Source organism: Anomaloglossus baeobatrachus, chromosome 3 (genome assembly GCF_048569485.1).
Source record: "Anomaloglossus baeobatrachus isolate aAnoBae1 chromosome 3, aAnoBae1.hap1, whole genome shotgun sequence".
NCBI classification, from domain to species: Eukaryota; Metazoa; Chordata; class Amphibia; order Anura; family Aromobatidae; genus Anomaloglossus; species Anomaloglossus baeobatrachus.
Window position 1 is genome coordinate 252,581,569 of NC_134355.1, and position 144,179 is coordinate 252,725,747.

The following is a 144,179-nucleotide window of genomic DNA, read 5'->3' on the forward strand; positions in this document are numbered from 1 at the left end:
ATGGAATAACAGCAAAAATACGCTGCGCCCAGAATCCTGATCACAGGCACAGATGCTGCGTTCTTCCTTGAAGAACACTAGCGTCTCCGCAAGAGGAATGACATTGCGACTAGAACGCAGTTTCTCCTGATTGTGTGCACATACTCTTATAGGAACATGTGACTTTTTCTCCACCTCCAGGGATGTAGAGCTGCATTTACAATGTATCTTTATGGAGCTGAATAATTTGCTTTTGAGTACCCTGCCTGCAATACAGGTCAAGATTACCAAATCTGAAAGCAGCAAAGCAGCTCTGAAAATCCAAAAATCCATGGAAACATATTCCTTGGCATCATTAATAACCTGATCATGCAACAAGGTGGCTCAGTGGGGAATATTGCTGCCTTGGGGTACTGGGGATGTGGATCCAAACCTGGTTGGGCCAACATCTATGTATACATTTACACTTCCCACACTATAAGCTCCTGCTGCAGTTTGTATGCACATAAGGAAAAGTATAGCACAGCGTGATTCTGCACGTATACAATGTGCAGAATATGTTAGCTCTGGTAGCATGCCTGTTTTACAAAACGTACGTTCCATATCAAAGATTGGAGCATTTTCTGTTAGAAATGTGTGCGGTGTCAATGCTCTTTAATTCCTCCTAGAAATATACAAAGTAATTGACAACTGGGTTTTACCATTCCCCCTGTCAATAGGGCATGAACCTCAAATCACGACACTGCATAGCACATTGATTGTAAATGCATTCATACATCTTCAGAAGGAATAAAAGTGAAATTGCACAAAAAAGAATTAAAAAAATGCTCAAGGAATAGCAATGTCAGGGAAAATAGACTTAAATAGAGCTAACAGGTCTTCTTAAATAATGGATTTGGCCAGTGGCGTAATAAGTCAGACAGGCCCCAGTGCAAATTTTGAAATCCCCCCTCAATATTGGTCAGATGTATAGGCCCTTATAGCATTCTAAATCATGTAAAGACATGAATATTGCCCCCCATGCCCCTTCATTATGTAATATTGTCCCTCATCCTGAAAAATATGTCCCCCTTTCTGGTATATATGTCCCCCTCATTGTTAAATATGTCTCCCATCTATAAATATATGTCCCTTATCGTGCGTCCCTTCCTGTCCCCCATCCTGGGTATATAAGTCTCCCATCCTGGGGCCCTTCCTGGTAAATATGTTGTCCATCCTGGTATATATGTCCCCATCCTAGGCCCTTTTCTGATAAATATGTCCCCTATCCAAGTATATATGTCCCCATTCTGAGCCCATTCATGGTAAATATATCCTCCATCATGGTATATATGCCTTTCACGCAGGGCCCCTTCCTGGTAAATATGTCCCCCATCCTGGTATATATGTCCCTCATTCTTGGCCCTTTCCTGGCAGACATGTACCCTATTATGTAATATATGTCATCCATCCTGGGCCCCTTCCTGGTATATATGCCCCCCATCCTGGTATATATGTCTCCCATCCAGAGTCCCTTCTTGATAAGCATGCCCCCATTTTGGTGTATATGTCTCTCATCCTAGGCCCCTTCCTGGTAAATGTCTCCTTCATCCTATAGATTGTAAGCTTGCAAGCAGGGCCCTCCTTTCTACTGTAGCTGCTGAACTATGTGCTACTTTGTTTTGTTTTTGTTTGTACAAGCCCATGGTTAATAGTAAAGTGCTGCGAAATATGTTGGTGCCATATAAATAAACTTTATTATTATTATATATGTGTCCTATACTGGGATCCTTCCTAATAAATATTACTACTGTCAAATATGTCCCCATCCTTGGACCCTTACTGGTAAATATGTCCCCCTCCCGATATATATGTCCCCATCCTGGGCACCTTTTTTTGGTAAATATGTCTCACATTCTAGTATATGTGTCCCCGATCCTGGTAAATAAGTCTCCCATCCTGGACCTCTTCCTGCTAAATATGTCCCTCGTCCTGGGATATATATGTCTCATCCTTCGCCCCTTCCTAGTAAATATGTCCTCCAGCCTAGGAAATATGTCTCCATCCTGGGCCCTTTGCTGATAGATATGTCCCTCATCATGGTATATTTGTTTCCCATCCTGGGCCCCTTCCTGGCAAATATGTCCACCCACTATGGTAAATATGTCTCCATCCTGGGACACTTCCTGGTAAATATGTGCCCCATCCTGAGCCTCTTCCTGTTAAAAATGTCCCCCTTCCTGGTATATACAATCATGGCATAAAGTGTTGGCACCCTTGAAACTGTTCGAGAAAATGAAGTATTTCTCCTAGAAAAATTGCAATGACACTTTTTGTTATACACATTTATTTCCTTTGTGTGTATTGGAACAACGCAAAATAAACTGATGAAAAAGACAACTTGGACATCATTTCACACAAAACTCCAAAATTCTTGGCACTCCCAATGTAATATTTGTTTGCACACACTTTGCAATGAATAAGTGTAGTCAATTGCTTCCTATAAGCATCAAAAAGCTTCTTACACTTCTCAACTGGAAACTTTTGTAAACTGCTCCAGGTCTCTCAAACTTGAAGCGTGTCTTCTCTCACCAGCAATGACCTAGGAAGCAGGCCCGGCTTTTTGACAGTGAGCACTACTGGACAGTATGTTCTTTTCTGTGTAGACCTCATACTATTTTCAGTAAACAGTAAAATGATAATTATATAATTATAATAAGTATAATTAATATCAGAGGGAACAAATTATATCCATACACAACACAATCCAATAAACCAAGACCAATAATACCACATAAAAGGGATAACTAGCGCCACATCATGACCAGACCACATATTACTACTACATAGTGACCAAATAGTACCACACACAAGGGATAAATAGCGCCACACCATGACCAGACCACATATTACTACTACATAGTGACCAAATAGTACCACACACAAGGGATAAATAGCGCCACACCATAACCAGACCATTTCATATCACTACATAGTGCCTGAATAACAATATACTGATCATGAATTAACACCACAATACTAATAGCACTAATATTACCACCATTATAGACAGGAGCTGTGTATATAGTGTATATTATACAGGTAATACAAAGCTCACCAGTGACATTACACAGAGGAGCTCTGTAAACAGTATATAGCAGGGGTGGACATTTAATTTTCCCCAGGGGCCACACGAGAGACCGTAAATGTTGTGAGGGCCAAACCAATAAGCTTAAAGTAATTTTGCGCAATATTAACATAGTATATTAATTATATAATTATTTTATGTTAATATTAATTGTATCACTTAAAATTCAGCAGAATTAAGTACGCTGACACCCCTCCTTATAATGTATGAGCCCACACATACCCCCTATGTTATTATTATAATTATTTATTATTATAGCGCCATTTATTCCATGGCGCTTTACAAGTGAAAGAGGGTATACGTACAACAATCATTAACAGTACAAAACAGACTGGTATAGGAGGAGAGAGGACCCTGCCCGCGAGGGCTCACAGTCTACAGGGAATGGGTGATGGTACAATAGGTGAGGACAGAGCTGGTTGCGCTGTGGTCTACTGGACTGAGTGCTATTGTAGGTTGTAGGCTTGTTGGAAAAGGTGGGTCTTGAGGTTCCTCTTGAAGCTTTCCACGGTAGGTGAGAGTCTGATGTGCTGAGGTAGAGCATTCCAGAGTATGGGGGATGCACGGGAGAAATATTGTACACGATTGTGGGAAGAGGAGATAAGAGAGGAGCAGAGAAGGAGATCTTGTGCAGTATGATCCACACATAGCCCCCTATATACAGCATAAGCCCACACACAGCTACACTTTATACAGCATAATCCTACACACACAGTTTCCTATATACAGCGTGAGACCACATGTAGAATCACTATATACAGCATGAGCCCACACACAGCCCCCTATATACAGTATGAGCCCACACATAGTCCAACTCTATTCAGCATGAGCCTACCCATAGCTCTACTTTATACAGCATGAGCCCACACATAATCCCACTATTATACAGCATGAGTGCACACATAGTCCAGCTATATACAACATGAGTCCACACACAGTTCCCTAATGTACATTATAACTCCCTGAAACAGTATGAGCCCACATACAGCCAACTATATACAGTATGAGACCACACATAGCCCCCTATATAGAGTATGACACCACACATAGCCCTCAGATAGCTTTCCATATATTACCACATGTAGAAAAGAAAACAAATCATAGAAATAAAAAATAACACTCTCTCCTTGCTCCTGTTCTTGAGTGCCATCCTCTTGCTGGTTCACTGTCATTAAAAAGGCCACCGGCCTATCAGAGGCTGGCTGCTAAAGTGAGCGTGCAGCACATGGCAATAGCGTCACTGCCATGTGCCACCAATTGAGATCTGCTGCTGGACTGTAGGCCAGCTGCCTTTTTTCTTATTGTTGAGGATGAGTTATCAGTGTGCCCCTTTTTGCGTTGCTTGGGGGCCCACTGAGGGTCTGGAGCCCATCTAAGAATCATCCGGTGCCTAGCCAGGATAGTCCGTTGCTGAGTATGGATGGTTTGTCATGGTAGCTAATGACCTGTTGAAGGACTTCATAAATGCCTTGTTAGTCCCCCTCCAGGTGGGCTTAAAGGGAACCTGTCAGGTCAAAAAAGCGTTATAACCTACAAGTAGGAGCATGTGTGAGGTAGTAACCCCTTCCTACCCATCCCTTTCTTGTAATATTGTGTAATTTGAAAGTAATAAAATATGTTTTATTACTTACATACTCCCTATGTAAATAGCATAGGTCTCTAGCCCCATGGGCGTCACATCACCCCGTGGGTGTTTGCATATTTTCCATGGTATGACACCACTGTGGGCGTGATACCATGGATTTACATAAGCGACCTCACGTCAGCTCATTCAGAATCTCATGTGGGTGCGCTTACCAATTCTCGCAGCCTCATCCTGGTGCTTGCTGGTCGGCTTCTGATGCGCACTGCGCATGCTCAGAAGACTCCTGCGGTTCCTGTCATGCGCAGTGCGTGTCAGTAGTCTACCAGCAAAAACCAGGATGAGGCGGCAGAGAGAATGGTAAGCGCACGAACGCGAGATTCTGAAAGATCTGACGTGAGGTCGCTTATGTAAATCCATGGTATCAGGCCCATAGGGGCGTGATACCATGGAAAGCATGCAAACGCCCACAGGGTGATGCGACACCCATGGGGCTAGAGATCTATGCTATTTACATAGGGAGTATGTAAGTAATAAAACGTATTTTATTACTTTCATATTACAAAATATTACAAGAAAGTGATGGGTAGAAAGGGGTTAATAGCTCACACATGCTCCTGCTTGTAGGTAATACGTTTTTTGACCTCACAGGTTCCCTTTAAGAGAAGAATGTCATTTTGACTATAATAAACAAGTATACTTAAGTATACTTGGTATTGTTGCATTCATAAAAGTCCAATCTATAAAAATATAACATTATTTAACCCATATGGTAAATTGAGTAAATAGAAAAAAATTGAAATTACAAGAATTGTAGTTTTTAACTTAAGACCGCATTACACGCTGCGATCTCGCTAGCGAGATCGCTAGCGTGCGTACCCACCCTTATTGTTTGTGCGTCATGGGCAAATCGCTGCCCGTGGTGCACAAAATCGCGCGGACCCGTCACACTACTTACCTGCCTAGCGAGGTCGCTGTGACCGGCGAACCGCCTCCTTCCTAAGGGTTAGGGACACGTCACTTATCGGCCGCCCAATAAAAGCGGAGGGGCGGAGATGAGCGGGACGTAACATCCCGCCCACATCCTTCCTTCCGCATTGTCGGCGACTGCAGGTAAGGTGAGGTTCCTCGTTCCTGCGGTGTCACACATAGCGATGTGTGCTGCCGCATGAACGACGAACAACATCGTACCTGCAGCAGCAACGATAATCGAGAACAGGGGGGCATGTCACCGATTAGCGATTTTGAACGTGTTTGTGACGATTCAAAATCGCTCATAGGTGTTACACGCAACGACATCGCTAACGCGGCCGGATGTGCGTCACAAATTCCGTGACCCCAACGACATCACTTTAGCGATGTCGTTGGGGTCACGGAATTTGTGATGCACATCCGGCCGCGTTAGCGATGTCGTTGCGTGTAAAGTGGCCTTTAATCAAATTCCCTAAAAATGTAATAAAAAGAAATCAAATCATTTGTACATCAAAATGGTATTAATAAACATTTCAGCTCCAGCATATACAGAGCTCCATCAACAGAAAATAGCGACACAAGCAAAAGTTTTTTTTACACATTTTCTTCACTGTCACCATTGGAAAAAACGTCACGTTTGGGATCGCCATATTGTCACGCTCCCCGGGTCCTTGGCTTCCCTCCCCGGGTCCTCTGCTCCGCTCCCTGGGTCCTCAGCCCCGCTCCCCGGCTCACCTGCCACGCTCCCCGCTCTCCAGCCTCCGGTCCCCGTCCTTCCCAGGCCCCCTGGTCCCCGATCGCGGCGCCCGACGGCTTCCCAGGCCCTGGCCGGCTCCCCTGCGTCCTCTTCTCAGCCTCCTTCCCTGGCTTCTGGCACCCGGGCTGCGTGCATGCGCATTAGGGCGCGCGCGCGGTCACTGACCCTTTCTTAAAGGGCCAGCGTCCATTAACAGGTAATGAGGCTAATCAGGTACAGGGTATAAAGGGGTGTATTGTCCAAGGGGGCGGGGCCTGATCTTCGTGTTCCCTAAGCTAGGAGTCAGGTCTCCTGGTGTTTCAGTGCATGTACTCACCTATCTCTCTTTGTAGAGCCGTGCTTGCCTCGCCATCCAGTCTGCCGTATCCTGAACCCCGAACGCTGTCCTTCTGCCATCCTGACAGTCCGCACCATCTCGGATCCCTGCGGTGACCCGTCATCTTGCTCCCAAGGTTCCGGACCCCGCCTGACATCATCTCGGCTTCCGAACCTGAGCTGCGTCACCCGGACTACCACCCATAACTCCGTGGTCCCAGGGACTTCTCCGCTATTCCCGTGTGCAAGGACTGTTCTGCTGTTTCTAGTGTTCCAGCTGCCGGACTCTTTCCTACCATCTAGGAGTTCGGTCCAGTGGATCCACCTCCTGGGCCTGCCCGTACACCTGGCCGTGACAGTAAGATCAGGCCATGGATCCCGCTGCAGCACTAGCGGCCTTGCAAGAGGAACTCCAACGCCAGCGTGAAGTCCAGACCCACATGCTGAACTTCATGACTTCCGTGGACACCCGCCTGACCATGCTACAAGCGGCAGTCACGTCTACAACATCCCAAGCCGCCACTAGTCAAGCCACGTCCCCCGCTCCCGTGGCCGCTTCTTCGGATGCTTCCAGACTGCGTTTGGCCTCACCACCCCGGTACGCCGGAGATCCCAAGACTTGCAGGGGGTTTATAAACCAATGCTCCCTCCACTTCACGCAGCTGCCACATCTGTTTGCCTCCGACCAAGCCAAGGTCGCCTTCATCATGTCTCACCTGGAGGGCGAGGCACTGGCGTGGATGAACCCGTTGTGGGAGAAGGAGGACCCTATGACCAAGGATCTTCAAGAGTTCCTGCAGGCCTTCCGCAGCACCTTTGACGAGCCGGGACGCGCCTCTGCGTCTGCTTCATCCCTCCTCCGCTTACGTCAAGGAACACTGACGGTGGGCCAATACGCCATCCGTTTCCGCACGTTGGCTTCTGAACTCGGGTGGAATAATGAGGCCCTAACAGCCGCCTTCTGGGAAGGACTCTCGAGTCGCATCAAAGATGAGTTGGCGGGTCGTGACGTGCCCTCCACCCTAGATGCCCTGATTGCCCTAGCAACTCGAGTGGACATTCGTTTTCAGGAGCGCTCCAAAGAGCTGTCTCGGGAGAGACGTCCGGTACGACATTCCCCTCCTCCACAGAAGCCCTCCGTATCGCAGTCATCAACAGCTGGGATTCCCGTCCACGAGCCCATGCAGATCGACCGAGTACGGCAATCTGAACAACGTCGAGCAGAGCGGCTCGCCAAAGGTCTCTGCTTTTACTGCGGAGAGGACACTCACCTCCTACGCTCCTGTCCGGAAAGGCCGGGAAACTCCAAAGGCTAGGGTTGGTAGGAGAGGCCACCCTAGGTGCTGGGACTCTCTCAGACCCGGTTATGTGGACTGTGCAAGTGTCAACGGGAGAGACGCGCTTCACGGCTGAGGCATACCTCGACTCTGGAGCAGCAGGCAATTTCATCCAGCAGGCCACGGTGGACAAGTACCAGCTGCCTGTTACTCTACTCGAGAAGCCCCTAGTGATTGCCTCTGTGGATGGGAGACCTCTCTCTGATACCATCTCCTGGGTCACCAGACCGGTCGAACTGCGTATCGGTGCCCTGCACACCGAGAACATCACTCTCTACGTCCTTCCACACATGTCCCACCAGATCCTGCTGGGACTTCCCTGGTTGCGGACACACGAACCATCAGTCAGCTGGGGTACTGGCGAAATCACCCGATGGGGTTCTGCTTGTCATGAGAAGTGTCTGAAGTCCATACAACCTATCCGATGACCTCCGGTTCCAGAGAACCTACCGGAACTGCCCTCGGCCTATTGGTCCTTCGCAGACGTTTTTGACAAGAAGGAGTCTGAGGTACTTCCGCCACACCGTCCCTACGATTGTGCCATCGACCTGCTCCCAGGGACAACACCACCTCGAGGACGGATATATCCGTTGTCTCCGGCCGAAACCAGGGCCATGTCTACCTACATCACAGAGAGCCTGGCAAAAGGATTCATCCGGAGATCCTCCTCTCCTGCGGGAGCAGGCTTCTTCTTCGTGAAGAAGAAAGAGGGTGACCTACGCCCATGCATCGACTACCGGGGTCTAAATCAGATCACCGTCAAAAACAAGTACCCTCTGCCGCTCATCCCCGAATTGTTCGACCGGCTCAGAGGAGCCCGTGTGTTCACCAAGCTGGATCTTCGGGGTGCCTACAACCTAGTTCGTATCCGCTCTGGGGACGAATGGAAGACCGCGTTTAATACTCGCGATGGGCACTATGAATACTGCGTGATGCCCTTCGGCCTGTGTAACGCACCAGCAGTCTTCCAAGAATTGGTGAACGACATATTCCGGGACCTCCTCTACGTCTGTGTCGTAGTTTATCTGGATGACATCCTTATCTTCTCTCCGGACCTCCAGACCCATAGAGAGAACGTACAGCTGGTTCTGCAAAGACTGAGGGAGAATCGTCTTTACGCCAAATATGAGAAGTGCGTCTTTGAGCAGTCTTCTCTCCCTTTCCTGGGATACATCATCTCGGGCACTGGACTGCAGATGGATCCAAAGAAGGTCTCCTCCATACTCAACTGGCCTCCTCCTTCTGGACTGAAGGCAATCCAACGGTTCCTGGGATTCGCCAACTACTACCGCCAGTTTATCCCTCACTTCTCTGCCCTGACTGCTCCTCTCTCCGCTTTGACCAAAAAGGAGGCTAATCCAAAGGACTGGTCACCTGCGGCCGACGCCGCGTTTTGCTCCCTGAAGCGAGCATTTGCCTCCGCTCCTGTACTCCACCGTCCGGAGTTTAACCGCCAGTTCACCTTGGAAGTGGATGCCTCCTCCTCGGGGGCTGGAGCAGTGCTCATGCAGAAATCCTCCTCCGGCAAGATGGTGACTTGCGGTTTCTTCTCCAAGAGCTTCTCAGCGCCGGAACGTAATTACACCATCGGTGACCGAGAACTATTGGCGGTCAAACTGGCTCTGGAGGAGTGGCGCTACCTCCTGGAAGGAGCAGTGTACCCCGTGATTATCTACACGGACCACAAAAACCTGGAATACCTGCGGTCCGCTCAGCGACTGAACCCACGGCAAGCCAGGTGGTCCTTATTCTTTGCCAGGTTTGACTTCCAGCTCCATTTCAGACCCGCGGACAAGAATGTACGCGCTGATGCCTTGTCTAGGTCTTTCGTGCCCATGGAGCAGGAGGAAGAGACTACCCAACCTATCATCCCTCCTAGCAAGATTATTCCGGTGGCTCCTGTCACTCTGGCCCAGATACCGCCCGGGAAGACCTATGTCTCTGAGACTGACAGGCAAAAAGTGTTACACTGGGGTCATGCCTCCAAAACAGCCGGTCATGCAGGCCAGAAGAGAACATGGGGTGCGATTGTACGCCATTACTGGTGGCCATCCCTTCGCACGGACGTCGCTGCTTATGTCTCTGCCTGCTCCTCTTGTGCCAGGAACAAGACGCCCAAACACCTGCCCTATGGCCGTCTTCTGCCTCTGCCTATACCCTCAGTTCCGTGGCAACACATAGCGATGGATTTTATTACGGACTTGCCATTATCCTCCGGACACACAGTCATATGGGTCGTGGTGGACCGGTTCTCCAAAATGGCTCACTTCGTCCCTATGGCCGGACTGCCCTCTGCTCAGGAACTAGCGGAAGCCTATATACATCACATCTTCCGCTTGCATGGCTTTCCATCCCACATCGTGTCCGACAGAGGAACTCAGTTCACCTCCCGCTTCTGGAGGGCGCTCTGCAAGCATCTGGGAGTGACTCTGGACTTTTCTTCTGCTTACCATCCTCAGTCTAATGGCCAAGTGGAGAGGGTCAATCAAATCTTGACATCCTTCTTACGTCACTATGTCAACGCCCATCACGACGACTGGTCCACGCTTCTGCCTTGGGCTGAATTCTCACATAACCACCATATCAGTGAGTCGTCCTCCAAATCTCCCTTCCATGTCGTTTACGGACTTCAGCCCTCCGTTCCATTGCCTATATCCCCTTCTTCGGATGTCCCTGTGGCTGATACTGTAGCCCGTGACTTCGCTACCATTTGGGACTCTGTCAAGGCGTCCCTTGGACGCGCTTCCCAGCGGATGAAGAAACACGCTGACAAGAGGCGTCTGGACCCTCCGTGTTTCTCTCCTGGTGACCTGGTCTGGCTTGCTTCCCAGTACATCCGATTGAAGATACCTTCCTACAAGCTGGGTCCTCGCTACATCGGGCCGTTTAAGGTCCTCAGCAAGATCAATGAGGTCTCCTACAAGCTACAGCTCCCGGCCACGATGAGGATTCCCAACTCTTTCCACGTCTCCCTGCTCAAGCCGGTCGTCCTTGGTCCCTTCTCCGCTGCTGCCTGTCCGGCTCCTCCACCTATTGCCGATGACGACATCTATGCGGTAAGGGATATCGTGGCCATGACGACCGTTCGAGGTCGTCAGTTCTTCCTGGTGGACTGGGAGGGGTATGGTCCTGAGGATAGGTCCTGGGAGCCCAGGGAGAACGTGGGCACTCCTCTGATCCGTGCCTTCATGTCCCGGTTACGGGGAGGGGGGCGTGGGGGGGGGGGTACTGTCACGCTCCCCGGGTCCTTGGCTTCCCTCCCCGGGTCCTCTGCTCCGCTCCCCGGGTCCTCAGCCCCGCTCCCCGGCTCACCTGCCACGCTCCCCGCTCTCCAGCCTCCGGTCCCCGTCCTTCCCAGGCCCCCTGGTCCCCGATCGCGGCGCCCGACGGCTTCCCAGGCCCTGGCCGGCTCCCCTGCGTCCTCTTCTCAGCCTCCTTCCCTGGCTTCTGGCACCCGGGCTGCGCGCATGCGCATTAGGGCGCGCGCGCGGTCACTGACCCTTTCTTAAAGGGCCAGCGTCCATTAACAGGTAATGAGGCTAATCAGGTACAGGGTATAAAGGGGTGTATTGTCCAAGGGGGCGGGGCCTGATCTTCATGTTCCCTAAGCTAGGAGTCAGGTCTCCTGGTGTTTCAGTGCATGTACTCACCTATCTCTCTTTGTAGAGCCGTGCTTGCCTCGCCATCCAGTCTGCCGTATCCTGAACCCCGAACGCTGTCCTTCTGCCATCCTGACAGTCCGCACCATCTCGGATCCCTGCGGTGACCCGTCATCTTGCTCCCAAGGTTCCGGACCCCGCCTGACATCATCTCGGCTTCCGAACCTGAGCTGCGTCACCCGGACTACCACCCATAACTCCGTGGTCCCAGGGACTTCTCCGCTATTCCCGTGTGCAAGGACTGTTCTGCTGTTTCTAGTGTTCCAGCTGCCGGACTCTTTCCTACCATCTAGGAGTTCGGTCCAGTGGATCCACCTCCTGGGCCTGCCCGTACACCTGGCCGTGACACATATCACATTGACCTTCAAAATCATGTTGACAGGTCATTATTAGTACACAATGAGCAATGTAAAAACAATACTATTAAAAAACGCAGAAATGTGGAAGTTTTTTAACCATTTCACTGCATTTCAATTTTTTTCTCTGTTTTCCAGTACACTGTATGCTGCCACTCAAAATGACCAAATCATTCCACCAAACAACAAGTCCTCATTTGATGAGGTTGAGGGGAAAATTAAAAAATTCTATGGTTCTTGGAAGAAGGGAGAAGGAAACAAAAGTTTAAAAACAAAAATTGGCTGCAGCAGAAAGGGGTTAATAAAAAGTAAAAAACTTATAACAGCTTTGCCCCCTCTTTACGTGTTTATACATTCACAAAAAAATCCATATAATTCTTCTAGTACAACATTTTCTGATATTTTAGATGCCTGCAGTCATGAGTTCATAATATGCAATATACTCCATGCTATCACTTACTTTATATGTGAAAACATAAGAAAAAGTATATATAACAAATAATAAAAAGCAAGCAGAGCAGTGCACGGCTAATGGAAAACAAATGTTAACTGGTGAAAAAAACAAATGAGCTCCTGCCGAGGACAATTATAACCTTCTGCATACGTAAGCTCTTACACAGTGCAATAAATAACAATTTCTGTCATTCTAAAATATATTAATGGACAAAGCTTCCATGGCCTAAAAGCAATTGCATTACAAAAGATACATTTTAGGAAAACCGACAAAGAGCCATTTGAGAATCATTGCAGAAAATATTTATTTTTTACTTGGGGAAACACAAAACCTGTAAAAATGCCCAAGACGGTTATTGTGAATTATACTGGTATGTTGCTCATTAGTCTCTGAAGGAAGCAGATATAAAACACCATAAGAAATTGCTAAGGGAATGTTTTGCTGCGTACATAAGAACATACAGTATATGCATTCTTATAACTAATGTAACTCCATGAAAAACAGATTTGAAGCTTTTGTATCCTGCTGTAAATTAAAGCGATCACATTTAAGAATACCTTATAAATAAATAAATCTTTATTTTTATATAGCGCTAACATATTCTGCAGCGCTTTACATACATCAGGAACACTGTCCCCATTGGGGCTCACAATCTAAATTCCCTGTCTGTATGTTTTTGGAGTGTGGGAGGAAACCGGAGTACCCGGAGGAAACCCACGCAAACACAGGGAGAACATACAAACTCCTTGCAGATGGTGTCCTTGGTGGGATTTGAACCCAGGACCTCAGAGCTGCAAGACTGCAGTGCTAACCACGGGGCCACCGTGCCACCCAATAAGGGTTGGTCTGAAGTCAAATGAAATTGCTATCTGAATCCTTATCTATTTAGGGCTAAAGTCCAACCTATTTTCTAATATACTTGTATTAAAAATGTCCTACTATCCTGACTACAGTATCTAAATGGTATTCTATTTTTTTCCTATTTCTTGCCTGATGACTCATTGTTTGAGAATCCCAGTGCATGAAGTGATATTGAAAAACAGCATCATCAGGGTACAGAGGCTGCGGTTACTGTCACAGACACTTCCGCCTCTCTGAAATGAAGCATCATCAGGAGTAGAGACTGTGGTCACTGTCACAACTTCTGCCTGAAAATGAAGCGAAATTTGGGGGCAGAGACTATAGTCACCATCACCACATCTGCCTCCTCCCTGAAATGAAGGGTCATCAGGGGGCAGAGGCTATGGTCACTGTCCAGCCTTTGCCTCCTCACTGAAGTGAAGTGTCATCAGAGGCACAGGCTGCGGTCATTAACCAGCATCTGCCTCCTCCCTGCAACAAAACAGTATCAGGGAATAGAGAATGCGCTCACTGTCACAGCCTCTGCTCCTTTCCTGAAACAAAGCTTCATCAGGTGCAGAGACTGCGGTCACTGTCCAGACTTTGCAGTCTCCCTAATACAAAGTGTCAACAGGGGGCAGAAGCAGCATTAGCTGTCACCACCTCTGCTTCCTCTCTGAAACGAAGCGTCATCAGGGAGAAGAGGCTAACGTTACTGTTCAGCCTTTGCATCCTTCCTGAAACAAAACAGCATTAGGGGGTAGATTCTGCGGTCACTGTCATGGTCTCTGCTCCCTCCCTGAACAAGGCACTATTAGTGATGTTCGGGGGCTGCTCTGTCATTGCTATGTCTCTCTACTCTGTATCTCCCTGAGCACTGTACACTGTGTGATCTGCACAGTGACAGCGTCCACTCGGCAAGTCAATGGGAAACTCAAATAATTTTCTGGAGAACCTTGGAAGTAAGTCTGGCAGGGCTGCAAAAATGCTGCAATGGATGAAAAAGTGATGAAGCTGAATGGATACAGCATGAGTAAGATACCGGGATCGTTTTGGATCGTTTTTTGACTTACATTTGGTTTCTGGGAATAATGTTGTCAGAGTATTCCGAGGGTTAAAGCAGGGGAATAATACTTACAGTTCCTTGTGGCTGTCACACTGCTTTCTGGTCCAATCATTAAAGTTCATGAATTTGTACTGCTTTGCCCACCCACTCTCTGTAACAGTGTCTGTGACTGATTGCAGTCCTGCTTCCCCATCCCCATCCACTATCTGTGCCGGCATCTATACTACTCAGCCAAAATAAAGCGGACAGCTGGGGGATGGTAATCTCAGGCTGGGGAGGCCCATGGTTATTGAGCCCTCTACACCCTAAAAATAGCAGCCTGCAGCTGCCCCAGAATTGTCGCACCACCTCTGCTAATCTTGGCGAAACTGCTTCAAATTGGTGTAACACATCCTGGGGATACACAAGGTCAGCTTGGCGCAGTTTTCCACAGACACATCCTGTCCGCACAGGCACAGGAAAGCACGGGGAGGGAGAGAGGGTGATCCACGCAACCTCTGGCATGGCAGCACACTCGCTCACAACTCTGACAGGCTGAGAAAACCTTTTCACTAGCCTCAGTGAAACATAGCCCTGCTAGCATGGTTGTACTGCCACCAGTTTCTTGTTAGATATAAAACTGGTCAATTAACAGGATTATATAGCGCCAGAAACTAGCCCCGGTAACATGTAGTATTAAACCGAGAACACGCACATGGGAATTCATGGATCAAGATAAAAAAAGCAACCCGGGATTAAATTATGTATTTAATTGCCTTAAAGGCACACTAGATGAAAAACACTATTTACACAATGGATCTAGAGATAGGACAGTTAGAATTGCAAATATAGGAAAGGGTAGAAGAACAAGCAGACATACATAAGTTAGTTTACAGTTTCCTTAGATGCTAGGCGTCGGTTGCTGGCAGTCACATGGGAGGTGACCTTCCCCAAGAGATATGATGGTTACCTTTTTTACCCTTGGTCAGTCATTTCCTTTCTCTTACCTGGATGCTATTACTCCCTCTCCTTGGTCTGATGGCTGCAAACTCCAAAAACCTATGATGATCAGAGCTTCTAACCGGAAGGTCACAGAGGTGTAGTTCTGGTGCCATTGGATCTGGCCAGGCCCCCTGTTACACTTGGAGACCAAACACAGCATCCCTAACTGGCTTCTGCTAGCCATTCTACATATCTCCACAGCCTAGGGTGCTAGGAAAAATTGGGACCCAGGTACATGTATGGCCTGTCTACGCTGTCTAGGAAATATAGTCGGTGTAAGGCTAGGCTATACGGTAATTCCATAGCTCCTTATGGAATTATGTCTTCTGACTGTCTGAAGAATGCCTGTGATGCTTGGCCTCCCAGCAGGGTTTCTCTTACTAGAAAACTTTTATTCAATCTAACAAGAAAAAAATAAAACTCAATAATTGTAGTTTTTAGGCCATCATCTCAACAGAATAAAATATATTGACAAGTAATCAAAACATTGTATATACCTCAAAATAATGTCAATAAAAACATCAGGTTGGGGCACAAAAACAATTCTTCACACAGCCCCAGAAGCCAAAAATTGAAAACATTATTGTTCTGTAAAATTAGCAAGATTTTTTTTTCAAAATTTCAGAATTTTTTTTCACCACTTAAATGAGACAAAAACTATAAATGTTTGCAATCCATGTAATCCTACTGACCTGGAGAACAATACTGTTCGGTCAGTTTTATGGGAAACTGAACTCTGGAAATTAAAAACCCAAAAACCATTTGCAGAGTTTCACTTTTTTTTTTGCTATTTGTCTACACTTGGAATTTTTTCCTACTTACCATTACACAATATGATAAAATGGAAGGTGTCATTCAAAAGTACAACTCATCCTGCAAAAACTAAGCCCTAACATTGCTATGTTGCCAGAAAAATAAAAAAAGGTATGGCTCTTGGAATAAGGAGAGGAAAAAACTAAGGGCAAAATTGCCCACTCCTTGGGGGGTGGTTAAAGTAGATATTAGAATTAGGGATGATCGAATAACTATTATTCGCTTCGACGGATATCCGACGAATACATTGCCACTATTCGAATATTCGCGAATATTCGAGCCCCAATGTAAGTCTATGGGAAACCAGAATAATTTTATGTCGGACCTGTCGGTGACCTGTGGTGACTGAGGAAAAGGCTGAAATGGATGTGAAAAGGCTGAAACAGTATGGGCACAGCCTGTAGAAGGTGCCTCACTGCATTTCTGGTGTCTTTGAATTACGTGCTCAGCGCAGCACGCGGCGTTTATGTAGTCGCCAGAACAGCTCTCAAACCAAAGTAAGGCTGTGTGCGCACGTTGCTTTTTTCATGTGTTTCCGCAGCGTTTTCAACTGCAGCGTTTTAATGCAAAAATGCATGCATTTTGATTTCCAAGCAAAGTCTATGGAAAATATGGCTTTCTTGTGCGCACAATGCTTTTAAAAACGCAGCGTTTTAGTTGCAGAAAATTTGTCAAAATCTCTGCGTTTGAAGAAGCAACATGTTTTTGCCATTTTGGCAGCGTTTTGCTAACATGAAAGTCAATGAGAACTTTCAAAACGCATACTAAATCAAAATCCTAGCATTTTACATGCTTTTTTGACAAAATAAACGCATGCGTTTTTGACAATATATTGAGGTCATGATGTGTCTCTTTTCACACACATATAGTACGACTAAAAAATAATAGAAAAACAATAATTTAACGTTATTTTAAACATAAATATTAGATCACAATCTTTTTATTAAAATTAGCTATTTTGTTTATGATTTAAAACATATTTATTATCATTTTTTTCCATTTTTTCATAGTGTTTGAATGTTTAAAGTTTATTTAGTAGTGTATTTGTATTGAAAACGCATCTGACTTTAAGCAATGAAAAAGCATGTGAGACGCGGTAAAAACGCAAGAAAAACGCATGCGTATTTTTAGCGTTTTTGTGGTCAAAACCATATTTGACAATGACAAATTCTGCCAGAGGATGCGTTAATTTCTGCAAGGTACTGGACGCAACGTGCGCACACAGCCTAAAAGAGGGGAAATTGCTAAAAAAACAGTTCCTAGTGCCTAATAACTGTAATAAAACGTCAAATCAAGGCCTGATCTCCCAAAAAAAACACTTTAGCATATGTTCACACATTTCGTTTTTTACATTTTTCCTTCCTTTTCGATTAGAAAGGGCTGTAACTTATACATTATATTGGTGTGTGTCTCACACCTCCTTTTTTGGGACAAATTTAATAGCACTTTAAAAGGTAAGCTACAATGTGCCCGTTGGGATGTTGACCTTGCCCTCCTCCTACTCCTACTCCTCCACCAGCACCACCTGCTCCAGTGGCCCTCTAAAGGCCACTGGCTGTCCTCAAATCTCAGACTTCTTAGGGCTCTCAGGTGGGCCCTGTAACATACATTGGGGAGGGATGGCAGTCCTTTGTAGTTTTCTGCGTCCCCTATATCATTAGTGTGAAAGTTGGAATACGTACTCCATAACACTTTACAGTGCTATTGCCAATGTGGCCATTTGGGTGTTGGCCTTGCCCTCCTCCTCCTCCACCAACAGCTCTCGCTCCAGTGGCTCTCTATTCAAATTCTATTGAAATTTTCAGTAATGTACGTTTTGTGGACATCGAAGCTGAGGTCGTTGATGATGATTGCATCTGACCAAAAGCAGGTTGGGAGCAGGAGGCATCATCGCATGTTTCCTATACCGCAGTTTGTGAAGCATGCAGCACTGTGGAAGTGGCAGTTGTTTCACTCTGGAACTCAGGCTTTAATCCAATAGCTAACACTGAGGATTTAAAAAAATTACATTTCCCGAGGGGGGAATGGTTCAAAGACCATATAGCACAAAATCAGAAGTTACTCCCAACAGCTCTCAACAGCTTATTTTAAAAAAATTGGTAGGATAAGTAACAGGGCATAACATGCCAAGGAGATTAATACATTCATTTTCTCACACCGCCAAAAGGTAGCAGAAAGCCTCTGTTCCCACAAGCCGATACGGCAAAATCTCAAGTGCTGTCAATAGTGCAATGTATTCAGTTATGGTTTCTACCCTTGGGTGCGTAACAGGGTATTTTCACTTCTTTTTGAAGGTTTGTGGTATGGACAACTGAACGGAATGCTGGGACACCAAAGTGGATGTGGTCATTGATGATAGAGTTTGGCCAACATCAGGTTGGGAGAAGAAGGCATCAGAGCCACCTTCTTGCACACCAGTTTGGGAAGCAGGCAGCCCAGGGGAAGTGGCAGAGTTTTGAGTCTGGAAATCAATTCCACAACACCGAGGATTTAAAAAATCCCCAGGGGATAATGATTCAGACACTATGGAGCACTGCATCAGTAGGTACTACCAACAGCTTTTTTTTAAAAAAAAATGGTAGCATAGGCAACGGGGCATAACATGGGAAGGAGCTAAAAAAATTCTGATTTTGCAGGGGGCCATGTGTAACACACCGTGGAGCACAGCATCAATAAAGAACACAAATAGAGACTGCCTGACCAATTGTTCTAGACAGTGTAGCCTCGACAGTGCTTGTGCCAGTGCAAAATGTACAAAGGCTTGAAAAATATTGCCCTGGGTGATTGGACCAAACAATTACATGGCAGCAGCTAAACAAGTAACATTAGTCATGCTCTGTCATTAGATGATAGAAGACAAAATAGTCTTGAATGAGAAACAATGGAACTTATTTGAACTTAAGAAATCCAAATTTTGGGGCTACACTTATTATTGGGTCTTGTTAACAGGCGGCCTGAGATACTCTGGAGCAATCCATCTATGGTTCATTTTGATCATGGTCAAACTGTCTGCACTTTGCGTGGATAGTCATGTGTGACTATCTGTTATTATTGACCCCGCTGAGCTGAAAACACACTCAGACAACACACTCGTAGCAGGGCAAGCTAGCACTTCCAAAGCGTATACCGTGAGGTCTGCCCAAGGGTTGAGCTTGGAAACCCAATACTTAAAGGGAACAGTAAACTCGGAAAGAACGCTGATACGGTCACTTACATAGTCCCTCACCATCTTACTTAACTGTTCCCTCCTTGTCATCGTTCCCCCAACCGGTATCTCATTCGCAGTTGACGGTTTGTGGAAAATGGACCAGTTTTGGCACATTAGTCCCCCGACTGTGTTGCTCCAGCCTCCTACTATGCATAGCCCTTTTCCTGTAAACCTATTGCATGAGATGACATGCTACCTCTGACGCCAGCATGATCTGAGGGTAATCATTTCATCAACTGCTCCACTACAGCTCTCTTGAATGTTTCCGTAGTACAATCCTTATTTGCCTCCACAAGTAGAGAAGCAAATTTGTCTTTGTAGCGTGGGTCAAGGAAGGTACATAACCAGTATTTGTTCTCTGCCAAAATGTGGACTAGCCGACAGTTATGAGAAAGGCAGTGTGACATAAACTGTGCCATGTGTCCCAGACTCCGAACTGGAAACCTTTGTGTGTCATTGCTAAGAATACATTCTATCTCCCTAAACCTCCTCTCCTCCTCAGTCTGTCTTTCCTCCTCCTGCTCCTCCTCAGGCCATCCATGCTGGATAGCCCTGAAGCTTGGGTTGTCAATCCCTTGGTTACCAACTTCAAAGCATTCCTATTCTTCATCATCCTCCTGATCCTCATTCTCATGATGCTGAGCAAAGGTGGCCGAGGTTGTGTGGATTACTAGCAACCATTGTGAAGTCTGGATCCACAGACAACTCGGGTGCATGAACACTTTGGTCAGTCAGACCATCCAGAAAGCGTTTCAATAAACAAATCAGTGGAATGGTAATGCTGATAACAGCATCCTCACTGCTCATAATGTTGGTACAGTAATCAAAATTCTCCAAGACCTGACAAATGTCTGCAACCCACACCCGCTCGGCAGTACTTATGTCTGGCAGCTGCGTCTAACGGGCATGTTCCAGCTGGAATTGGGATACTGCCCTCTGCTGTTCATGGATCCTGGCCAACATATGATAGGTTGAATTCCATCTCGTAGGGAGGTCACATATTAATCTGTGATGAGGCAAGTGTAAGCGCTACTGCAGCACTGCCAGGCCAGCAAAAGAGGGAGATGACTTGCGGAAATGTGCGCTAATACGTCGCACCTTGGTAAGTAGGTCTGGTATCTCAGGGTATTTCTTCAGAAAGTGCTGAACTACTAAATTTAAAATGTGAGCCATACAAGGAACGTGTACAAGCTTTCCAAGCTTTAAAGCTGCCACCAGATTACGACCATTATCGCACACTACCATCCCTGGATGGAGATCCAAAGGCTCAAGCCACTCATCTGTCTGCTCAGTTATTGCTTTCTTAAGCTCAGGTGCCGTGTGAAATTTGCCACTGATACAGATGAGCTTCAGTAGAGTGTGTTGACGCTTACCCGAGGCAGTGCTGCAGAGATCCCAGCTAGGGAATGATGTCGATGTTGAGGAGGATGCACAAGAGCCATATGAAGAGTAGGAGGAGGAGGGAGTTGTTTCTGTGTAGGAGGCTACTGAAACTGTGATTGAAGTGGGCCCTGCTATTCTGGGTGTGGGAATTATATGGGATGTTGCCGGCTCAGACTCTGTACCAGCCTCCACCAGGTTCACCCAGTGTGCCGTCAGTGAGATGTAGCGTCCCTGTCCACTTCCGCTTGTTCACATGTCTGTGGTAAAGTGGACCTTCCCTTTTATGGCGTTGGCGAGAGCCTGTTTGATGTTTACAGACACGTCATTGTGGAGCGCGGGGATGGCACAACGAGAAAAATAGTGGCGGCTAGGCACAGAGTACCGATGTTCTAACACCGCCAAAAGGTTGCAAAAAGCCTCTGTTCCCACAAGCCGATACGGCAACATCTCAATGGCTATCAATCGTGCAATCGTGCAATGTGTGCAGTTATGGTTTCTGCCCTTGGGTGCGTAAAGGAGTATTTTTGCTTCTTTTCAAAGGTCTGTGGTAAGGACAACTGAACGGAACACTGGAACATCGAAGCTGATGTCGTTGATGATTGAGTTTGGCCAACATCAGGTTGGCAGAAGGAGGCATCAGCGCCACCTTCTTGCACAACAGTTTGGGAAGCAGGCAGCCCAGGGGAAGTGGCAGAGTTTTGAGTCTGGAAATCGTGTTTTTCACCTAGAGTTGTCAACCAGCTAGTGGTGTGCTTGGCTAACATATGGTTTCTCATGCTGGAGGTGCTCAACTGGAAGTATTTTTGCCTCTGCTAAGCTTGGTCTGACAGATTTGACAAATGGCAACCGTTTGGTCCAAAGGACTCTTGGAAAAAAACTCCCACATAATCGCACCACGGACCCTTGGACTCTGAGATGGCTGAGGTGGTGTATGGACTCTTGGACTCTAAGATGGCACAGGTGGTGCACGGACCCTTGGACTCTGAGATGCTACATGTGGTGGTGTCATGTGCACAGTCGATTGACCTCTGGCAGTGGTCAAAACCCTACGTCTTACAGCCTCTTTGCGGACTATGGGCACATGCTCCTCTGCACTGCTGCTCTCGCAATCCATGCCACCCGTCTATGTTGGATCAGTCATCTCATCATCGACCATGTCATCTTCAAATTCCTGAAGATCAATAACTTCAGGAATGGAGGTTTCAGGCTGACCTGAGGACAACTGTGTCTCATCATCCTCCAACACTTCCACCTGATTGCTCAGCATGTCACGGGCACCAGGCTTTGGGTGCTCAAAGATCTGTGCATCATTGCACACCACGGCCTCACCTTCGTTTGAGGTGTTGCGCAGTGAGAGGCAAGAAAGGTCAAAGGGTCCCGTAAACAATTCCTCAGAGTAACCTGCTTTGGTGTCATATGTTTCCTTAGAATACTGATGTTGTGATGAAGGATGACCAGGCTGAGGATTCGATGGGCCAGCCTCTGGGCTACTCAAGTCTGTCTGTATGGACCCTTGGGATTTGCTACTCGACAAGTAACTGGAGGCATTTTCTGCTAGCCAACTCGTTACCTGTTCGCACTGTTCAGGGCGCAAGAGTGCTTTCCCACACGGACAAGAAAATTGGAATAGGAAGGCAGAGGTAGCTAAAGCAGGAACCTTTTTCTTTGGCTCGATCACACTGCTTGGGCGACCACCACTGTCACTACCACCTCGTCCACGGCCCTTACCCCCTCTTTTTCCCATTTATTTGGTTTGATTATTTGAAGGTGAACACTGTAACGTGACCTTTTCTACAGGCAGTGGAACAACACTTACGAGTATGCTGGGTTGTTAAACCTGTGTTAATAATTTCTCACGATAGCTGTTTCTGTAAGTCTAAAAACCAAAAGGTACCTTTATTGGACAAACTACCACTTAGAGGAGTCGACAAAGATGTTGTGAATGTCTTTCAGCCCCAAAAGAAAACAGGGTTTGACAGCACTTTTATTTTAGTAATGTAGTAATGTTTTTTGGCACTCAGACTGTGTTTTAGTAAGAGCAAGCCACTAGGCAGGTTCTGTAAGATATGAGGCCCCCAAAATTACACTAGGTGACTGATAGGAAGGTACTGGCCTTGAGGCACAAGTAGTGATCCTGACACCAAGTATTAATAAAAATTGGGTAACACTGAGACTGTGTGTTAGTTGCAGTAAGCCACTAGGTAGGTTTTCTAAGATATGAAGCCCCCCAAAATATGCTAGCTTGTTGCTAGGAAGGTACTGGACTTGAGGCAGAAGTTGTGACCCTGACCAAGTATTAATAAAAATTGGGTAACACTGATACTGTGTGTTAGTTGCAGCAAGCCACTATGTAGGTGCTGTAAAATATGAAGCCCCCCAAAATATGCTAGCTTGTTGCTAGGAAGGCACTGGCCTAGAAGCAGAAGTTGTGACCCTGACACCAAGTATTAATAAAAATTGAGTAACATTGAGACTGTGTGTTAGTTGCAGCAAGCCACTAGGTAGGTTTTGTAAGATATGAAGCCCCCAAAATTACACTAGGTGGCTGATAAGAAGGTACTGGCCTTGAGGCACAAGTAGTGACCCTGACACCAAGTATTAATAAAAATTGGGTAACACTGAGACTGTGTGTTAGATGCAGAAAGCCACTATGTAGGTTCTGTAAAATATGAAGCCCCCAAAACTATGATAGGTTGCTTGTGGGAAGGTACTGGCCTTGAGGCAGAAGTTGTGCCACTGACATCTAATATTAATAAAAATTGGGTAACACTCAGATTGTGAATTGAGATGGTGGCTGACAGGCACTACACTACACCTAAGCCCATTGTTTTTACACTTTTGGGACCTTTTTTTTGCAAGTTGTAATACCTATTGCTAGTATAACAGACAAAAGGGATGTAGCAGTGCTGAGATTGTTGATTATTAGTAGCAGATGTCAGGACAGCTTTAAATCTCTCCCTGCCTGTGAGTAATCTGTCCCTAGCTGTCCCTATATCACACACTGCAGTAACAGACCATATGTACCACTAATAAGAGGATTTATTTTTTTTTGCAGCAGTTCTATGATTTATACAGCTGCTAGCACAGTGGACACATTCTTCAGCCCTTATAAGGACTATTTTGGATTCTGCAGCTGGGACACTATCTCATAGAATGAACTGCACTGTCCCTATACCTGTTTCTATGATTTAAACAGTCGCTAACAGCTAATGCTAAATAGCTTCAGCCCTTAGAAGGACTAGTTTTAGTTGGCTGGAAAAACGCTGTACAGCTCAGGAATGAATGCGTGCACACAAAATGGTGGCAGCCTTATATAGCCCCTATGACTCTGTGCGGTAAAGCCAATCACACTAACACCACAACAAAGATGGCTGCGGCGTTACTGTGAGGGCAAGCAGCGTCAGATGTGTTCATTGGCTGGAAAAAGGCGCCAGGAAGTCCAGAAACGAAAATGAAAGTATCGGAGTGAATACCATATTAGCCGTTGGATAGCGAATACCTTGGATACCCTATTATCCGTCGGATACAAAATAGTGGCAAATATATTCGCTCATGCCTAATTAGAACACATATAAATTATATCCTAATTTATAGGTCTAAAGCTCCTACCTTCAGCTTCTATGTGCAATATTTGCTATTCTCAGAGAGGTATCCACAGTCATTAAAACTATATAGTACATACAGAATTATACATATGCAATTTATGTAACGATATTCGAAGTGCAGCCATATTGGTTGTGACTTTTGAATTTTCTTCTTATTCACATTACTCACGGGCATGTTTCATTATTAAAAAAAAGTGTTTCTAAAAAGTCAATTCCAAAGTAATTACCTGATGGGCTTAACTTTATAGAAAATATTTCAAACCCAATCATTGTTATATTAATTTAGCCTTCGTTTTAGCTGGTTTTATTCGAGGCAACATTTGTGTACAAAGAAAAGACAGCCGCATTGTAACTAGAATTTTAAGATAAATAAATGAACTGTAAAGTGTAGCAATTTCAATGGAAGAAATAGATGGGGCAGATTTCTGTAACATAAAGAAGATGTTGGTTAAAAAAAACGGCAATTCTTTAAAATCGGCATCTGACTGCTGAGCATTTAAAGATAAATCATAAACAAAGCGGAGAGAACCTAACGGGGGAGTTTAAACAGCCTTAATTCTCGAAGAAAAACAGTCAATATCAGCAATTAATTGGCAGTTTGATAGCTGAAGGCCCTCAGGCACAGCTGAAAGCACTTTCTAACAACTTAATTACAGCAAGATGATGGAAATAAATGGCATTAAAATGCTTATTCTGACACTGATAGAAAAGGCTTGGCTTGTAATGTTGCTTGAAAAATAAAACTAGTAGTTAAAATCTTTTATTTAAGGAGATGTACAATAAAAAAGATACACTATTTTACTGTGTAAGCCAAAAAATGGATGTAAATATTTTATAAAAAAAAAGACAAAGGTATTCCAGAAGTCATACCTTTATTAGTTAACCAGAAAAAATATATTTGCAACCTTTTGGAGTACAGAGATAGGACGCATAGACAGTTATCTATGGATCTACAGAACAGTTGATATAAAACATACATCCATGTGTCTCCAATTTTCTAAGGAGGTTCAACCCCTTTACAACCAATGACATACCCGTACGTTCTTGGCCATGTCTGTCCCTTCAGTGTGGTCACTATTCCCCGCACATGTCTGTTGATTCGATAAGTGTCATGAAGCCACTGATGGCAGCGGGGAACAGCATGATGCCAGCCAGAGTGCTTTAGAGTGCTTTTAATTTTGCATCATGTCATGGTAGAGAAATAATTAAGATACTTGGAGCCACATTGCAAAAACTGAAACATATGTGGCATTTATAATGTTAGTATGCTCTTACATGGCAGAAAGAACCTCCTGAGGCATCATGGCCAATTGCAGCTTCTATCGCTGAACCTTTCAGCTCACAGAGTGGAAAGACCCTTTCAGATGTCAGTGAAACATGGTCCAAGTAGGCACTGTAATGTGTCGATTGGCTGAGGTCAATGCAACAGCTTCAGATTTGTCTATGAGGCTATCACGTTTGGTTCAGGAGACCTGTGTCCAGACTATGAATTGCAGTAACCCAAAAAGAATCCCTCCAAATGTGTTTCTTCCTCAGTAGTGAGGAGTCATCAGGGGAATGTATTTGCAAGGGGCATAAAAAACAGGTATAAGATCCTGTAATGACAGATATCCCATTGCCAGGTGTACAGACTGCTCTTCTGTACAGGTAGTTCAGCACTCTGCACATCTGGAAATTGGATCTCCATCACTACAGGACCTGTACCTCTGTTTTTTGCCCTTTGCAAATACATTTCCCTGATGACTTCACTATTGAGGCAGAAACACGTTGGAGGGATTCTTTGTGGCTTACTGCAACAAGGATCAGTACACTTGGGTATTGGTGAGGGCAAGAGCTACTACAGGCATGATAGGGACTGGAAAAAGATCGTGGAGCTATGCACTGAAGAGCATGGAGATGCACACCACTTGTCAGATGCTTTTGATTCATTGTGAGGCTTGCGCAGGAGCAATGCTGGGCTGTGACGAGTGGTGAAACTCTGCCCACAGCCCAGTCACTCACGGATACTGGGGCCGGCCTCAGTGATGTCGGGTCATGCGATGGGGATGATCTGACTGCAATAGCATCGCTCAGAGGCACTATTGCCAACACAAGGTATTTGAGAGAAGCTTTGTTTCTGAATGTTATTTCAGTGTGGCCAGTAATGCTCAGTAGTGAGCCACCCCTTTAATGTATCAGGGCCATAGGCTCTAAGTCTATGGAGCTGTTTTGTTGTCACACCAATATAGTTACATCCCTGTATTGCAATACACTATAAGGAACTGAGTTAGGCTCAAATATATAATTATACAAGTAACCTGCAACAAATCTAAATGACAAGTTCTGATTTTTGTGTTGATCTGGATCCGTCTGCCCTAAGGCATTCAGCTTGAAGTAATGGTATCAATGACCTGAAACTAATGGTTTTAATGAATCTATAATATTAACATAAATGTCATTATACTTGTAATACTTGTGCACACAGGTCACATAAGGAAGTTTCCATAATGTGGTGACTTGCAAGGTCGGACAATTGTAATGAGTGACAGACTTTGTGAAATCTGTTCTTTAATGAGAGATATCCTGTAGTGTGCAGAACACTGAAGGATAATAGCATGGTCACGGAGCATTGCTTATTCATGATCTGTATGTTCAATGTGGGGGTTTAAGATGTCGAAAGGAGAATAATTTACATATTATACTTATTTAACTCCTGCACACACAAATAAAGAAAATATATAATACTTTCACAGTTGGTGTAGATAAAATAGGAACAATCCCTGTAATGGTTGGTCATAAATAGGAACGTGACACATTAATGTAAACATTAATAAGAATTATAGTAGAATTTGCATGCTAAATGTACTGTAAATAGTATTTAAGTTTCTACAATTTGATGGCAAACCAGTCTAATGTATAGCACCCCGTGGACTGCCATTTACATACTGAAATCTGTCTAAAGTAGGAAAAATATCAAAAGCACATAAAGATTTGTCAAAAATCTTTCAAGTTCCCACTTAAGAGAACGTGAACATGGTGTCTTTTATACAACAGCGCACCAATTCATTTTCCCGGGCAAAGTCATTTCACGAAAACATTGGTTGACTTGTGCCTGAAGTTGCTTTGCTGACAGTTTGCCATAACTTTTGCGGTCCTCCATCGCCAACGTCTATTACGCTACACCTTCAAGTATAGAGAGCATGGGACTTCCTAGTGAAAGTCATCTGAATAATAGACTTCAAGGTTTCTGAACCCTGAATCATCACATAAGACGGAACAGGTACCCAGCAATGTCATTTTAACATTGTGCATAATGATTATTTTATGGGGTGCTTGTGAAGTGTTTCTTTTTTTTTCAGTCGAATTTCAGGGAAAATTAAAAGTTTAACAATTTTTAGAACTTTTCACTTTCAAGCTCCATATCTCACCACCCACTACATTCACTTTATAGAAACTCATCTTGGCTATCTCATACATAAATTTGACTTACAACTATTTAGCATATGATTAGTTATGTAGATTCTTGTCATGTCACTGCATTGTTACTGTTTTCCTTCTAAAAATCTAAATTTTTAATTTTAATATTTTGGAAGTATTTTCTAAATCCACCTTTAACTTTTAACATTGCCCAAATACTTACGGACCTGCTCTCAATCAGAATCAAGTATGTCTGAACCGAAATCTGTTCCACGTCTTTTCCATAGGTTCCTAATGTTGGTGCATATTGGTCGACTCACTTGGATGTATACAACTTTTTCTTCAACTCTACCCACAAGTGTTGTATTGAATTAAGGTCTGGGAACTACGGGGGCAAATCCAGCACCTGCTGGAACACTATGTCGTCCTTTTCATACCTTAGTAATCAATTGTATGAAATATCTCGTTTTGTAGGATTCTCTCATGTAACTCAGCATTGCCTTTGGCTGTGGATCAATTTCATATCATCAGGCTTCCTCCACCGAATTTAACAGTTCCTTCAATTTCTCAATCTGATAGCCCCTTTTTCCCTTGTTTATTCCAGACCCATGTGCATGCATCAGGCTCTAGTCTATTGACTTTCATCTCATCACTCCAAATCACCCGTTCCAATCTTTTACCGTCCACTTTTTATACTCTTTTGAAAACGCAACCCAATGCTTCTAGTGATGATATTGAAGTCAAGGATTTTTTTCCTTTTTTCAGGGCCCCATTCCAGACTTGTGTGACGTTCATGGCACAGTACTTGCATGGATGTCTGTGATCTATGTCTGTGATCTCACTATTAAGGAGCATACAAGCCACCTCCACTGCCGTGTTTGTAGCACCAGAACTGATTGACATTGTTATGAACTCACTTGTTGCCTCTGATATTTTGCCTGGATATCCACCTCTTGGCTTTTGAATAAATGGATGGACTTAATTTTGTATTCTTTCAATTGTCATAGAACTAACATGATGCAATTTGGCAATTTTCTAGGCCAAGAAACTGCTATTGATGAGCTGGTGGATGCTGTTTCTCTTTTCTTGGATAATCTTCTTCATGGCTGCTACTCTATTCCAACCAGTGACCTTTCGCTTGGGAATCAACTTAATAACATATTGAGCTTTAAGGGAATGTGAGAACAGGTTGTAATTTATGGTATGCAGGAAGAAAAAGATTTGTCCACCACCAGCAGCAAACAGTAAAGGCTGCTTTACACACTGCAGTATCATTACCGATATCGCTAGTGTGCGTACCCGCCCCCATCGGTTGTGCGACACGGGCAAATTGCTGCTCATGACGCACAACATCGCTCGGACCCGTCACACTACTTACCTGCCTAGCGACGTCGCTGTGACCGGCGAACCGCTTCCTTTCTAAGGGGGCGGTTCATTCGGCATCACAGCGACATCACTAAGAGGGCGTCCAATAGAAGCGGAGGGGCGGAGATGAGCGGGACGTAACATCCCGCCCACCTCCTTCCTGCCCCATTGCCGGCAGCCGCAGGTAAGGTGAGATTCCTCGTTCCTGCGGTGTCACACACAGCGATGTGTCCTGCCGCAGGAACAACGAACTACATTGTACACGCAGCAGCAATGATAATTGGGAATAGGGGGGCATGTCGCATGTCCCCGATTAGCGATTTTGAATGTTTTGCGACGATTCAAAATCGCTCATAGGTGTCACATGCAACGACATCGCTAAAGCGGCCGGATGTGCGTCACAAATTCCGTGACCCCAACGAGATCGCTTGAGCGATGTCATAGCGTGTAAAGTGGCCTTAACAATGCAGTAACATGACAAGAATCTGCAGAACTAATCATATGCTAAATAAATGCAAGTCAAATTTATGTATGAGATAGCCAAGATGATTGTCTATAAAATGAAGTTAGTTTCCCCTTCGAATCTGTAGTGGATGGTGAGATATGGAGCCTGAAAGGCAAAAGTTCTATATATTGTTACCCTTTTACTCGTCAGTATATACAATGAAAGCCATACACTGTATTTTTAATATTTTGCTGCAGTCTACTATGTGTGCAATGCTTGATGCATTGTATCTTCTATGTCTGTGTTGCCTTCCTGGAGGTATTCTAGCCCTCATCCACATTTCTATAACATGTAAATAGCTTTATGTAAAATTGAAGTTATTTTTAATTTAATTTTTAGCCATATTAAAAACTGATGTGAATGATAAAAATGTGCACATCGCTGCATAATATGTCACCACTATATAAATAACAAAAAAATAAAATGTAACATTATTTATATTTAGCTGAGATTAAAATGTACTTAATAGTCGAAAAAATTAAATGGAATGAAATCTTGGCCTTTAGTTAGACATGGGTCCAATATCTCATATTTATCTCTTTGCCCTTTGAGAAGTGTCATAATTTAAAATTAGGATTGTCATTAACTACAAAAATATTCAGCCTATGACAGCCTCATAGGGTTTTCATTCAACAGATATAGTTACTTGCGTACAAGGTTACTAAAATCACTGCACCCCTCTAACCTTTCTTTCAACTATTTCTAGGGTTTTGCTAGTAATTTGTAATGTATTTCAGTCCACTTTAAAAGTGACTGCTTTGCTATTAATTACTGACTGACACCTTTTCTCCCTGAGTGACCTCCTTCCCAGTCTGGCTGAATGTAATCTAAAAGTGATACTAACACTCATTCCCACCTGTGAGATCCCTGCTACTTCATTCTGAAATAACTTTCATGTGGCTTTGTCAGATCTAAACGCAGAATGGACGTGTTACTATGTAGCGGGTGAAGAGCTTTCGCTAGTACTCTAATGTGTTTTACAGAGGATTTTCAAGAAAAAGTCATCTTACGTTCTATGAGAGCCATGACTGTGGTATGAATATGGAAAGTTATACTGTTTTATACCAGACAGAAAATCTAAAAAGATGCAGGTGTTACCGTATTTTTCGGACCATAAGACGCACTTTTTTTCCTCCAAATTTGGGAGGAAAGTGTGGGGTGCGTCTTATGGTCTGAAGCTGCGGGGTAGGGAGCTGTGGGGAGTCAGCGCTATGCAGTGGGATCACAGGAGGCAGGGATGGTCGCTGCTGCAGGAAGCCGGCGCTGGAGAAACCACGTGTGCCCGCTGCTTAAAGTAAGTGAATATTCATTAGCTGCTCCCCGCCCACCTCTCTCTGCAGTCAGCGGGGGAGAGGAGCAGCTAATGAAAACTTGTTTAATGAAAACAGCGGTCACACGTGGGAGCTCCAGACGCCGGCTTCCTGCAGCGGCTGGGGAGACTGTGTGTCCGCTGTTTAGGAGGCAGGAGCAGGGAGACGCTGCAGTCATGTCTCGCCCGGAGGATGTGCAGATCACTGCAGTGTCCGGGCCAGAGCATGGCATACCTTCACAGCACAGCCGCAGTCTCTGTGCTGAGGGCTCAAATTACTTTCACTTTGCTCCTGCCTTTACACTAGAAACAGTCTCCCGTAGCTGACAAGGACCTACAGTGATGTAATGCAGAGGGGTGGCCAGAGCAGCACAGAACAGCACAGAACAGCACAGAGCCCGCCTCTTCATTACATCACTGCAGGTCCTTCAGAAATGTGAGACTTTGTTTGTAATGCCAGGACCAAACTGAAGCATGTTGAGCAGCACAACAGTAAAAGTAAGACAATAATTAATATATAAAGGCATTACTGTACAACTGGATGGGGTTGGATCATATACATATACACGTATACATACATACATATATATATATATATATATATATATATATATATATGTATATCTTTACACACACATACACACACGCACACACACACACTATATAACTATATACACACAGACACACACACATTATATACACACAGACACACACACACACACACAATCCAGATTGGAGGATCACACACATAATGATGGGGAACATACATATTCCACGATGGGGGCCATATATACAAGGTACCCAGAAAGGAGGATATGAGGACAGAATTTGGTGATATTATTACCTCAGTAATGTAACGGGGTGCCAGGGGTGCCTCGGGGATTGTAGTCGTGGCCCCTTCTGCTAGGCTTACCCCTGGTGCCGCCGTCACTTTGGGGACAGGAGATGACTTGGTGGGGCAGAGTGTGGTGGTGCAGACGCCGTCGTCAGTTGTACAGAGACTCTGCAGACATTGATCAATTGAACCAGCAGGCATTTTTATTACGCGCTTTTCTTCACAGAGGCACAACAATTCAGGTGACTTCACACTTTTTGGCTGAGGGGAAAAACCTGCTCCTGACGTCTCCTCCAGTGGGGATGTGACCGGCTAATCCTCTTCACCTGGCTCCCACTACGGCTACCCACAGACCGGACCCACACCAAAACTGCTTCACACTTGAGGTTCCGCCTTCTCCTTTTCTCTCCGGCTTTCCTATTCACCCAGCTCCCACACTCTGCCCCTTCTCTGCTTCTTCTCTCCCGTCCCGGACTCAACTGCCTGCTAGTTCTAATTTTTTCCTTTTCAACTCTCCTTCTCCCTCCCCTTTCTGCTGCCGGCTCCTCCTTTCTTCTGCCCTGTTTCTGTGGAGACAGCCGTCCCACCCGGCCACTAGGGGAACCCCTAAAAACAGTGCATATGAATATAAAACATTTTTATTAAATAACATTAACATTCCGGGGAAACTGTACATCATTGTAAGGGGTCTGCCCACCCCTTACATACCTCCCCTCTTTAAGCCTAAGCCTCCCGGCAAGGCATAAACCTAAAAACACATTTATATGAAAAAGTCATTGCAATAAAACTATGAACATGTTCACCTTAGGGCACACGCAAGGGGCGCACCAGTCCGGCGCCCGGAGTCCCTCCTGGGAGCTCCCGGTCTTAGTAGGGTACGTGCCCGGAGGCTTTCAGCAAGCACTCCCGGTCTTTGTAGATTTTCTGCCCGGAGGCTTTTGCAGCACTCCCGGTCTTAGACGGCAGGAACACAAAACAACACGTTCTTCTTCAATAACGCGGAGGGAGCCCCTGGCTCAGTCCAGCATCAGGCTCCTTCCGGGCTTAGTAGCTTGAACCGATTGCAAACAGCGGAACTTCTCCGGCTCTGAACAATGCCGGTCTTTAACATAAACAGGTCCACTTTTTCCGGTCTGGACAGTTCACTCTTGGTGATAGGCACGTTGCCATTCGGCCCGTTGAGCCTTCACGTAGTCCGACAAGGACTGTCCAGGCAACCGGCGCAGCCTCCGGAAGGGCTCATAATTGACGGTTGGCTCCGGTGTCTCAGTCTCCGGTCTTGTCTCCTCAACCCCCGACGGGGGTGACGGGGTCGCTGCACGGGACGGCTGGGGGCTGCCCATGACGATTACCGGGTGAGTAACCAGGCTCTGTTGTATAGCCAGCACCGCCGGGGTCCCCTTCTCTGGGTCAACGCTCGGTCCGGTCATGATTTCAGGTGCCACCGCCAGTGTGCTTTTCGGGTGGGAGATCTCAGCTAGTACCGGTCTTTGCTGTGCACGTCGCCGGTATTGGCATTCCTCCCACTCGATTTCTTGCTGCCATTGGGCAGCCTCTTGAGTAGTGGGCATCCGGGTCACTCCTACCGCAAAGAGGCCTCGGCATCCCACCTCTCTCATGAACCGCACCTTCTCTCCCGGGTATAAAGTGTGGAGGCGTTGTGGTAGGCCCTCGGTGTTAAGGTTCACCCGGTTGTAAAAGTAGTGATCGCCGGTCTCTTCATCCTCGATGAAACCGTAGCCTTCTTTCTGGTTAAACTTCACCACAGTCCCGACGGTACACTGGCGTTCGAATTCCTCACTCTGGGGACCGGCCATCATTTCACGGGCCACGGTCTCGGCCAGTAGTCTCTCCTGTACCGGGTCAGGTTCTGGTGATGGGGACTTCCGCCGAGTCTGGGACGATGGCTGTACTGGATCCCAGAAGAAACCCCACTCGTCCTTTTCTAGCTCCCGGGCGTGTGGTTCTTCCGGGGCCGGAACTGTTGCGTGGGTTGAAGATCCCACCGCGACCGGCGGGGGTACCTCCGGGCACGGGTATGGGGTTCCCAGGAGCCTGTTTACCGGCGGCAGCTGTGCGGTGTAAGTCGCTCGGACCTCGGTCGTGGTCTCTCCGGTCACGGCGTCCCAGGTCGTAACCCAGGTGACTTTCGTGGGCCGCTCCGGTCCTCCGGGTACAGCCGGTAGGTTGAGAGGAAGTCCTTCCGCAGCTGCAGCCGCAGTCTGCTTAGGGCGTTCTCTGCCCAGGTTAGTTGCTGCTAGCGCGGCCACCACATCTTGCTGCTTTCCTGCGGTCTCCATCTTGCTTGTAGTCAGCGTCTCTGGTAATGGCGGCGGGGTCAGTGGAGGTGCTGGAGGAAGTGGAGGCGGGTCTACTTTTCCCGCTCTTGGGTATACTCCACCCCCAGTCTCCCACATCAGATCGACCCCTCCGCGGCGGTTCTTCTTTTTTTATGGAACACCGCCCACTTCACATGTTTTTCTCAGCATCCTGGGGCCAGCACCTCCCCTCTTTGGGCGGAGTACTCCGTACTTCTTTTTCTTCACCGGCCAGCCCCAGGCTCTTCTTTTGGCGCCAATTTTTCGCGCGCCCACTGTGTCCATGAAGACGGCGGCCATCTTGCCGCCATCTTGTGCCCGGTCCAACGCCTTAGGCACCCCTTCTTCTTCCCACCATGGGATCGGGACTCTTCTCCAATAATCCGGATCCTGTGCCCTAGGCACCACTTGGTCTCCGTCTTCTTGGGTCGGGACCCCTTGCATACAATCCGTATCCTGCCGACTACGCCACATGTAACGGGGTGCCAGGGGTGCCTCGGGGATTGTAGTCGTGGCCCCTTCTGCTAGGCTTACCCCTGGTGCCGCCGTCACTTTGGGGACAGGAGATGACTTGGTGGGGCAGAGTGTGGTGGTGCAGACGCCGTCGTCAGTTGTACAGAGACTCTGCAGACATGGATCAATTGAACCAGCAGGCATTTTTATTACGCGCTTTTCTTCACAGAGGCACAACAATTCAGGTGACTTCACACTTTTTGGCTGAGGGGAAAAACCTGCTCCTGACGTCTCCTCCAGTGGGGATGTGCCCGGCTAATCCTCTTCACCTGGCTCCCACTACGGCTACCCACAGACCGGACCCACACCAGTACTGCTTCACACTTGAGGTTCCGCCTTCTCCTTTTCTCTCCGGCTTTCCTATTCACCCAGCTCCCACACTCTGCCCCTTCTCTGCTTCTTCTCTCCCGTCCCGGACTCAACTGCCTGCTAGTTCTAATTTTTTCCTTTTCAACTCTCCTTCTCCCTCCCCTTTCTGCTGCCGGCTCCTCCTTTCTTCTGCCCTGTTTCTGTGGAGACAGCCGTCCCACCCGGCCACTAGGGGAACCCCTAAAAACAGTGCATATGAATATAAAACATTTTTATTAAATAACATTAACATTCCGGGGAAACTGTACCTCATTGTAAGGGGTCTGCCCACCCCTTACAGTAACACTGTCAGCAGTAAAATAACAGTGTGTCATGACCACATTCTTTTACTTTAATTTTATTTTTTTCTATTTTTTCCTCCTCTAAAACAAGGGTGCGTCTTATAGTCCGGTGCGTCTTATAGTCCGAAAAATACGGTAATTGTAAAATCTTACTGCTACAAATTGTATAAGTGACAAATAATAGTAAATGCTAAGAATTTAGAATACTATTGACCAATATATCTCAACAGTGTAGATGTGAAGCTGTATATTAAAATAATCAAGCATCATTTATGATTGGTAGACAGGCTCAAAATAATAGTACAAAGGCCAATTCTGTTATTTATAGGGCTACATCCAAGCAGCAACCATTCATAGTTCTTTCCACCAACGCCAAAAGGGAATTCGATGGAGTAAACTGGATTCTTCCAAATGACACTCTACATTCACTAAACCTGAAATCAAATATGATGAAATGGATCTCCACTCTGTACTCTGGCCATTTGCTTGTGTCCGGTGAATGGTGGGCCATCAAAGGAATTTGAGATACCTAGTAGAACCTATCAAGGTTGCCTACTTGCGCCATTAATCTGTATACTCACATTGAAGACATTACTGATGAAGGGATGTTCCAACTCTGAACCATATAGCAACGTTGTGCCATATAAAACCGTGGAATGTGCTGATGATTTATTATTCTTTATTACTAATTGCCTAATTTCATTCCCCAATCTGATGTCTAAATTCACTCTTTAGCCTATCATTCTAATGTTAAAATAAATTTATCAAAAGTTGAGGCCATGAACGTTAATCTACCAGACACGGTTGTGACCTCCCTATGCTTGTCGTTTAGTTATAAGTAGGACAACTTAGCACTCAATTATTTGAAAATTTGAGTATCATATCCAAACTAAATTTCCCTATGCCACTTTATTCTTTACAGGATGATTGCTCCAGATGGTTCAAGGCGACCTTCACTTGGTTTGGGCAAAATGCGATCATTAAAATGAACATTTTGCCAAGTATACGCTGTGCATTCCAAACAAGATCCTCTCTGTTTTCTTTAAAGGGGTTGTCTGGTCTAAAATGCCAAGTCTTCAATCACTTTATGTGGCTGCCCATTTGTGAATCCTAATATTGCATGCACTATGCACAGTGTCAGAGCCGGGACCTGCGGTCACGTGCCACGAAAATGCAATATGATTAATCCTGGCCACATTCCGCCTCTCTAAATACCCTTGTATTGGGTGTGACCATGCCCATCTAGTCAGAATGGGACAGGAATGTGGCCGGAGTATGAATATTGCATACTTGTGGCCACATGACCGCCGTTCCCACCTTTGACACCGGTGAATCCTCACAGTGCATGCAATGTTAGAATTCACAGGTCTGTAGTCACATAAAGTGATTGAAGACTTGTCATTTTAGATCAGTCAACCCCTTAAAAGAAAGAGTGGAAAAAAATAAAACAATAAACAAATGGAAAAAAAATGACAGAATTAAAACATGAAAAAAGGTCCACCTCCTAAGGCTGCATTCAGACATGATTTCTATCTTTTTTTTTACCTTTTATTTATACCTTTACTTTTATTTGTGTGTTTTCCTCTCATGTATTATGTTTAGTCTCTATTTTGCATCCATGTTTTATTTGCTTATTTTTCTCATCCCTTTTTAAAAACTGAGCAGTTGGAATGTCTAAACGTTTTTGCATCCATTGAGTCTTAATGGATCGGTTAAAAATGGATGAAACATTGAGGTGTAATGGATGTCTTCCGTTTTTCACCTATTGTAACTGGATCCCAGTAATCGTTAATGGGTATAATCTATAAAAACGGATGAGAATAGGATATTCTAATCCATTCTCAAGTCTACTGACCAGAGAAATCCATTTTTATAACGGATGTGTGTATAGATCAATGAAGTTCAGTGTGCTCTTCAACAAAAAAGAAGACGTGTCACACGGATGTATGAATGCAGCCTAAGCCACCTTCACACGTCAGTGAAAAACACACACATTTTTCACTGATGTGATAAAGGTGCATATATCCCTCTGTGTGCCTTGATTTTGGCACACGTGTGATCTCCATGCGCTATCCGTGTACTATCTGTGATAATACATGGAGATTATGCACTTATACTCACATATCCCCGGTGCTTCTGTCTGTGGTGCTGATATCTCCGGCTCTACTGTCTCCGGCAGCTGCTGTCTCACCGCTGCTGCTTCCGGGTCGGCTGTGCAGTGCATATTCATGAGCATAATTAGCCAGCCTGGAAGCAGAGACAGCATTGGCTGAAAAGAGCGTCGCTGGAGACGGGTGAGTTTAAAAAGCTTTTTATTTTAAATGTACTTATTTTTCTGGTACGTATTTCACGGATCACACCATAGTGTGGTCCATTGGAAATAAATAATGGCAGAAAATAGCGGACTTGTCTCCATGTGGAGCACACGGACATGCGTGTGCCCCGCATGGAAATGCATAAGTGAGAAATCACTGATGTGTGCGCAGACCCATTGATTTTAATGGGTTTGCGTATGTCCATGATTCTGGTACGTATAAAAACAGTAACATACGTACCAGAATCACTGACGTGTGAAGGAGGCCTAAGGGATACAATAAAGGTTGAACTTGATGCATGTGCGTTATGTAGATAACCATGTGAGACTTCTTAAATTGAATGTACTTTATACAAGACCATTGCTGTTATATACCTTCATATATCCATTTTTATTCAAATAATGAAGTCAATGTACTGGCCTGCACACTGTATAGCATAATCTAACCAATGTGGTATAGGTAGAAATCAGTACGTGACATTATTTAGACTTGCCAACACACATTAGTGGTGTGGTCTATCATTATGCAGACGATAGAAAATCACATGGAGATTAAGACTTGAAATTTCCAGTCAACGTAAAACCCTTTCATCTCTTTTTACCGTTCCCAGACATGTAGCTGCTCTGCACAAAATGTGTGGTAACCAAGGTAACAAACCAGAAGATTGACAAAAATAACAGTCAGCTACATTCCCTGAATGAAATGAGCCTTCTGACATGCTTTGTGGGTTTTGTTTGGATAGCTCAGAACAGATACATATGGCGTGACTACTTACAGCTGGAGTAAACAGATTTTCTACCAGATATCAAACATAGGAAAAACTTCTAGGCCCATTTTGTTTCGCAACATGTTATAGGTGTTTTATCAATATGCCGAAACCAGACAATATCTATTGCAGTATATATTTTATGAAGAAGGGCATATCTTGAATTACACATTTTAAAATATTATTTCTAGAGCAATTCAGAGCAAATAATAATAGTACCAAACAGGGCCGCCATCAGGGCATTACAACCATGACTCCTGTATGGGCCTGGTGAGCAGAAACCACGAGGTGGACCCGGCCGCTGACAGCTCGGGCCATTTCCATTTCATTCCTCTGCTCACCAGACCCCAGGGGGTGGGTCCGCCATCTGGGTAATGAGTGGGGCCCAGGCGTTCACAGAGAGCTGTCCTCTCGCTTCCTGCTCTGCTTACTAAGAAGGTGAAAGATTTTCCAGGTCAGCTGACTAATCATATGCCTGATCACATGACCGGAAAACCTGATCAACCTCCACAGACCCCCCACAATACTGTAAAACAGCACATCTTAGAGTGGCCTTTTATTGTGGCCAGCCTAAGGCACACCTGTGCAATAATCATGCTGTCTATTCAGCATCTTGATATGCCACACCTGTGCAGTGGAAGGATTTATCTCAGCAAACGAGAAATGCTCACTAAACAGCCATTTACACACTGCGACATTGCTAATGATATATCGTCGGGGTCACGGTGTTTGTGACGCACATCCGGCGCCATTAGTGACATCGCAGCGTGTGACAGGCAGGAGCGACCTTAAACGATCGCAAAAGAGACAAAAATCGTTGGTATATGAGAGGTCGTTCATTTATCAAAAATCGTTGTCTCGTACATAGCGAGGTTGTTCCTCGATCCTGCAGCATCACACATCGCTATGTGTGACACCGCAGGAGCGACGATCATCTCCTTACCTCCGTCTATAAGACAATATATATTTATATTGTCATTTTTGCAAAATTGATACCTTATTAAAGAGAAAAGCTATGAAGTAAAACCCTCCTTCACCCTTTTACTGGGCAATGTCAGTCGTCACTGATGATGTCACACACGGCCAGCCCCCTCTTTGTACTTTTAAGTAGCTGTGGCTATGACTGGGGCCCCGGAGCTTAATAAATATCAGAACATACTTATTTGGAGTACAAATTATGGCAGTGAAAGTGTCTCCTCCTCCAAATGTTGTGTTTATCAGAACAATCTATGCAGCAGTCTAAGCCTCAGAATTAGTGAGGGGCAGAGCTGAGCTGACCCTTTCACTGCCATCATCTGTACTCCATATGAGGAGGTTCTTATGTAAATGTAGCTAAAGGCTGACAAATAGTTTGGGGAAAAGAAATTGGTTTGGTAAACACTACCAATAAAACAATTTGCAAAGTTTCATTACTTCCCATGTTGGAATGAAAATATATATTAAAAAAAAGTTTAGTTACTCCTTAATAGAGATGAGCACACTCAAACACTAAAGTTCGAGGTACATATCGGACACCTGGTATTCGAGGCTAAAGGGTGCTATACACGCTGCAACATCGCTAGCGATGTCGTGCGCGATAGCACCTGCCCCAGTCGTTCGTGCGACATTTGGTGATCGCTGCCGTAGCGAACATTATCGCTACGGCAGCGTCACACCCACATACCTTTTCAGCGGTGTCGCTGTGACCGCCGAACAATCCCTCCTTCAAGGGGGAGGTGCGTTCGGCGTCATAGCGACATCACTGTGGCGTCACTAAGCGGCCGCCCAATAGCAGAGAAGGGGCGGAGATGAGCGGCCAAACATGCCGCCCACCTCCTTCTTCCTCATTGCCGGTGGACGCAGGTAAGGAGATATTCATCGTTCCTGCGGTGTCACACATAGCGATGTGTGATGCCGCAGGAACGACGAACAACATCTTACCTGCAGCAGCAACGATATTATGAAAAAGAGTGACGTGTCAACGATCAACGATTTTTGACGCTTTTGCGATTGTTGATCGTCGCTCCTTGGTGTCACACGTTGCGATGTCGCTAATGGTGCCGGATGTGCGTCACTAATGACGTGACCCCGACGATATATCGTTAGCGATGTCGAAGCGTGTAAAGCACCCTTAAAATTTGGCTGATCCTAGTGAATCCAAATATCCACGGGACTATTCATCCTTACCCTTTAAAGGGAACCTCTTTTTTGCTCTATAAGATGCGACCACCACCGGGCTCTTATATATAGCATTCTAACATGCTGTATATAAGAGCCCAGGCCGCTGTGAGAACATAAAAAACACTTTATAATTCCATTCTCCGGTGCCGGCACCGCCTCTTTCAGCCATCTTCATCCTTCTTCTAAAGCCTGGGTGCATGACGCGGCTACGTCATACACACTCGCCGGGCCTGGTCAGGACCTGAATGCCGGCGAATGTGGATGACGTCGGACCCGTCATGCACCGCGGCTAGAGAAGAAGGAGCACAAAGATGGCCGAAAGAGGCGGCGCCGATGCCGCACAATGGTGATGCCAATTAGGCCAACCGCGCAACCGTTAGGTAAGTATTATAAAGTGTTTTTTATGTTCTCACAGCGGCATGGGCTCTTATACAGAGCATGTTAGAATGCTTTATATAAGAGCCCGGTGGTGGTGGCCGCATCTTATAGTGCAAAAAAGTGGTGACAGGTTCCCTTTAAGCAACTGTCTGGCCATGTAATTTGTATACTCTTATTTCAGTACTAAATAATGTTCTGTAAAAGCTGGTGTTAATTGAAGTTAGTACACAGGGCTGAGGAGCATCCCATCTAAAGACAGCCATATTTCCCATTTACATAGTCTGACGTTTGTTCTTTTGTTTTCAGTAAAATCACAAAAGATATTTTAAAGTATGAAAACTAAATGCCATTTTATTTCACACAAGCTCCTTACATTTCTGACAAACAAAACACATTTTCCATTTAAACAATTGTAAATTATTTTGTAATTTGTTTTCTACTTTTACACTCATATTCTTGTATTATTATCATTGATTGTGACTAAAAATGATAAAACAAGTCTGTACACATTCTAAAAGTTGCTCTTTATGGCAACACGTTCTGCGGTACATCTGATGGCTATTATTAAATGAAACAAGGTATTCAAGTATATGCCATCTTCTTCTTCTTCTAATAAAACCCACACTGATCAGAGATAGGGATCCTGCATCTTGATCGTCTGTCTCACATCAATTTCTTTTTCACCAAATCAGAAACTCTGTGTGCTGCATCCTTGGAAGGGAACCATGTATTCTTTAAAACTGCTAAAAAAATAAATAACAAAAGAACATTGTTGTAAAAAGTGGGTCTATGTATCAGTTCACCTGTCTACTATGGAACGTTGTACTGCTGTGAATGTGACATGCAGCCGCTCTGTTACATGCTCAAATACTTACACTTTGCTAACACTGGGCAATTCAGTAGTCTAAACACTAGAAAGTAAATGGAAAGACTTATGAGATGGATGGATGGATGGATGGATGGATGGATGGATGGATGGATGGATTGAGGGATAGATAGATACACAGATAGATAGATAGATAGATAGATAGATAGATAATAGATAGATAGATAGATAATAGATAGATAGATAGATAGATAGATAATAGATAGATAGATAGATAATAGATAGATAGATAGATAGATAGATAGATAGATAGATAGATAGATAGATGAGACATGAGCCATTTGGTTACCTGAAGGAAAATGAATGCATTATTGAAATTGGTGATTTTAATCTAAATTTCTAATATATAAATAAATATTATAAAACATTTCCCTACAATCTTTCAGATTCCAGTCATACCTTTAAATATCTATTTAATTAATATCCATGAAAATCGTTATACTTACCTCTGATTTAAAGACAGGACATTTTTACCTAATTTTTGATGCTGTCCTTCTACCACTCTCTATATATTAAGAAGAAGTTATTTAGGTATTATAACTACTCTAAATTAACAATCATCTATGCTTTTTCATTGAAGTGCCCCTCATTAATTCATGTTTTTTGTGTTGAATATCACAGTAATAGTTTTAGTAATCCTAGAGTTCTAAATGGTAGAGTTGGTACTAGTCGATTCACATCATATGGTCCGTTAGCCGTCTTGGTTATCTGTGGCTGTTGTACCGGATCCATGATAACTGCCTGTTACCTGATAGCAGGGCCGCCATCAGGGCATTACAACCATGACTGGTGTATCGGGCCAGTGAAGAGGGGGGAGACCAGGGTAATTACATAACTTTATTAAGCCCCGGCCACCCCCTCTTCACAGGGCCCACAGGTGGCACTGTACCTTTAACTCTTCCTGTCTGACTGTGCAGACGTGGCTACGCAGCACACTGTGCATGCTCAGGTCCTAGCAGATCATCTGCATGAAGAGGATCCCGTCATCTTCTCTGCTTTCCAGACAGGACCTGCGGAGTTCAGTGCTGGCTCTGCCCCCTCCACCACCTGTGCTGTGATTCATGGCTTCTCTCCTTGACACAGAGCTCCCCACCAGTCAGAGGCTGGTAAGATGGATGTGTGGTGGCAGTTGGTGACAGGGGTCCTGGGTCTGCTATACTGTGCACTGTGGTGGGCTGGATGGAGGAGGGCTAATAGAGGGTCTGTACCTCGGTATGTTATTAGGGGCTGGGAGTTGTGTATATTGTAAAAAGCTGGAGGGGGTTTGAGCTGTGCATATTATATGGGCCTGGAGATCTATTGCTATGTTAATTATGAGGGACTGAGGTCTGCTACACTTTACCCTGCGAGGAGAGGTTCTGCACTCTCTACTGTTAAGGGTTAAGGGCATATTACCCTGTGTACTGTGTGTTGCGCTGTATACTGGGGGACATATTGCCCTGTGTACTGTGTGCTGCACTGTATACTGGGGACATATTGCCCTGTGTACTGTGTGTTGCGCTGTATACTGGCGACATATTGCCCTGTGTACTGTGTGTTGTGCTGTATACACTGGGGTGCTGGTGGGTGTTAGGCCCCTTTACACATCCATATATAAACACATATGTGTGGTTCGCTCTGTTTTGACTGTGTATTTATTTTTGTCAGCCATTCATGTGTATGTACATTATTAAAACTGTGTGCTATCAGTGTGCCATCCGTGTTTTTTCGGTATGAATATATAGAAAATGAAATTACAAAGTTTCTCCTATACTTTGCAATGTTAAACGTGTAGCACACGGACTGTACACTGCTACCATTCATGTGCTGTTTGTGTTTTTCAAGGATCCGTAGACTTGTAGCAGCCTTTGTGATTAGTTCTCCCGGAAAAATATGGACTTATGGGCAGCACCATAGGTTAAAATGGGTAGGTGCAGCATCTCTGTAGTAAGCTCGGTTCTGCTCCCATATCTCTGTAGTAAGCTCAGTTCTGATATTGTATCTCTGTAGTAAGCTCGGTTCTAATCTTGTATGTCTGTAGTAAGCTCGATTCTGTTTCCGTGTCTCTATTGTAAGCTCGGTTCTGTTCCCATATTTCTCTAGTGAACTCAGTTCTGATCTCGTATCTCTGTAGTAATCTTGGTTCTGATCTCATATCTCTGTAGTAAGCTCAGTTCAGATCTTGTATCTCTGTAGTAAGCTCAGTTCTGCTCCCATATCTCTGTAGTAAGCTCAGTTCTGATCTCGCATCTTTGTAGTAAGCTCAGTTTTGATCTCGTATGCCTGTAGTAAGCTCAGTTCTGATCTTGTATCTCTGTAATAATCTCGGTTCTGATCTCCTATCTCTGTAATAATCTCGGTTCTGATCTCCTATCTCTGTAATAATCTCGGTTCTGATCTCGTATCTCTGTAGTAAGCTCAGTTCTGATCTTGTATCTCTGTAGTAAGCTCAGTACACAGGAGCAGTGTGTGGGGGGGATATAACACAGAAGAGCAGTAAGTGTGGGAGTGATATTATACAGAGCAGTGTGTGTGAGGATATTATACACAGGGGCATTGTGTGGGGGATAATATACAGAAAGGCAGTGAGTGGGGGGATATTATATATCGGGCAGTGTGGGAGAGATATTATGGAAAGGGGTGGTATAGCGGGTGTATTATGGAGAGGGGTGGTGTAGAGGGTGTATTATGGAGAGGGGCAGTGTAGGGGTATATTATTAATTTTCTGAGGGAAGTATTTCGTTTTCTGGAACAAGTTCAAGGGTGCTAACAATTTTGACTGTGTGTGTATGTATATGTATACACACACACACACACACACACACACATTTTTCCAAGAGTGTAAGGTTTGCGTGGTGGAGGTGGAGCTGGGTTGGAGTCTGGGTGGACTCTCAAGTGGGCCCCAAAATTTTGCCAGTATGGAGCCCTGAAATTCCTAATGGCGGCCCTGCCTGATAGCATCCATTGGCTCTTCTTTTGATTGGTCAGCCAGGCACAATATCATTGTTGCAGCCTGATGCACATGTGCCTTCATGGCAAACCAGGTAATCAAAAGAAGAGCCACAGGTGCCGTCTGGTAAGAGATAGGTCTCAGGGCTGGCGGCCACAGATTACTGATGTGGCCAACCGACTGGATCCTGTGAATTGGTTCACTGCAACTCTACTAAAGGGGTTAGCTAACATTTGAAAAAATTAACACAATAGCAGATATGCTCAAATAAAATAAATTTTACTCATCCGTCAGGTGTCGCACTATTGCTCCCATTGCCAAATGGTGATATCAGTGATATGACACATGACCACCAACTCCATTGTTTGGTTCCTGCGCTATAGTTCTGCACTAGATCACCGGGGTATTAAAGAGGTAAATACTGTTCATTTTTTACATTTTAACACATTTGCTGCAGTGTTAATATGTTTTTAAAGGTCGGAATACCTCTTACTGTATAAGGTAATTACAAAGCAACGTTCAAGATTAAATGGTGATGATTTAGTTCTAGCCCAGTAGAGTCAACCGAAGAGTGCCATGTTGTGTATCATAGGATTGCAAAAAGTGACACCAGCAGGGGCCAATATACAAATGTGCAAAGTATGAATAAACATTCAGACACAAGTTTGGCTTATTTGCCTAGAATTAAGAAAAAAATGAGAAAATGGTATTCGTGAGGTCGATAAATTGTATTGCATTTCCATACACTTTTGAGCTCAATACAAATTCAACTATTAGTTTGCTTGAGCAAAGCTTGAGTTCATGGATGTTAATTCTCCTGTCTTTGATATATTCCACTAACTGTTTAGGGAATTAGCAGTCTGTGGTAGCTGCATAATTTATTAGAAGACAGATTATACACCAGGAAGGAGCAAGGCACAGAGAATGCTACCGTCACAGTCCAATGTGTATGTCCTACCAAACGACAGAGGACTGGCTGCCAATGATCCCTATGTTTACCCTGGAGCCAAGTGTGGAGATATGAACACATGTTTTGTTTGGTGACCTGCTTCCTGTCACATCAGGTCCGCGTACCTTATGTAATATTAATAAAGATTACTTAACTACTATAATTCATATAGAAAGTGAAGGAAGTGAATAATTAACCATACATAAAATAAAGCAGGGTGGAGACAAAACATGACAAAGCATGGAGCTTCATTTATTCTAAAATGGTTAAATAATTCAGAATGGCATAATTATTAAAGATTAATGTATAATTGCTTACTTGACGAGTTAAATGTCACCAATCCTAGAGTATACAAGCACACAGTAGTTGGATAGGCAGGGAGGGATCTGATATTTCTACCTTATGAACACACCAATTTCTTGTTATGAGCCATGAGGTTCCTATGAAGCTAATTTGACATATAAAATCTGTAGATAATGCTTGACAACACCCAATTGTCTTTCTTAAAGCAATCTGTTGACTGGATATTTACCCACACAGTATAAATAGGGAAATCATATGTCTAAACAAAGTAGAAATAAGTGCTGCAAAACACATAAATGTCATCTACTAAAACACCTAGACTACAAGCCAACATACACTAAGATTTAGGAGCAGTGCCGAAATTACCGGAGAGACTACATAGGATTGGCACCATATGTTATGACATATGAGTCATTTAACAAAAAAAGCTAAGCGAGTGCATTCCTAATGTATCCCAACAGATAATTTGTGCAAATGGCTCATCTTCTGTATACTTTGTTGACATCTGCAATCTGCTCCGATCGACTTGAAATATAATGTTATTTGCAGCAATGGAGACAGGTTTTACACTAAATAAAACAATAAAATGAGAATTGTCTGGAGCTACCATGTGCTTCTGAACATATCTTCTGCAGGTCACCTGGCCTACAATGCACAATCTTACAAAATGTGTTTGTCGTGCAAAAAATGAGCACTTCAATGTCTAATCATGAAGAATACACTTTATTCTTACAGTTCCTTTACTCTTTAGTGATGAATGGACCATAGAGAGATTCCATGGGAATACTATCCTCTATTAGCTCTCCATAGTATATGAGGATGTACGCAGCATTACTACAGCTATCAGCCAGAAGAACACGGGGAACATAATCTCATCATTGCTGCAGGAATTAAGGGATCTCAGTCATTAAGTTGTCCAGGGATATCATTTATAAAGAATATTGCTTTATTGAAATGTTTAAAGAAAGACAAAAGACAGCTTTGCAGCTAAAGTCTAAAGAAAGGACCCTGCACTGTCCTCCACTGGAATATGTACACTGTAAGGTACTGACTGGGAATGGGACAGCTCCAGTCTAAAGTCCTGCCACAAAATCTATTATTATTATTATTATTATTATTTATTATTATAGCACCATTTATTCCATGGCGCTTTACAAGTGAAAGAGGGTATACGTACAACAATCATTAACAGTACAAAACAGACTGATATAGGAGGAGAGAGGACCCTACCCGCGAGGGCTCACAGTCTACAGGGAATGGGTGATGGTACAATAGGTGAGGACAGAGCTGGTTGCGCAGTGGTCTACTGGACTGAGGGCTATTGTAGGTTGTAGGCTTGTTGGAAAAGGTGGGTCTTGAGGTTCCTCTTGAAGCTTTCCACGGTAGGGGAGAGTCTGATATGCTGAGGTAGAGCGTGGATATACCTAGAAAACAGTCAGTTCTTCCAGTTGATGTATGGTTTTCCTGGTATGCAGTGTTTTGTACCTACCAAAAGTGCATCCCGCAAACCAGCATGGTTTGACAAACATGACAAACAGTTCAAAGTGTTGTTTTTGCTTGCAAAATCCTAAAATCTCAGTATGACTGAGCAATTGTGGGATCTGCAGAACATACAAGTCAGGTCAATGGACTTGAAGTTTCCACCTCACAACTTATAGGATTTAAAGAATCTTCCACTAACATCTGTGTCCCAGCTACCACAGGATCCATTTATAAGTATTGTGATGTCAAGGGTTCCATAGGTCCAAACTATGTTGGTGACAAAAGGGGAATCTACACAATATTAGCAGTTTTAATGCTAGGGCTGGTCTAATTTTGACATTTTTTATATGTTACCTTTATCAGTGATGTATATTTTTTTACTTATATAGCACTATTAATTCCGTAGGGCTTTACATACATAATCATCACCATCTCCATTGGACATCACAATCTAAATTCCCTATCACTATGTCTTTGGAGTGTGGGAATCCAGAGTCCCTGGAGTAAACCCAGGAAGAACACACAAACTCGCTGGAGATGCTGTCTTTGGTGGGATTTGAACCCAGGACCCCAGCACTGCAAGGTACCAGTGCTAACCACTGAGCCCTACCAAAGGTGTACCCCAGATGTAGTAAACAAGTTCCTTATATCTAAGTGTCAACCTACAAGATGCAGTTCATGATTTTCACAGTAAAACAATATGGTATTTTATACCATTAACAACGGCACTATGTATGGCTAAGCTAAACATACAGTAGGCATTCATTAATGGGGTTTCTTGGCTGAAAAGAAAAGTTGACAGTCACTATATGTGACCACAGAGTGAAAAATTGTGACAATGTATAACACATATGTCAGCACAATTCACCTATATTCACAGAGCAAGAAGGTGGCCACGTTACTAGATGTATGTGGTTTTCAGAATTGTGGTATTCTCAGGCACTTCTCTTAATGTCCTGCATTGAGAAGCAGATGACAATCTCGTTGACCCATGATCACAACTATACAAATCGCATACATGTACCCATTCACCCACTGCGGCCACCAACCGACTCACACTCCAAATACAGGTGACTTGTGGCAGTGTATGGATCACACACTGTCATAATTCATCAGTCTGGAGTCACATATAGTGACTGCAGACTTTTCAGCTCCGAAAACCCCTTTAAAGGATTTATCTACACAGCTTAACAAGGGTGGAATTAGTATTAGACAATTCCAAGACATTTGGTAGAGGATGATGTGAGCTTAGAGCGCTCAATAATACTCTGTAAATAGTATTGTAATCAGGCTGCATCGTTCCTGCTGCCAGGTTTTCTTGATATTTGCTCCAAGACGCATGTATAGCAAGTAAAAAGCTTTTTAAGGAACACTCTGGTGTCACGATTTATTGAAGGCAAAAATACAAATATTCTAAACATTTTTTTAGTCTGACTGACCACTTCAGATCAAAAATCTATAATTCTCATCATCAAATAGAGAGCAGGATAGGTGAAGGGGTTGTAAGGGACTTAGGATAGGTAATGAATGTCTGATCAGTGGGGGTGCGATTCCCCAATCGGCAGCTCCCGATGCCGCCCTTAGCCAGAACTACTCAGATGCACAGCTGCACAACACAGCTACATCAACTGTATAATGGCCTCGACTGGGTACTGCATATCTGCCACCTATTCTACTCAACAGAGAGCAGATGTGCAGTGCCCAGCCACAACCACTATTCTAGTGACGGAGTGGTGCTGTGCGGCTCCTCGACTGAGTAGTCCTGGCACTGAGAACAGCTGATCGGTGGAGATGTCGAGTGTGGCACCCCCACCGATCAGACATTGATGACTTATCCCAAGGACAGGTCATCATTTTAAAGACCTGGACAACCCCTTTAAAATTGAAGTTAATCACAACTATGATATGAAACCTTACAGAGATTTTGTCTCGGATGTTGAGAATTTGTATTTGTTGCTGTATAACTGCAGTAAATTGTGCAGAGATGAAATTTCTATTATCTTTCTTCTGCTCCAGCAGACACCCACTGCCTGCATGGTCTTACACTATTAACAATGGGCCTGTCAGAGGGATATTCTCTGCAAGGCAATTAAAATCTGAATCTAGGCAGCATGGCTAGAAGTTCATACAGAAATAACTAATGTGGGTCAGTTTGATGGTCCACATCTGCGGTGGGTCAGCTTTTGTTTCATTAAAGCTTAGCTGCAGCTCAGGAAACATTTTTATTCAATTTCCTTCTAGAATTATTGCTAGTTATTGAAGAACTATTTTGCTAATAGATACAATGTTATCTATGTATAAATGAGTATTGTTTTTCTTCCCTTTTCCTTTAGGGGTACTTTGCACACAGAGATAAATCTTTGGCAGATCTGTGGTTGCAGTGAAATCATGGACATATTATTCCATTTATACACAGCCACAAACCTGTCACTGATTGTCCACAATTTCACTGCAACCACAGATCTACCGCAGATTTATCTCTGTGTGCAAAGTACCCCTTAGGCTTTTCCCTTACATTGGTAAAGAAGAAAAGATTATCATCACAGCAAAAAAAACAACAACCCAAAACACTAAAAAATATTTTTAACTTCCCAAACTTCTATTATTTGCACCACTTTATATAAAAAATGTGTCACCTGGGATACATGTTCTTTATGTTTCTGGGTTTTTTTTTTTAAATTAAATGCATTTCACTGAATATATATAGGTTTAAAACATAACATTCTGGCTACCTGCAGCCACTACTAAAGGGAGCGTACTCTTATTATTGAGTTCACTGTATTATACAGTAAGCTCTGAAGCTCCCTCTAGTGGTGGCTACCTGCAGCTACCACTAAAGGGAGCGTACTCTTATTACTGAGCTCATTGTTGTATACAGTAAGCTCTGAAGCTCCCTCCAGTGGTGGCTACCTGCAGCTACCACTAAAGGGAGCGTACTCTTATTACTGAGCTCATTGTTGTATACAGTAAGCTCTGAAGCTCCCTCTAGTGGTGGCTACCTGCAGCTACCACTAAAGGGAGTGTACTCTTATTACTGAGCTCATTGTTGTATACAGTAAGCTCTGAAGCTCCCTCTAGTGGTGGCTACCTGCATCCACCACAAAAGAGAGCGTACTCTTATTATTGAGTTCACTGTAGTATACAGTAAGCTCTGAAGCTCCCTCTAGTGGTGGCTACCTGCAGCCACCACAAAAGGGAGCATACTCTTATTATTGAGTTCACTGTAATATACAGTAAGCTCTAAAGCTCCCTCTATTGGTAGCTACCTGCCACCACCACAAAAGGGAGTGTACTTTTATTACTGAGCTCATTGTTGTATACAGTTAGCTCTGAAGCTCCGTCTAGTGGTGGCTACCTGCAGTCACCACAAAAGGGAGTATATTCTTGTTGTTGCGCTCATTGTAGTATACAGTAAGCTTTTAAACTTTCTCTAGTTGAGGGTACCTGCCGCCACCAAAAAAGGGAGCATACTCTTGTTATTGAGCTCATTGTAGTATACAGTAAGCTCTTAAGCTTCCTCTAGTTGTGGGTACCTGCCGTCACCTCAAAAGGGAGTATACTCTTGTTATTGAGCTCATTGTATTATACAGTAAGCTCTTAAGCTTCCTCTAGTGGTGGGTACCTGCCGTCACCACAAAAGGGAGTATACTCTTGTTATTGAGCTCATTGTAGTATACAGTAAGCCTTTAACCTTCCTCTAGTTGTGGGTACCTGCCGTCACCTCAAAAGGGAGCATACTCTTTATTTTTGAGCTCATTGTTGTATAAAGTAAGCTCTGAAGCTCCCTCTAGTGGTGGCTGTAGTTAGCCAGAATGTTGACTTTTAAAATTAATCTGTCACCAATTTTTTGCTGTGTACTCTGACAGCAGCATGATGTTGGGACTGAGATCTTGAATCCAGTGATGTATCCCTTGCTGGTATTCCTGCTGTCTTTTTGATACAATCACTATTTTCTCTGCTGCAGATGTAGCAGTACTGAGAATGCTCAACTCTATATGTCTGCCACCACCACTGATTGGCAGCTTACTGTGTGCACTGTACTTTAACAGAAAGCTGATAATCAGTGTTGGAGGTGGGTAGACAGTGCAGTTGACTAGGAGGCACGAGACGGGTAGTCCCGTAGTGATAATCTACTGCTGATAAAACACTAATTTTGTTGAAACAGCAAAACACAGCCTAATAACTTACATATCACTGGAATCAGGTTCTCAAGCTCCTCTCAGATTACATGACAAAAATCTGCTGACAGGTTCTCTTTAACCATATCTATTTAGAAGACAAAGCTCCAAAGCTAAATATTTTTAATATATTTAGGCAAAAAAATAAAAGGTGGATATTAACATTTAAATTTTAACTTAATACATAAAACAACATGTCCAATAAAAAAAAATAATCTTTTCCTGTTTTACTCATCTAGAATTAACATAAACAAGGTTTATGGACAAAGCAGTATTCATAAACCATTAAATCAATACTATATAATATATTGCGGAATAAGTAAACCATGCTTTGGATATGACACATACTATAGATTCAACAACTCTACTCCTCCTCTTTATACTAAGTGCCTGCTTGGCAACAATTTACTACTGAAAGCTTTATGCATATTCAATTTTCCTATGAACACACCCAAAAAGCTTTTAGAATATAGTTTATCTGTCAAAAACCAAACCATAATTGTACAACAAAATGTATCTTAAGCACGCCACAAGCATACAAGTTATTATTTTGTGACTTTAACACAGGAGCAAAATTATCGCAAAAGCATAAAAGCTTTTAAATCAATCACAGGTGAGTGATAAGGTGCACTTAGCTTCATTTTAACAGATACATGGCAGTGATATATTGCCTGAGTATTTATATAAACAGAATTTTCAGACTGTTTTTATAGATTTGCTCAATTCTGTTGCTGAACTGGCAAATTTATCTACATGTATATATTAGGACAAGAGCAGGCCCACGTGAAATGATCAGATACGAGACTAGTAATGGTGGAAACCTCACATAGGCATGTAGTATGCAGGAACCTTCCCTTTGAAATGGAAAGTGTTATGTTAGATATATTAGATTCATTTCCGCAGGAGACCACAGCTGCCCGTGCCAAGATCAGTGTTTGGGCCGCTGTGGACTTTCTCTCTGTTCTGCAGTATAAATTGACATGCTGCAGCTCGGGAAGTCGCACCGCATGACAGTTTGCACTGCTGTAAAAACAAGTACAATGTTCTAGAAATCATATCCACTGTGCTTGTACTGTAGAACGCAACGTTTTGGATTCAGTGATAACACGCTGCATCCAAAACAGTGAACACTGATCGCGGGCACGCGCCCTTAGGGCTCATGCACACCACTGATTTTCTCATCAGTGCTACCTGTGGTTTTCATGGATAGCACTTTGACCTATGATATTCTTTAATGGAGGGAAAACAGTTCTGTGACTTAGAGCTTAGAAACAGGAGCATTAAAGACAATCTATCACTATTAGGCCCCCTTCACAAATCAGTGATTCTGGTAAATATGTTGCAGTTTTTATACGTACCAGAATCATGGACACGCAGATCTATTCACGCAGACCTATTAAAATCAATGGGTCCACGCATACATCAGTAATTTCTCACGGATGTGTTTCCTTGCGGCGCACACATGTCTGTGTGTTCCTCACGGAGACATGTCCGTATTTCTCTGGCATCACTGATGTCACATGGACCTCACAGTGGTGTGATCCATGAAACACGTACCAGAGAAAACACATACATTTAAATTAAAACCTTTTAAACTCACCCATTCCAGTGATGCTGTCTTCAACCGCTGCTGTCTCTGCTTCCAGGCCAGCTAATTATGCTCATACATATTCACTGCAAAGCCGACCCAGAAGTAGCTACAGCAGAGAGACAGCAGCAGCCGAACACAGCATCACGGGAGACATCAACACCATGGACAGCAGCGGCGTGGACAGGTGAGTATAAGTGCCTGATCTCCATGTGCTATCATGAATAGCATACGGAGATCACACGTGTTCCAAAATCACGGCACACATAGGGACATACGCACCATTATCACGTCAAAAAACGTGTCTGTTTTTCACTGATGTGTGAAGGTTGCCTAAAATGCAGTCTAATCATCAAGCACCACGGTGTAGACCGGGTGGGCTGAGTAAATTGAAAGAGTTTTGTGAGAAAAGATTTAGTAGAAATTATGCTTTAATCTTTTAAAACTCTGATATTTCTATTTCTTGTACAGTAGGTGGTCCTATCAGTGATTGATAGATATCTCTGTTTGCACACCTATACAAAGAAAGCTGTAAATCACTGATGGAACCGCCTACTGGACCTAAGTTCTACTCAGGCCATGTGCACATGTTGAGTATTTGGTGAGTTTTCATAATGATGACTCTAGGATAACGGGGAACTGAGGCTCCTAGGTTGTCCCCTAGCTAGGGGACCCTATTACATCCCTATTCTCAGGGTTACCCCTAATGGTGGGGGTTCCTGAGTCTCCTTCCTGGCCCTGCTACTGTACATTCCTGATCTGATTTCCTTCCCCCTGCCATGGTGGGATGGAACATGTGTGAGATGAAACCTACAGATAAAGATAGACAAGAGAAAACCAAATCTCTGTAACACAGTGCGCACACACATATTTAAACACAAGAAGAGATTCAGGTGGAAACACAAGAGTTGGAAGGCAGCTGCAAAACAACAGGGGTAAACTTCCACAACCACAACAAGCAAAGAGAACAATTTTCACCAGAGAATATTGGACACCACACCTCACAGACCAACATTCAAACTACTGTATAGCTAGCATAGACAGAATATTTCTTCCAGCTTAAAAAGAAGGGCAGCAGATGTGATTGGCCTGCTGACTACATGTGATCAAAGGAACCTAACAAGGAGACAAGCAGAGATTAACGTTTGTTAGCCTGCCTATGATTCAGCACACAGCAGGTTGAAACCTGAGTCTGCCTGTGTTGATCTCAGACACCAGAGATACCATTGGGTGGAGTGTCAGAATCTACAATGTGACAGTTGGCGAATTTTGTGCACAACTCCATGTCAGAGTTGTTCATCTCAATATTTGTAGGGTGAAACCAGGAGTGGGTAAAAAATATAGAAGCGTGCCCATGTTTCTATTGTACTTTTCCTTTGATTTGTTCCACTCTTGGTTTTGGCTTTGAAATACTAAGGTAAAAAATTCACCAAATACTCAATGTGTGCACATGGTCTCACAAATACTGAGGTAAAGACTCACCAAATACTCAATGTGTGCACATGGCCTTACAAATACTGAGGTAAAAAACTCACCAAATACTCAATGTGTGCACATGGCCTATCTTTCCTCACAAACTATATATCAATCTGCTCTGCTCCCCCTGCTCTAAAGCAGTGTGTCTGCAGACTGAACTATATTTTCATGATGACAGGTTGGCGTTACTAACATTGTTTACCAGTATTGAGCATTGTAGCTCTGAGTCCAGCTTAATTTATGTGACTAAAAAAAACAAGCATAACTCGGGTAGTGTGTCACTTCTAGAAAAATCCATAATTTTGAGATATTTGTAGCTCTAATAGCAAAAAGATCATTTTAATATATGTACTGTATTTATTAATAAAGCAAAACAAATAATTCTTTACCTTACTTGCTAAGTGACTTTTTTGTCACTGAATATCATTGGTTAAATCTTCAACTGACAGTTGGTATTTTGTACACTTCAAGCCCAAGCAAGTCTCCTCCCCCCCAGCAGTCATTATCTCCTTTCCCCCTCCCTTTCCCTCAGCAGTCATTATCTCCTCTCCCCCTCCCCAGCAGTCATTATCTCCTCTCCCCAGCAGTCATTATATCTTCTCCACCCAGCAGTCATTATCTCCTCTCCCCCTCCCCCCCCCACAGCAGTCATTATCTCCTTCCCCTTCCCTCACCCAGCAGTCATTATTTTCCCTCCCTGCCATCCTCCCAGCAGTCATTATCTTCTTTCCCTCTCCCTATGCAGTCATAATCTCCTCTCCCCCAGCAGTCATTATCTCCTCTCCCCCTCCCTCCCCCAGCAGTCATTATCTCCTCTTCCTTTCCCTCCCCAGTAGTCATTATGTTCTCTGCCCCTACCTCCCCCAGAAGTTATTATCTCCTCTCCCACAATTCTCCCCCCACCAGTCATTATTTCCTCTACCCTTCCCCCAAGCAGTCATTATTTCCTCTCCCCAGCAGTCATTATCTCCTCTGCCCCTCCCTCCCCCAGCAGTCATTATCTCATGTCCCCCTCCATCCCCCACAGCAACCATTATCTCCTCTCCCCCTCCCGCCCCCCCAGCAGCCAATATCTTCTCACCCCCAGCAGTCATTATCTCCTTTTCCTTCATCCTCAGTCTCCTCCCACTAAAATTTTTATAACATATTCTGAGCGCTGCGAAACTAGATTCCAACTTGCAACAGCAGCACTAAATATATGTGCTGATGTGTGGACTTACTGCAGCAGCCACACTGGCACAATTTAATGCTACCTGCCTACAATGGCGCATGTCTTCATGTTTTGTTCCGGAGGTTTTGAGAGAGACGTGTTATGTACTATGTGGTATGTAAGCATGCCTCACTCAGTACCCTGATTAAAGGTACAGAACACAATAGTTAAATCATTGGCAGCAGCATCCCGATCTAAAAGACAAGCTGTGCCCACCAGTGATTTGTCTTATAGATTGGGATGCAGCGGCCTGCCCCTGCCGCGAGTGACAGCTAAAATACTTTGGTGTGTCACCTCTGATGCGCATGTCATGGGTTGGCCATCACTAGCTTAGGTGCACATAGAAATGTATTGTAAAGAACAGCAATGTCCCTGTGTGTTTCTGTCTCTCTATGTCCTCCTCCGCTTTTTCCATAGACTTCTATTGGTAGAAAATGTAACCTGATTACTCAATAGGCTGATAACTTGTGTTCACTGAAAATAGATTTTAACATTGAATACAGAATAAATGATCAGCACAGGACCCTTTGTTTTATACAGTATGTGATAAAGTATAAAGTATATCTAAAATGTTATTATTGATTTATGAAAAAAATGAAAAGATGGATAGTCTTAGTAATAAAATTTCCAGGTACTACTGGAGTGCATATGGAAGTCGTACCAATAAATAAATAACCCTAAATACTGGAAAGAAAAGTAAGTTTGTTGTTTTACAAGGTTTGGCTTAGCTAAAATGAATTTACTGCCAATCAAACACTATCTTTGCTGATAATTTACATTAAGAACAAATAAAACAAGGCAACACACACAAAATATTCTTTTAAAATGAAATTTCCTTTTTTAAAAAAATATAATCTGCAATCTGATTGGATTCTATAAGAACATCCCTATTGTTTTTATAAATCTGCCCTTCTTAAAATACTGCAAGTTTATAGGTAAGTGGAATCAGGCTTGTACATCTCTTTACAAGAATGCCACATAATATACCATAAAAACGAGTACAAAAAATAACACTGATATTGTTGATATTGACACTGGTAACAGTGATTCATTCCTTAAGGCCACTTCACACATAACGAGATCGTAAAACGAGATCGTTACTATGTCACAGTTTCTGTGATGCAAGAACGACTTCAATTGCGATCTCTTAAATGTAAGCTTCTATTTATATGCAAATAAAGACTATTCACAATCTCTTTTGATAAGTGTAATGAATGAGACTGGAATTCACTTGGATAAGGTGTGATAATTGATCATGAATGGCCTTGTTATTGAAAAAGATCCACTAATCAGTGTGAATAAGGTTAGATTTAAAGCTGGGTTTACACACTGCAACATCGCAAAGGACATCGCTGTAACGTCACCGGTTTGGTGACGCAATAGCGACCTCCCTAAGGGGTGCTTCACACACAGCGAGCTCACTGCCGAGATCGCTGCTGAGTCACGCTTTTTGTGACGCAGCAGTGACCTCATTAGCGATCTCGCTGTGTGTGACACTGAGCAGCGATCTGGCCCCTGCTGCGAGATCGCTGCTCGTTACACACAGCCCTGGTTCGTTTTCTTCAAAGCCGCTCTCCTGCTGTGACACACAGATCGCTGTGTGTGACAGCAAGAGAGCGACAAATGAAGCGAGCAGGGAGCAGGAGGCGGCGTCTGACAGCTGAGGTAAGCTGTATCCAAGATAAACATCGGGTAACCAAGGTGGTTACCCGATATTTACCTTAGTTACCAGCCTCTGCAGCTCTCACGCTGCCTGTGCTGCCGGCTCCGGCTCTCTGCACATGTAGCTGCTGTACACATCGGGTTAATTAACCCGATGTGTACAGCAGCTAGGAGAGCAAGGAGCCAGCGCTAAGCAGTGTGCGCGGCTCCCTGCTCTCTGCACATGTAGCTGCATTACACATCGGGTTAATTAACCCGATGTGTACTGTAGCTAGGAGAGCAAGGAGCCAGCGCTCAGTGTGCGCGGCTCCCTGCTCCCTGCTCACACTGGTAACTAATGTAAACAACGGGTAACCATACCCGATGTTTACCTTAGTTACCAGTCTCCGCAGCTTCCAGACGGCGGCTCCGTGCAAGCGCAGCGTCGCTTGCACGTCGCTGCTGGCTGGGGGCTGTTCACTGGTCGCTGGTGAGATCTGCCTGTTTGACAGCTCACCAGCGACCATGTAGCGATGCAGCAGCGATCCTGACCAGGTCAGATCGCTGGTCGGATCGCTGCTGCATCGCTAAGTGTGAAGGTACCCTAAGTCTCTGCTAAGTCTCTGGTGAGCTGTCAAACAGGCAAACCTGGCCAACAACTCAACAGCGATCCGGACCTGCAGAGCGACCTAGCTGGTTGTTGGGGACGTTGATAAGCAGCCTTTTGAAAGGGAAGTTGCTAACAAAGTCTCTGCAAAGTCTTTCACACACTGAAACTTGCTAGCGATTCATGCTGCACAGCGGGAAACAAAGGACCTAGGAATGGTCCTGAACGATTTGTAACGATTACAACTTCACAGCAGGGGCCGGGTCGCTGATAGGTTTCACACACTGCAACATCGCAAACAACATCGCTATTGCGTCACAAAACCGGTGACGTTACAGCGATATCGTTTGAGATGTTGCAGTGTGTAAACCCAGCTTTAGATCACATAAAAAAATACTTGTTATTTTGTCACATACAAACCCGTTTTTCAAATATAAAATTGTTCAGTAGGACAAAGCCGTGATGGTGTGTTATGAATGAATAACCCAACAATCAGAATCTTTTGTCTGCCTTAGTGCCAAAGACGTATGGGTGAAAAGCTGCTAAAGTTCAGATACTGAATTACTTTTGTCATTCAGGGTATGTGCAACATTATGCTTTTTTGGGGGGTCTGGTATGAAACCCCGCTTAAAAGAATGAAGTTATATATTTCCATGTAAAAATGACTTGCTGTGCATATGTTTGGACATTTGAGCATCTTTTAACTCTTTCAGGTTTCAAAAGATGCCAAGAGGCTAAAAGAAGTGAGCTGACCATTCTTCAGGTGTCATACACTCTTAAGACGCCATATACTTAGGCTCAATTCACGTCTTCTAATCATCTGTAAGACTGGGGACACACGGACATTAATGCGTGTCAATCGCATGTGTGGCGCCCCTGACCCGGTCAGGCACCACTGAGTACTGCACCCATGCTGGGACAGTACTTCCAGGTAATCCTAAAGGCCAGAATGAGGTGTGTACGCACAGACACATAGCAACCAGGTCTCCCACACCTTTAGAGGGGACCCTTGGGTAGTCTCCAGAGGAGGGCTAGCTTTCAAATTTTATCAAGAGGTGGAGTGGAGGGGCTAGGAGCTAAAGTGCAGAGGTTGTAAGGAAGAGAGGAGAGCCAGTCTGGTAGTGGAGAGCGACAGTCGTGAGACGGACTCACGTGCTGCCACTAGTCAGACCGTGCGTGGTGTAGTGACAGTTGGCGGGAGAGAACGGTCACCGAGGAGTCAGAGAAGAGGTGCTCCTAGTGACTAGGCACGTACAGGGTACAGGTCCCTAAAACAGACTCCAGTGTAACTATCTGCTAAACCTGCCGGTGAGGGGAACTACAAGTACCTCACCAACCTGACAGAGTCCGAGCCTCAGCAGCAATGCAGGGACCCATAAGGAGACAGAGCCAAAAGCCATCTCACCTGGTCCATGCTGCCGGCAAACGGTCCAAAAAGGGGAGAAAAGGCAGTAGTGACTCACTGGATAGACCCCCATGGTACTTCAGGTCAGGGGGTTATCCGAACACAGAAGTGCTAGGAAGGCGAGCTAACCTGTTACCCTCAGACTGGCCTGAAGGAGCTCCTGATCCTATCTGGTTCATCACCGCAATGCCCGGGTCAGCTCACCATAACATCTGTGTGAGTAAAAATCAGTTAAATGACTTTTGGACTCTGCCTGAGTTATTCAGGGACCCGTTATTCTACACACCTGAGCCCCTGGGGCCTGCCTCACTCACGGGACGCCACACCAGCTGACTGCAGACCCCATCAGCCCCAGACGCTCATAAAATCTGCAGTGGTGGTCAGCTATATCCCTGACCGCAAGCCGTGAGTGGTGTCACGACACATACAAAATCTGACATACCTGTTTGCCATATTAAAAGAAGACCCTGTGGCATCCCTGAAGCTGGATCGATGTCCCTGGGACGTCACACATGACACTCGGGTGCGACTCTGCTGGAGTGTAAGCCGACTGTCATGCCACTGTGATGGGATCCTACGATCACAGCAAAGCTGAGGAGGGCGGGGCGGGCACTGCGGAGGGGAGGGAGGAATTAATCTCCCCATCTCCTCCATTGTCATCCTGTGCATATATCGCACTGCACTCGCATTACACTGGTGTAATGTGAGTGCAATGTGATGTTTCTCCCACACCCATAGACTTGTATGGGTGTGAGTGAAAAAGAATCGGATTCCACCTGCAGCATGCTGCGATTGGTTTCTTAGTCCGATTAGGGCCGAGAAAAAAATCGACCCATAGAGTAACATGGGTGCAGGTGGAATGCAATTTTTTATCACATTGTACTCGCTCCATTTTTCTCGCCGTTTGTGCTCAGCCTTAGAATAGATTTTACAGAGATCCATTAGTAAAATGATTTCTGCCGGATCTGGGTTTTTTTTCTTTTTTTTAACATATGGAGAACGGATCCATTAACTGATTGCTCTTTATCTTCCATTTGAAACGGATCCTGAAAGAAAAAACAGATCTTTTACATATGCAAGAATAATTGGTGACTAAATAGTAATCCATTAATAGATCCATTCTCCATACACTCCAAAGTTGAAAAAACAGACCCAGTAGATATTTAACAACAGACAAAAAAGTTGTGGCTACAGGATCCATTCTAACGGATGATTACAGGACATGTGAACTTCGCCATACAACTCAAGGCTCAAAAGACGCTCGGAAGACATCTGAGCATTTTCTCAGCATTTTTGCATCACAAACCTCAAGTGTTTTTTCATTGTTGAATGTAAAAATAAAACTGCCAGAAGAACCCGCTCAAAAAACATTGAACAAGCGCTCAGATGAAGACAAAAACAGATACTTTAGAACAAAAAACTATGACATAGCCTTAACCCTCTTCCTCTTGGAGAATTCAAGTGCTTCCCGCATGTCGTGTGCACATATCCATACAAAGGTTTTCTTAAAATATCACTTAAAATATATAGTTGTGGGATGTAAGTCTAAGTAGAAAGCAGTCCTGCCGCAATGGCAAAGCAGTACAACCCAAATCCAAAAACAGAATATGAGGTATAAGCAAGGATTTTAGAATTAAAACATAGCTTTTAATATATTAGTCTAAAACACAAACTAAATAGTATAGTAAAGTGCAGTGCAGTGCAAGAAAATATATAAATAGAAAGATCTCACCCGATTTTCTTGATGAGATAAGAAGCCACTGGAAAGTTCAAGGCAGAAGCAGGTCAATCCGGACCAAACAAGGGGGGGGGGAATGGGGAGCATCCAAAGGACAATATCCCTACCCCTGTCGTGCCCCTGCAATATAATGCTTCCGCCCTTACAAGGGCAGCACCCAAGTCAGGAATGCTCGCCCTACTAACAAATACACCCTCCCAACGCGTTTCCCTCTCTCAGAAGAAAGAGAGTTCATCAGGGGAGAACTCAAAGTAAAGCCTGCAATGGCAGGACGTTACTGCTGGCCATTAGCATACACATGTGCACCAAGAAAGGGCACTGTGTTTACACATTTGTAACACGACCGTACGTTGTGTGCAGTAACGTCCTGCCATTGCAGGCTTTACTTTGAGTTCTCCCCTGATGAACTCTCTTTCTTCTGAGAGAGGGAAACGCGTTGGGAGGGTGTATTTGTTAGTAGGGCGAGCATTCCTGACTTGGGTGCTGCCCTTGTAAGGGCGGAAGCATTATATTGCAGGGGCACGACAGGGGTAGGGATATTGTCCTTTGGATGCTCCCCATTCCCCCCCCCCTTGTTTGGTCCGGATTGACCTGCTTCTGCCTTGAACTTTCCAGTGGCTTCTTATCTCATCAAGAAAATCGGGTGAGATCTTTCTATTTATATATTTTCTTGCACTGCACTGCACTTTACTATACTATTTAGTTTGTGTTTTAGACTAATATATTAAAAGCTATGTTTTAATTCTAAAATCCTTGCTTATACCTCATGGGATGTAAGTCTGTAAGATGTATCCCAATAATAGTGCTGTATTTGAAGCCTATGTCTGTTGCAAAAGTGTTTTTCGTAATCTGATAACAATAAAATGCATATAGCACAATATAGTGAATACTTTATTTCTTGCCAATGAACTTATCCTATCAAGTAAAGAAATGTAGTTTATCAGCTCACCACAGATGCAGGAATCCCAACAACTTCAAGGTGGTAATGTTTCTTTGGCAAGTAGTAAAAATAGAAGAAAAAATTGTAATCCAGCACCACCAAAATAGTAAAAGATGATCTTTATTCCATAATTGCCTCCATGCAGAATAAAAACTCCATAGTGCGCAATAGCATTTTTACACGTTTCATACTTCTGAGTTCTTACGCGGGAGTCACACGGTACGACCTATCGTGCACGAGCAATCGTACCCGCCCTCGTCGTTTGTGCGTCATGGGCAATTAGTTGCCCGTGGTGCACAAAGTCGTTAAACCACCGTCACATGTACTAACCTGCTGAGCGACGTCGCTGTGGGCGGCAAACATCCACTTCCTGAAGGGGGTGGGACGTTCGGCAACACAGCAACGTCACACAGCGGCCGGCCAATAGAAGCAGAGGGGCGGAGATGAGCGGGACGTAAACATCCCGCCCACCTACTTCCTTCCGCATAGCCGGCGGGAGCCGCGGGACGCAGGTATGCTGTGTTCATCGTTCCCGGGGTGTCACACGGAGTGATGTGTGCTGTCCTGGGTACGATGAACAACCGGCACAAAGAAAAATAAACGACTTTTTAAAAATAAACGATGTGTCAACGATACACAATTTGCGAACGTTCTGCGTCGCTCGTAGGTGTCACACGGGACAACGTCGTAAACGATGCCGGATGTGCGTCACGAAAACCGTGACCCCGACGACATATCGCATGATAGATCGTCTCGTGTGACGCACGCATTAGTCATAAAAGTGATCAATCTAAGGATGGACTGATCAGTCACCTTTATGACTAATGCCTGCTTTACACGAGATGACCGATTGTGCGATTTCACGATCGATCGTACCCGCCCCTGTAGTTTGTGCGTCACGAGAAAATCGCTGCCCGTGTCACACAAAGTCGTGAAACCCCCATCACATGTACTTACCTGCTGAGGTAATTTTTTTTTTTTTTTTTCTCTCCTCATGTATCGTGTGACTACATCCCCTCCTTATTACAATTTTTAGCATACATGGGTTTTTGCTTTTGTATTTTCTGGATCTTGCTCCTCTGTATCCATTTTTATTTTATTTTTTTCTCATAGACTGCCACATTGTGTAGTTTTTTTATTTTATTTTTTGTCTCTATTATGTCTTGTTACATATGTTTGCACACATTCACTTTGAATGGACTGGTAACACATATTTCTTAATTAGAGCACCTGCTCTGATGACATGGCGTGCATGTGGTTTTAATTCACCTCCACTGGAGACCTTCCTTCATTCCATGACTAAGGGTATGTGCGCATGTTGCTTTTTACCTGCTTTTTACCTGCTTTTTTGCTGCTTTTTCTTCTGCGCTGTTTAATGCCAAAATAGATGTGTTCTTCTATTCAAGCAAAGTCTATGGGAATTTGGGTTTCTTGTTCACACTATGTTGTTCAAAATGCTGCCTTTTTGTTACAGAACTTTGGTCAAAAACTCAGCTTTGCAGTGCAAAACCCAAATGGCAAAAACAATTGACATGTTGCTTCTTTGAAAAGCTGAGTTTTTGACCAAAGTTCTGCCACAAAAAGGCAGCATTTTGAACAACATAGTGTGAACAAGAAACCCAAATTCCCATAGACTTTGCTTGAATAGAAGAACACATCCATTTTGGCATTAAACAGCGCAGAAGAAAAAGCAGCAAAAAAGCAGGTAAAAAGCAGGTAAAAAGCAACGTGCGCACATACCCTAAGGGTATGTACATGTAGGAATTTTTCCTCTGTCTGTGGATCACTTTTTCTTGTCCCCCCACATAGTGGTCTGTATTTTTTTAATTTTGATACAATAAAGTTTGGAGTTTTATCACTCGAGTCTCCTTGCCAAGGCGCTGGATTTGCTTTTGTTTTTGTACCTGCTGAGCGACCTCGCTGTGGGCGGCGAACATCCTCTTCCTAAAGGGGAGGGACGTTCGGCTTCACAGCGAACTTCAAACAGGCGCCGGCCAATAGAAGAGGAGGGGTGGAGATGAGAGGGACGTAAATATCCCACCCACCTCCTTCCTTCCGCATAGCCGCCGGGAGCCGCGGGACGCAGGTAAGCTGTGTTCATCGTTCCCGGGGTGTCACACGGAGCAATGTGTTCTACCCCGGGTACGATGAACAACCGGCGCCATTTTAATTAAACAATTTTTTAAAACTGAGCGACGAGTACATGACTAACGATTTGTGAACGATACTGCGTCGCTCGTAGGTGTCACACGAGACAACGTTGTGAACGATACCGGATGTGCGTCACGAAAACAGTGACCCCGACGATGCATCGCACGATAGCTTGTCTCGTGTAAAGCCTGCATAAGACCTCTGAGAAGTTTCATTGGGCACCATGGAATTTTTATTCTGGATAGAGGAGACTATGGCATAAAGATTGTCTTTTTCACTATTTTGGTGGTGCTGGATTACAATTTTTTTCTTCTATTGATCCCATCAGGGGCACGTTCTTCACTCCATCCTTGATTCATTGCCTGCATGTCATAACTTTGTATATACAATAGATGTGTCTATGAAAGTATCCTATTCATATGGTAATTACAAACATCTACGTGGGCACTAAAGTTACAGCAGTCCACTTACTAAGGTGTTTTTATCAGTTTTCTCACCCCAAGTTCATTGATGTCTTTTTTACAACAACTTTTTGAGATTGCACCCCAATGGTTCCACTTTTAAAATGTGGAAGGGAAAGTGCGCACAGTTAACTATGCAGCTAGGTCTAAGCCATATTTATCAATTGTGACTTTTAAAAAGTTGCATTTCTCACTCTGGCTTAGGCCCCCTTCACACGTCCGTGAAAAACACGCACGTGTGTTACGGGCCGTTTTTCGGGTCCGTGTCCCGTTTTTGTGTCCGTTTTTATGGTCCGTGTGGCACCTGTGTGAATTGCGTATGCTAGCCGTGTTTGTGTGCAGAACGTCCGTGTGTGCGTGTGGAATTAACGTGTATGTGTACGTGTAATGTCCGTGTGTAATGTCCGCGTGTGTGATGCACAATGTCGTTTATAAATGTCGGCTGACAGCAGACAGAGTTGCGCGATGAGAATGAACTCGGGTGAACTTCACCCGACTTCATCCTCATACCGCGGCTCTGTCTGTGTCGAGTACTGATTAGCGGTCACCTGTGAAGGATTCACCGGTGACCGCTAATCCCCCGAGTGACTGAAGTTTCCCCCCCTCTCTCATACTCACCGTTCCTCGATCCCCGGCGCGGCCCTGCACGGCATTCACACTGCTGCGGCGGCTTTTACTATTTTGAAAAAGCCGGCCGCTCATTAAACAATCTCCTATTCCCTGCTTTCCCCGCCCACCGGCGCCTATGATTGGTTGCAGTGAGACACGCCCCCACGCTGAGTGACAGGTGTCACACTGCACCCAATCACAGCAGCCGGTGGGCGTGTCTATACTGTGCAGTAAAATAAATAAATAAATAATTAAAAAAAAACGGCGTGCGGTTCCCCCCAATTTTAATGCCAGCCAGATAAAGCCATACGGCTGAAGGCTGGTATTCTCAGGATGGGGAGCTCCACGTTATGGGGAGCCCCCTACCCTAACAATATCAGTCAGCAGCCGCCCAGAATTGCCGCATACATTATATGCGACAGTTCTGGGGCTGTACCCGGCTCTTCCCGATTTGCCCTGGTGCTTTGGCAAATCGGGGTAATAAGGAGTTATTGGCAGCCCATAGCTGCCAATAAGTCCTAGATTAATCATGTCAGGCGTCTATGAGACACCCTCCATGATTAATCTGTAGATTACAGTAAATAAACACACACCAGAAAAAATCCTTTATTAGAAATAAAAACACACACACATTCCCTGGTTCACCACTTTAATCAGCCCCGAAAACGCCCTCCATGTCCGGCGTACTCCAGGATGCTCCAGCGTCGCATCCAGCGCTGCTGCATGGAGGTGACAGGAGCTGCAGAATACACCGCCGCTCCGGTCACCTCCACGCAGCTAATGAAGACAGCCGGCGATCAGCTGAGTTGTCACTGAGGTTACCCGCTGTCACTGGATCCACCGCTGGATCCAGTGACAGCGGGTAACCTCAGTGACAGCTCAGCTGATCGCACGGCTGTCTTCATTAGCTGCGTGGAGGTGACCGGAGCGGCTGTGTCTTCTGCAGCTCCTGTCACCTCCATGCAGCAGCGCTGGATGCGACGCTGGAGCATCCTGGAGTACGCCGGACATGGAGGGCTTTTTCGGGGCTGATTAAAGTGGTGAACCAGGGTATATGTGTGTGTGTTTTTATTTCTAATAAAGGATTTTTTCTGGAGTGTGTGTTTATTTACTGTAATTTACAGATTAATCATGGAAGGTATCTCGGGGAGACGCCTGACATGATTAATCTAGGACTTATTGGCAGCTATAGGCTGCCAATAACTCCTTATTACCCCGATTTGCCAAAGCACCAGGGCAAATCAGGAAGAGCTGGGTACAGCCCCAGAACTGTCGCATATAATGTATGCGGCAATTCTGGGCGGCTGCTGACTGATATTGTTAGGGTGGGGGGCTCCCCATAACGTGGAGCTCCCCATCCTGAGAATACCAGCCTTCAGCCGTATGGCTTTATCTGGCTGGCATTAAAATTGGGGGGAACCGCACGCCGTTTTTTTTTAATTATTTATTTATTTATTTTACTGCACAGTATAGACACGCCCACCGGCTGCTGTGATTGGGTGCAGTGTGACACCTGTCACTCAGCGTGGGGGCGTGTCTCACTGCAACCAATCATAGGCGCCGGTGGGCGGGGAAAGCAGGGAATACGAGATTGTTTAATGGGCGGCCGGCTTTTTCAAAATAGTAAAAGCCGCCGCAGCAGTGTGAATGCCGTGCAGCGCTGCGCCGGAGATCGGGGAACGGTAAGTATGAGAGAGGGGGGAAACTGACCGACAGACTGTGAGAGAGGGACAGACAGACAGAGAGACCGACAGAGAGACTGACCGACGGACTCAGGGAGATTGACGGACATACACAGAAATAGAAAGAATAGCCGACATCACTAGAAATAAAAACACCAAACGGACACGGACTATAGGTAGATGCATACGTGTTTACTAACGTGTGTGCACATACCCATAGACTTTCATTGTGTCCACGTGTGCGTGCTCCGTGCAGATAACGGACATGCATCCGTGCCAAACGCAAACACATACGGATCACGGACACGCACACACGGACATAATGAAATAACGGACGTGTGACCACAATCATAGATTAACATTGGTGCACGTTTGGCCGTGTCTCCGGTATATACGGAAACGGACCAAACATGCACGTGTATCACGGACGTGTGAAGGGGGCCTTAGTGGTAGTTTCAAAAACTGAAAAAATATCTATAGCCAGAAGTAGTTTTTTTAAAGCAAATTTATCCAATATTGTATAACATTTGAAAATAATAACTTCCTCCCAAGCATCAACATTCCCATGTCGCTAGTGCACTCATATATCACAGGGTCAGTCCTGCCATGTATAAATCAGAAGCAAATAAAGTTTTTTTCATAGTGTTTTAAATTCTTGTTTTTTCTTGTGATTGGCAGTTTGTTTAGTAAATTAATGAATGCACCCTTAGGCCAGAAAAACTTAAAATACATAATATTTTTAATATGCAACACAAATCTGGTGTATTATATGACTATATTTTAACAAAACTAAATCCTAAAATTTACAAATTTTATTTATAATACTTAAAATACCACAATAAGTAAATATGTAGAAAAAGCACTCCATAAAAGAGGAACCAGAGAACCAATAGAGGTGAGAAAAGAAAGAGTCTGATCATATCCCTAAAAGGGCCCTGATATTACCCCCAAGGTTTCACCTTGCCTTGCCACGGAGGTCAGCGCCCTAAACAAAGTGCTTCGTTGAGCGGGGGCGCCATTTTCACTTTATTTAGGGTGCTGACCTCCACGGCAAGGTAGGGTGAGACTTTAGGGGTAATATCAGGGCCCTCTCAGGCCTCTTTCACACGTCAGTGATTCTGGTACGTATGTGCTAGTCTTTATACATACCAGAATCACGGACATATGCAGACCCATTATAATCATGGTCTGCGCACACATCAGTGATTTTTCACTGACCTTGTCTCCTTGCGGCGTACACGCGTGTCTTTAACTTCCGCACAGAGACATGTCTGTTTTTTTCTGGCATCACTGATGTCCCACGGACTACACTATGGTGTGATTCGTGAAACACATACCAGAATAACACGGACATGGAAAATAAAAAACATTTTTAACTCACCTTCTCCAGCGCTGCTTGTCTCCGGCCTCCGTTACCGCTGCTTCAGAGCCGGCTCATTATGGCATGCATATTCATGTATGCAAACGCAGTCAACCCGGAAGTAGCTGCAGCGGGGGCGGAAACACAGCAGAGGTGGAGAGTTCAGCACCATGGACAGCAGGAGCGGGGACAGGTGAGTTTATCTCCATGTGCAATCAGGTATCACGGAGCACGGATAACAGATTGCACATGGACAACCCATGTGTGCCGTGAATCACGGAACACGGAGGGACATATGCGTTTTTTACACATCAGTGAAAAACGTCTGTGTTTTTCACTGACCTGTGAAACAGGCCTTAGGTATATAATCACACCCTTGCTTTTCTCACCTCTATTGGTCCTCTCGTTCCTCTTTTAGGGAGTGTTTTTCTACATATTCACTTATTGTGATATTTTTCTGTGTGTTTTTCTGGTACGTGTTTCACAGACCACACCATAGTGTGGTCTGTTGGACATCAGTGATGCCAGAAAAAAACGGACATGTCTCCGTGTGGAGCACATGGATATGTTTGTACGCCGCACGGAGACACGGTCAGTGAAAAATCAATGATGTGTGCGCAGACCCATTGATTATAATGGGTCTGTGTATGTCAGTGATTCTGGTACGTATAAAAACTAGCACATACGTACCCGAATCACTGATTTGTGAAAGAGGCCTTAGAGACTTAGAGATTTGGAATAATAATAATTTCCACAGTTGGATATGTTTTAAAAAAAAATGTTCCTGTGCTGAGATATTCTTATATATGTGCCCCTGCTGTGTACTGTGTAATGGTCGTGTCTGACTGTAGAGGGACATGATCTGATCATACCACAGCTCCTGGGCTGGGGAGGATGCAATAAAAGTATGAAGGCAGTCCTATAGTCCTTGGCTAGCTCTACAAAGTATATTTTCTCTAAGATGTCGGAGCATGCAGCCAGGCTCTGATTTATGTTGACCGTGGTTTGTGGAGCTTGAATGGACTGACAGATTTCCTTGAAATGAAACACAGATTCTTTAAATCATATTCTAACTCTTTAGTGCAACTTTAACGCCATAATCTGACTCTTGAATTTCCCACATTGCCCCATGCCCTTTCAGTCCTATAGAGATTTTAAGCAGTTAGTGCCAAACAGCATCTTTCCCCACTTTTAGTAATTCTTGGTCCATCTTGTGTATTAATGCTCAATGTCTATTATGGTCTGCATAGAGCAGCAGTCCAGCTCCATGAGAACAATGGCCCTAATTCCTCATTGCCTTTTCCGCTTGCTTTTTGTCTGTTTTTGTGTGTGTTTTACAACTTTTTTGTTGCACCTAATTCATTATTCTATTTACACCTTTTTAAAAGTCCATTGTGTATGTACTTGCCACTTTTTTTTTTTCCACTTTATGGGGGGAGCCTAACAATTAAAGATGTTCTAGTCTAATTTATCAACTGCTGCTTTAAAAAAAAAATTTGCAAAATTTTGCTCAACTTCACTTCAGTACCCCCGGTATCTTTTTTAGTATGACATAATTCTGGCAAAAATTTGGCGTCTTTCAGCTTCAACATGCAACATTTTGTGCCAAAAGTCGCAAAAACAATTCAATTCATGAATCCATTTTAATGAATTTGATGCTAAAAACGGTCACTAATACCACAAGGCAAGTAATGAATAAGTCACATAAACAAACACAATGATGAATCTGGCCATAGTGTCTACCTGGATCTAAAAACTTAACCATTAAAGAGAACCTGTCAGGTCCCCTATGCCCGCCAACCCAGCAGCTTTGATCCCTGTATGCCCAGATTCCCTCCCTAACCAGCCCTGTATAAAGCTATTCAGTAATATGAATGTATTGAAAAAAACTGGTTTTAAACCTGACTGTCCCTATGATAATTAGGCCTATGACTAGTTGCATGGGTATTAGTTCTCCTGACTAGTCAGCCCTCTTTCCATGTTATCACGCCCATGTGGACATGATTTCCACGAGCCGGTGTCACCGCCAGCACCTGGAAATCTCGTGCTAGCACACGGCTCATTTCAGCTGTGTCAGTGCGCCTCAGAAGCACAGTGGACGTTTCCCGGCTTCATTAGGCTTACTGCACATGATCGGAAGTCCAGAAGATGGCTTACGCACACTTCTTCTGAACATCCAGTCATACGCAGAGCGTCTAATAAAGCTTGGAAGCATACCCCCAGTTACAAAGGCATACTAACGAGTCCAAAACAAGCCGCTTGCATGCGTAAGATTTCTAGAAGCTCGTGGTGACACCTGCTAGTGGAAATCATGTTATCATGCCCATAGGATGTGATAACATGGAAAAAGTGCCGACTAGTCTCAGGAAACAACACCTCATCGATTAGTCAAGGACCTAATTATCATAGGGAGAGTGAGGTTTATAAGTCTTTTTTTAATACATTCATATTAGTGAATAGCCTTATACAGGGCGGGTTAGAGATGGAGTTTGGGCTTATAGCCATGAATGCTGTTGGGATGGAAAACATAGGGGACTTCACAGGTTCCTTTTAAAACAACTGAGAAAACACAAATAAAGGGAGGCCAATGGCACATATGATGGACAGCGTTGTAAGCAGTCAGGGGTTCTCTTGCAGCCGATGATCTACAGTATTAAAAAGAAATATGGTACCTAAGCAAGTAGTGGGTCCTCTCAGGCACTACTGTGCCTGGCATTTGTATGGGTGGCAAAGGACCAACCACAATATAGACAGGAATTAAAAAGATGGTGCTCTTTTATTACAAAGTATAGAGGGCAGAAAATATAGGAAATAGAAAACGATACATTAAACAATGTATATTTAAAGAGGAAGAAAAGGAGTATTAAAGGGCCAAACATGATGTAAAAAAGACATAGAATCCCTTGTGAATATCAAAATATAAATGTGCCGCCCCCCGAAAAAGCAAACGCTGCGAAACGCATTGGGGCTTCCTTCCCCTGCATCGGACCTCTGCCCTGGCACTTGCCTTGCATGTTTGCACTTTACAATGGGTGAGTAGCAATGCTACTTTTTTACTACTTGTAATCTTCTTTTAACTTGTTAGGGAGCATTGCCTTGTAATCTCTCCCCTTTTTGTAATTATTGTGGCAGAGGCCCATGGTCTGGGAACTAATTTCTGGGATCCATTACCTGCACTCGTGATTTTTATAATACTCACTTATTCACTGTTTCCTTGTGTAGATCTGACTATTTAATACATACATTTATATTTTGATATTCACAAGGGACTCTATGTCTTTTTTACATCATGTTTGGCCCTTTAATACTCCTTTTCTTCCTCTTTAAATATGTGTACTTTTGGAGTGGCCTTAAAATATTGTATTTTACCCCATCTGATATCCCTAAATTTTGTTGTATATTAAACAATGTATGCATACTGCATATCAAGGCCTATGGGATTGAGCTCTTGAATGAGCCAATTCCAGTTTAGATGTTCTGCTTTTTTTAATGTGGTCTCCATATTGTTCTATTGTAATATAATATATATACACATATATCTTTTATTTTATGTATATACCCACTTATAGAGACTGGAGATTGCTTATGGTTACCAGATGCAGAAGATACCTTGTCACAGTATGAGAAATCCAAGCTACGATGGTGTCACTTGCTATTTTCAGTGAAAAGCTAAAAGTAGATATTGATTTGTGCCACTAGTAATTTCACCGCAGACGAGGGCAAAAGGGTCAGCAATGGATTTGTTGTCTCTCTGCTGTAATATTTTAAATGTATTTTGCTTTAACATTTGCTATTTATAATTTCAGATATTTGGCATTCTTTATTCTCTAAACATATAGATTTATTTTTTGCATCTATATATTTATGTATCAATACATATAAAAAAGTTATAGGTATAAAATAAAGATGATCAAATCAATTCAATGTGATCGAATTTGAGTCAAATTTTCTGAAATCTGCAGATGACTGCAACTTCGAACAATGAGCAATTCGATTTAGGCCTCTTTCACACGTACATGCCTCTGGTACGTGTTTGGCAGTTTTCACACGTACCGGAGACACGTACACACGTAGACCTATGTATTCCTATGGTTTTGGACACATGTAAGTATTTTTGCACGGAATGTGTGTCCGTTCCGTACTTACGTGTGTCCGTGTGTTTCTCACGGCAACATGTCCGTTTTCTCTCTGGCATCACGGGTGTCACACGGAACGCAAACGTGTCACATGTAATGCAAACGGACCACATGGATGTGTTCCGTGTGACACGCACCGGAGAAAAGACATGTGTCTGTGAGAAAAAAAAAAACCTTTACTCACCTTCTCCTGTCCTGCTATCTCTGCCGCTGCTGTCACTTGCTGCCGACTGCCACTCATTATGCTCATTGAATATTCACTTCACTGCGGCCAGAAGCAGCAGCAGCGGGGAATCAGCAGGACCAGAGACAAAAGATCAGCACCACGGACAGCGACGTCAGGGACAGGTGAGTAGAAAGTTCCCGTTCTCCGTGTGTTATCACGGATAACACACGGAGAACACACGTGTGCCATACACACGGCACACCGAGGGCAATACGCACCTTTGACACGTCCGTGAAAAACGTGCATGATTTTCACGGACGTGTAAAAGAGGCCTTACACAAATCGCCAATAATTGTCTCTTTTTCTGCCTGCCCCGCCTCCTTCTCTCACTCTCTTTTAAACACATGAAAATAGATAGCATACACTTCTGGGATACTTCAGATTGTGATCCACATCACTTCAGGACATTGGAGTACCCAGGCTTCATAGTGAATATTGAATTTTGGGAAAAATTCCACGAACTTGGCAAATTTAAATTTCAAAAAGTTCAATGTTCTTTAGTAATTACATAGTGTAAGGGTTTGTGCATACAATGTCTTTCTTAAGCAGGTCCGCTCCAAAGCCTTCCTAAAAAAGTGTTTGAAATATGCAAAAAAAGAATGAACATATTCTTTACATTGTCAAAATGACTTTCTGTACATATGTCCCATCTTTTTGAGCTTCTTCTAACTGCTTCAGGCTTGGAGATACGAGAAACCACTAAGATTAGTGTCTGACCGTTTGTCAGGTGGCTTCCACTATTCACATAAACAATTTTTAAAAGAACCACAGCATCAAAGCCAGCGCAAAAGGCAAATGAAAAGAAATTTCAGAAAAACAATCGGCTGCACTTCCCTGATACATCATCAGTAGGGATGAGCAGACCCATGGATGTCCAGTGTTTGGCTGGACTATACTTAAAAGTTCAATTCAGGATCTGGATTTGACCTAAATTAGACCCCGGATCCTGAACCTCATATAAGTCAATGGGGAGCTAAACTTTGGAGCTGTAAAATGGCTTAAAAATGGTCATAGTAACCAACCCTCATTTATCTGCTTTACCCTTACTGGTTATCAAAAATAGTGGATAGCTCACATCATTTTTTTAAATTATTTATTTAAATAATTAAAATAAACAGGGGAGGGTCCCCCTATTTTTGATAGCCACCCAAGGTAAAGTACAAAGCTGGGAGATGGTATTGTCAGGTAGGGAAGGCCCATGCCAACCTAAAAATAGTAGTCCACAGCCACCCCAGAAATGGCGCATCCATTAGATGCGCCAAATCTGATGCTTTATTCGGCTCTTCCCAGTTGTCCTGCCACAGTGGCAATTGGGGTAATTTTTTTGGAGTTCATGTCAGCTGGGAATTGTTAGTAATGTAGTAATGGATAGGCGCCTATCAGACACCCCCATTACTAACCCAATGAGTGTACAGTTTAAAAAACACACACAGGAAAACAATAGTTTATTTGAATAAAGACTCCCTCAAAGTCCCTCGTTCACCAGTTTATTATTATTATTATTATTATTATTCCAACGTAAACTAATGCTGTAATGTCCCACAACATCCATCGAATCCTATTGAGCTTCATTCTCAACACAATCTGAAAACAAGACTACTTACTATACTCGCGGTCAGCAGCAGGTCCAAAATTTCACATGCTCTTGAGAAATTCCATGCTTACCACTGACCACGAGAGACCTATGGAGTCTGATTCTGAGAACGTTCTGAAAACGAGACTCCATAAGATTCCATGAACGTAGTGAGACATCACACCACTAGATAACATAAAAAATTTGGGGATTTTTATTCATTAATATATTGGTGAAAGAGGGAGTGGGCGTAGTCTTTATTCAAATAAACAATTTATTTTCCTATATGTGTGTGCTTTTGAAATGTACACTTACAGGGTTAGTAATGGAGCTGTCGCATAGATGCCTATGCATTACCAACCCCTGGACTTAATGACAGCTGTCAATTCACAGCTGACATCAACCCCAAAAGTATTACCCTGACTGCCACTGCACCAGGGCAATTGGGAAGAGCCGGGCAAAGCATCAGAAATGGCGCATCTAATGGATTTGCCACTTCTGGGATGGTTGCTGGTTTCTATTTTTAGGCTGGGAAGGTCCAAATATCCATGGGTCTTCCCACCCTGATAATACTGGACCGCAGCTCTCTGCCTGTTTATTAAAAATAGGGGGGACATCATACTTTTTTTTTTTTTTTAAATATTCATTTTGTTCACAGCAGCATACAGGCTTCTTTCCCATGTTGAAATGCTTGTTGATTGGCTGTGCTGCGGCCTTTCAACAAACTTTGTTCAGCATCCGAAGAGCACCTGAACTCTGAACTTGAACACAGACTTAAGTAAAAGTTTGTGTTCAAGTTCGACACCAGACACTAGGTCATCCAGCAATCGCCCTCTCAATGATTGGAAGTGTGTGAGTGATTTGCTTCTTTTGCACCTGTGATGCCTCTACCTTATTGGGGGTCTTGCTGCATCCTGCTAGTGCATTAGTTCCTTGGCCTGGGCAGGTTATAACTGCTGCCCTCTATTTGCTGTAAGTAATTGCTGAATTTTTGGAGGAAATTTTTATCCCTCTTTTTGTTGCTTTTTTATGTACAGTCTACTTCTTGCACAAAGTACAAGGAAGGCCTGGATGCCTTTCTTGAGAAATAGAATAGTACAGGTTATGCGTATTAGATTCTGTGATGGAACTTTGATCCAGGGAACTACTCTGATTGCTATATGTGGAGTCGGGAAGGAATTTTTACAGTAATATGCCTCAGTAAAATCTGCCTCATGGCTTTTTTGCCTTCCTCTGGATCAACACGTTAAATTATATGTGCAACTCTTGAGTTAAGACTATTGATTTATGTCTACCTTCAACCTAAAAACTATGAAATTATAACATAGCCCATTGTGTAGAATTGCATACTTTTTGAGATTTGATTCAAGGGACAGTGGCTCTCATGACAGACTGCAAAAATGTCGCACATCGAAATAGAGATGTTTCTGAAGGATGCACATAGATTTCTGCAACTCCTTTCAAATGAATGGGGCAGTTTCAATCACTTTTGCAAGAAATTTTAAGTACATGAATCTACTTTTATCCCTTCATGACAGATGACGTAACGGCACGTCCTAAATCATGAAGGGGTAATCACCGCTGGCTGCTGTGAGCCCGCGGCAATCCCGGCATATGTCTGCTGATTTGTACAGCAGACATGTGTGCCTCACAGGCGCAGGTGGATCCGTGATCTACCTGTGCCTTTTAACCACTTAAATCGCGCTGTCAAAATGTGACAGCACAATTTTAAGCGCTGCACTTACCCGCCGCCATCAAAGGCCCCATGACGTGATCGTGGGGAGCCAATTGTTGCCATGGTAGCACAGGGAGATGTGCTGACTCCTGTCGCTATCATGACCCACTTCCTGTTACAGCCGGCAGAGAGCTGGCTGTAACAGAAAACGAGCATTTCTGCTGATCTGAGCTGTGCAGCTCTGATCGGGACAAATGAATGAGCGATCAGACTGATGATCCTAATAGTCCCCTAAGGGGTCTGGTAAAATAAAAAAAAGTTTAAAAAGTTTTAAGAAATTGAAAAAAATAAATAGTTCAAATCACCCCCCCCTATTCGCCCCATTGAAAATAAAGGGTTAAAGGAATAAAAAATATACACACATTTGGTATCGCCGAGTTTAGAAATGTGCTCGATCTATCAAAATATAAAATCAATTATAAAATCAATTAATCTGATCAGTAAACAGTGTAGCAGTAAAAAAAATTCCAAACCCAAATTACATTTTTTTATCACCACAAATTTTGCACAAAATGCAATAACAGGCGATCAAAAAGTAGCATCTGTGCAAAAATGATACTGTTAAAAATGTCAGCTCAATACGCAAAAAGTAAGCCATCAATGAGCCTTATATCCCAAAAAATGTGAACGCTACAGGTCACGGAAATTAGCGCAAAAAGTGCACCCCTTTTTGGACAAATTTCTGAACTTTTTTAACCTCTTAGATAAAAGTAAACCTATACATGTTTGGTGTCTACAAACTCAAACCGACCTGAGGCATCACATAGATACATCATGAACACAATGAATCCCAAAAAACAATCCCAAAAAACTTATAGTTTTATATAAAAAACATATACTATCCAAAAAAACAATCATGTTATACCAATTATTTTTGCATTTTTTCCGCACTTGGAATTTTTTTGATGTTTTTCAGTACACTGTATGGTAAAACATATAGTTTAATTTAAAAGTACAACTTATCTTGCAAAAAACAAGCCCTCATATGGCATGATTGACGCAAAAATAAAAAAAGTTACGGCTCTGAGAATAAGGGGAGCAAAAAACAAAAATGAAAAACGGAAAATTGCCCGGGCGGTTAAGGGGTTTAAGAATTTCTTATTCTTGTTAGTACCGGTAAGGATATAATTAATCCATCAGATAATTTCCTATTCTATAGCTGGTGTCACACATAACGACAACGACAACGACATCGCTGTTACGTCACCATTTTCTGTGATGTAACAGCGACCTTGTAAGTCGCTGTTATGATCGCTGCTTAGCTGTCAAACACAGCGACGCAGCAGCGATCATAACGTCGCTACATGTGCAGAGAGCAGGGAGCCGCGCACACTGCTTAGCGCTGGCTTCCTGCTCTCCTATCTACAGTACACATCGGGTTAATTAACCCGATGTGTACTGCAGCTACATGTCACAGTGCAGAGAGCAGGGAGCCGCGCGCACTGCTTAGCGCTGGCTTCTTGCTCTCCTAGCTACAGTACACATCGGGTTAATTAACCCGATGTGTACTGCAGCTACATGTGCACAGTGCAGGAACCGGCACTAGCAGCAAGAGCGGCGGAGGCTGGTAACGAAGATAAATATCGGGTAACCAGGGAAAGGTCTTCCCTTGGTTACCCGATGTTTACAGTGGTTACAGCTTTCCGCAGCTGCCAGACGCCGGCTCCTGCTCCCTGCTCGCTTCATTTCGTTACTCTCTCGCTGTCACACACAGCGATGTGTGCGTCACAGCGGGAGAGCGACGACGAAAAAATGAAGCAGGACATTCAGCAACGAGCAAGAGCAACGACCTCACAGCAGGGGCCAGCTCGTTGCTGGATGTCACACACAGCGACAGCGATGGGACGTCGCTGCAACGTCACAGAAAATGGTGACGTAGCAGCGACGTCGTTGTCGTCGTTGCTGTGTGTGACACCACCTTATGGTTGTCTTCCTGCTTCTAATCCCAGCACAAATAGAGAGATAGAGCTATTGGCCCCACATACAAACTATGGAAACTCCTTCTGCCTTCTCTGTAGTGTGTGCATTAGCCTGCTTATAATCTGTTAAAATGCAGAAATGATGTTAAGAGACATTTATATACAGTAAATGGATCTACCCAAAAGACCATGAGGCTGGGTAGAGAAGAGACTACATCACAAGCATGAAGACTTCCAGAAAAAATGATGGCCGTCTGTATGACAGATTCCATTAACAGGATGAAAACTCTAGATCTGCCTGTTGTTATACCATGTTTACGCTGCCTAATTAGAAGCCACAATAGTCAGAATCCAGGGCCCTACTATTCAGCAATAGCATGCTATATTCCTGACAAGACTCATTAGGTAAAAGGACCACGGGGGAACACTATTCTCCTTAAGGAGACTTTGCAAGCCAGTCTGGCTGCCAGGTAAGGGGACTTATAGCTGCAATGCCCCTAAAATTCCACGGGGGAACACTATTCTCCTTAAGGAGACTTTGCAAGCCAGTCTGGCTGCCAGGTAAGGGGACTTATAGCTGCAATGCCCCTCTGGGAAATATTCAAATTGTCTCTCCAGTAAAGGAGACAAACTCTAGCACAGCGCCACCTATTGGAAGTAGCGATCCTAAAAGTCACAAGTGGATTTTTGACAATCCTTTGCAATATGACTCAGGATATATAAGCCAGATCAGAATCCCAATTTGCAGACACGGTGTTTCGGGGTGCTTGCCCCTCGTCAGTGCAAAGTATGGGGGTGTCTGATCTGGCTGGCGCTGTGCTAGAGTTTGTCTCCTTTACTGGAGAGACAATTTAGGTAAAAGGAGTCATTCATCAGATGAACCATGCCACTAGACAGGAGAACACTACTCTTAATGTCAGTGCTGATTACATGCAACAAGAGATCTGCCTGAAAGAATAAACAGCAGATGGTTTACTTTTACAGAATTTCTTATCTTATCTATACCAATGTGTTATAGGTGATCACTGGTAGGTACAGCTAGCAGTATGCAAAGAGTTCACTCAACTTTTTCAATATCTTTGCAGTGAGGAGTGGCAATGTGCATGCTCAGTCCCCACTACGTACAACGTCTTGTCACCTTGGCCATATTGGTGCAAAGGGACACGAGTGGTAAGACTTAATCTGATCTAAACTTGGCAACTAACATTTTTACTTTTGTGCTTTCATGTATACATGTCTGTGCATTGGTAATTCAGTTATCTAGTGCATTTAAAAGGGGTTTCCACTACTTTAACATTGATGGCCTGTACTTACAATAGGTCATTAATATCTGATTGGCCAGGGTCTGACACCCTACACTCCCGCTAATCAGCTGTTTCCGCTGTTCAGTTCCAGAGCTGCCCCATCAACTGACAACGCCCGCGGCTGGATACTGCACATCCACCTCCCATTCAAATCAATAGAAGGTGGATGTGCAGTACCCAACCACGACCACTATCAGAAGATTGGGCAGTTCCAGAATTGAGCATTTCCGACCACCTGCTGCCGCTAGCGGCACTGAGAACAGCTGATCAGTAGGAGTGCGGGGTGTCGGACAACAGACAATCAAACATTGATGACCTTTCCTAAGGATAGGCTATCAGTGTTAAGTAGTGGACAGCCTCTTTAATGCTCCATATAGTAAGTACCTTTACTAGAATGGCCTAGACATGTACAGTACTTTTGCTTCTTCTCCCATCACCACATTTTGTTTGCTTTATGCTTCATGAACAATTTTCTGTGCATTTAAATGCAAATTTAAATATGTTTAGAATAAAATGATTCTATTTTTATAGCTGGATGGACACTTTGATTTTTGATTTTGGATCTCTGAATGATGATTACGTTGATGCAAGCCTTGTTTATATTCTTAGTAATTTTTGATAACTAATATGTTTAAATGGTTTATTTAACCATCATTCATTATCTCTCGTACATCACCCTGTTCATATCCATCCGGTTTGTTCCACTAGTCTATAAGCATGTTGTAAGTTGTTTATTGGGTTATATTGGGCTCCTTGTCTGATTTTTGGTAGTATATTTGGTTCTCCTATATGTTATTTTAATTCCTCTGTCTTTGATTGTTGTGAATACCTGCCTTAATCTAATTTGTGTGTTGCCTCTTAGAATAGGGTTTATCCCCCTGTAGGACAATCAAGCATATTAGCATATAATCATCCTTGCCTTAATTAAAGGGAAGGTGTCGTAAAAAAAAAATTCAATAACTGAAAAAATGTAAAGTAAATAATGTTTTAATGTTTAAATATTATTATTTGTTTTTAATTGAGCAAAATATAAAAAACAAAATTAAAAGGTTTGATATTTTCCACTGTTAAACACTAGGGGGAGCAGCTTCTGAAATCCTACAGAAATCCCACTGCAGAAAAAGCTCACATTACAGCTGCAGTAAAGATGGTGGAGTCTCCTGTGTGTGATGTCACAGCTCCCCCTCCCAATCTGAGTGTTTACAACAGATAACAGAAAATGACATGTAGGGACATAGTGCAGAGCCATTTTGTTGGTGACCAGAAATGTCTAAAGTGTCACCAAGGACAGCAGGAGTATCACACAGGATAGGATTAGATACACAGCTAAGCAGACAGTATCACACAGGATAGGATTAGATACATGGCTCAGCAGACAGCATCACACAGGATAGGATTAGATACATGGCTCAGCAGACAGTATCACACCGGAGGATTAGATACACAGCCCTGCAGACAGTATCACACAGGATAGGATTAGATACACGGCTAAGCAGACAGCATCACACAGGATAGGATTAGATACATGGCTCAGCAGACAGTATTACACAGGAGGATTAGATACACAGCCCTGCAGACAGTATCACACAGGATAGGATTAGATACACGGCTCAGCAGACAGTATCACCGGTACACACACAAGCCGACAGGTGGCAGGCGGAAGGGGGGGAGGGTTGAGCGGAGGGTGTTTTTGGAGACGGTAGCAGCGGCGGTACTCACATGCAGTGGCACACAAACACACACACAGCAGCGGCGGCGAGCAGAGCAAGGGCTGGGTAGAGCGGAGGGAAGGGGTGTCATTAGAGACAGTAAGGCGGGGGGAGGGCGGTGGCGGTAGCAGTAGCGGGGGCTGGGTAGAGCGGAGGGAGGGGGTGTCATCGGAGACGGTAACGGCGGGGAGAGGGGTGGCAGCAGTAGTGGGGGCTGGGGAGAGCGGAGGGAGGGGGTGTCATCGGAGATGGTAATGGGGGAGGGGGGGAGGCGTCCCGTACTCACACATCCCGGCGGTTGACAGGGGTAAAGTGGAGCAAACAGCATGGCTGTGAGCTCCACAATGATGGTGTTGATCTCCTCCCTCTGCTGTGATCTGGACAGCCCAGGGGGCACGTCCAGGTCACAGCAGACGCCTACGGTAACGTTACTGATGGGGTCGGATCCCGACCCCAGTTCTCTATGCACAGGGGCTGCCATAAAGGAGTGAGTAACTGTCATTACACACACAGCAAATCCAGCATGGCAGCCCCCAGTGCCTCCAGCAAAATTAGAATTAAATAAAAACTAAATAAGCAGCGATTTTCATTTTGTATTAAAAATACTTGATTTCATAATCACTACTTTTAATACAAAAATAAAAAAACGCGATACCTTCCCTTTAAGGGGTTTGGTATAATGTCTGGATTTTTGGCATTTGTTATACCTGTGTCTCATATACTGTAGATATTGTTATATGTTTTTGATAACATTCCTCCCCCTTCTATAATGGCTGTTTGCACAGGATATGGGCAATTTGTCATCCTGTATTACCTTAGTAATAAGGCCTGTTTATTCTGCGGCCACGCTATTATGGTAACTGCGTCTGGGAGTAACAAATTGGAGGGCAGAGTGTCCAGGCTTGCGTTCCAGAAGGTATCCCAAGTGAAAAGGTTTTGGTACCGTGTTAGCCAGTTGAAAAATTATTAAATGTTCTCAGTGAGAGGAACAAAATTATAATTTTGTTCCTCTCACTGAGAACATTTAAGAATGTATCCCAGTAACAGGATCTGAATCATTAGCTGCGCTCTGGGTGGTGACGTCCGGGGTGTGCGACCTGGAGTGCATGATCAATAGGCACTGACGACATCCGGTAATACTCCGACATAACTTCCTGATGCATCAGCTTTTACCCTCCCCTTTGTCTGGAATCATGTGGGAGTGACGCTACAGTGGCCGGAGATTACATCCGCCCTCAGGACATTTAAGGGCAGCAATTTCAAAGCCCTGTGCGCTATGTTATGCCCGGACATATTATGGTGGAGGTCCGTATTATTCTGACGGTAGGATCTGGTTCTTTTATATGCTGAGTTCTTTGTGCATGCTTTGTTAACACATTTTGGTTGACAATATTTTGACCATGTTGCTCCTTTTGCAGCTTCTGCTGTCCTGGCCATTATCCCCTGATGATTAAGCTATTTATGAAACGCGTCGGGAGGTCTAGGAGCGTTTAAGGTCAGATTGTTGCCACTGAGGGGTATTGTGAGGCTGTTGTTTTGCCCCCCTCTAGTGGACAACACATCTTTTTTTATTTATTTTCACCTCAGTGTGTAATTATGACCTTGCGTATGTTTTGGGGACATTTCTCTAACAACACTGGAGGGTGCTTTATATTGTGATCATTAGCATTTTTGGCGTACACATTATTATGGACATCGGTTGGATACAATTGATGTTGCATTTGTGTAACTAACATCTGTGTACACAGTGAGAGATTTGTTTTGGGACCAGGTTTTCTTACTGTAATTGTCCTTATTTGCGTATACAGTGGCAGCTCTGCATAACGTTAGCCTCTCGTACTGTATTATATTGGTTGGTTTTACAACCATTTATGTAGTGTGTGAAAAATATTTTAGTTAGGAATTATTAAAAGTTATATTTTATTATTGTCTTCACACAATTGGTTATACCACTTGCTTGGCTTATTTCATTCACCTTGTTTATATGCCTAAAACGCTTACTTTGAGTATATTTTTTTTAACAAATAAAATGAGCATATACCCAGCAGTAAGTATGTAAGAGGTCATCCGTCACAGGATGAGGTTTTAATACTAGAGGATAGAACAGTTCCAATTGGGATTCACCTTGTCACGTTGGCACGGTTTTTAGGCATTTCTGATCAAAAACAGTGTTTACTAAGTACCCTATATTATTTGTGTGTACTATATCTATTTACTTACTGCAGGATATATGCTCATATTGTTTCTATCTTAGATTTTATATTGTTAAATGGTGAAAGTGAGAACATGCTCCTATACATCACCTGTATACCAATTTATCCTCTGGCTCATTTCTTTCATTTTGCTATGGTTTTGTTAAACCCTGCCCATTTGTGGTCTAGTTTATAAGATTGTCAAACTGTTGAAAATGAATGTGTGTCTCCTACTGTCTCTGAAGACATATGCCTACACTCTTTGGCTTTCCTGCGCATGTGCACTGCTACACTTTGCTCTGTCCTCAGCAGGTCAGAGAGAAGTGCACATACACAGGAGCACAATGGAAGACACTGTGTGGATGAAATAGGACTCATCAGCCACAAGGAGCACGGTAATAGGACGTCGATCGTAAGAAAAGAGGAGGTACCGGATGAAGACTAGAGATGCTCATTGTACCGGAGTGCCCCGTAGGTGAGTATAATAGAAGCTATATTTTCTTTCCTTGCAGAGCAGATTTGTGAACTATATACAGCATTCTAGAATCCTATAACAGAGGGCTTACAGCTGATAGCCGTACTTTATGTGGGAATGACCTGGTGACAGGCTCCTTTTAAGGAAACCAATCTGCAAAGACTTCTTTTACTGATATTATTCATCTTTAGGTTACTACTCCTTTAAGTAGTTATTATTAAATTCTCTCCACAAAGCTTTACAGTGATGAGGCAAGTGATGATTCTGTCTACTCCCTGTCTCTCCTGCATTTTGTAGACATTACGGATTGAATACAGATTTCAGCACCGTCTCTGGGTCAATTTCGATGATAAGCCGCCTCCAACCCATATGTATATTTTCATAACCATGTTTATATTCAGAGAAGAAATTTTGGGTGGATATTTGGCACCATCATAAGAAAAAAAAATCAGCCACAGAAATAAATAGCATGCTACCTATATTTGTGGATTCTGCATGGAAATGCCAAAAAATGATCACCATTGCATAGGGATAATTCTTATATGGATCCACACAACAACAAACAACACATTCGCAGCAGATATCTGAGTGCTAGCTTTACATTCTTCTAAGAATTCAGAAGTAAATATGTGTCAGCATTAATCCGAGAAGTGAACAAACCCTGAAGTGACGCTTGGAGGACAGCATAAACAATGTAAATGAACAAATCAATAGGATACTAGTGAAATTTCTAAAGTATGGACTATGCCCATGAATATTCAGTTCTAATAACAAAGAAGTAAATCTTTGCCGACCCGTCAACCATACTATACTTTTCCGTGAATACCTTCATACATGTGCCTAGATGTGATCAGTGTGGTAACCTGCAGTAGGTTTGTGTTCAGAATTCTACAGCTGGAAAAATCCATGTCCTTTACAAAATATTAACTATAGGGTCCTCTACGTAGTTCCTTCTAAAAGTGGTGTTTGTGTCTCGTGTTGGAACTAGCAAGCCAAAAAGTCAATATTGACCCTTTAAATGGTGCTGCTACATGACTTAAAATATATTGCCAATTTGCCACACAAAAATCTCTATCTGCAGACACGTTTTTTTAGGAGCCCAAGATCATGCTCTCCACCAAGGTGCTGTCAAAAAAGTGAACAGTGCCACAACAAAATGAGGAAGAGCCCATAATAAACATTTCCCTGTTTTTCCAGACCAGAAGGCTCCAGTGAGGGTCAGGGATCAGCAGCTCTCCTTCACCGAAGCGCATGGTGAGCCGGTCATGTTCCCACCATCCACTTAGACTGCTACCACAGCAGAACTAAAAGCTCAATCTACATTGGCTCTCCACCCAAAAGAGAAAAGCCATAGGTTTCCCAGGAAAGCGAATCCTGATAGCTCCCCCCAGACTGACCAGAAGGGCACATGCCCTAAAAAGTCCTTGTGACAAGACTCACATGACAAGAGTAAGATCAGGTGAAAATATTTAAAATAAAGGGTAATTCTGACTGGAACTTTTGCCTCGAAATTAAAAAATTATGCATCCTAGCCAAAAGGCCTGGGATAAGGCTATGCACTGAAAAGTACAAAAGTTTTTTTTTAAGTGCATGCCGTGAAACTCAAGTGCAGTCCCGCGAAACTCAAGTGAGGTCCCTCCCGTTTCAATTACACAATGTTGTAATCGCTGACTCACTACGAAAGTACAAAGAGGGCCTGGATGTTTTTCTTGAAAAATGTAATATTACAGGTTATGAATACTAATTTTCATGATGTTATATTGAGCTAGCGAGCTAGTCTGATTGCAGTGTGTGGAGTCAGGAAGACATTTTTACCCTAATATGCGAAAGTGAGCATTTGCCTCATGGGGTTTTTGCTTTCCTCTAGATCAGACCTGGGCAAAGGGTGGCCTTCGGGTCACATCCGGCCCACCTACTGTCTGTGACCTGCCCGCTTGTCTTAGATCAGAGTTGGAGGTGTGGTGCCGCTTCTTCTCCTGCCGGGCGGGAACCTTTCAAATGACACACGCGTGCTGTACTGATGACATCAGGTCACAGAGAATGGTGCTGGGATGGGAACAGAGGACAGATTCCTGCGTTCCACTACCTACACTGTGCGGAGCTTCAGGATCGCTCACTGCCCTTGCTCGCTGGTCAGTAATGAGGGCAATCTGACCTGTTGTCCAGAGCTCCAGGCTCCGGGGGGCCCTGGCCAGATCAACCTCATCACATGCTGCATGCCGGGCAGGGAGCAATCCTGAATCTCCGCACAGTGTAGGTAGCGGAATGCAGTAATCTGTCTTCTGTTGCCTCCCCGACACCTTTCTCTGTGACACACGCGCACCCTGATGTCATCAGTATGGCATGTGTGCATGTCATTTGAAAAGTTCCCGCCCGGCAGGAAAAGAAGCAGCACCAGCCGGGGCCTGTATGGAGAGAAGAAGCAGCAGGGGCCACTACGAGAACAGCAGCGGTGCAGCCAGGTCCCGTACAAGAGAAGAAGCAGCTCAGCGGGGGGCCTGTACAGAGGTGCCTAAGGAGGGGTTAATAAGGAGGGAGAGGTGAGTGATGACTAATAACCTGAGAAGGGGACAATGGGGGGTAACTGGTGACTAATATTGGGGGTGTTGTGATGTAGTATATGGGAATGTAGTGATGTAGTTTTACAGGTGTAGTATTTAGGGGTGTAGTGGTGTAGTTTATTACAGGTGTGGTATATAGTGATGTAGTTTATTACAGGTGTAGTATATGGGGGGTGTAGTGGTGTAGTTTATGACAGGTGTAGTATATATACACAAAACCTTGTAAATAGAATACATAGCCTGTCAAACTGAACAGATATTGCAACACATAAGAACACCACAGTATTAGGCTAAAAAATTGAATTTTATTAAATACACTTTAAAAGACAAAAAGCGAAAAAATAGATAACACTGCATAAAAAACCCAGACCTGGTGCAAACAGAATATATGTATATATCAGAGTTGGTTAAAGGTAATTTAATAGAGAGTGGATCTAGGTGACACAAGGGATGAGCCCCAAAGAAAATAACAAACAGCAGGCAAAAAAGGCCAAACATGCAAAAAAGCTAAAAGACCTTTGTAAAGTGCCAAGTGCTGGAAAAATTGCACTGCTTTAAACCAAAAGGTTTTGTTATTTATGGTTGGTCACAGTAAGAGGGTCCCGACCAGTACATTGTGCAAACAGGTGGGTCCAAATAAGGTAAAGTGACCAGTGCAATTAATATATGCAGACAAAAGTATACATGGAAAGGGCAGATTTAATCAAAAAGATCCATTACCTCAGGAGAGTAAAGCACCAGGACAGGCAACCTCAACATATGTTTCCAAATGGGTCTTCGTCAGGACGAAGACCCATTTGGAAACATATGTTGAGGTTGCCTGTCCTGGTGCTTTACTCTCCTGAGGTAATGGATCTTTTTGATTAAATCTGCCCTTTCCATGTATACTCTTGTCTGCATATATTAATTGCACTGGTCACTTTACCTTATTTGGAACCACCTGTTTGCACAATGTACTGGTCGGGACCCTCTTACTGTGACCAAACATAAATAACAAAACCTTTTGGTTTAAAGCAGTGCAATTTTTCCAGCACTTGGCACTTTACAAAGGTCTTTTAGCTTTTTTGCATGTTTGGCCTTTTTTGCCTGCTGTTTGTTATTTTCTTTGGGGCTCATCCCTTGTGTCACCTAGATCCACTCTCTATTAAATTACCTTTAACCAACTCTGATATATACATATATTCTGTTTGCACCAGGTCTGGGTTTTTTATGCAGTGTTATCTATTTTTTCGCTTTTTGTCTTTTAAAGTGTATTTAATAAAATTCAATTTTTTAGCCTAATACTGTGGTGTTCTTATGTGTTGCAAAGGTGTAGTATATAGTAGTGTACTATAAGGGGTGTAGTGATGTAGTTTATTACAGGTGTAGTATATAGTGGTGTAGTATGTGGGGTGTAGTATATGGGGGGTGTAGTGATGTAGTATATGTAGTATATGGGGGTGTAGTGGAGTAGTTTGTTACATATGTAGTATATGGGTGGTGTAGTGATGTAGTATATAGGGGTGTAGTATATGGGGGTTTAGTGGTGTAGTTTGTTGCAGGTGTAGTATATGGGGGGGTATAGTGATGTAGTATATTACAGGTGTAGTATATAGGGGTGTAGTATATGGGGGTATAGTGATGCAGTTTTACAGGTCTAGTATATGGAAATTTGGTGATGTAGTATATTACAGGTATAGTATATAGTGGTGTAGTGTATAGGAGTGTGGTATATGGGGAGGTGCAGTGAGGTAGTTTATTACAGGTGTAGTATATGGGGGGTGTAGTTATGTAGTATGTGGGGGGTGTAGTGGTGTAGTATATGACAGGTGTAGTATATAGGGGTGTAGTATATGGGGGTGTAGTGATGTAGTATATTACAAGTGTACTATATGGGAATGTAGTGATCTAGTATATTACAGGTGTAGCATATGGGGGGTGCAGTGATGTGGTATATTACAGATGCTGGAGCTGGACCCCACATACCTGCCATGTAGCAGTATCTGCTGGAATCAATGACCTCAGAGATGTCTTTTCCTAAGGCTCCTTCTGAAGTGGTTTAATGAGAAGTATGTAGAGCGCATCGAGTAAGTGTGGATACAGGGTGGTTATATATAAGTCATACCCAGATCTGATCATATGCCGGGATGCCGGTCTTTGAAAGATTTGCTATTTTAGGTCAAGATGTGATGTTAGTTTTTTAAACACTGTAAAGTTGTCAATTTTCTAAAGTGAACAATCACAAGTTCATTAAAGTTCATCATCTCATCATTAAATAATGATGTAATTAGGTCCTCCATAATTTCATTGAATTTTTGTATAGTTTAACTTACTGTTTGTTTATGAAGGGATAGTATATATACTATATATACAGTATTGGGTAGAACTAAGTTAATTATATTAGTCCGGCCCTTTAAAACCATTCCAATTTCTCATGCGGCCCCATGGGAAAATTAATTGCCCACCCCTGCTTTAGATCAACATATTAAGCTATGGGTTGAACTTGATGGACTTATGTATACCTTCAATCTTAAAACCATTAAACCCAGTGAATTCAGACACTTTAGGTCATTACTCCTGAGGTACTTCTGTATCTCACGTCTTCAGACTACTTGACTACATGACTTCAGTCTCAGGTTAAGGGTCACCTAACCAGATAACTATGGTATATAAGCTAAGTTGCGCACACACTGAAGCTTCTACCCAGTGTCAGGCCAGGCCAAACCCAATGACCTTAGCAGCCAATACACTTGGTTTAGCGTTATGGCAGAGAAGCCTTTAGCTGTACAGGACAGATAAATTCCTCTTATATTCATTCTTCACCTTGTGTGAAGTGTCAAATCGGAAAATGAAATAGTTAAACAACCTTTATACAGCAAAAGAGAGCAGGGACTGCCACCTGATGGAAGTAGCAATCCTACAAAGGGCCTTGCCAATTATTTTAATGGCCCTTTAAAGAATTGGTATTAGCTTTTAGGAATGCTACTTTCAACAGGTTGCACTAAAGTTTGTGCCCTCTTCTTCTGTTAAGTAGTATTTTGCAAATTTAATTTCCAGGGGAACATTGCATGGCCTATAAGTCTCCATACATTCACTTGGCACTTTCCACAAGGAGAAGAATTAATATAAGAAGAAATCCTCTGTTCAGTTGAATATTAAAATTCACGTCATTAAGATATTAAACATATTTTGTATTTCTACGAACCTATCAGCAAATCTTCTTATTTTATATTACAGAATATTAAAAATGCTAATAAATGCTGTAGTGTAACTGTGCTGTATATAATTCATGTTAAATTAACACTATCCTATATAAACACCATATACTTTATTTAACTGTAAAAGAGTAACGATGCAGCTGAGAAAAACTCAACATGTCTGCGGCTAACCTGTCAATGTGATGTAAGTTGTCATTTATGGTGGTTTTAAGCAGGCTTTACACGCTACGATATCGTTAATGATTTATCGTCGGGGTCACATTGTTTGTGACGCACATTTGGCGTCATTAACGATATCGCAGTGTGTGACACTTATGTGCGACCTAAAACGATCGCAATAGCGGCCAAAATCGTTTGCCGCGGAGAGGTCGTCCTAAAACAAAAAATCGTTCTCTTCGAATTAGCGATGTTGTTCGTCATTCCTGCGGCAGCACACATCGCTATGTGTGACACCGCAGGAGCGAGGAACATCTCCTTACCTGTCTCCACCAGAAATGCAGAAGGAAGGAGGTGGGTGGGATGTTTACGTCCCGCTCATCTCCGCCCCTCCGCTTCTATTGGACGGCTGCCGTGTGACGTCGCTTTGACGGCGCACGACCCGCCCCCTTAGAAAGGAGGCGGATTGCCGGCCACAGCGACGTCGCAGGACAGGTAAGTCCGTGTGACGGGGGTAAGTGAGGTTGTGTGATTTGCTGTGTCGCACAACCGACGGGGGCGGGTACGATCGCTTGCGATCTCGCTACCAAGATCGCAACGTGTAAAGCCCGCTTTAGGGTCCCCGAAAGGACTGATATAAAATATATCTTTAGCCTGATGGGTCTACTTGTAGAAAAAACATTTTCATTCAATAAATTTATCATTTTAGGGGCTCATGCACATTGCATAAATATAATTATTATTATTATTATTTATTATTATAGCACCATCAATACCATGGCGCTTTACATGTGAAAGGGGTATACATAATAGGGACAAGTACAGTAATGATAAACAATACAAGGCACAGACTGGTACAGGAGGAGAGAGGTCCCTGCCCACGAGGGTTCACAGTCTACAAGGGATAGGTGAGGATACAGTAGGTGAGGGTAGGTAATTTATTGAATGTTCTCACTGAGAGGAACAAAATTATAATCTTGTGATACCTTTTAATGGCTAACTAAAATAAAATAAAGTGATGTTATAAAGCAAGCTTTCGAGACATCTCAGGTCTCTTCATCAGGCAGGGTATGACAAAATATCTGAAGAAACACAAATATATGCACAAAACAGAGCAGAGGGATGGCATAATAAAAGACATTTAAATAAACAAACACTGAGCTTAAGCTGGTGTCACACACAGCGACAACGACAACGACGTCGCTGCTACGTCACCATTTTCTGTGACGTTGCAGCGACGTCCCGTCGCTGTTGCTGTGTGTGACATTCAGCAACGACCTGGCCCCTGCTGTGAGGTCGCCGGTCGTTGCTGAATGTCCAGCTTCATTTTTTGGTCGTCACTCTCCCGCTGTGACACACACATCGCTGTGTGTGACAGCGAGAGAGCGACGAAATGAAGCGAGCAGGAGCCGGCACTGGCACCTGCGGTAAGCTGTAACCAGCGTAAACATCGGGTAACCAAGGGAAGACCTTTCCCTGGTTACCCGATGTTTACGCTGGTTACCAGCCTCCGCCGCTGTTGCTGCCAGTGCCGGCTCCTGCACTGTGACATGTGGCTGCAGTATTCATCGGGTAATTAACCCAATGTATACTGTAGCAAGGAGAGCAAGGAGCCAGCGCTAAGCAGTGCGCGCGGCTCCCTGCTCTCTGAACTGTGACATGTAGCTGCAGCACACATCGGGTTAATTAACCCGATGTGTGCTGCAGGAGAGCAAGGAGCCAGCGCTAAGCGCGGCTCCCTGCTCTCTGCACATGTAGCACAGCGACCTTATGATCGCTGCTTCTGCTGTGTTTGACAGCTAAGCAGCGATCATAACAGCGACTTACAAGGTCGCTGTTACGTCACCGAAAATGGTGACGTAACAGCGACGTCGTTGTCGCTGTCGTTTAGTGTGAACCCAGCTTTAGAGAGTGAATCCTTAATTACTTAATAACTAAGGGTAGATAATGTAATGGTCATTGGTATTAGAGCTTATGTTAAAGACATAACAAATGAGTCAAGTAACACAACTTTTAATATGGAATCTGACATAGAAAAAAGTTCTTTGCCTCAATGTAAAATGAAACATTAGGGCACAGTAAGGATCCATCCAATACTTTGGTTCCACACAGACGCATGGGGCAGGATTTTTATTTTTTTCATAGCACTTACTTTAGTTATGTGAAGGTACGATGGCTAGACTAACAGAAATCCCTCCTGTTCCCATCGGATCAGCAACTGTCTAGAATAGCGTTAAATATATGACACAATGCATTCCTACTGCAATAATGCTGAGCAGAGAAATGTATGCCTTCCATGATAATGGCCCCCTTCAGTGTGGACAAAGACAGCGCATTCCTGAAAATCCATTTCCAGTCCGAACTAATCCGTGCTGAACCATTGCTGGAATGTGCAGGGCACTCCACCGGTCACTGCTGAGATATGCACAGGCTAAGGAGCTAATTACCAATTAACCTGAAAAATCAATGAATCATTTGACCTCATGACGTTTCACTGGTCAATAAATGTATACCTGTCCCCATATGGCTCCTCCACATGGTAAAACAATAAAATATGCAATCACTTAGCTAGGAGTGCCATGTAGCTGCTGTGGCATATGTACAGAATGTGGCAATTTAGCATAGACATGAAAACTATTCAGTAGAGAATAATAGCAAGCATACAGTATTTGGTGATGCTATTGAATCCAGCAGTAGACCACATCTCTTATCCATTGCCTCTCTATAACAGAGGTGAAACTCATTTTAGGAATGCCCACTGCATTGACAAATTATCGCAATCACCCTCCAAGGCTTAGAGGGAACATTACCTAGGAACCAGCAATTTATAGGAAACGCTGTGTAGATTATCCTTCCTATTGAACTCAGATGTCACTTCTTTCTTTCTATTGCTTCCTAAATGGCCGCGTGTTACTGATTCTCAAGGACGGGCTTGTCTATGGCTGATGTGACAGCACTGTTCCCCGAGGTAAGAGAACACTGATCTCTGTGGCAAATGAAAGTTTCAAAGCCAATTATACTTAAATTGTCAACAGACCCCAAAGCCGGTGCTGAAATGACCTGCAGAGGGGTAAGTGAGTGGCCGACCATATCTGTGCCCATGGGAGACATAGACAGACAGCTCCTTCCGTAATGAGGAAGACCATGGAGGCTGTGGAGGTATATAGCTGGAAATAAGAACTAAAGTCTTTCCAAATATCACTGATAGTGACTTCAGATAGGATGGCTGAAGTAATCTACGTTTTCACTATGTAGTGATTTAGGGTGCTGAAGAGAGGGACAATGAATATACAATATACATATATATATATATATATATATATATATATATATATATATATATATATATATATATGTCCAACAATGTAGACCAGCTCACTCCTGTGAATCACCTGGATCCTCAGCTGACCTGGTTAACTCCGTAGTGCCCGGATCATGACGTAGGAGTCCATCCATACAAATGTGAACAACAACAAGGCAAAATCCAGCAATAACGTGAGCAGTCCAGGATGCTGTTAAAAAATTTTTTCTTTCTTTTTATTCATAAATTCATTAAAATATAGTGGTCCAAGCAATTCAGAACAGCATTATCGCAGGAAAATAGCATGGACATCTCCACCTTGGTATGTCTAGTAGGGATCCGGTTTGGAAAGCATCAATGTAAACCATCTGGAGTGTTCAGTGAGTTCCTCAACTTGGTGGACCATGCAGGAGATGCCTGGCATAGACATAAAGTTGTCATACTACTATGGTTAAAAATCCTGCCGCAGACCCTTACTGTTTGTATATGGATGGAGGCCCCAGAAGAGTTGGCATAGAAAGCCTTGCTGGTCATTGTTGAGCCAGTATATATATATGAACAACAACAAGGCAGAATCCAGCAATAATGTGAGCAGTCCAGGATGCTGTTAAAAAAAAATTTCTTTCTTTTTATTCATAAATTCATTAAAATATAATGGTCCAAGCAATTCAGAACAGCATTATCGCAGGAAAATAGCGCAGATAGGACTACGCGTTTCAGCGGTAGAATCCGCCTTCTTCACGGTCTAGAATTCTGGTGATTCCGGTGATTCTGGACCGTGAAGAAGGCGGATTGTTGTTCATATATATATATATATATATATATATATACTGGTTCAACAATGACCAGCAAGGCTTTCTATGCCAACTCTTCTGGGGCCTCCATCCATATACAAACAGTAAGGGTCTGCGGCAGGATTTTTAACCATAGTAGTATGACAACTGCAGGATTTTTAACCATAGTAGTATGACAACTTTATGTCTATGCCACGCATCTCCTGCATGGTCCACCAAGTTGAGGAACTCACAGAACACTCCAGATGGTTTACATTAATGCTTTCCAAACCGGAGCCCTACTAGACATACCAAGGTGGAGATGTCCATGCTTATATTAGACAAATTTCATGTATATTAATATTAATGAATGTATATGTCACACCCACATTGAAAGGCAATGTGTTACTCTGTATTTAAAATTACTTTTTTTTATACATGTTGCACATACTATGGTTAAGAGTGCCTATTGGACCAGAAACGCGTCGGTTCTTTTAAGCTGCTTGTCATCACTTCATTTTAATAAACCAAACAAAAGGTATCTTGTTATCCACTAGATGGATGTGCTGAGATATTTCTGTTTCCCATGCTAATATTAATTCATTTACGCTCTAGTCTCTAGAACTCTGCATAACAATAAAATAAGTACAAAATGAGATATTATGATTGTAAACCAGTGACTGATGCAGCCCCAGAAAGGACTGAGCAGCATGTAATCACTTTTGGGAAAACTCCCTCCCCAGCCACTAGGGGGCGCTTCAATCACCACTAACTCTCAATATATAGCAACAAGTATGCCAATCAGTGCTGATATATGAGCATAGAGAGCAATATCCAGAATGGCTGATAGGTATGTATTTTCATCTGAATTATCTTTACGTGTTTGGTAATGAAGCAATGCACTGCCACATATTGTTATCTTGCACATCTTACCTTTTTGGAGAACGGTGGTTTACTGAGATTGACTCCATCCCGAATGAGTTTATCCCTTATCATGATCTTTAACTTCAGCTTAGGATAAGTAACCAAGTTCTTACTCAGTTGGCCACTTTTATTACTCCTTGGAACTGGTTTATGACCCTGGGCTTCTCTCCAAGCTTTGGTTTCATACTGCTCCACCAAGTGACTAGTGTAGATATCAGGTGTAGGAGCATCTACCTGTGGTTCTAAGGTGAAATATAATCCACTTGCAGCCTCCTTCTCTTCTTCTCTTAGTCTGTGGACGGCATCATGGATCTTCTTCCGATGCTGCTGGATCATTACTCCGATGGCATCCAAATCAGGGTCCCCAATCTGTTTGCATACCTCCAAATCATCATAGCCATTATCCACAAAAGATTCTGCATACTGAGAAAGCTGCAATGCTTTCAGCCATTCATATACTATATTTGCACACATGGTGAGTTAAAAAAATAAAAATAAAAAAACTGAAAAAAATCCCTTGAAAATATTTTAGGTAGGAAAGACGTGTTGTTTACTTCCAACAATAAATGCTACAATAAAACATCCAAAAGTTCGAATGAAACCCCCGTCCTGTAACCGACAGCTGACTCCTCACAGGTAAACAGCTGGGAGACAGCAATAAGACGTGATGCAGCAGTGGCACCTGATGGTCTGGGTCATTCTGCAGCCAGGACGTGACCAGTCCGTGTACTGGAAATAGAAAAGCAATCCCAGAAAACAGCGCAGATGTAGACAGTGCCTGTGTGCTTGCCTCAATCAGAGGAGTAAAGTGGTTACACCTCAGCTGTCTCCTGCATCACTGATACTGTGCAGGAACACTCCAGGCACCACCCTGATGCCATGGTCCTAGATATTTCCCAAACAAGTTAGTATTGAGCGGCACGCTGCTACTTTTTTCTTTCCCATTAGCTCCAGTATTCCGCTCTAGTGTTCCAGAGCAATCCTGCGAGGCTGTGTCTTCCACGCTCTTCCGAACAGTTTTCTTCTCTCCTCCCGCCCTGCCTTCATCTCTGGGATGCCAGACACACTACTTGCTCCTCCACCAGTCAATACACTCCAGAAAAAATCTCTAGTGTCAGGTTAGCCGGCAGCGCTGGCTCCTCTGGTCCTGCGGCCACACCTTGGCATGTTCTTACCACCTAGTTCCTTGCAGCTTCTCCTCGTCCCTCTCACAATACACACTATTTCTTATTTATTGTTCCAGGTTACATTGGCAGCCGCTTCGCAGAGAGGATTTCCAGTGTAGTTCAGCCGGCAGCCTCTGCTGTGTGTGAATGCGGGGAGGGGACTTGATTCAAGATTAATCTGCAAGGGAATCCAGCAGGCAATTTGGCTGTGGACAGTCTGCTTCCATAAGGTTATTTGTGTCATTCATTCTTCTTTATATCCAGCCTTTTATCTCGCCTTTAATTTGTCTTGCATTCACAGCAGAAATGCTAATTCTTCTTTACATTTCCTGTTGTATTCCAGCCTCATTCATACAAACAAGGGATCCCGAAGCCTTTAATGAAATGTTCCAATGTGTCAGTTATTCTGAATAGCAGCGGAAAGTAAGAATCTCCTAGATGAGCCTTGAGTATTAGCCTATTGTAAAACTGTTCTGAGGCTGATGGAAATCCCAACTGCTGCCTAAACAGACTCCGGGAACATCTGTACCCCACTTATCTGCAGCAATGTGTGCCACTGGTGGACACAGACAGAAAAGGGCCCTGAGCAAGAACAATAAATAGGCACTTTGCAGACCAAGAACTCATAAAACACAAAATTGCACCAGCATTGGAGGTAAACATGGACCCCTTACCTCTTGGGCCCCTGTGCACACAGGTTGCACCAATGATATGTCCACCCGATGTATAAATTCTACAATATGGAATTAACAGCAGCTTAGGTGAAATCCAAGGTAGACTGATTCTTCTCAGGAGCTTAAATGGTTTTAGTTTTATTTATTTGTGGTTTGAAATGCCTTTTCTGAATATTATTATCACTTTGCAGGCAGATAGTGTGCCGCCCCTGTATCAGCAGCCGAGCTGCTCAAATCCGGATCCGCGGTGGCTCGAGGGGTCTTCGGACCCGAACGTCGTGCGGCCACTCAAATGAAGGTGGTATTTACAGGGGATTGTGTTACAGTTCGTGATGCCACCAGTTGTATGTAGTAATTTGGAGTACCACCGCTGCAGTTGGGAGTACTCGGGGGTGATGGAATAGGGCAGCTAGGTGTTAAAACCCTCCACGGGTAGGGGGGATGCCCCGGGACTCGGTGATGGTGACTGGGGAGTGCCGTCGGGTGAGAAGGGGTCACTTGTGTACTCAGTCCATTAAGCTGACACCGACAACTGGATAATCTAAAATTCTGGATACCGCTGCCTCTGAGAGGAGCTAGTTCGGGTCCCGTCCCCAATGGTGCTACCTGGTGATCCGTGACCTGCCTCCTGGCACGAAGTTCACTTCTCTATTGGTCCCAGTAGTATAACCATAACCAAGAAGGAGGTGGATATTGCACGGGAGGACAGATTGTGCAATACCCTGTGACGACCTGATAGTCCAGGGCGTCACAATAGCATTCTGGTTGCTATATCCAGTTGGAAGACATTTTCACACAGTGCAGTTTCCATTATATTCGTGCTTGGTAAAAAGGAATGAATCTCAGAAATGGAAGAAAGATCTAAAAAAGGAATGACCTGGCCTGGAATATCAGTATCATTTAAGCTCCAAGCCACATTTTAAATTATTTCACATATTTATCTCTTTGACTATAATTTTCAATTTCTTTATAAAGGTTTATTTACAGCTGGCAGATTTGTTGTACAAATTTCTGCAACTGTCACATTTACATTATTAGGATTTGGAGAGATCCAAGTGTAATGCGGGCATCACACGATACGATCTATCGTGCGATCGCACGAGCGATCATACCCGCCCCCGTCGTTTGTGCGTCACGGGCAATTAATTGCCCGTGGTGCACAAATTCATTAAACCCCCATCACATGCACTTACCTGCTGAGCAACGTCCCTGTGGACGGTGAACATCCACTTCCTGAAGGGGGAAGGATGTTCGGCGTCACAGCGACGTCACACAGCGGCCAGCCAATAGAAGCGGAGGGGCGGAGATGAGCGGGACATAAACATCCCGCCCACCTCCTTCCTTCCGCATTGCCGGTGGGATGCAGGTAAGCTGTGTTCATCGTTCCCGGGATGTCACACGGAGCGATGTGTGCTACCCCGGGTATGATGAACAATCGGCGCAGAGAAGAAACGACTTTTTGAAAAGGAACGAGGTGTCAACGAGCAACAATAAGGTGAGTATTTTTGCTCGTTCACCGTCGCTCGTAGCTGTCACATGCTACGATATATCAAACGATGCCGGAGGTGCGTCAGTTACGACGTGACCCCGCCGACATATCGCACAATATATCATCTCATGTGACGCCCGCATAAGGAGTGTTGTCACGCTCCCCGGGTCCCCTGCGCTGCCCTCCGGCTCACCTGTCACGCTCCCCGGCTCCCCTGCCTCGCTTCTGGTTCCTCGGTCCGGTCACCGCCGCTCCCCGCTCTCCAGCACCCATTGCCGGCGCGTCCCCGGCGTCCTGGTCCCCGCTCCCGGCGCCCGTCGGCTTCTCAGCCCCAGCCCGGCCCTGCTGCTTCCTCCTCGCAGCTTCCTGCTCTGGCTTCTGGCACTCGGGCCGCGCGCATGCGCATTAGGGCGCGCGCGCGGTCATTGACCCTTTCTTAAAGGGCCAGCGTCCATTAACAGGAAATGATGCAAACAGGTACAGGGTATAAAGGGGTTTAATGTCCAAGGGGGCGGGGCCTGATCTTCGTGTTTCTTAAGCTAGGAGTCAGGTCTCCTGGTGTCTCTGTGATATACTCACCTATCTCTCTTGTAGAGCCGTGCCTGCCTCGCCATCCGGTCCTGCCGAATCCCGAACCCCGAACGCTGTCCATCTGCCATCCTGACAGTCCGTACCATCTCGGATCCCTGCGGTGACCCGTCATCTCGCTCCAAAGGTTCCGGACCCCGCCTGACATCTTCTCGGCTTCCGAACCTGAGCTGCGTCACCCGGACTACCATCAGTGACTCCGTGGTCCCAGGGACTTCTCCGTTATACTCGTGTGCACGGACTGTTCTGCTGCCTATAGTGCTCCAGCTACCGGACCCCTTACCACCATCTAGGAGTTCGGCCCAGTGGATCCACCTCCTGGGTCTGCCCATCCACCTGGCCCTGACAGTAAGATCAGGCCATGGATCCCGCTGCAGCACTAGCAGCCGTACAGGAGGAACTCCAACGCCAGCGTGAGACTCAGACCCGCATGCTGCAATTCATGTCTTCTGTGGACGCCCGCCTGAACACGCTACAAGCGGCAGTTACGTCTTCAACATCCCGGGCTTCCACTAGTCAATCCACGGCTCCAGCTCCCGTGGCGACTTCTTCAGATACTTCCAGACTTTGTTTGGCCTCACCACCCCGGTACGCCGGAGACCCCAAGACCTGCAGGGGATTCTTAAACCAATGCTCCCTCCATTTCACGCAGCTGCCGCATTTGTTTGCCTCCGACCAAGCCAAGGTCGCCTTCATCATGTCCCATCTAGAGGGTGAGGCACTGGCGTGGATGAACCCCTTGTGGGAGAAGGGGGATCCTGTGACCACGAACATCCAGGAGTTCCTGCAGGCATTCCGTGGCACCTTTGATGAGCCCGGACGCGCCTCCGCGTCTGCTTCGTCTCTTCTCCGGTTACGTCAGGGGACTCTGACGGTGGGTCAATACGCAATCCGGTTTCGCACCTTGGCGTCGGAACTCGGGTGGAACAACGAGGCCCTAACCGCCGCCTTCTGGGAAGGACTCTCGGGGCGAATTAAAGATGAGCTGGCGGGTCGTGACGTACCGACCACCCTGGATGCCCTGATTGCCCTAGCGACTCGAGTGGACATTCGCTTTCAGGAGCGATCTAAGGAAGTGTCCCGTGAGAGACGTCCGGTACGGCATTCCTCTCCTCCGCAGAAGCCCTCCGTACTTCAGTCATCGACAGCTGGGGCCCCCGTCCACGAGCCCATGCAGATCGACCGAGTGCGGCAGTCTGAACAACGTCGAGCAGAGCGGCTCGCCAAGGGCCTCTGCTTTTACTGCGGAGAGGGCACACACCTGCTACGCTCCTGTCCAGAGAGGCCGGGAAACTCCAAAGCCTAGGGTTGGTAGGAGAGGCCACCCTAGGTGCTGGGACTCTCTCAGACCCGGTTACGTGGACTGTGCAAGTGACAACGGGAGAGACGCGGTTCACGGCTGAGGCATACCTCGATTCCGGGGCAGCAGGCAATTTCATCCAGCAGGCCACGGTGGACAAGTACCAGGTGCCTGTTACTCCACTCGACAAGCCCCTAGTGATTGCCTCTGTGGATGGGAGACCCCTCTCTGACACCATCTCCTGGATTACCAGGCCGGTCGAACTGCGTATCGGTGCCCTGCACACCGAGAACATCGCTCTCTACGTCCTCCCACACATGTCCCATCAAATCCTGCTGGGACTTCCCTGGTTGCGGACACACGAACCATCAGTCAGCTGGAGCACTGGCGAAATCACCCGATGGGGCTCTTCGTGCCATGAGAAGTGTCTGAAGACCATACAACCCATCCGACGACCTCCGGTTCCAGAGAACCTACCGGGGCTGCCCTCGGCCTATTGGTCCTTCGCAGACGTCTTTGATAAAAAGGAATCTGAGGTACTTCCGCCACATCGTCCTTACGATTGTGCCATCGACCTGCTCCCAGGAACAACACCACCTCGAGGATGGATATATCCATTGTCTCCAGCCGAAACAAGGGCCATGTCTACTTACATCACAGAGAGCCTGGCAAGGGGATTCATTCGGAGATCCTCCTCTCCTGCTGGAGCAGGCTTCTTCTTCGTCAAGAAGAAAGAGGGCGACTTACGCCCATGCATAGACTACCGGGGATTGAATCAAATCACCGTAAAAAACAAGTACCCTCTGCCGCTCATCCCCGAATTGTTTGACCGGCTTAGAGGAGCTCGTGTGTTCACCAAGCTGGATCTTCGGGGTGCTTACAATCTGGTACGCATCCGCTCTGGGGACGAATGGAAGACCGCGTTCAATACTCGCGATGGGCACTATGAATACTGCGTGATGCCCTTCGGCCTGTGTAACGCCCCAGCCGTCTTTCAAGAACTGGTGAACGACGTTTTCCGGGACCTTCTCTACGTCTGTGTGGTAGTGTATCTGGATGACATCCTTGTCTTCTCTCCGGACCTCCAGACCCACAGAGAGAACGTACAGCTGGTTCTACAAAGACTGAGAGAGAATCGTCTGTACGCCAAGTACGAGAAGTGTGTCTTTGAGCAGTCTTCTCTCCCCTTCCTGGGGTACATCATCTCTGATACCGGACTGCAGATGGATCCAAAGAAGGTCTCCTCCATTCTCAACTGGCCTCCTCCTTCTGGACTGAAGGCAATCCAACGCTTCCTGGGATTCGCCAACTACTACCGCCAGTTCATCCCTCACTTCTCTGCTCTGACTGCTCCTCTCTCCGCTTTGACCAAGAAGGAGGCTAATCCAAAGGACTGGCCACCTGCGGCCGATGCCGCGTTTGGCTCTCTGAAGCGGGCATTTGCCTCCTCTCCTGTACTCCACCGTCCGGAGTTAAACCGCCAGTTCACCTTGGAGGTGGATGCCTCCTCCTCGGGAGCCGGAGCAGTGCTCATGCAGAAGTCCTCCTCCGGGAAGATGGTGACTTGCGGATTCTTCTCCAAGAGCTTCTCAGCGCCTGAACGCAACTACACCATCGGTGACCGAGAGCTCTTGGCAGTCAAACTGGCTCTGGAGGAATGGCGCTACCTTCTGGAAGGAGCAGTGTACCCCGTGATTATTTACACGGACCACAAGAACCTGGAATACCTGCAGTCCGCTCAGCGACTGAACCCACGGCAAGCCAGGTGGTCCTTATTCTTTGCCAGGTTTGATTTCCAGCTCCATTTCCGACCCGCGGACAAGAATGTATGCGCTGATGTCTTGTCCAGGTCTTTCATGCCCATGGAGCAGGAGGAGGAGACTACCCAACCCATCATCTGTCCTAGCAAAATCATTCCGGTGGCCCCTGTCACCCTGGCCCAGATACGGCCGGGAAGACCTATGTCTCTGAGACTGACAGGCAAAAAGTGTTACACTGGGGTCATGCCTCGAAAACAGCCGGTCATGCTGGTCAGAAGAGAACATGGGGTGCGATTGTACGTCATTACTGGTGGCCATCCCTTCGCACGGACGTCGCTGCTTTTGTCTCTGCCTGCTCCTCTTGTGCCAGGAACAAGACGCCCAAACACCTGCCATATGGCCGTCTTCTGCCTCTGCCGATACCCTCAGTTCCGTGGCAACACATAGCGATGGACTTTATTACGGACTTGCCATTGTCCTCCGGACACACAGTCATATGGGTCGTGGTGGATCGGTTCTCTAAAATGGCTCATTTCGTTCCTATGGCTGGACTGCCCTCTGCTCAGGAACTCGCGGACGCCTATATACATCACATCTTCCGCTTGCATGGCTTTCCATCACACATCGTATCCGACAGAGGAACTCAGTTCACCTCCCGCTTCTGGAGGGCTCTCTGCAAACATCTGGGAGTGACTCTGGACTTTTCTTCTGCCTACCATCCTCAGTCTAATGGCCAAGTGGAGAGGGTCAATCAAATCTTGACCTCTTTCTTACGTCACTATGTCAACGCCCATCACGACGACTGGTCCACGCTTCTTCCTTGGGCTGAATTCTCCCATAACCACCACATCAGTGAGTCGTCCTCCAGCTCTCCCTTCCATGTCGTTTACGGACTTCAGCCCTCCGTCCCATTGCCTGTATCCCCTTCTTCGGATGTCCCTGCTGCTGATACTGTAGCCCGTGACTTTGCAACCATTTGGGACTCTGTCAAGGCGTCCCTTGGGCGTGCTTCCCTGCGGATGAAGAGACACGCAGACAAGAGACGTCTGGACCCTCCGTGTTTCTCTCCTGGAGATCTAGTCTGGCTTGCTTCCAAGTACGTCCGATTGAAGATACCATCCTACAAGCTGGGTCCTCGCTACATCGGGCCGTTTAAAGTCCTCAACAAGATCAATGAGGTCTCCTACAAGCTACAGCTCCCGGCCACGATGAGGATACCCAACTCATTCCACGTCTCCCTGCTCAAGCCGGTTGTCCTTGGTCCCTTCTCCGCTGCTGCCAGTTCGTCTCCTCCTCCTATTGCCGATGACGACATCTATGCGGTAAGGGATATCGTGGCCATGAAGACCGTACGGGGTCGACAGTTCTTCCTGGTGGACTGGGCAGGGTATGGTCCTGAGGATAGGTCCTGGGAGCCCCGGGAGAATGTGGGTACTCCGCTGATCCGTGCCTTCCTGTCCCGGTTGCGGGGAGGGGGGCGTGGGGGGGGTACTGTCACGCTCCCCGGGTCCCCTGCGCTGCCCTCCGGCTCACCTGTCACGCTCCCCGGCTCCCCTGCCTCGCTTCCCGGTTCCTCGGTCCGGTCACCGCCGCTCCCCGCTCTCCAGCACCCATTGCCGGCGCGTCCCCGGCGTCCTGGTCCCTGCTCCCGGCGCCCGTCGGCTTCTCAGCCCCAGCCCGGTCCTGCTGCTTCCTCCTCGCAGCTTCCTGCTCTGGCTTCTGGCACTCGGGCCGTGCGCATGCGCATTAGGGCGCGCGCGCGGTCATTGACCCTTTCTTAAAGGGCCAGCGTCCATTAACAGGAAATGATGCAAACAGGTACAGGGTATAAAGGGGTTTAATGTCCAAGGGGGCGGGGCCTGATCTTCGTGTTTCTTAAGCTAGGAGTCAGGTCTCCTGGTGTCTCTGTGATATACTCACCTATCTCTCTTGTAGAGCCGTGCCTGCCTCGCCATCCGGTCCTGCCGAATCCCGAACCCCGAACGCTGTCCATCTGCCATCCTGACAGTCCGTACCATCTCGGATCCCTGCGGTGACCCGTCATCTCGCTCCAAAGGTTCCGGACCCCGCCTGACATCTTCTCGGCTTCCGAACCTGAGCTGCGTCACCCGGACTACCATCAGTGACTCCGTGGTCCCAGGGACTTCTCCGTTATACTCGTGTGCACGGACTGTTCTGCTGCCTATAGTGCTCCAGCTACCGGACCCCTTACCACCATCTAGGAGTTCGGCCCAGTGGATCCACCTCCTGGGTCTGCCCATCCACCTGGCCCTGACAGTAAGATCAGGCCATGGATCCCGCTGCAGCACTAGCAGCCGTACAGGAGGAACTCCAACGCCAGCGTGAGACTCAGACCCGCATGCTGCAATTCATGTCTTCTGTGGACGCCCGCCTGAACACGCTACAAGCGGCAGTTACGTCTTCAACATCCCGGGCTTCCACTAGTCAATCCACGGCTCCAGCTCCCGTGGCGACTTCTTCAGATACTTCCAGACTTTGTTTGGCCTCACCACCCCGGTACGCCGGAGACCCCAAGACCTGCAGGGGATTCTTAAACCAATGCTCCCTCCATTTCACGCAGCTGCCGCATTTGTTTGCCTCCGACCAAGCCAAGGTCGCCTTCATCATGTCCCATCTAGAGGGTGAGGCACTGGCGTGGATGAACCCCTTGTGGGAGAAGGGGGATCCTGTGACCACGAACATCCAGGAGTTCCTGCAGGCATTCCGTGGCACCTTTGATGAGCCCGGACGCGCCTCCGCGTCTGCTTCGTCTCTTCTCCGGTTACGTCAGGGGACTCTGACGGTGGGTCAATACGCAATCCGGTTTCGCACCTTGGCGTCGGAACTCGGGTGGAACAACGAGGCCCTAACCGCCGCCTTCTGGGAAGGACTCTCGGGGCGAATTAAAGATGAGCTGGCGGGTCGTGACGTACCGACCACCCTGGATGCCCTGATTGCCCTAGCGACTCGAGTGGACATTCGCTTTCAGGAGCGATCTAAGGAAGTGTCCCGTGAGAGACGTCCGGTACGGCATTCCTCTCCTCCGCAGAAGCCCTCCGTACTTCAGTCATCGACAGCTGGGGCCCCCGTCCACGAGCCCATGCAGATCGACCGAGTGCGGCAGTCTGAACAACGTCGAGCAGAGCGGCTCGCCAAGGGCCTCTGCTTTTACTGCGGAGAGGGCACACACCTGCTACGCTCCTGTCCAGAGAGGCCGGGAAACTCCAAAGCCTAGGGTTGGTAGGAGAGGCCACCCTAGGTGCTGGGACTCTCTCAGACCCGGTTACGTGGACTGTGCAAGTGACAACGGGAGAGACGCGGTTCACGGCTGAGGCATACCTCGATTCCGGGGCAGCAGGCAATTTCATCCAGCAGGCCACGGTGGACAAGTACCAGGTGCCTGTTACTCCACTCGACAAGCCCCTAGTGATTGCCTCTGTGGATGGGAGACCCCTCTCTGACACCATCTCCTGGATTACCAGGCCGGTCGAACTGCGTATCGGTGCCCTGCACACCGAGAACATCGCTCTCTACGTCCTCCCACACATGTCCCATCAAATCCTGCTGGGACTTCCCTGGTTGCGGACACACGAACCATCAGTCAGCTGGAGCACTGGCGAAATCACCCGATGGGGCTCTTCGTGCCATGAGAAGTGTCTGAAGACCATACAACCCATCCGACGACCTCCGGTTCCAGAGAACCTACCGGGGCTGCCCTCGGCCTATTGGTCCTTCGCAGACGTCTTTGATAAAAAGGAATCTGAGGTACTTCCGCCACATCGTCCTTACGATTGTGCCATCGACCTGCTCCCAGGAACAACACCACCTCGAGGATGGATATATCCATTGTCTCCAGCCGAAACAAGGGCCATGTCTACTTACATCACAGAGAGCCTGGCAAGGGGATTCATTCGGAGATCCTCCTCTCCTGCTGGAGCAGGCTTCTTCTTCGTCAAGAAGAAAGAGGGCGACTTACGCCCATGCATAGACTACCGGGGATTGAATCAAATCACCGTAAAAAACAAGTACCCTCTGCCGCTCATCCCCGAATTGTTTGACCGGCTTAGAGGAGCTCGTGTGTTCACCAAGCTGGATCTTCGGGGTGCTTACAATCTGGTACGCATCCGCTCTGGGGACGAATGGAAGACCGCGTTCAATACTCGCGATGGGCACTATGAATACTGCGTGATGCCCTTCGGCCTGTGTAACGCCCCAGCCGTCTTTCAAGAACTGGTGAACGACGTTTTCCGGGACCTTCTCTACGTCTGTGTGGTAGTGTATCTGGATGACATCCTTGTCTTCTCTCCGGACCTCCAGACCCACAGAGAGAACGTACAGCTGGTTCTACAAAGACTGAGAGAGAATCGTCTGTACGCCAAGTACGAGAAGTGTGTCTTTGAGCAGTCTTCTCTCCCCTTCCTGGGGTACATCATCTCTGATACCGGACTGCAGATGGATCCAAAGAAGGTCTCCTCCATTCTCAACTGGCCTCCTCCTTCTGGACTGAAGGCAATCCAACGCTTCCTGGGATTCGCCAACTACTACCGCCAGTTCATCCCTCACTTCTCTGCTCTGACTGCTCCTCTCTCCGCTTTGACCAAGAAGGAGGCTAATCCAAAGGACTGGCCACCTGCGGCCGATGCCGCGTTTGGCTCTCTGAAGCGGGCATTTGCCTCCTCTCCTGTACTCCACCGTCCGGAGTTAAACCGCCAGTTCACCTTGGAGGTGGATGCCTCCTCCTCGGGAGCCGGAGCAGTGCTCATGCAGAAGTCCTCCTCCGGGAAGATGGTGACTTGCGGATTCTTCTCCAAGAGCTTCTCAGCGCCTGAACGCAACTACACCATCGGTGACCGAGAGCTCTTGGCAGTCAAACTGGCTCTGGAGGAATGGCGCTACCTTCTGGAAGGAGCAGTGTACCCCGTGATTATTTACACGGACCACAAGAACCTGGAATACCTGCAGTCCGCTCAGCGACTGAACCCACGGCAAGCCAGGTGGTCCTTATTCTTTGCCAGGTTTGATTTCCAGCTCCATTTCCGACCCGCGGACAAGAATGTATGCGCTGATGTCTTGTCCAGGTCTTTCATGCCCATGGAGCAGGAGGAGGAGACTACCCAACCCATCATCTGTCCTAGCAAAATCATTCCGGTGGCCCCTGTCACCCTGGCCCAGATACGGCCGGGAAGACCTATGTCTCTGAGACTGACAGGCAAAAAGTGTTACACTGGGGTCATGCCTCGAAAACAGCCGGTCATGCTGGTCAGAAGAGAACATGGGGTGCGATTGTACGTCATTACTGGTGGCCATCCCTTCGCACGGACGTCGCTGCTTTTGTCTCTGCCTGCTCCTCTTGTGCCAGGAACAAGACGCCCAAACACCTGCCATATGGCCGTCTTCTGCCTCTGCCGATACCCTCAGTTCCGTGGCAACACATAGCGATGGACTTTATTACGGACTTGCCATTGTCCTCCGGACACACAGTCATATGGGTCGTGGTGGATCGGTTCTCTAAAATGGCTCATTTCGTTCCTATGGCTGGACTGCCCTCTGCTCAGGAACTCGCGGACGCCTATATACATCACATCTTCCGCTTGCATGGCTTTCCATCACACATCGTATCCGACAGAGGAACTCAGTTCACCTCCCGCTTCTGGAGGGCTCTCTGCAAACATCTGGGAGTGACTCTGGACTTTTCTTCTGCCTACCATCCTCAGTCTAATGGCCAAGTGGAGAGGGTCAATCAAATCTTGACCTCTTTCTTACGTCACTATGTCAACGCCCATCACGACGACTGGTCCACGCTTCTTCCTTGGGCTGAATTCTCCCATAACCACCACATCAGTGAGTCGTCCTCCAGCTCTCCCTTCCATGTCGTTTACGGACTTCAGCCCTCCGTCCCATTGCCTGTATCCCCTTCTTCGGATGTCCCTGCTGCTGATACTGTAGCCCGTGACTTTGCAACCATTTGGGACTCTGTCAAGGCGTCCCTTGGGCGTGCTTCCCTGCGGATGAAGAGACACGCAGACAAGAGACGTCTGGACCCTCCGTGTTTCTCTCCTGGAGATCTAGTCTGGCTTGCTTCCAAGTACGTCCGATTGAAGATACCATCCTACAAGCTGGGTCCTCGCTACATCGGGCCGTTTAAAGTCCTCAACAAGATCAATGAGGTCTCCTACAAGCTACAGCTCCCGGCCACGATGAGGATACCCAACTCATTCCACGTCTCCCTGCTCAAGCCGGTTGTCCTTGGTCCCTTCTCCGCTGCTGCCAGTTCGTCTCCTCCTCCTATTGCCGATGACGACATCTATGCGGTAAGGGATATCGTGGCCATGAAGACCGTACGGGGTCGACAGTTCTTCCTGGTGGACTGGGCAGGGTATGGTCCTGAGGATAGGTCCTGGGAGCCCCGGGAGAATGTGGGTACTCCGCTGATCCGTGCCTTCCTGTCCCGGTTGCGGGGAGGGGGGCGTGGGGGGGGTACTGTCACGCTCCCCGGGTCCCCTGCGCTGCCCTCCGGCTCACCTGTCACGCTCCCCGGCTCCCCTGCCTCGCTTCCCGGTTCCTCGGTCCGGTCACCGCCGCTCCCCGCTCTCCAGCACCCATTGCCGGCGCGTCCCCGGCGTCCTGGTCCCTGCTCCCGGCGCCCGTCGGCTTCTCAGCCCCAGCCCGGTCCTGCTGCTTCCTCCTCGCAGCTTCCTGCTCTGGCTTCTGGCACTCGGGCCGTGCGCATGCGCATTAGGGCGCGCGCGCGGTCATTGACCCTTTCTTAAAGGGCCAGCGTCCATTAACAGGAAATGATGCAAACAGGTACAGGGTATAAAGGGGTTTAATGTCCAAGGGGGCGGGGCCTGATCTTCGTGTTTCTTAAGCTAGGAGTCAGGTCTCCTGGTGTCTCTGTGATATACTCACCTATCTCTCTTGTAGAGCCGTGCCTGCCTCGCCATCCGGTCCTGCCGAATCCCGAACCCCGAACGCTGTCCATCTGCCATCCTGACAGTCCGTACCATCTCGGATCCCTGCGGTGACCCGTCATCTCGCTCCAAAGGTTCCGGACCCCGCCTGACATCTTCTCGGCTTCCGAACCTGAGCTGCGTCACCCGGACTACCATCAGTGACTCCGTGGTCCCAGGGACTTCTCCGTTATACTCGTGTGCACGGACTGTTCTGCTGCCTATAGTGCTCCAGCTACCGGACCCCTTACCACCATCTAGGAGTTCGGCCCAGTGGATCCACCTCCTGGGTCTGCCCGTCCACCTGGCCCTGACAAGTGTTCAGTGTCGGTGAGATATATCTTGGACTGTTCAGCCTGCAGATGAGCCTGGGGCTACGATGCTGTTCCTATTTCAGTTTATTTATTTTAGTCACTTATATAGTATCACCAGGGGTGTAACGACCGCTGTCGCAGAGGTCACCACTGCGACCGGGCCCGCAGGGTTATAAGGGCCCGACAGCCGCTCTGCAGAACCTGCTCCTCTCTGTAAGAGAGATGCGCTGTGTAGTGGCTGAGTACGCGACCGCCAGGGGGCCGGCCTGTGAGTCAGGGGGGCCCGGTGTCAGTAGAGGGGCTCTCTGACCTGCAGCAGAGCAGAAGTTCTCCTGCACAGAAGACGGAATCCATCCTGCCAGTACCTGCGATGATGTCATGCCCATTTGACTGTGTGGGAGGAGCCACAGGTTTACCGGGCAGAAAGCATCAGATGATACTCATTCCTGAAGGAGATTTGGACACATGACTGGTAATAAGAGGGGACATGAGGTGGAGGGGGGTGCAGGGTGAGTGGCATGTAAGGTGTGCAGACTGTGACAGAAGGATGTGAAGGGGTGCAGAGTTTTTGAGAGAGGGGTAAGTTGGGGTACAGGCAGGGTGAGATATGTGGGGCAGGGTGTGTCACATATGGGGGTGTAGTGTGTATGATAAGGCTGTATGGGGAGCAGGGTGTGTGACATATGGGGGTGTAGTGTGTGTGATATGGGGAGTGCAGGCTGTATGGGGAGCAGGGTGTGTGACATATGGGGGTGTAGTGTGTGTGATATGGGGAGTGCAGGCTGGATGGGGAGCAGGGTGTGTGACATATGGGGGTGTAGTGGGTGTGATATGGGGAGTGCAGGCTGCATGGGGAACAGGGTGTGTGGCATATGAGGGTAAGGGCATTACTACCGCTGTCACAGAGGTCGGAAGGAGAAGAGAGGTACTTGTTTTTTTATTTTGCTGGCTGCATGACACATGGAGGCCCTGGGGGGGCTGGCTTCATGCTACATGGAGGCCCTGGTGGAGCTGGCTGCATGACACATAGAGGCCCTGGGGGGGCTGGCTGCATGAGATCTGGGGGGTCTGGCTGCATGACACATGGAAGCCTTGGGGGAGTGGGGGGAGCTGGCTGCATGCTACATGGAGGCCCTTGGGGGATGGCTGCATGATACATGGAGGCCGGCTGCATGACACATGGAGGCCCTGGGGGGCTGGCTGCATGACACCTGGGGGTCTGACTGCATGACACATGGAAGCCCTGGGGGGGCTGGCTGCCTGCTACATGGAGGCCCTTGGGGGGATGACTGCATGATACATGGAGGCCTGGAGGGGATGGCTGCATGACACATGGAGGCCTTGTTGGGGCTGGCTGCATGACACATAGAGGCCCAAATGGGGCTGGCTGCATGACACCAGGGGGGCTGGCTGCATGCTACATGGAGGCCCTGGGGGGGCTGGCTGCATGACACATGGAGGCCCTGGGGGGGCTGGCTGCATGACACATGGAGGCCCTGGGGGGGCTGGCTGCATGACACATGGAAGCCCTGAGGGGGGCTGGCTGCATGCTACATGGAGGCCCTGGGGGGATGGCTGCATGATACATGGAGGTCTATGGGATTGCATAATAGACATGAAGGACACCTTATACATGGACTAGGGGTGCATTATACATGGAGGAGTATGGGGCTGCATAATACAATATGATGATTGATGGGGCTGCATTATAATACATAGGACTATGGGGGCTACATTATAATATAAACACGCCTACAACCTGCCGTAACCTTCAGTCTGATACAGCGCCGCACAATGAGCTCTACCCTAACCTACTGTATCCTCATCTATACCTTGTAGACTGTGAGCCCTCGCGGGCAGGGACCTCTCTCCTCCTGTACCTGTCTGTGTCTTGTACTGTTTATGATTATTGTACTTGTCCCTATTATGTATACCCCTTTCACATGTAGAGCGCCATGGAATTGATGGCGCTAGAATAATAAATAATAATAATATATGGAGGACTATGGAGGCTACCTTATACATGGACTATGGAGGTGCATTATAAAACGTGGAGGACTATGTGATGCAGTATAAAATATGGAGAACTATGGGAAATGCATTATAATACATGGAGGTGCATTCTAATATTTGAAGGGTTATGCGGGACCCTTTTATACTATATGGAAGGCTATGTGGGGGCCATTATAGTATTTGGAGAACTATATACTAGGGGGGACAATAATACAAGCATGGGATGGAAATGTATTGTGCTGAGGGAAAAAGGCTCTTTCCCTCAGCACCCAGCTTTCTCATGCTCTGCTGTATATCTTCTCTCTAAGGGTATGCTCACACAATCGTGAAAATCGGACGAGTGCAATGCGCGAAAATCTCGCATTGCACTCTGACCAGTGCTAGTTAATGAGGGAGAGCAGTTCGTCAGCTTTTCTCGCATCCAGGTTCTGGATGCGAGAAAAGCGGCAGCATACTGTGATTTTCTGCTAGAGCCGTTCAAGTGTATGGGTGCGAGGGATACATCGGACTGAGCTCGGATGTTATCCCAGTGCAGTGCGATATACGCACAGGCTGACAATGGAGGAGATGGGGAGATTAACCCCTCCCTCTCCTCCGCAGCGCCTGCACTCAGCTTCACAGCTGTGACCTGATTGCAGGATCGGGTCACAGTCGCATGACACTCGTCTCACGCTCGCAGCAGAGCCTGAGCTGGGGATCATTAGCATATCGCATCCGATGCTGTCGCATCACATGCCATACGCTCGTGCGAGTCCAGCCTAAAGATGAAGGCTGCACATCAACAATTTGATAATAGTATAATGTTACAAGCATGTTGACTAAAGTAATGAAAAATGCAATGTGCTAAATGAAAGGTGAAAACATGAATCATGAAATGCATACCTGCCAAGACTATAAAATTGTCAATGTGCAGCCTTCATCTTTAGTGATTATGTATTTTTGGCTTGCACTCTGTATCTATATATATATATATATTGGTGCTCACTTACAGTTACCTCTTCAATACTATGTTTTTTCTGAATGTGAACACAGCTCCGCCCCTTTCGGTCATGTTTTTTCCATTTCCTATATAAGTTAATCCTTGGTTAGTTTTTAATTGCAATGAGATGACACACAGTTAGGGTCACAGAGCTAGGGACCACAATATAGAGATATACCTTGGCGAGGTATTGGGGCTCGGTTACATTGATCAATGCGATTGCTAAGTATCTCAGTTTTACTAATAGTCTTGAAAAGCACATTGTATTTTTTATTGCATTAGTCAACATGCTTGTAACATTATACATGTGCAGCCTTCATCTTTAGTGAATATGTATATATATATGCATATATATATATATATATATATATATATATATATATATATTGGTGCTCACTTCAGTTACCTTTTTAGTACATCTTCTCTCAGCACCCAGCTTTCCCATGCTCTGATATGGGAAAGCTGGGTGCTGAGGGAAACATGTATGGCAGAGCATGGGAAAGCTGGGTGCCGGGGACAAGATGGATTTCAGATCATGGGAAACCTGGCTGCTGTGGGTAAAAGCCAAGTGTCAGCGTCATGATCCTGTACCCTAAGTGTCGGTGTACGTGGAGGGGGGCCCCGGTCCAAATTTTGCACCAGGGCCCATCAAACTCTAGTTACGCCACTGAGTATCACAGTGCTTTACAGATCTAACCACTGTCCCTGTACCGCCCCGGGGCTCCGCCGGCTGCCGAGCCGCTCGGATCCGTGGTCATCGTTTGGGTGGCTCGAGCTCCTCCCGGACCCGGGGGTCACGTCGCTCTGAAAGGGAGTTGCTGGCACTACGTGAGGGGTGGAGTTCGGTGGAGAGGTCCACGGCCGTGGCCACAGTTGTTTGGGGATTAAGTTCATGACGCCACTCACGGGTTGTGGTGAATGGATGGACACCACCGCTGTCGTTGACTAGGCTCCCGGGGACGGTGTTACGCAGCTTGGTGTTGACCCCTCCGTGGGTAGGGGGATGATGGTTCCGGGGGCCCGAGGGAGGTGCTGAGGCGAGGAGATGGATGATGCTTGCTGGCGTGTCGGTGCGGTGTGTGGCCCAAAGGCACTGTTGTACTCACTATTACAAACACGCTGGAGTCTCTGGTAAACCAAACAAGATGGTGGACGGTGCCCGCAGCCGGCTGCGCTTTTCCCCTATTCAGGTTGGTGGTTTCCGCCTTTCTCCTGCACCTCACTTTTGTAGAAAATGATGACTCCTATGCCTGAGCAACGGTAGTCCGCTCCCCAACCTGATGTGTGCCGGTAGAGCCTGTGTGCCCACAGACGCTGGCCCGTGGGGTCTCGATGCCTGGGCGGTGGCTTTCTACCCCTATCGTTGGGCTGTTGTCTTCAGTCGGGTCTTAGGTGGGAAAGGGCCTAAAGTCCAGTCCTCAATCAGTTGATTCGACTCGGTCCAGTTGTTTCTGGGCCTCGTACTGGGTTTGAGTACTCCTCCAGGTGCTCCAGTTTCCAATCCGTTCCCCGGTTTGGTACCGGCGGGCCACTACCCGGTCCCTTGCGGTTCCACCGGCTGTAATCCCAGCTTCTGCAGGCGGCCACCACCGTCTGCCTCCTTGCCACGGTACCAGGGCTACGACCCCGGCACCGGTCAGTGTTAATGCTGCAAGCCTGACACCTCAGGCCTGCTGCGCTTGAACTTGACTCTCCACTTCACCATCACAACTCAACTTCAGCTGACTAACACACTGTTCACTGTTTCCTGTCTCAGGCTCTCTGGACTCCTCGGTGGGCGTGGCCAACTGGCTCGCCCCGCCCCCCTAGTGTGACCATTGAACACTGAGAGAGGTGACAAGGGTTTTGTAGGTTGGCTGCTGTCACCTTAGTAAGGGGGGGAGGTGTTTGTGTAAGGGCCTACCAGGTGTCTACCTGGCTAGTCCAGGGCGTCACATCCCCATTGGGTCTCATTCTCTTAAGTCCCTAACAGTATGTGTTTGGAGGGTGGGAGGAAAATGGAGAACCAAGAGGAAACCCACTGAGAAAACACAAACTTCTTGCAAATGTCCCTGGTGGGATTTGTACCGAAGTCTCCATTGCTGCAAGGCTACGGTGTTAACCATTAAGCCACTGTGCTGCTCATATATAAAGTATTTCTCTCCCACAGGGGCATGATAACATGGAAAGGGGGCAGACTAGTTGAGGCGAAACAATGCCCTTGCAACTAGTCACGGCCCTAATTAGGATAGGGAAAAAGTGACTTATAAATTCTTTTTATAAACATTGTTTTTACACAATATTACCATGTTACCCCAAAAAAAGCCCTACCCCGAAAATAAGCCATATCAGGAGTTTTCAGCATTTATGGCGTAAGGCTTAAATATAAGCCCTACCCTGAAAATAAGCCCTAGTCGCGGTTTATTAATGAAGTGTCAATGCAGCTAAATAAGTTAAACAATACTGAAGGACATTTTATTATAGAAAGTGGAAAACCCCCAGAAGAGAGAAAAAAGACCACATGATCATACTCACCAGATGCTGAATGGGAGGACCTGCAGCGGATCGCACACCCACACACATCAGATCGCACACACATACATCAGATCGCACACACATACATCAGATCGCACACACACATCAGATCACATACCCACACACATCAGATCGCATACCCACACACATCAGATCGCACACCCACACACATCAGATTGCACACCCACACACATCAGATCGCACACTCACACTCCCCATATCCAGCAATACTTTCCACCCACAAGTTCTTGCACTCCATTGCACTGTGTCCCATGATTCTCTTCTGGCTGGAAGCAATCAATATTGCTGGATGTGGTGAGTGTGTGATCTAATGTGTGATTGTGTGTGTGCGCGCAATCTGATGTGTGTGTTTGAGTGTGTATGAGTCTGTAGGAGTCTGTATGAGTGTAGGTGAACGATCTGATGTGTGTGAGTGTGTCAGCCAGAAGCAGGGGAGTACAACGTGCAGCATACCTGCTGAGAGGATACACTGAGGATCGCAGGAAGACCAGGGAGCCACGCAGCTGTCCGAGTCTGGTAAGTATGAGTCTCCTGGGTAGGGGATCTGCATTTTTTGAGGTGTAAATGTGACACCCCTGGACTATCAGGTCGTCACAGGGTATTGCACAATCTGCCCTCCAGTGCAATATCCAATTCCTTCTTGGTTATGGGTCCCCAACTACATGGCGTTGCCTACATCAGCTAATTAAATCGTAGGTACACTCTGCACCACACCCACCAAGCACACCAGTGGACGGCCTGAGTGGAATAGGGTCGCCCACTTGGGGGGTTGGTTAGGGGAGGTCAGGAGTGTCAGGAGAGAGAGAAGTGTGTTGGAAGTGAAGGAGAGAGGAGGTCAGGAGCAGGGCTCCTAGGAAGCTATCTAGGTAGCAGACAGTGGTCTGGGCCTAGAGGAGCTGGACCCCCGGTCACAGGGGATCGTGGCAAGGGACACTGAACTGGTGAGGAGGACAGCCGGCGGCCTTGCACCATCATCGGGCTGGGACCAGGGCACGACAGGGTACGTGGACCATAGGTCAGGGAGTAGCTTCAGGCAACCTGACAATTTACTCGACGAGAACGGAGCCTTCAAGATCCGCTCTCCTCCTGCTCCAAAATCGTGGTACTAGTGCAACGAGGGGGATAGGACTTTCCACTCAAACGGTCCAGAAAATCCCAAGCGTGAACCCTGAGAGCAAGCTCCCACACTTAGCCATAGTGGGGAGCGGAACCCAGCAAGTTCCATACTACTGGGACCAACATAGAAGTGATCTTAGTGCCAGGAGGCAGGTCACGGATCACCGGGCAGCACCATTGGGGACGGGACCCGAACTAGCTCCCCTCAGCGGTAGCGGTATCCAGAACTTTGGTTTATCCAGTTGTCGGTGTCAGCTTAATGGACTGAGTGAGTACGCAAGTGACCCCTTTACACCTGACGGCACTCCCCAGTCACCCCCGGGTCCAGAGACCCCTCGAGCCACCGCGGATCCGGATCCGAGCAGCTCGGCTGCTGGCACGGGGGCGGCACATAAACTTTCCACCAACCGTGTTTCCCCGAGAATAAAGGGTGCTTTACATGCTGCGACATCGCTAACGATAAATCGTCGGGGTCACGTCGTAAGTGACGCACATCCGGCACCATTAGCGACATCACAGCGTGTGACACCAAGGAGCGACGATCAACGATCGCAAAAGCGTCAAAAATCGTTGATCGTTGACACATCGCTCCTTTTCATAATATCGTTGCTGCTGCAGGTATGATGTTGTTCGTCGTTCCTGCGGCATCACACATTGCTATGTGTGACACTGCAGGAACGACGAACATCTCCTTACCTGCGTCCACCGGCAATGAGGAAGGAAGGAGGTGGGTGCCATGTTCCGGCCGCTCATCTCCGCCCCTCCTCTGCTATTGGGCGGCCGCTTAGTGATGCCGCAGTGACGTCGCTATGACGCCGAACGGACCTCCCCCTTGAAGGAGGGATTGTTTGGCGGTGGCAGCGATGTTGCTGAAAAGGTATGTGCGTGTGACGCTGCCGTAGCGATAATGTTCGCTACGGCAGCGATCATCAAATGTCGCTCGAACGACGGGGGCGGCTGCTATCGCGCACGATATCGCTAGTTATCACTAGTGATGTCGCAGCGTGTAAAGCACCCTTAAGTCTTACCCCGAAAATAAGCCCTATCGTATTTTCAGGGCCAAAAAAATGTATAAGACAGTGTCTTATTTTCAGGGAAATATGGTATTAGACAGGGATGGTTAGACAGGGATTTTTGGCCCACACATGTCCCTGCTGCTAGGTTACAGGGCATATGTGTCCTGACAGGTTCACTTTAAAAGATCCATTAACTATGTAACCATAGAGGTAGTAATGGCAATCACTATAACAGCTTTTAAAAAAGGGCTGGATGATTTCCTCAGTACACACAACAGTGTCGGTGATTAATGATTTAGTGACAAAATATATACTTGGTGGAGGAAGGTTGAACTAGAATGACTTTTTTTCAACCTACATAACTAAAAGGCACTGCCCCAGTTAATGAATATGGTGCATCTTATCAGTGGTGTGCTTCTTCATGCTTCTGTTTGGAAATGCTACACTCCAGTCAGTGACTGGAGCAACATTTCTACTGTAATGTATGCCGCCACTTTTGAAGAATTTACATAGGTAAGGATGGTTGACCTCGGGAAGATCAACATCCAACACCGCGAAGACACCATCACGTGTTTCTCAACGCAGTGACACTAGAACAAGGCCCCCTGAGAAAATATGCAAAACAAGATTGCCACGGAGAGACCATCACATGTTTCTCAATGCTGGCAGGAAACTAGCCAGGTTTTTCACCGGGAAGGAACAACCACGGGAAGGGCAGTCTCAAGTCAAGGAGACCACCTATGCCAAACATGGTATCCATCCACAGACAACTGTTTCTGGGTATTTGCCCCTTGTCAGTGTGGAGTAGGAAACTGGCTAGTGGGAGCAATGCCTAGTTGAAGACTACATACTTTAGAAGAATTTGTCAAGTGGCTGTTATCACTCCCCACCCTAACCCACTCCTCCATAAGTCCATCGATTTTGACATAACTGTCCGAAAGTGACGTGAAAATGTCAAAAGTTGCAATTTTCTTATGAAACTTTGCATTGAAACTTTTCAAAGTGTTTTACACCAGAATTCTGGAGTCAATGTAGCGCCCCTGAACCACTCAGGGCACTACTAGATACGGAGATACGGCATCCTCACCAGGTTGCAGGGCCTACCCCCAGGGACCTGGAACACCAGAGTCAGTGACATCCACACACCAAAATCCCATTGCCCACTCCACACCAGGGGTACTTGGCTAGCCAGACACCAAAGGGGATGGCCACCTAGAGGGTGGAGCCAGTCCAGGGGACTAGACAGCCTGGTGGGAGGGGACAGAAGGAGTCAAGAAGTAGAGAGTGAAGGAGAGAGACGTGTCTAGAGCTGGGTCGTGTAACGGTGACCGGGGGGCACATGAGAGTGGTAGCCAGGGTAGGTACACCCATGTACCACTGAGACCAGAGCATCGACTGGGCACAGGGCCCTAGGTCAGGCGTCAGCTTCACGCGGCCTGGCAATTACCTGCACAGTGAGGGGACCTTCACGGACCTCACTGACCCACAGATCTGGGGGCATCAGCAGTAATGCGAGGATCAGGGTTCGGGACACGGACCGGCCCTACAGGGTCCACACTGCCCCCGCCGTACGGACGAGAAGACTGCCAAAAAGGACAGTCAGGCCCCAAATCAGCTCCAAGATACGGGAACTCAACCACACTGAGGGTGTCGGGGACAGAGCAACCGAGTCATCAAACTGGCACTGGAAATACAGGGACCTGAACCAGCCGTCTGAGGGTCCAACTATGAGTAAAGACTGTTAAATTATAACCAACGGCTGCCTTCTTTGGCGAAAGTCTCCACCATATCTCCCCCTGGGCTCAGCCCTACCTGCGGAGGGCCTACCACCACAGCTGCCATTACCACCAGCCCTAGGGATAACCAACTCAGCAGCGGCGGTTCCACCATCTTAACCGAGACCCACAGGTGGAGTCACACCAATGACTTTAATCTCCCCTGTAAATACACCCCTTTAAAAAGCATCCCCAGGGTCACGGAACTGGGCAACGGCCAGCAATCACCCATGACACAGCATCCCTGTAAATATACGGCCCGGGACCAAGTACCCCAGAGCCCTGGGCGACAGTTGAACACTTTGATTGGGGCTTAAGACTTAGGCGGGCTTTGCACGTTGCGACATCGCAAGCCGATGCTGCGTTGTCGCACGCGATAGTCCCCGCCCCCGTCGCAGCTGCGATATTCTTGTGATAGCTGCCGTAGCGAACATTATCGCTACGGCAGCTTCACATGGACTCACCTGTCCTGGGACGTCGCTCTGGCCGGCGACCCGCCTCCTTATTAAGGGGGCGGGTCGTACGGCGTCACTGCGATGTCACACGGCAGGCGTCCAATAGGAGCGGAGGGGCGGAGATGAGCGGGACATCCCGCCCAACTTTTCCCTTCCGCATATCCTACGGGAGCCGTGGTGACGCTGGTAGGAGATGTTCCTCGCTCCTGCGGCTTCACACACAGCGATGTGTGCTGCTGCTGGAGCGAGGAACAACATCGGACCGTCGCATCAGCGTAATTATGGATTACGCCGACGCTACACCGATGATACCATTACGACGCTTTTGCGCTTGTTAATCGTATCATCTAGGCTTTACACACTGCGATGTCGTAGTGTGCAAAGTACCCTTTAGAGACTGCCAAAGGATGCAGATCTTTGAGACCTAAGCCTGACCAGAGACAGATAGAAAGACAGAACTACTGCTTTTCGGGCACCGGAGTTGAATCAGTTGTGTTTCCACGACTTACTATACCTTCCAAGATGTGTATTGTATAAACTATTAACACCAAGCTGTGTTCTGGGTCTTCTGATAATATGAGACCGTCAGCTTCTGGTCAGGAGACCTGTGATCAGTCTGTGCATTGTGATCAGTACATGGACCACGTTACATTGGTAGGAATTAGGCTTGATTTCCACTGGTGTCATGGGTTCGGTTTAGGTTTCAGATAAAATATCTATTTTCTAACAGACTGCCATACAGAAATGGATCCTGACAGAGCTTGTTGACTAAAGGCCCCGTTACACACAACAACATCGCTAACGAGGTATCGCTGGGGTCACGGAATTTGTGACGCACATCAGGCCTTGTTAACGACGTCATTGCATGTGACACTTACGAGCGACCGCTAACGATCCCAAATACTCACAAAATCGTTGATTGTTGACACGTCGTTCATTTTCAAAATATCGTTGCTCGTTTGGAATGCAGGTTGTTCGTCGTTCCTGAGGCAGCACACATCGCTATGTGTGACACCCCAGGAACGACGAACAACAGCGTTCCTGCGTCCTCCGCCAATGAGGTGGGAGTGATGTTCATTCGGCTGCTCTCCGCCCCTCCGCTTCTATTGGTGGCCTTCTGTGTGACATCGCTGTGACGCCGCATGAACCACCCCCTTAAAAAAGAGGTTGTTCGCCGGCCACAGCGACGTCGTTAGGAAGGTAAGTTGGTGTGACACGTACTGGCGTTATTGTTCGCCACGAGCAGCGATTTGCCCGTGACACACAAACAACGGGGGCGGGTGCTAACGCTAGCGACATTGCTAGCAATGTCACTGCGTGTAAAGCAGCCTTTAGAATGGGCTTGTCAGATTCATTTCTATAGCGGGGTCTGCAATTCTGACTATCAGGGGTAATAAAAGCTTGATGGAAAAGAACCATGATTCTAGTGTAAATGCCGCACTATACTGTCCCTGGCTGCATTCGATCATTATTCTTATGATTCATTTGTATTATGCATTGGTATAATAATATCAGTAGTAGCAATAGCAAAGGGGCTCACACAAATACAGTAACTGTGCTCCACTTTGTGAGACAGATTTAGATAGCGGTAGCTGTATAGCACTACTATGTGGGTTTTTCTTTATGCAGAAGATATTTGCAGTGCTATATGGCAACACTGACAATATCTTGTTTCCCGGCATCCTCAGCTGTTTATTGTAGCAACCTTATAAAACTTTCAGAGCTCCCACATCCCAAAGTTGCAAAGTCTTTGTGGAATGATTTCTCTACACAAAAGATGTGACACCTGTTTGTGAACTTGTAATAGGAAACATGGTATTTTTGACAAAGGGGATAGGATTTTTTGTTTACTGTATAAATCTAACAAAGCGGGCATTGTTGGAGAAAGACATGCAAACAGGGCAGACCTTTTTGTTATTGGATCTGCTGGTGTCACTGTGAAAAAATATGCACAGTCAGAGTCTAGACATTTTTGTGTTGAACCATTCATGCCCATTCTCATCTGTTTGGTAATTCAATGTGATGCTGTCAGCTCTGGTAGGATGTAGTATACAGCACAATAGAAAGAACATAACAGACAAATGTTTCTAAAATACTTCTCCAAAAAGGTCACCACCATAGATTGATTGCAAGGAAAATGAAATATTAAAGGGAATCCATCACCCTTTTGAGCTCTTCGAGTTATTAATATGGACATGCAGGTTGTATACAGCTGAAATTAGTCATACCTGTATGCATCCTACACATTTTATAGGTTCGATCTACCAGGCTATGGGGCGTACGCTGCCAGCAAGATGAGACTGCCTCTGTTTTACAAGATTTCTCCTCTCCTTCTATTATTTAGTGTCCCTGTGACGTCAGGTGCCTGGCCGGAAATCCCGTGCCTGCGTATTCTGCCTGCTGTCTCTCCTCTGTACTGTTCTACCCTTCTGTGGGCACTGTTTTAAAATTTAATGTGTGTAGGAGAGATAGCAGGCAGAATGTAATATCTATAATATAAGTAGTAATAAGTAGTAAGAAGTAATATCTATCTATATATATAATTGCCTTATTCTGTCTGTCTGTCTGTCTGTCTTGCTCCAAAATTGTGTCCTTACCGCGACAAGCGTCTCATTGGCTGCTCGCCTCACCTCGGCTCCGCCCCCCCGCATGGATTGGCCGCTCGCCCAGGCTCCGCCCCCCACACGGATTGGCCTCTCGCCCCGGGCTCATGCACGCATTGGCAACTCGGCCACGCCCTGCCCCCCTCACACATTGCACGCTCGCTCTGGCCCCGCCCCCGCACGCATTGCACGCTCGCTCTGGCCCCGCCCCCCACACGCATTCCCCGAACCGACACGGAGCCCCAACTCCCAGGTGAGTGCTTTACCCCCGGGAGCCCACATCAGTGTACGCCGCCAACCCAGCCGACACATACCCTCGCATTGCTGGGGTTGCCGCCGTACGCGGGTGTGGGCTCCCGTGCGAGCGGGGGGCAGGCTACGCTGGTAACCATGGTACACATCGAGTAATATTGTGTAGCATAGTTACCAGCGTACACCGGGTCCCAGGTGAGCGCATCAAGGTCCTGCAGCGGCGGAACACACACACACGCACACACATAAGAACAGACACACACACACACACATCAGATCACACTCACTCTCACACACACCTCACACACACATCAGATCGCATCCACACACTCACAACATCCAGTAATATCGCTTGCTTCTCGGCGGCGATACTGTGCGTGCAGTGACCTTCCAGGACCTGCCGGAGGATCACATGGCCAGAAGCATGTGGTATCTCCGGATGTTGTGAGTGTGAGCGCGTATGTGCAATATCGTCAATGTGTGTGTGCGTGTATGCGATCGGGTGTGTGCGTGTATGCGATCGGGTGTGTGCGTGTCGGTAGAAGGCAGAGGAGCACTGCGTGCAGCACAGCTGCTGGGACCGCACACCGGAGGGCACAGGCAGAAGTGGGGTGTGAGTGTATGCGATCAGATGTGTGCGTGTATACTGTCTGATGTGTGACTGTGGAGCATGATGGAGGGTGCACAGCATGGTGGATGGAGCACGATGGGGAGTGCGCAGCATGGGGGATGGAGCACAATGGGGAGTCTGCAGCATGGGGGATGGAGCACGATGGGGAGTGCGCAGCATGGGGGATGGAGCACAATGGGGAGTCCGCAGCATGGGGGATGGAGCACGGTGGGGAGTGCGCAGCATGGGGGATGGAGCACGATGGGGGGTGCGCAGCATGGGAGATGGAGCACGATGGGGGGTGCGCAGCATGGGGGATGGAGCACGATGGGGGGTGCGCAGCATGGGGGATGGAGCACAATGGGGGGTGCACACCTCCCCCAAAACACACACACACACCGCCACACACGCACTGCACAACACACCACACACACACTGGGAACCACAAACACACACAGACAACGCCGCACACACACAACACCCAACACACAAACACCGCAGCATACAAAAATATACGCACATACTGCACAACACACACACACAACGCTACAGACACACAGCACTCCACAAACAACGCAACACACACAACGCAATACACAAACAACACCGCTATCACCCCCTGCCACACCCAGACAACACCCCGAACATGTACAGCGCCCTACACAAACACTTGGTAACTACACACAACAACATCTATATATACAGTGCCTACAAGTAGTATTCAACCCCCTGCAGATTTAGCAGGTTTACACATTCGGAATTAACTTGGCATTGTTACATTTGGACTGTAGATCAGCCTGGAAGTATGAAATGCACTGCAGCAAAAAAGAATGTTATTTCTTTTTATTTATTTTTTTTAAATTGAGAAAACTTTATTCAGAGGGTCATTTATTATTCAACCCCTCAAACCACCAGAATTCTGTTTGGTTCCCCTAAAGTATTAAGAAGTATTTCAGGCACAAAGAACAATGAGCTTCACATGTTTGGATTAATTATCTCTTTTTCCAGCCTTTTCTGACTAATTAAGACCCTCCCCAAACTTGTGAACAGCACTCATACTTGGTCAACATGGGAAATACAAAGGGGCATTCCAAGGCCATCAGAGACAAGATCGTGGAGGGTCACAAGGGTGGCAAGGGGTACAAAACCCTTTCCAAGGAGTTGGGCCTACCTGTTTCCACTGTTGGGAGCATCATCCGGAAGTGGAAGGCTTATGGAACTATTGTTAGCCTTCCACGGCCTGGACAGCCTTTGAAAGTTTCCACCCGTGCCGAGGCCATGCTTGTCCGAAGAGTCAAGGCTAACCCAAGGACAACAAGGAAGGAGCTCCGGGAATATCTCATGGCAGTGGGGACATTGGTTTCAGTCAATACCATAACCAATACTATAAGTAACGTACTCCACCGCAATGGTCTCCGTTCCAGACGAGCCCGTAAGGTACCTTTACTTTCAAAACGTCATGTCAAGGCTCGTCTACAGTCATGAGCACTTGGAGGACTCTGAGACAGACTGGTTCAAGGTTCTCTGGTCTGATGAGACCAAGATCGAGATCTTTGGTGCCAACCACACACGTGACGTTTGGAGACTGGATGGCACTGCATACGACCCCAAGAATACCATCCCTACAGTCAAGCATGGTGGTGGCAGCATCATGCTGTAGGGCTGTTTCTCAGCCAAGGGGCCTGGCCATCATCATCATCATCCTTGGGAAGATGGATAGAACGGCCTACCTGGAGATTTTGGCCAAGAACCTCTGCTCGTCCATCAAGGATCTTAAGATGGGTCGTCATTTCATCTTCCAACAAGACAACGACCCAAAGCACACAGCCAAGAAAACCAAAGCCTGGTTCAAGAGGGAAAAAATCAAGGTGTTGCAGTGGCCTAGTCAGTCTCCTGACCTTAACCCAATTGAAAACTTGTGGAAGGAGCTCAAGATTAAAGTCCACATGAGACACCCAAAGAACCTAGATAACTTGGAGAAGATCTGCATGGAGGAGTGGGCCAAGATAACTCCAGAGACCTGTGCCGGCCTGATCAGGTCTTATAAAAGACGATTATTAGCTGTAATTGCAAACAAGGGTTATTCCACAAAATATTAAACCTAGGGGTTGAATAATAATTGACCCACACTTTTATGTTGAAAATTTATTAAAATTTAACTGAGCAACATAACTTGTTGGTTTGTAAGATTTATGCATCTGTTAATAAATCCTGCTCTTGTTTGAAGTTTGCAGGCTCTAACTTATTTGCATCTTATCAAACCTGCTAAATCTGCAGGGGGTTGAATACTACTTGTAGGCACTGTATATATAACAAAAATCATACATTAACTACACAATACGTAAATTCTAAAATACCCGATGCGTAGAATCGGGCCACCTTCTAGTATATATATAATTGTCTAATTCTGTCTGTCTGTAACGGAAATCCCGCGTCGCTGATTGGTCGTGCCAGTCGCAATCAGCGACAGGTGCAGTCTGGCCGCGAATTCGAGCGGGATTTGAACCATGCTTCGCTGATTCATCGCACACAGACACCGCTGCACACAGACCCCACCGCACAGAGACACCGCCGCACACAGACACCGCCGCACACAGACACCACCGCACACAGACACCACCGGACACAGACACCACCGCACACAGACACCGCCGCACACAGACACCGCCACACACAGAAGCCTCTATTTACACCCCAGCAGCCTCTATATACACCCCAGCAGCCTTTATATACACCCCACAAGCCAAAGTCTCTATATACACCCCAGCAGCCTCCTGCACACAATAAAAAAAAACCCGATTATACCCACCTTGCACTTTCTTCTCTTTTCATACTCTGTAGTACTTTCTCCCTCCCCTCGCTGGCCCTGCAGACTGGGAGATGCGGCTGCTTCCTATTTCCTCCTCGGCATGTCCCGCCCACCTCTCTGCTCAGCTGCCTCCGGATTGGATGTGGGTGTTGCTGAGGGAGTGGTGCGGGCAGGCCCCTTAGATACCCGACTGCGGCCTTAGCAATGTGACACAGACTGTCACAGAACCTGTGTTAGAGAGCAAATGGAGGAGAGAGGGGAACATTAGTAAATGCAGGGGGAAATAATGATTGTTGCGTGATTGCACGATGTGTGTGGGGGCGGCGGTGGGTGCTGACGCCGACCCTGCGTAGTTCACTCATGTTTACTAAACAAGTGTGATGTAATTCAGTCACGTTTACTGGACAGGTTCTGTCAGCCACAGTGCCACGTAGTTCAGTCACGTTTACTCAAGATAGTCAAAACGTATTCACAAGAAATGTGGTGTACAAAAATATTTGATAGTTGATAATGGTAACTAATATATTATAGTGTCGATGTACTTCTTCCGTCAGATTATTTATTTGAATACAGTTAGATAGTCATGTAATAGCTTATATATTTTGATGATTTGTTTAATAATTTTGTTCAGTTGTATTAAGTTCTATGAACAATAACATTTAATGATAATGTATATATTTTATCCTGTATATTCATTGCATTATTCTTGAATCTTCATAAACAAAACTACACATATATTCTAGGACACCCGATGCGCTAGAATCGGGCCACCATCTAGTAGAAAAATATCTATTTAAAATCCTGTCTGTCTGTTCTTAAGAGCTGAGGAATTTTAACCAGATAATGACTACGCACCAAAAATTTAAAACACTCGGGCCTATCTTCAACCTTGCACCACTGTAATAATATTTCAGGATTACAGCTGCAACAATCTAGCTGAACCAGATCCGGTCCATGGCTCGTAGACAAAGCAGCCTAGGACCCTGGGGAGAAGATAGAAGTAGTTTACCAGCACTTCCATCTTCTCTTTTGAATGGGTGGACAGACTTCATTTTGTATTCTTCCAACTGTCATGGCACTCACATGATGCAGTTTGTCAATTTTCTTGGCTGAGAGACCGCTATTGATGAGCTGGATGATGACGTTTCACTTTTCTTGGGAACTCTTCTTTATGGCTGCTGCTTAATTTGAACCAGTTACTTTTCGCTTCGGAATCAACCAAATAACACAGTGAGCTGTTAGGGAATATGAGAACAGGTTGTAATTTGTAATATACAGGAAGAAAAAAATTATTCCACCAACAGGAGCAAAACAGTAACAATGACATGACAAGAATCTTCCTAACTAATCATATGCTTAATAGTTTCTAGTCAAATTTATGTATGAGATAGCCAAGATGATTATCTATAAAATGAAGGTAGTCTTACATCCGAAGCTGTAGTGGATGTTGGGATATGGAGCCAGAAAGTCAAAAGTTCAAACATTGTTACCGTTTTACTCATCAGTGTACATAATGCCCAATGAGCAATGTACAACGAACACATGCATTGGAACTACTGATGCTCCTGAAAGACCTGGCAATCACATGATTGCCGGATCTCCAATCAGTGTGTAACGATCAGCGATTTCACAGCAGGGGCCAAGTCGCTGCTTAGTGTCACACATAGCGAGATCGCTAATGAGGTCACTGGTACATTACAAAATCTGTGACTCAGCAGCGATCTCGCTATGTGAGAAGTACCCCTAAGTTAAGTATCTCTTCTATTTACGGGAAACTGTGAGTTTGTATACTCGGCTGATGTCCGTTGCGGCTGATCCCCAGATGACGGATGGCCTTCTTTCCTACTGTTCATTGCTCTCACATACAGTGTGTTATTGTAAATACTCTGTTCTCCAGCACTTGTCAGCCTGGGAACAATAACACTTTATTTATATGTTTTCTAGTTAGTAATGGGAAGCCGGGATCAATATTTAATAGGTCAGAACTCATTTTGTATATTGAGATCATATCATACTGCCAGATTTGCCATTATATAATTTAATTCCTACCTTTCAAACCAGCAGAAAGAATTGGTCTGCTAGTATTCTTTTAAATAGATTGTCCACTACTTTCTATCTTTACATCGACTTGGATTACTAAATAAGGTGTCTTATCAAATACCTTAGTTTTTTAATTTTGGTGCTATCTCTGCTCGCACAGTGCCAATCACGTAACCCCTGGACGCTGATATCTGGTGATGTTACGTCAACTTCCACCTCATGCGGCCACTCACCCTGATGGACTGGGCTGTGGGCAGTGTTTTACCGCACAGAACTGGCTAGTATTAAGCACTTGCTGAGTAGACTTTCAGAAAGAGTCAGGCTCACAGAGGAGTCCCTGCACTCCCAGCAAGGGAATACGCAGTTTCAATGCAGCTCGCAGGTAAGAAGATTCAAAGGATCTTATCTATCTGCTACATCTGAATGTCACAGCTCTCACAGCTTGGCTACAACTGTGTGTCACAGCTCAGCTACATCTGAGTGTCACAACTCTTACAGCTGGGCTACATCTGAGTGAGACAGTCAGATGTAGCAGCGCAGAGACACATGTAGAAGAAGTGAGACAGATGTAGCAAAGCTGTAACACTAAAATCTAGCAGAGCTAAGACACTGATTTGATCTCACTCTCCTCATCAGAAGTCAGTGCTTGCACTGTGTCACAATAAGATGCAGCAGGATGAAGATAGAAGAAAGAGGGGAGAGAGAGGTTTGGGTGGAGTTTAGAGTGGGTGTGATAAGTGCCGGTGTCATGATCCAGGATCATTATTTCCTGCTCCAGGGTTTCCCAGATCCGGCCTGGTCATGACAGGGGTTAACTCCCCTTGGCCTCGTTCCGGTTGCTGGAGACACTATATCTGGGCGCCACACCGTCAACCCGAGCTGGTTATAGTTTTGCTCTGCAGCATGTGACTGGCTCTGGTGAGATGCCCTGTTTGATCTGACTCCTAGTTACCTTGCCCTGTCCCATACATTCCTTTATTCGTCCATCTGTCCCAGTCCCTGACTACCCGCTCCTGTCAATGGTTCACCCCTCCGTATGTGTACGTCCTCACCCTCCAGTCTTGTCTCCTGTTCCCTGTGCCCTATGTTTCCCCCTCTGCATACCTTATCTCTTGGCATCTGACCTCGGCTCTGTTTACTGACCTGATCTTGATCCTCCCTCTGTACTTACGAGACATCCTGGCTTGACCCTGACTGCTTGACTACTCTTTTGCCCCTGGTGGTTCGCCTGCTAACTGCTAGCTGAAGTTACTCCCCTATACTTCAGCCTCTCTCCTGTTACAGTGGTATTTTGACTCTCGCTCACTACACTACTGCCACTTAGTGAGGATTACGCTGTACTACTTCTTACTATCCCTTTGTACAGCATGACAGCTGGCTTACAGGCCACTGCAATGCATGATGGAACTTGTAGCCATAGAGCACAGGAAGTCAGGAGAGAGGAAGTTGGGGATTAGCCCCATCAAAGCTGTATTCAGCAATGAGGATCTGCTAGAGCATGATAAGTAATATTACTAAAATAACGTAATGGATGTTTCTCGAGGCACATAACAGCAAGGTTTATGAGAAAAGAAAATCAGTTATAGTACAGGACAACCGCTTTAATATCCAGCTCGCTTGTGTTATGTTACGTTTCAGTTAAGAAATTGTGCAAATATGAAAACTTTTAACATTGTTCATGTTCACATTTAGTATTAAAAAAAATAACAATTACCTTTTTGTCTCTGATCTACTGTATATCTTGTGCTTTTTTTGAAGAAATTTGAATTCTTTAACAAGATATTTGCACTGCAGATTTGATATTCTTTTACTTTTAACTTAGAAATGTGATCTTGAATGACGGTATTGGCCTCCCTGTACTTCAGACACAGTAATTATTATTTTTCCCAATATTTATCTTCGTACTGTTCATCTTGTAAAGAATTGTTATGTTGATTTGCTGCAAACAAAAATATAAAATGGGCTTACAGTGCCCTCTACTGGTTAGTTATTGACATGCCTCTTGCTTCTGCTCGGAGAATTGGAATATGCCAACAACTGAAACAGTTAAATCTAAACTTGTTTTAACGTAAACTTTGTATTAACTTACCTACTGGACAAACCATCAGCAGATTTGATTTCCAGAACTATCTCTATGCTGATGACACCCAATTGTATACCTCTTCTCCTGACATCACGCCTTCTTTAATACTAAATACCAGGGATTATTTGTCTGGTGTATCTAACATCATGTCCTTCCTCTATCGGAAACTGAATCTCTCCAACACTGAACTTTTTGTGCTTCCTCCCTCTACTAACATATCTATGTCAGATATGGTTATTTCCTTGGGTGGTTCACCCATAACTCCTAGCAGCACGCTTACTGTCTCTGGGTCAAATTTGACACAGAACTTTCCTTTATTCCCTATTTCCAATCACTCTCTCACACATATCACTTGCATCTTATCATAAAAATATCTCCAGAATTCAACCTTTTTTCACCTTTGAAACTGGACAACATCTTACTGTCGCTCTTATTTATTCTCGTCTGGACCATTGCAACTCTCTACTGATCAGTCTACATCTTACTAAACTTTGTCTTCTCCCATCCATTTGTTTTCCAAAGACTTTCATGATAAATGGATTCTGCAAAAAAAAATTTTTCAAAACGATTTTGGCAACTGATTGCTGCTGGATGTATTCTAATGGACGATTACTGGACACGAAGGAGGAGTCCTGCAAAAATCATTTGCATATTCCCAGTAGAGATGAGTGTGTGATGCCCCTGGACTATCAGGTTGTCACATGGTATTGCACAATCTGTCCTCCCGTGCAGTATCCACCTTCTAGTGATGAGCGAGTACTAAAAAGCTCGGGTGCTCGAAGCTCGGGCCGAGCCTCCCAAGATACTCGTGTACTCGGGCCGAGCAACGAGCCCAATGTTATCCTATGGGAGACCCGAGTATTTTTGTGAAATGACCCCCCGGCAGCATGGAGAAACCCTAAAAATGTCACAAAAGTCTCAGAAGAGTGCTCAAATGACATGGCAACAGCATGGGGAAGACCCCTTGAAGCATTTATCACTGAAAAGTCACAGCTGTGAACAATTTTGTCCGCGTTTTACGCCATTTTTACGGACTCACCAGAAAACCTTCCAAAATGACCCCAAAATGATTTTTCATGGCGGAAATGTTAAGGGCACATACCCAATAGTGAGATAGAGCTGGTGTATGTTACTTTTTGAGATTAATACATGAAAGATTTTACGTGAAAACATTGTGTGGCACTCCGATGTCCCTGAGAAGAGACGTACATGAAGGCCTCTTGAGTCTAATGTGCCCATTTTGAGGAAGTGAGTCTTTGTAGTATTTTCCTTTGCCAGGGCAGTCCAAAATTGTGAGGTTCACCAATGCCCCTGCATACAGACGTGCATGAGGGCCTGTAAACCTGAAGTGCCCATTGTAAGGAAGTGGGTCTATTGTAGTATAGCCCTTAGGCAGGGCAGCCAAAAATTGGGAGGCTCCACGTTGTCCCTGGGTAGAGACGTGCATGAGGGCCTCAAAACATTAAGTGTCCATTGTCAGGAAGTGGGTGTATTATAGTATAGCCCTTAGGCAGGGCAGCCAAAAATTGGGAGGCTCCACATTGTCCCTGGATAGAGAGGTGCATGATGGCCTGTAAACCTGAAGTGCCCATTGGAAGGAAGTGGGTCTATTGTAGTATAGCCCTTAGGCAGGGCAGCCAAAAATTGGGAGGCTCCACGTTGTCCCTGGATAGAGACGTGCATGAGGGCCTGTAAACCTGAAGTGCCCATTGGAAGGAAGTGGGTGTATTATAGTATAGCCCTTAGGCAGGGCAGCCAAAAATTGGGAGGCTCCACGTTGTCCCTGGGTAGAGACGTGCATGAGGGCCTCAAAACATTAAGTGCCCATTGTAAGGAAGTGGGTCTATTGTAGTATAGCCCTTAGGCAGGGCAGCCAAAAATTGGGAGGCTCCACGTTGTCCCTGGATAGAGACGTGCATGATGGCCTGTAAACCTGAAGTGCCCATTGTAAGGAAGTGGGTCTATTGTAGTATAGCCCTTAGGCAGGGCAGCCAAAAATTGGGAGGCTCCACGTTGTCCCTGGATAGAGACGTGCATGAGGGCCTGTAAACCTGAAGTGCCCATTGTAAGGAAGTGGGTCTATTGTAGTATAGCCCTTAGGCAGGGCAGCCAAAAATTGGGAGGCTCCACGTTGTCCCTGGATAGAGACGTGCATGAGGGCCTGTAAACCTGAAGTGCCCATTGGAAGAAAGTGGGTCTATTGTAGTATAGCCCTTAGGCAGGGCAGCCAAAAATTGGGAGGCTCCACGTTGTCCCTGGATAGAGACGTGCATGAGGGCCTGTAAACCTGAAGTGCCCATTGGAAGGAAGTGGGTCTATTGTAGTATAGCCCTTAGGCAGGGCAGCCAAAAATTGGGAGGCTCCACGTTGTCCCTGGATAGAGACGTGCATGAGGGCCTGTAAACCTGAAGTGCCCATTGGAAGGAAGTGGGTCTATTGTAGTATAGCCCTTAGGCAGGTGTCACGGCCAGGTGGACGGGCAGACCCAGGAGGTGGATCCACTGGGCCGAACTCCTAGATGGTAGTAAAGAGTCCGGTAGCTGGAACACTATAAACAGCAGAACAGTCCGTGCACACGAGTATAGCGGAGAAGTCCCTGGGACCACGGAGTCACGGGTGGTAGTCCGGGTGACGCAGCTCAGGTTCGGAAGCCGAGATGACGTTAGGCGGGGTCCGGAACCTTTGGAGCGAGATGACGGGTCACCGCAGGGATCCGAGATGGTGCGGACTGTCAGGATGGCAGATGGACAGCGTTCGGGGTTCAGGATACGGCAGGACTGGATGGCGAGGCAGGCACGGCTCTACAAGAGAGATAGGTGAGTATATGCACAGCGACACCAGGAGACCTGACTCCTAGCTTAGGAAACACGAAGATCAGGCCCCGCCCCCTTGGACAATAAACCCCTTTATACCCTGTACCTGTTTAGCCTCATTTCCTGTTAATGGACGCTGGCCCTTTAAGAAAGGGTCAGTGACCGCGCGCGCGCCCTAATGCGCATGCGCGCGGCTCGGGTGCCAGAAGCCAGGGAAGGAAGCTGAGAGGAGGACGCAGGGGAGCCGGCCAGGGCCTGGGAAGCCGTCGGGCGCCGGGATCGGAGACCAGGGGGCCTGGGAAGGACGAGCCCCGGAGGCTGGGGAGCGGGGAGCGTGGCAGGTGAGCCGGGGAGCGGGACTGAGGACCCGGGGAGCGGAGCAGAGGACCCGGGGAGGGGAGCCGAGGACCCGGGGAGCGTGACAGTACCCCCCCCCCACGCACCCCTCCCCGCAACCGGGACATGAAGGCACGTATCAGAGGAGTGCCCACGTTCTCCCTGGGCTCCCAGGACCTATCCTCAGGACCATACCCCTCCCAGTCCACCAGGAAGAACTGTCGACCTCGTACGGTCTTCATGGCCACGATATCCCTTACCGCATAGATGTCGTCATCTGCAATAGGTGGAGGAGCCGGACTGGCAGCAGCGGAGAAGGGACCAAGGACAACCGGCTTGAGCAGGGAGACGTGGAATGAGTTGGGTATCCTCATCGTGGCCGGGAGCTGTAGCTTGTAGGAGACCTCATTGATCTTGTTGAGGACCTTAAACGGCCCAATGTAGCGAGGGCCCAGCTTGTATGATGGTATCTTCAGGCGGACGTACTTGGAAGCAAGCCAGACGAGATCTCCAGGAGAGAAACACGGAGGGTCCAGACGTTTCTTGTCTGCGTGTCTTTTCATCCGCAGGGAAGCACGTCCAAGGGACGCTTTGACAGAGTCCCAAATGTTTGCAAAGTCACGGGCTACAGTATCTGCAGCAGGGACATCCGAAGAAGGGGATACAGGCAATGGGATGGAAGGCTGAAGTCCGTAAACGACATGGAAGGGAGAGCTGGAGGACGACTCACTGATGTGGTGGTTGTGGGAGAATTCAGCCCAAGGAAGAAGAGCGGACCAGTCGTCGTGATGGGCGTTAACATAGTGACGTAAGAAAGAGGTCAAGATTTGATTGACCCTCTCTACCTGGCCATTTGACTGAGGATGGTATGCAGATGAAAAGTCCAGAGTCACTCCCAGATGTTTACAGAGAGCCCTCCAGAAGCGGGAGGTGAACTGAGTTCCTCTGTCGGATACGATGTGTAATGGAAAGCCATGCAAGCGGAAGATGTGTTGTATATAGGCGTCCGCGAGTTCCTGAGCAGAGGGCAGTCCAGCCATAGGGACGAAATGAGCCATTTTAGAGAACCGGTCCACCACGACCCATATGACTGTGTGTCCGGAGGACAATGGCAAGTCCGTAATAAAGTCCATTGCTATGTGTTGCCACGGAACTGAGGGTATCGGCAGAGGCAGAAGACGGCCATATGGGAGGCGTTTGGGCGTCTTGTTCCTAGCACAAGAGGAGCAGGCGGATACAAAAGCAGCGACGTCCGTGCGAAGGGATGGCCACCAATAATGACGTACTATCGCACCCCATGTCTTTTTCTGACCAGCATGACCGGCTGTTTTCGAGGCATGACCCCAGTGTAACACTTTTTTCCTGTCTACCTCAGAGACATAGGTCTTCCCGGGCGGTATCTGGGCCAGGGTGACAGGGGCCACCGGAATGATTTTACTAGGACAAATGATGGGTTGGGTAGTCTCTTCCTCCTGCTCCATGGGCATGAAAGACCTGGACAAGGCATCAGCGCGTACATTCTTGTCCGCGGGTCGGAAGTGAAGCTGGAAATCAAACCTGGCAAAGAATAGGGACCACCTGGCTTGCCGTGGGTTCAGACGCTGAGCGGACCGTAGGTATTCCAAGTTCTTGTGGTCCGTGTAAATAATCACGGGGTACACTGCACCTTCCAGGAGGTAGCGCCATTCCTCCAAAGCCAGTTTGACTGCCAAGAGCTCTCGGTCACCGATGGTGTAGTTGCGTTCAGGCGCTGAGAAGCCCTTGGAGAAGAATCCGCAAGTCACCATCTTCCCGGAGGAGGATTTTTGCATGAGCACTGCTCCGGCTCCTGAGGAGGAGGCATCCACCTCCAAGGTGAACTGGCGGTTTAACTCCGGACGGTGGAGTACAGGAGAGGAAGCAAAAGCCCGCTTCAAAGAGCCAAACGCGGCGTCGGCCGCAGGTGACCAGTCCTTTGGATTAGCCTCCTTCTTAGTCAAAGCGGAGAGAGGAGCAGTCAAGGCCGAGAAGTGAGGGATAAACTGGCGGTAGTAGTTGGCGAATCCCAGGAAGCGTTGGATTGCCTTCAGTCCAGAAGGAGGAGGCCAGTTGAGAATGGCGGAGACCTTCTTGGGATCCATCTGCAGTCCAGTATCAGAGATGATGTACCCCAGAAAGGGGAGAGAAGACTGCTCAAAGACACATTTCTCATACTTTGCGTACAGACGATTCTCTCTCAGTCTTTGTAGAACCAGCTGTACGTTTTCTCTGTGGGTTTGGAGGTCTGGAGAGAAGACAAGGATGTCATCTAGATACACTACCACACAGATGTAGAGAAGGTCCCGGAATACGTCGTTCACCAGTTCTTGAAAGACGGCAGGAGCGTTACACAGGCCGAATGGCATCACGCAGTATTCATAATGTCCATCGCGCGTATTGAACGCGGTCTTCCATTCGTCACCAGAGCGGATGCGTACCAGATTGTAAGCACCCCGAAGATCCAGCTTGGGGAACACACGAGCTCCTCTAAGCCGGTCAAACAATTCGGGGATGAGCGGCAGAGGGTACTTGTTTTTTACGGTGATTTGATTCAAACCCCGGTAGTCTATGCATGGGCGTAAGTCGCCCTCTTTCTTCTTGACAAAGAAGAAACCTGCTCCAGCAGGAGAGGAGGATCTCCGAATGAATCCCCTAGCCAGGCTCTCTGAGATGTAAGCAGACATGGCCCTTGTTTCGGCTGGAGATAAAGGATATATCCGTCCTCGTGGTGGTGTTGTTCCTGGGAGCAGGTCGATGGCACAATCGTATGGACGATGTGGCGACAGTACCTCGGATTCCTTTTTATCAAAGACATCTGCAAAGGACCAATAGGCCGAGGGCAGCCCCGGTAGGTTCTCTGGAACCGGAGGTCGTCGGATGGGTTGTATGGACTTTAGGCACCTCTCATGACACGAAGAGCCCCATCGGGTGATTTCGCCAGTGCCCCAGCTGACTGATGGTTCGTGTGTCCGCAACCATGGAAGTCCCAGCAGGATCTGATGGGACATGTGTGGGAGGACGTAGAAAGCGATGTTCTCGGTGTGAAGGGCACCGATACGCAGTTCGACCGGCCTGGTGATCCAGGTGATGGTGTCAGAGAGGGGTCTCCCATCCACAGAGGCAATCACTAGAGGCTTGTCGAGTGGAATAACAGGCACCTGGTACGTGTCCACCGTGGCCTGCTGGATGTAATTGCCTGCTGCCCCGGAATCGAGGTAGGCATCAGCCGTGAACCGCGTCTCTCCCGTTGTCACTTGCACTGTCCATGTAACCGGGTCAGAGAGAGTCCCAGCACCTAGGGTGGCCTCTCCTACCAACCCTAGGCTTTGGAGTTTCCCGGCCTCTCTGGACAGGAGCGTAGCAGGTGTGTGCCCTCACCGCAGTAAAAGCAGAGACCCTTGGCGAGCCGCTCTGCTCGACGTTGTTCAGACTGCCGCACTCGGTCGATCTGCATGGGCTCGTGGACGGGGGCCCCAGCTGTCGATGACTGAAGTACGGGGGTTTTCTGCGGAGGAGAGGAATGCCGTACCGGACGTCTCTCACGGGACACTTCCTTGGATCGCTCCTGAAAGCGAATGTCCACTCGAGTTGCTAGGGCAATCAGGGCATCCAGGGTGGTCGGTACGTCACGACCCGCCAGCTCGTCTTTAATTCGCCCTGAGAGTCCTTCCCAGAAGGCGGCGGTTAGGGCCTCGTTGTTCCACCCGAGTTCTGAGGCCAGGGTGCGAAACCGGATCGCGTATTGACCCACCGTCAGAGTCCCCTGACGTAACCGGAGAAGAGACGAAGCAGACGCGGAGGCGCGTCCGGGCTCATCAAAGGTACCACGGAATGCCTGCAGGAACTCCTGGATGTTCGTGGTCACAGGATCCCCCTTCTCCCACAAGGGGTTCATCCACGCCAGTGCCTCACCCTCTAGATGGGACATGATGAAGGCGACCTTGGCTTGGTCGGAGGCAAACAAATGCGGCAGCTGCGTGAAATGGAGGGAGCATTGGTTTAAGAATCCCCTGCAGGTCTTGGGGTCTCCGGCGTACCGGGGTGGTGAAGCCAACCGAAGTCTGGTGGTATCAGAAGAAGTCGCCACAGGAGCTGGATCCGTGGATTGACTAGTGGAGGCCCGGGATGCTGAAGACGTAACTGACGCTTGTAGCGTGTTCAGGCGGGCGTCCACAGAAGACATGAATTGCAGCATGCGGGTCTGTACTTCACGCTGGCGTTGGAGTTCCTCCTGTACGGCTGCTAGTGCTGCAGCGGGATCCATGGCCTGATCTTACTGTCACGGCCAGGTGGACGGGCAGACCCAGGAGGTGGATCCACTGGGCCGAACTCCTAGATGGTAGTAAAGAGTCCGGTAGCTGGAACACTATAAACAGCAGAACAGTCCGTGCACACGAGTATAGCGGAGAAGTCCCTGGGACCACGGAGTCACGGGTGGTAGTCCGGGTGATGCAGCTCAGGTTCGGAAGCCGAGATGACGTTAGGCGGGGTCCGGAACCTTTGGAGTGAGATGACGGGTCACCGCAGGGATCCGAGATGGTGCGGACTGTCAGGATGGCAGATGGACAGCGTTCGGGGTTCAGGATACGGCAGGACTGGATGGCGAGGCAGGCACGGCTCTACAAGAGAGATAGGTGAGTATATGCACAGCGACACCAGGAGACCTGACTCCTAGCTTAGGAAACACGAAGATCAGGCCCCGCCCCCTTGGACAATAAACCCCTTTATACCCTGTACCTGTTTAGCCTCATTTCCTGTTAATGGACGCTGGCCCTTTAAGAAAGGGTCAGTGACCGCGCGCGCGCCCTAATGCGCATGCGCGCGGCTCGGGTGCCAGAAGCCAGGGAAGGAAGCTGAGAGGAGGACGCAGGGGAGCCGGCCAGGGCCTGGGAAGCCGTCGGGCGCCGGGATCGGAGACCAGGGGGCCTGGGAAGGACGGGCCCCGGAGGCTGGGGAGCGGGGAGCGTGGCAGGTGAGCCGGGGAGCGGGACTGAGGACCCGGGGAGCGGAGCAGAGGACCCGGGGAGGGGAGCCGAGGACCCGGGGAGCGTGACAGCAGGGCAGCCAAAAATTGGGAGGCTCCACGTTGTCCCTGGATAGAGACGTGCATGAGGGCCTGTAAACCTGAAGTGCCCATTGGAAGGAAGTGGGTCTATTGTAGTATAGCCCTTAGGCAGGGCAGCCAAAAATTGGGAGGCTCCACGTTGTCCCTGGATAGAGACCTGTTAGGTTCTTAGTGCCTCCGTGCTTGCATTTAAAAACCGCACGTGTGTGCCTGTTGGTGGCAGCTTTCCGCTGCATTTGTGTGAGTTTTGCAAAAACTTGGATATAACGCACAAGTCTAGTGAATACACATCAGCACAGCATTGCAAAATGCGCAAGGGCGTTGTCAACGAACAAGGAAGTGGACGTGATGGTGGTGCAGGCAGAGACCGAGGTTGTGTGCAAGCTCTAATTTCGCCACAACAAAGGGCCACATCTAGTCGCTCGCACGTCCTGTCCCAAATTCTTGGGGACCGCTGCAGTACACCGCTCTTGAACCAAGACCAGTGTCAACAGGTTGTTAGTTGGATAGCGGATAATGCTTCCAGTCAGATTGGCACCACCACAAACACTCTGTCTTCCACACAGTCAAGTGTCAGTAGCCGTGATACTGCACCGCACATTTCAGAACCTGATCCTCCTTCCTACCACCAGGCCGAGTACACGTCCACGGACATTACTGATCCCACACTTGGACACTCGGAAGAGCTGTTCGTTCACGTTTCCATTCACAAATTCTGGCCTCTCGCCAGCTCCTGTTGAAGTGGGCCATGAAGAGATTGTATGTACAGATGCCCAAATATTTGAGCAGCCACGTTCTCACGAAGTTGGCAACGTGTCTCAACAAGGGGTGGACGATGATGAGACACAATTGTCAGGAAGTCAGGAGGAGGAGCAGGGTGCGGAAGAGGAAGACGACGTGGTGGATGATCCAGTAACTGACCCAACCTGGCAGGAGGATATGCAGAGCGAGGACAGCAGTGCACAGGGGGAGGGAGGCGTAGCATCCCAACAGGCAGTAAGAAGCAGAGTGGTGGCCCCAGGCAGACGTCAGGCAACTGTTCCCCGGAACAACACGACACAAGGTGCCTGTACAAATGTTAGGTCTTCCCGAGTCTGGCTGTAATACTATTGTATGTATTGAGGATTTCGATTGCGTTAGGGCAATGACAACCAGAGACGAGTTCTTGGTGCAATACGTTTATAATATGCAACCAGCAAATATGTACATAAACGGAACAAAAACACAGTAGAACATAAATACAGGAAATACCTTCCAGGGACGGAGCGAAAGGGAATTCCCGGGACCGCGCACCGGACTCCCCCAGGGAGACCACCAAGAGCGAACCCCTATACAGGGACTGTCTGGCAATCACCCCAGAAGCCCTAAATGCGCAGCAGCCAGGACACAAAAGGGCAATAGGTAAGTCCAAAAATGTCCGTACGTGATGTGAGTCCAGAGTGGTATTAAACGGAAGGAACCGGGCAGAAGTGCCGACCAAAGACGGCAAACGGAGTCCGGGCACAGCTAGATGATACCAGATGAAGTCCAGAGTCGGTGTCGGTTGTTTTCCAAGAGGATCCGAATAACAATCAGGAACCAAAAGCTGCAGGGCAGGAGCACACAGGAAGCAGTATACTCAGGCACTGGACTAAGCTTTAGGGGCGGCTTTTAAACAGATGGACAGGAAGTAGGGCAACAGAACAGAAAACTCCATGTTAACAAAGGGCAAGCTCTTTCAAAAGAAAACTGGAAAACCCGGAACTCTGACACTGGCAGTTTTTTAAGTTGGCTCCAGATGATTCTAAAAAGGCCATTTGCAACACCTGCCATGCCAGCATCAGCAGGGGTACCAAAACTAGCAGCCTGACCACCACCAGCATGATCAGGCACATGTCAGCCAAGCACCCGACTTTGTGGGAAGTACAACAGAGTCCAGGAGCAGTGCTTGCTGATGTCACTGCTACGTCTTCGCTGGTTGTGCATGCGAGCCAATCCCCTGTCCATGCTGCCTGCGAACAAGCCTCCTCCACTCCTGCACCTGCAGTTGCCTACGCAGAAAGAACACCATCATCAAGCACGTCCTTGTCCCAGCGCAGCGTTCAGTTATCCATTCAGCAAACCTTTGAACGCAGGCGCAAATACACTGCCAACACCCCACATGCCACAGTTCTAAATGCTAACATTTCGCAACTGCTTGCGCTGGAAATGTTGCCTTTTAGGCTGGTTGAGACAGAAGCATTCCGCGACCTGATGGTGGCAGCTGTCCCACGTTACTCGGTCCACAGCCGCCACTATTTCTCCCGGTGTGCCGTCCCCGCATTGCATAACCACATGTCACAAAACATCACACGTGCCCTGAACAACGCTGTTTCAGCCAAAGTCCACCTAACCACAGACACGTGGACAAGTGCATGTGGGCAAGGCCGCTACATCTCGTTGACGTCACACTGGGTTAATATTGTGCAAGCTGGGACCCAGTCTGAGCGAGGGACGGAACACGTCCTTCACACACCAAGTTTTGCAGGCCCTACCTCAGTCAGGGTTTCACACACACTCTACAGCTCCGGAATGTCATGCTCCTCAGCCTCCTCCTCCTCCTGCGCATCCTGATCCACTTTACCCTCCACACCAGTCCCAAGCTGGAAGTGTCGCGGGCGGAGGAGGGGACGGTGCGCTCTCCCACTGCTCGGGTCCGGCTGACGCTGCTCTACGGCTGCTGCTGCTCGTTGGCTCGAGCGATGGCCGGATCCCGGGGACTCGAGCGGCGCTACTCGCCCGTGAGTGAAAAGGGGTGGTTTGGGTTTTGGGGATATTGTCCGTGACGCCACCCACGGTTGTGGTGATTGTGTGGACACCACCGCTGCTCTGGACGGGGATCCCGGGAGCCTGTGACAGGGAGCAGCTTTGTTGTTATTTCTCCCCTCCGTGGGTAGGGGGGTTGGTTGTCCCGGGGCCTGGTGATGGGGTAGAGATGGATGACAGGCGGGTTGCGGGGCCTGATGAAGTGCAGGGTCGCAGGGGCAGCGCTGTGCCGCATGGCACGGAGGTACTCACTCAGCCCAAAGATGATGACACAGTTCACGGTAAAACAAGTGGCTGGATGGACGGGTCACTCGGACGGCTGCGGTTGTTCCTCCCTGTAGGTTAGTGATGACTGTCTCTCCCTGCACCTAAGTTAAGTGTTGGTAGTGATGGTTTCCCAACGGTAACCCGCTCCCCGACCTGGATATGGGCCGGAGGAGCCCCTTTTGCCCACAGGCGCTAGCCCTGGGAGACGGTTGCCCTTGGCGGTGGCGGTGTCTCCCCTTCACGGTTGGACGCTTGCCTTCTATCTGGACTTGGCTGTTTGGAAACCCTGAGGTCCCCTTCACTAACGGATTTGGCAAATTCACGGCGACACCAAGCCTTGCCGGGATCCGAAAGTCCTCTGCCAATGGTGCTGGCTTCTCTTTGTATACTGGTCCGGTACGGCCGGGTCACCACCCGTCCACGGTCCTTACGGCAGACTCCAATCGGCCTCCACTGCAGACGGTCACCACATCCTGCCAACCTTGCTGTCCTGTCCGGGCCACACACCCGGACCAACTTCAGGCTCTTTGCTGTCACGTTTCTCCTCTCTACTACTTTCCTCCTTCCACTTCCTTAGCTTAACTCTCACTGCCTGTGTTTTCCCTCCTCCTCGGTGGGTGGAGACCAACCGCCTGGCTCCACACCCTGGTGTGGACAACAGCCCCTGGGGAAGGCAACAAGGATTTTGTGTTTTGACTATGATATGCCTGCAGGGAGTGTGGGGTGTTTAAGTGTTGTGCTCTGTGGCCCCTGGCTTGTCCAGGGCGACACAGAAGCACTGCAGCACTGCCTCGGCGAAGCGGCAACAGGCAGTGCTGAAGCTAATCTGCATAGGTGACAACAAACCCCACAATGCAGAAGAGGTGTGGACAGCTCTGAAGCAGAAGGCAGATCACTGGCTCACAACTCTGAACCTAAAGCCAGGAAAGGTCGTGTGTGACAATGGCCGGAACCTGGTGGCGGCTTTGAGGCGAGGCCAGCTGACACATGTTCCATGCGTGGCCCATGTGCTCAACCTCGTGGTTCAGCGGTTTCTAAAGTCATACTCAGAGCTGTCTGATCTGCTGGTAAAAGTTCGCCGCCTGTCTGCACATTTTCGAAAGTCACCTACTGCTTCAGCCGGCCTTGCCGGCTTAAGACGCCGTTTGCATCTTCCGGCACACAGACTGGTGTGTGATGTCCCCACGCGTTGGAATTCAACTCTGCACAAGTTGGTCAGGATATGTGAGCAGAAGGGGGCAGTTGTTGAGTACCTGCATCACCTAAGCCGTCGGGAAATGGGTCAAACTCCACACATAACACCTGAGGAGTGGAGATGGATGTCCGACCTATGCACCATCCGCCAAAACTTTGAGGACTCCACCAAGATGGTGAGCGGCGATGACGACATTATTAGCGTCACCATACCGCTTCTCTGCCTTCTAAAATGGTCTCTGCTCAAAAAACAACCATGATGCATTGCAGGCGGAGCGCGATGTGTTTGATCAAGAAACAGTAGTGGGTGTGGGTGATAACACACAGCCCAGCCTCGTCTCATCACAACGTGCAGTGGAGGACTATGACGAGGAGGAGGATGAAGACATGGAGCAACTCTCTGGCCAAATTGAGGATATGACATGCAGTCATATCCTCGGTTCAGCGTGGCTGGCCAGAGGACAGGGTAGATGATGAGGAGGAGGAGGAGGAGGACAGCATGTTCAGTCATCGTATTGGTCAGGATACTGAAGTGATGGCTGTTAAGAGTCTGGCACACATAGCTGACTTTATGGTAAGCTGCCTGTCTCGTGACCCTCGCGTTAAGAACATCTTGGCCGACAATCATTACTGGTTGGTAACACTGTTAGACCCACGCTAAAAGGAGAACTTTATGTCTCTTATTCCCGAGGCGGAGAGGTCAGGCAAAATGCAGCAGTTCCAGAAGGCCATAGTCACGGAAGTAGGCAAAGCATTCCCCTCACAAAACGCTAGCGGCATAGGTCAGGAATCAGTGGACAACCAAGGCGTACAGCCGAGAGGGGCACAAGTCCAATCCGCCAGAGGTAGGGGAACAGTCTTTAAGATGTGGGACAGTTTTCTCAGCCCCTCACATACCACAGCCCCTGAGGTGAGGGGTAGTGCCACAAGAAATCCTAAGTTTGGCCAGATGCTCAAGGAGTACCTTGCAGATCAAACAACTGTACTCCGACATTCCTCTGTGCCTTACAATTAATGTGTATCCAAGCTGGACACGTGGCATGAATTGGCTCTTAGTCTCTACGCCTTGGAAGTCCTGGCCTGCCCTGCCACTAGCGTTTTGTCAGAGCGTGTTTTTAGTGCCGCAGGTGGAATCATTACAGATAAACGCACCCGCCTGTCAACTGTAAATGCTGACAGGCTGACTCTGATCAAGATGAACAAGGGTTGGATTTGGCCAGACTTCACCACACACCAACAGCAAATGACAGCGGAATTTAAAGTTTGTAACGGGAATTTGCCATGTACCTCCACTCACCCATGGTAACACACTTCTGGACTTTGGCTAATCGCTGGACTGCTCCTCCTTCTCCTCATGCGCCATCATGGTGACCGTTACAATAGTTAAGCCGTTGTTTCAGGTATACCCCCAGTGGTAAATTTTTTCGCCCATTCTTTCTGAATGGGCATTACAACGACAGGAGACCCGCTCCTTTGCAATGGGAACAATGTTTTGAGGCCCTCATGCACATCTCTATCCAGGGACAATGTGGAGCCTCCAAATTTTTGGCTTCCCTGCCTAAGGGCTATACTACAATAGACCCACTTCCTTACAATGGGCACTTCATGTTTACAGGCCATCATGCACGTCTCTATCCAGGGACAATATGGAGCCTGACGCTGCCACCGACAGACACAAACGTGCTGTTTTTAAATGCAAGCACGGACGCAATAAGAACCTAACTGGTTTTTAGGAGCGACAATTACTGAGAAGTCTGACACTATCAGACACTGCTGACTGACGTGTATTATACACTAGACTTGTGCGTTATATAATAGTTTGTGCAAAACGCGCACCTGTACGCTGCCACCAACAGACACACACGTGCTGTTTTTAAATGCAAGCACGGACGCAATAAGAACCTAACTGGTTTTTAGGAGCGACAATTACTGAGAAGTCTGACACTATCAGACACTGCTGACTGACGTGTATTATACACTAGACTTGTGCGTTATATAATAGTTTGTGCAAAACGCGCACCTGTACGCTGCCACCGACAGACACACACGTGCTGTTTTTAAATGCAAGCACGGACGCAATAAGAACCTAACTGGTTTTTAGGAGCGACAATTACTGAGAAGTCTGACTCTATCAGACACTGCTGACTGACGTGTATTATACACTAGACTTGTGCGTTATATAATAGTTTGTGCAAAACGCGCACCTGTACGCTGCCACCGACAGACACACACGTGCTGTTTTTAAATGCAAGCACGGACGCAATAAGAACCGAACTGGTTTTTAGGAGCGACAATTACTGAGAAGTCTGACTCTATCAGACACTGCTGACTGACGTGTATTATACACTAGACTTGAGCGTTATATAATAGTTTGTGCAAAACGCGCACCTGTACGCTGCCACCGACAGACACACACGTGCTGTTTTTAAATGCAAGCACGGACGCAATAAGAACC

At 46.5% G+C, this 144,179-nt stretch overlaps 1 protein-coding gene across 1 annotated transcript; it reads right to left on the reverse strand.

Annotated features, from left to right (window-relative positions):
* Positions 1–41,294: 41,294 nt before the first annotated feature.
* SAMD5 (sterile alpha motif domain containing 5) lies at positions 41,295–96,096 on the reverse strand. The gene is made up of 2 exons (XM_075338235.1): positions 94,730–96,096; positions 41,295–41,687 (listed from the first exon to the last, which is right to left on the reverse strand). The coding sequence occupies exons 1-2, from the start codon at positions 95,192–95,194 to the stop codon at positions 41,679–41,681; spliced, it is 474 nt and encodes a 157-aa protein (XP_075194350.1). The 5' UTR covers positions 95,195–96,096; the 3' UTR covers positions 41,295–41,678.
* Between the last annotated feature and the right edge of the window lie 48,083 nt (positions 96,097–144,179).

What these genes read in the sequence shown, in the direction of transcription:
- SAMD5 (XM_075338235.1), bottom strand. Translation starts at nt 95,194, where the DNA reads ATGTGTGCAAATATAGTATATGAATGGCTGAAAGCATTGCAGCTTTCT.